This window comes from Humulus lupulus, chromosome 4 (genome assembly GCF_963169125.1).
Source record: "Humulus lupulus chromosome 4, drHumLupu1.1, whole genome shotgun sequence".
Classification (NCBI taxonomy): Eukaryota; Viridiplantae; Streptophyta; class Magnoliopsida; order Rosales; family Cannabaceae; genus Humulus; species Humulus lupulus.
Window position 1 is genome coordinate 1,941,617 of NC_084796.1, and position 135,265 is coordinate 2,076,881.

The window sequence follows — 135,265 nt, forward strand, 5'->3', positions numbered from 1 at the left end:
AAACTCTCAAATGGATAATAGAGATATTTTCCTCAACAGGTAATTCATATAAACATTTATGCACTTTCTATCGATCTTGAAGATGGAAACAATGTCATCTAATGTTAACATTGTAAAATATTTCCACCAAAATTCTGAAGTGAACCCTTCATTGAACATCCCCAGATGTCAAAATCAAGGTATCTGTACCCGAATGGAGCTGCTCAAACATATCGCTTGGATACATCATCTTCAACAACTTTAGTTTGGCTTTCTCAGAATGGTGTGAATTTACAGCGGAGTAATAATGCTAGATGTCTAGAGCTAGAGCTTGCTATGGATTTTTGACTAGTCTTGTTGTTGTATTGTAAAAGTTCTAGTTGTAGATTTCTTCAATGATATTAATTTATATTAGTCAAATGCTTGTGAGTTCTCAGTTTTGTATTTTTGTATTATTCCATGTCATGTTGTACAGATTAGACAGAGAAACATTACATCAAGTGCTTTGATGCTCTTGAGCATTTTCCTTGGTACTTTTCACATCAAGGAGACAACCAAATTTATTCCAAGGAGACATCTTTGAAACTAGAAGTACCTCTTTCTTATTATTTATATAACTCAACACAAGATTCACAAAACCATAAAAGTTCAACCAAACCATGACTTGTCTTAAATTATTAAAATTGAAATCCTTTGGCCCTTTTCTGAGCTTCCTTTTTGCCATGCCCTTGCCCTAGATCATGCACCACCTACATTAAGCAATCATCATCATATTATTATTAGGGCATCTCCAACTAGACTGTAAAACAGCAAATATAATATTAAAAATGCACAAAATCAAATCCAACTCAACTCCAATTATTCTGTAAGTATGCTATCAAGCTAAAAACAAAAGGCAGTACTATTTTGCTTTTAATATTAGTATTTAATAATAAATATATATGTATATTATTTTATATATAAGATAAAATAATAAAAAATATACTTTTTGGTGTAATTTTTTGTATTGTGGTTGGAATGGAAAAAAAATATAGTGCTAAGATTTTTTAGTTTTGGTGTTGGTACAATACTATATATGATGTTATGGATTGGAGATAACTTTATTATCATTATTATTTACAAGAGAACGAGAAGAGTAGCATGATGAGTAGATAATAACAAAAATAAATATATAAGATAAAATAATAAAATAATAAAATAATAAAGAATATATTTTTTGGTGTAATTTTTTGTGTTGTGGTTGGAATGGAAAAAAAATGGTGCTAAGATTTTTTAGTTTTAGTATTAATGCAACACCATATATGATGTTATGGGCCGGAGATGACCTTATTATCATTATTATCTACAAAAGAAATAGACGAGTAGCATGATGAGTAGATAATAACAAAAATGAGTAGATAATAACAAAAATAAGTAAAAAACAAAGTGTTTGTGTAGACATTACATTTTTGACAAGACTTTTCTTCTTTCTTTGGGGTTGTATGTATGGCTTCTTGAAATAGACGCCCCACATCAGGTGTGTCAGGATCATTCTTGGCAGCACCAGCAGCACCAGCCTTATAATTGAAAGCCACAACATAAACCTCGGCAGAGGAAGAACGACTAGCTCTTGGTTTGTACACCTCAACTCTCTCAAACAACTATACAAGGGTTAGAAATCAAAACCAATGCAAACCAATTACAATAAAAGTAAGTTTTTTCAAGACAAAAATGAAGAATCTCTTCTCTTCTACCTGTTGAAGACAATACTTGACAGAGTTGTAATCTTGGCAACGATAAGCCTGAAGACAGATTATAAATTTTTTTATATAATCAAATATAACATTTTTTCAAAGGCAAAGAACGTTAACTTGCAAAGGTGAAGACCTTTTCTCTTTATGTCGCCAAATTGGTGTGTTTGTTGTAAAAATGATGGGGAATCGCCATTTGTTTATGGAGTGTTTGTTTACTCGGGAGGTGTGGTTTGAAGTGCTGGCTGAGTTTGGGGTCTCTTGGTGTATGCCTTCCTCTTATTCTCAATTGTTCCTGTGCCATTTAGAGGGAGGACGGAGGGTGGCTCGTTTGTGGCAGAGTACTATGTTGGCGACTTTTTGGGCAATTTGGCTAGAGAGGAATAGTAGGATTTTCGAAGACGTTTCTTGTACAGTGGATAGTCTTTGGTATAAAATTAAGTTCTGGGTTGCCACTTGGTTGTATAGATCGAGAGATTTTGAGGGTGTTTCTTTTTTGGATCTTTGTAGGGAGTGGAGTAGTTTGTGGTTGTAATGGTTTTTGTAGAGTGTGAGTCGAGGGTTGTTTTCTTGAGCCTGATTGGTTTTTGTTTTTATTTTTATTGATTTTGTTTCCACGGTATTCATCGGCCATAAGTGAGAGTGAGCGTTCTCAATGTTATTGAGATTCAAGCCAATATATTTATAGTGTATGAGTTGAATATGTACCTTGGTAACAAATGTAGCATTAGGAGCAAGTAGATGAGTAGCCAACTTAAGCGCATCAATCACCAAAGTATTGCGAGAGGCGGCTCCCATACTGGGGGTGGCAGCGTGGGAGCCATCGTGCAGAACTAAATCAAATGCAGAGCAATTGTGCTCACTCATCACCGCTTTGATGCTCGATTTGCATTCGACTAATTTGGTGATGTCTTGCTCAACAAAAGTGGCGCCTCGTATTGGGATAACACAAACCAAATCCACACCTACCACAAGGCTACCATGCCCCACCCGCTCCAGCACCACCTGCGTCCAACCACCGGGAGCAGCACAAAGATCAAGAACAGCGCAAGCAGTGTCGCTGCGAAACAACCCACACTTGTTATCCAATTGGATTAGCTTCCATGCTGCAAGAGAGCGAAAGCCTCTCTCCTTGGCCAGCAATCTGTAAATGTCTTCTTTCATTCTGGGTTTTGACACGTAAATTCATCATTACATTAAAACATATGCAACAAATCAAATCACAAATAATCGTAAACCTTAACCACCAACCAGTACAGTAGTACGTGATCAATAAACACTAGGATCTTTGTTCAACTTTTAAGGCAAAGTGAGTGTGTTCCTTCTTTCTTGTGTCATGTAAAAGTGTAATTAATTGACATTGTCTCATTTAGACTAAATGAGTATATAAAATTCATGTGTATTAGACTATTGTGTCCCACTTAAGTGTAAGAATATTGAACCATTAATAAGAACATGTTTAACTCCACTAATTACCAATTGGTTTTTAAATGGAGCCTCATGATTCTTATCATGGTATCAAGAGTCAATTCCCTAACGGGCATTCGATCCACACCGATCCAAAAAGAGTGAGTCAAGCCGCAAGAGATCCGCATAGTGCAAAAAAAGACACTTGAGATCTGAGATCCGCATAGTGCAAAAAGACACTTGAGATCCAAAAAAAATAAGCGAGCTGAAAAAAAAAAAATGAGCCACTTGTGATCAGGTGATTCAAGATTGGTGAGCGAAAAATCGCCACAATCTTGAGGGGGATATTAGACTATTGTGTCCCACATGGAATAAGTGTAAGAATATTGAACCATTAATAAGAACATGTTTAACTCCACTAGTTACCAATTGGTTTTTAGATGGAGCCTCGTGATTCTTATCAATGTGAGAAGCCTACTTATTAATTTAAGATTTCAATGAATCTTAAAAAAAGTTGACATTGTAAAGATCTTCTCAATACTTAATCCATATGTATCCAATTCAATTCAATAATCTTTCTAAGCAAAAAAATAAGCAATTTTATAACTAAAAAGCTTAAACTTGTAAAGGAGAAGAGAAGAAGAGTTACCTCATCACTGGTTTTTGCTTCTAAACCACTGAGAAACACACAGAAGACGTGAGAAATTGGAGAGAGAGAGAGAGAGAGGATCGATGAGAGGATCTAAGTACTTTCTAAGAATGCTGACCATGGAAGCAGCAAGAAGAGTTTTTTTTGTTAACCCACTTATGATTCAGCCTTGTATTCCATCATGCTATAAAGGGCAATTCCCACAACCACAAGCTATATATATATATGGTATCTAACCAACTAAGTCAAGCTGTGCTTGTGATTCCATATTGTTCGACAATTTGTCGAAAAGAGGATAGCTTGTTTGCTTAACTAACCAACTTGCCTGAATTCTATAAGAAATTTGAATTTGTTATGCTTGCATAACTTGTTGCAGAGTGGCAACACTATGGAGCCAAGCAAGAAGCAAGAAAAGACAAATGGTTTAAGAAACCACAACAAAGTTAGAAGAGATGAAGCTGTCTTGTCTTGTGTGACACAGAAATTCCCAAGCAGCCGAGCCAGTTCCTGCACCATCGCGAGCCCCAGTTGGATTCAGGCATGATGATACATTTTTTAGTTATTGGGAGAACCAAGTACTCTCTTTTGGATCCACGAAACAGCTCTCGGAGATTTTTTTTTTTCCTTTTGGAAGATACAGGAAGACCAAAAAGATTCTTCCAATGTATCATTTCAGGGTCCAATGAAATTCATAGGTATAGGAAGAAGCCCTGTCAAGTAGAGATTTTTTCTTTTGATCATCTTTCGATTGTAGCAGCAGCAGCATAATCCTCTTCCACTTGTTAGTGCATTGAGGACTAAAGCTCAAAAAAATGCCACATTTTAGATACACAAAAGGAAGCAAGCAGTCAGGGCCGGCCCTGAAAAAAAGTGGGCTTAAAACAGTTTTAATAAATTTGAAAAAAATGGACCTTTTTGTATATGTAATTTTTTTATGTAATTTTAAATAAAATTAAACTAATATTTAGTAATATAAATACATTCCAAACCAATAATTCATTACATGATAGTTTTGGGCCCTGGGTAGGAGTGGGCCCTAGGCACGGGCCTAGCCCGCCTATGCCCAGGGCCGGCCCTGCAAGCAGCCAAGCTTTTCGGGGCGTTGGAGACATGGTTTCTTGTTCGAGGAACCACCTGTGGAATCCATGCTACAATTGTCATTTATCAGCCAAATCTGCTATGGTCTTATCTGGTGCAATCCATGATGTTGAATGATTTTATATTTTTGTTTTGCTCTGTTTTGATGGAATTTTCTATCTATACTTGTATAGTTGTGTTTTCCCCAGTAATAATACAAGTAGTACTAAATTAAATACAAGACCTTTAAGTCATATTATTACTCCTAAAAATATTAAATTGCAATTGCATTCAGATATAAAAATTTTGTGTTCATGAAAGTAATCTCAGAATCTTTGATAATATACTTTGTACAACATTGATACTATTGTTAAGTCATGCAAATATGAGAAGACTATCTTCTTCCACACAGAAAATAATTTTGAGTTGAAATTTGAGAGGTTAATATGAATAGTTTTTAAGAATTCATAATTGTTGTAAACAAAAGACTAAATAAAAATGTTCACATAAAAACATTATATAGAGTAAAATAAAATTAGTAAAAAAAATGAGCACTTATAATTGGTAAATAATACACAACTACTGTTAATTATATTTAGTAGTACAAAATTATTGCAAAAGACAAAATTAAAGTAAAAAGCCATGGTAGGGAGTTGCTGAAGTGCTATTATAGCTAAAAAAAAAGTGAAAATGTACTATCTTTCTACTTTCTTTTTCATTTTATTCATCCACTTGCTTTTCAGATTCACATTATCTCAGGTTAGAATGAAAGCTCCAATTTTTTTAATGAGTCATAGCATCATCTCCTTGTTCTTATTTTTATTTTCTGTGTGTTATCAAATTTGCTGGAACTATTGGCTCTAGATTTTTGGAAGAAAAAAAAAAGTAGACTTTGAGTTAATTTATGGGGTTTCAGATTCATAAAATTTAATGCATTTCTTGGGTTTTGATTGAATGTTGGAAATTGCTTACCATATTTGTTTAATGCCCTTTATAGTGTTCTCAGAAGTTGGTGTCTTTTCATTTTCTTATTTTTTATGATGTGTGTGGAAATAAAACATCTTTTTGTAATATTTGGCCATTCAATTCTCTTCATTTTTGAGCACAGATCAATAGGTGTTGTACTGGTGTTATTTAAGATCAATCTTACTATGGAAAAGTGAAATTGGGTTTGGACAAAAGCCATGATTCTGTTTGTTTATTGCAAATTATATATAGTTTCTTTTTGGTATATCATTCATGATTCAGTGGTCTAATAATGCTCAAGTCTACTCCTACTACATTTATTCATAAATGCATGTGAGATAATTGATATTATGATTAGATTAGAAAGATGACATCAAAGCACAGTGTCAATATCTGTGTGTTGTGTTCCACTTTAACAGTTTTCTTTTGGTCACACTCACAGGGCATGCTATAAATTATTATGCTCAGCTTCAGCAGGTTTGGGGTTCTCACAGGCCGATTCTGCGAATTCGAGCTTCAGCATATCAGGTCAGAATTCATGACTGTAATGTGTGTTTTATGAATAAGCTAGATAACTCTTATTTGACATTCTAACAATTGAAGCAGCAAGGAGTGTTTTTTTTGTTAAACCAGCCATGTTTCAACTTTCAATTTCCTCATGCTAGGCTTTTCTGAAAGTGGGCAATTCCTCAGTAGCTCTTCTGTGTCAGTGATTCCAAACTATTCGACCTTTTGTCCAAGAAAGGATAGTTTGTCTAACAAACCAACTTGCCTGAATTCTTTAGAGATCAGATATAACTGTGAATTTGTTATCCTTGCATGACTTGTTGCAGGATGGCAACACTGTGGAGCCAAGCAAGAAGCAAGACAAGACAAGTGATATAAGAAACAACAAAGATGAAGTTGTCTTGTGTAACTCAGAGATATCCAAGCAGCAGCAGTATAATCCTCTTCCACTTGTTAGTGCGATGAAGACTGTAGCTCAACAAAATGCTGCCACATTTCACTTTCTTGGTCACAACGGAGGTCGCAGTGCCCCATCTTCGTTAACTCAACTCATTGGTCTCAAACCATTTATTCATGATTTGGCTGCAGTTCCAGAGCTTGACAACCTGGCTTCTCCACACGGGCCCATTTTAGATGCACAAAAGGAAGCAGCCAAGCTTTTTGGAGCATTGGAGACATGGTTTCTTGTTGGAGGAACCACTTGTGGAATCCATGCTGCAATTATGGCTACATGTTCACCAAGAGACTATCTAATTCTTCCCCGGAATTGTCATTTATCAGCCATATCTGCTATGGTCTTATCTGGTGCCGTACCTAAGTACGTCATACCTGAATATGATGTTGAATGGGATATTTCAGGTGGGGTCATTCCATCACAGGTGGAGAAAGCAATTGAGGAACTAGAGAAAGAAGGTCGAAAACTGGCTGCAGTCTTTGTGACTTCTCCTACTTATCATGGAATATGCAGCAACATAAGCGAGATATCTCAGCTGTGCCACTCTCATGGAATTCCTCTAATCGTGGATGAGGCTCACGGGGCTCATCTCGGGTTTCATCCTAACATGCCCAACTCAGCACTTCAGCAAGGGGCTGATTTGGTTGCTCAATCAACTCACAAAGTTCTTTGCTCTTTGACACAGTCATCAATGTTGCACATGTCGGGCAATCTTGTAGATAAAGAAAAAGTCTCTGGATGCCTTCGATTGCTTCAAAGCACTAGTCCTAGTTATCTTCTTCTAGCATCATTAGATGCAGCTCGACACCAACTTACTGAAAACCCAGAAGCCTTATTTGACAAAGCACTGCAAATAGCTGCTGAGGCTAAGAATGCAATAAGAACACTTCCCGGCATTTCCATACTCAACTCTAAGAGTTTCCCAAAGTTCCCAGTTATGGATCCATTAAGGCTAACCATTGGTTTTAAACAGCTGAACATGTCTGGTTATAAAGCAAATGAAATTTTGTACATAGATAATGCGATTATCTGTGAACTTGCTGGAACCACATCTGTTACTTGTTCATTTAATCTTGGAACTTGTAGAGAACATGTTGAGAGGTTAGTGTTTGGCCTAAAGAATATAGTGTCATCTGCAGCACTGACTCAGGGAGCGATAGAGAAGGTGGCTCATGGTGTGGCTACACCATTTGCTAATTTCACCACAAGCTTAATTCCAAGAGAGGCCTTTTTTAGAAGCAAAAGGAAAGTAAGCATTGCAAACTGCCTTGGGGAAGTTTGTGGGGAGCTTATATGTTCATTCCCACCAGGAATTCCAGTGCTGATACCTGGTGAGACTATTACACAAAGAGCTTTGGATTATCTTTTTGATGTTAGAAGTAAGGGTGCCATCATCAGTGGTGCTTCAGATCCACAACTCTCTTCCATACTTGTCTGCAACAAGTAGAGCACATTTGGGTTCAAGTTCAGCTCTGTTATCAATGATTATGTTCAACTCCAACTTAGTCTAGCTGGTGTGAAAGTTATTGATTATACATTGTATGATATTTCTGAAAATTTCTGAGCCTAAGGCCTCTAAATATGTTGAGCTGACCTTAACTAGAGCTTACAGATTTCTGAATATAAATTTGGCGTACTTAGTGAATTGAACACAATAGTACTTTAATAAAATCATAATATAACTCATCAAAGCTCATCCAACACATGAATATATATATATATTTATATATATTTCATATTATGTTATGCCAAGTTAACAACTTCTAAAAGCTTTTGCAAATAGCGTTCAAATATACAAAACTATACTTTACCAAATCATGCGATGTAGGTGTTGTGTTGCCATTCTTCATAGCCTTGTTTGTACCATAGAATCTGTAAGTGTGTATATCTAAAAGTACATTTAGTTTCATTACATAAGTATTAATAGTAATTAAGCCAATTGAGAACCAAGCAAAAAGAGCACCACAACACAGCACAGGTCAGACTAGTTAGTGTTCCTTAAGCTCAATCGATGGGCATGAGAAGAAGAAGAAGACCTTTCATCTCCAGCAGCTTGCTCACAGCTGAAGGGTCTTGCTCCAACCATTTCGCCGTGATTATCTCCTCCAAAGGCTCATTCGACGACTCCTCTTGATGGCAAAAGTAGTGGCCATATCCCTGTATAAAACAAGAAAACAGATCAAATTTCACTTGGAGTGGAAGAAGGGAAAGAAAACAAGATGCCATGAAAATTTAAATATATACACCTCGCGAAAAATGATGGGCTTTGTTGGTGATTCACCTACCAATCTTCTTTCACTGAGATTCTGCAATCAAATATAAGAAGACATTATCTACACACCAGTGAAAGGAAGCTTAGTCCTGTCTGTCTGGATAATCAAGTGAAAGTTTGTGAGAAAGAAAGAGAGGCTTACCTTTATTTGTAGCTGCAAGTACTTGATATGGTCGATCAAATCATCTAATGCAGATACTCGACCACCCTAATACGAGGTCAAAACTAACCACATATGAGTCTTACTTATCAGGTAAACAGAAAATATCACAAAGGAATTTCAAGATAGATATTCAATAACAGCTCATTTAAGACAACCCTCTTGGTAGACAACAGATAGAATTAATTACCTCTGCAGATTGGGGAAGTAGCTCTTGTAGAGCTTTGAGTCTTTCAGCATTTCCTATCCTGGGGTTCTGTTTGGACAAAGCCTTTTCAGAATAGAAATATGTATATATATATATATATGGCACAATTCTATAGCAGTTCAGGTGAAAGTCAAATAGTTATAGCATTTTTCTTTCTTACTCGAGCTTGGGATAGAGAGCCAGGTGAAGCAACTGTTGCACTTGGAATATCAATTTGAGAATCATAGCCTTTCCCAACTCTTTGTTCGGTGAAGTAAGATTTCTATATTTGGAGGAAGGAACCAAACCAACATATGTTAGAATAAAAAAAAAACATTACTAGAGAGCAAAAGCAAATTAAAATCATTCAACTTCATTAATGGTGATATTTTTCTTACCTTGAAAGCATCTATATCAGTTGGTTTTAGAAGAACCAGACGCCAATCTCAGGTGATTGTTCAACAGCACATCTCTTTGGAGATCAGAAAAAATCATTTGGGGAAAGGCAGAGCTTTTTTGAGTCAGATCATCTTCTTCAGTAGGCCAAACAAAGTTTGAAGATTTCACTTGCATATGAACATTGTTGTAGCTGCCTTTTCCCTCCATTTTAACCAGAGCTCGTCTACCTAAAACCTCTTCAATGAAAAGGGTATATTTGGATATAGAAGACCAACAACAACATACAATATAACAACACAAAAAACCTAGAAGACCCATCTTTCCCAATGATAGTAAATCAACTACATTAGTCCAAATGTACCTTAAACAGACTCATATTTTACTTGGATGAAAATATGTAACAAAAAAAAATAAGAGAGTGACTTTAGTACTACTTGTTTTGCTCATGAAAAAGTGAGACTCACCACCAAAACCCAGAAATCCTCGGACGATGCAGAAGAGTGAGAGAGAGAGGCACTAAGCTGGTGATCACACGAGTGGAGGTGAAAAGTCTATTCTACCCCGTGGGACATTAAAGCTCTAGTTGTACTAGCAGTACTAAGCTGAAAAACCTAGTCTACCACCGTAGGTTCCTTAGGTGATGGGCAACCATTTGGGCATCTGACACGTGGCACGGGCTAAATACCCCGTTGACTATGTTTTTACTTTCTATGTTGTCTCATTCTCAACCAGACTATGTAAGTAAGAGCACAAGATATATGGCTCATGAACATTGGCTCGAGCTCTAGTACCAACAGTACTCGAGCCAAGCCAGCCATTACAGCTAGCTCAGCTCAAGAAAGAAGTATATGGCTCGAGCTCAAGTTCCAACAGGATTTGAGCCAGGCAAGCCATTACAGCTAGGCTCAGCTCAAAGAAGAAGTATATGGCTCATGAACTGTGGCTCGAGCTCTAGTCCCATCAGGACTCGAGCCAGGCCAGCCATTACAGCTGGGCTCAGCTCAAGGAAGAAGTATATGGCTCATTGAACTGTGGCTCGAGCTCAAGTCCCAACATGACTCGAGCCAGGCCAGCCATTACAGCTAGGATCAGCTCAAGGAAGAAGTGTATGGCTCATTGTGCTCTTAATTTATGAAATAGCTATTTGCCATACATAGTAAAGTTATTTCAACAAAATCATAATATATAACTAATAAAAGTTCATTCAAAGTATAAAAAATTAAAAATGTCAATAATTTTTATTAATATTTCAGCCAAATATCCAAAATTAAGGGTGTCCATAGTCCATATATTTTGTAGAAAAAAAATATAAAGCTATCATAATTATTTTTTTCCATAATATTTTAAAAGAAATATAGCATATTTTGGAAATATTATTAAAGTATCATATAATAATATATATTTAATTGTTTTAATTATTGTAATTGTTGAATATTTGTGATTAAAAAAATTATTTTGTATGTTCATACTTTAGATAAATTTCTTGATTTTTTTTTAAATTATCAATATCAATATCAATATTTTTAACGAGTTATTTAATTTTTTATTGTTACAAATGCTTTCATCTTATGATCAAAGAAGAAAATATCAGAAAAAAAATAATGATATGTGCTCTAAAATTTTACACCAAAATACTACACCAATTGATGTAATATTGTTTTTTAAAATAATGAGTCTCGCCTTATATAAATTTAATTGGTTAAATGCAACTAACGCATCAGTTGGTGTAATGTTCTAGTGCATAATTTTGGTGCACATATCATTACTCCCGTGTATATAAAATGTGCACACACAAAATCTAGAAAAGTCTAAAACTTAAAAGGTTCAAAAGACAAAGTGTAAGAGTACTCACAATAGATACTCTACTACATTCTTTAAAAGATCTCCCAAAACACACATTTTTTTTATTTTACCTATAAATTTTACATTATACCATATATCAACTTCTCTATATATTTCTCTACATCATTTAAATATTATATCTGTAAATATATTTTATTAATTAAAATAAAATAAAATAATTGAAAAATAAAAAAACTAATAAATATATATATTAAATGGGTGAGAGAAAGCGTATAAAGAAAAATAATAATATTAAAATATTATATAAAGGATATGTAAATGTAGATATAGATTAATTGGATTTTATACATAGCTATTATAAATATATGTATAAATGAGTTGATGGAATATGTTTTTGTGAGTTTCAGCTAAATATTATAAAGAAAGTGTATTACAAAATACACCACCAAAATAAATTTTTTTATAATTTACTTCAAACTTTTACATTATACCATACATCAACTTCTCTATTTTTTTCTACATCATTTAAATATTATATATTTTTTAAATATTTTATTCATTTTAAGAATTAAAATAATTAAATATAATAGTATCACTCACATATATACACAAAAGTTTATAAAAAATAATAAAATATTTATAGCTTGATTAATAGTGTTTTACTAGAGAAATACTATTCATTTAGGTAAACAAATATAACTTTACATCACTCATTGGAAGACTATATAACAATTTTTTCTCTATATTATAAAGAATTAGACATTTTACCTCATTCATTATGAGTGCTCTAAAGGCTTAAATCTATAATCAAACACATTTTAAAACAAGAGGAAATTCCATGTTTTATGACTTTTTTTAAACAAGTTTACAAAAATATGATTTTTTTTTAAATAAAACTTTTTTATGGCTTTTTTTTCAATAATTTTTAATTTTATGGATTTAATTTATCATATTTTTGTATAAAAATCGGTTTATGCCATAGTTTTTTAAATTAGGAAATTTATTTTAGTCATTTAAGTGTTTTTCATTTGATTATTTTTATATTAGTTTTATTATACAATATTGGCTTAGTATTTTAAAAATGAAACTTAATCTAATTGGACTAAATCAAAACCCAAATGAAACAAAAATAGAAAGAAGAAATTACATGAAATATAGGATTTTTTTTTAAACTTTGATAAATATGGCATTTTTTTTCCCTTAAGTTTTGTATGGCATAATTTATTTATTTACATTTTTATGGGATTTTTTCCCCATATTTTTGTAATTTTATTCAAATATATTATATAATTTCAATATTGATTTTTTTTAATTATGGGATATTTTTATTACAATATATTTTTTAATCATATTTAAGTTAATAATATATATACACACATATATATACAATTAATCGTATACATTAAACCATATAATTTTTTCCACAGTATATATACATATATTATTGCTATTGTTATTTTTATATGTATATACATATATATATAAGATTATAAAATAGTACACATTTATATATATATGGATGTATTATTATTGTTATTATATTAATTTTATATATACATTCAAATATGAGGTGATGAGAATGACTTTCACTAATTGTGGTGATGATGATGATGATGATGATGTCTGTGTTATGTCATTATACATATGTATGTTTTTTTATTATTGTTGGAGATGTATATATGTCATTTAATTTCATTTTAAATAATAATTGATTACCACTATAAAAATAAATTTAGATTTTTTAGTAATGTGGCAGTAATCGGTTACTACTATCAATTTTAACTGTTATGGCAAGTACTCGAGTGAATTGTAACTGGTTACTGATAGATTTGGAAGAAAAAAAAAACAGATCAGAATACATCCAGTAAAGAAGAAGAAGAAGAAGGTAACCGGTTACCCGTATTAAAATAACTGATTGATAACTAGTTACTAAGCCAAACCTAAAAAAAAAAAAACTCATAAAATAAAAAATTAATCTGAGAAGTAATAGTAGAAGAAGAAGGTGGTAACTGGTTACCCCTATCAAAATAACAATTAATTAGTAACTAGTTACTTAGCCAAATCTTTAAAACAAATAAACAACTACATCTGAAAAACAAAATCAGATATGAAAATAACCAAGAAGAAGAAGATCGAAGAAGGTAACTGGTTACTTTGGTAGTTTTATAAAGAAAACCAAATCTGAAAAATAAAATCAGATTTAAAAATAACACATGAAGAAGGAGATTAAATAAGGTAATGGTTACAACTAGGTTCACAAAAAAACTCAAATCTGAAAAATAAAATAAAATCGTGACAGTAACTGGTTACTTAAACCAGATCTAAAAAACAAAATCAGATTTAAAAACAACCATGAAGAATAAATTAAATAAGGTAATTGGTTACAACCAAGACTACAAAAAACTCAGATTTGAAAACAAAACAGAATCATGATAGTAACTGTTTACTTAGACAGATTTAGGAAAAAAAACCAGATTTGTAAAAGAAAACCAGATCTGAAAAGAAAAGAAAAAACATATTTGAAAACAACAAAGAAGATGCAGAAGAATGTAAAGAAGAAGAAGAACGCGAAAACGAAAAATACAAATAGGAATACGAATCGGAGATGGTGTCGGCGGTGACCAGATATACGTCGTCCATTTGTCGGTGTGAGAGAGCTCTTATTGTTGTGAGAAAAAATGGTTGGTTGCCATTGTTGTGAGAAAAATGGAGAGAGCAAGTGAAGAATACATGAGGGATGGAGAGAAAGAGAAAAGTAAGAGAGAGAGTGTGTGTATTTTTTTATGGTATTTTGTTCATAGTGTTTTGTGAGATTCCCATATTGTAAACTTTGTTTTTGTTAGAATTACCATATTTTGTGGCATAACTTTAATGCCCATAAATATAAAAAGTAATTTATTTTTTCCTATATTTTTGTAAAGTTCTCAAATAGAAATATTGAACTATAAAAACTTAGTTGTAATGTAAATGAAGAACAACACAGGATTGTGTGGTTCAACACTCTACAAGAGTGTCTACATCGAAGGGGACACAAGCACCAAATATTATTCTTTATTACTCAATCTTCCGTGTTACAACAAGCAAGAACTCTGCAAAAATGAGTTATTGAAACTCAAAGTCTGAACAGTACAAAAACTTGTTTAAACTCTTAGAGAGAATACTAAGTACTGAAATCTAAAACTAGAAAGAAGTCTCGTCTCTTAACCTCAAATGTCTAAGGCTGAGTAATTTATAGTGTACACCTACCAACCTCTTTAACAAACTTAATTGACATTTAAACCAATGAACCAATAAGAACTTGCCAACTAAGCAAGTAGTCTCAATCACTCCCAACAAAACCAAACAATAGAATTGAAATTTTGATTCCATTACAAAGGTGATTCATGCCAACCAAACCAAACCTAGGATCAACCAATTTAGTAGGTCACTTATTTGCTAAATATGCTTTAAAGGGTAAAGTTTTAGCTAGTAGGAGGAGTGGTATTTTTCAGTTTTTTCATTGAAACTACTTGCTTGTTTGGTGTTGTTGCAATTTTTTATAGAAATAAATTAATAAATAATAATTATAAAAGTGCACACTCAACACTACCACTATATCACATTAATTATGCTTTATGTAGAGTAGACTAATAAGTAAACCCAACAAAAAGTCTATTGGACTTCACACCTCAATGCAAGTCTCTTCTTGGGCCCAATAAACTAACAAAAAAAAAATTGATTATTTGATAAGTATGAAGTTTTAGGATTAATTAACTAAAATTAGCCATTAAATAAATTAAGTTAAATTTCACTCATTATTATAATGATATTTCTCATAGTATCTTTGCTTATACTCATATAACTTAAGTATGACTGAATGATATAATTAGTAGATTCAAATAAATATTGAAAATAAAATTAATTTTTTTAAAAAATTAAATGACATCTCTAAAACTAGAAATTTCGTGTTATTTGTACAAAAAAAAAAAACAAATATTGAAGTAAAGGAGCAAATACTATTCAACAAAGTGAGCACAATAAAAATGCCCATAATTCCTATTTCAAATTATGATCAAATTGTATGTATGTGTAAGAGTATCTATCCCATTTCTTGAAACTAGTACATGTATATTCTAATGGGAAATTTGATAAATCATGCTTACATTAGCTTAATATTTAAAATTTGAACCAAAGTTAACTACCATATGAAACAAATACTCATCTTTCATTTAATACCAAAAATACCCCCATACCTTTCCTCTCTATTCTCCATCTTTCTCTCTACCTTTCATTTAATAGCTTAATAATTAAAATTTGAACAAAAGTTAACCACTATTTAGAATGCTGTTTAGATGTTGGATTTGTAGTTTGTTGGTATTTTTTTGTAGTTTTTTGGGTGAAAATCGTGTTCTGTGAAAATCTGCGTTTTTTTTGGGTTCCTTGAGTTTTTTTCGAAATGCCCGATAGTGTCCGATAGAGGCCCGATTCGGGCACGATAGTTGTTGAGTTTCAAGGTTAGGGATGAAGGTCCGATGGAAACCCGATGGTTGCTCGATAGTTTTGGTTACCCGATAGTTGCCCTATCGTGCTAATGTCGTACCATCATCGTACATTTATGGCAAAAACTACAGTATTGCACACTATCGTACCCACTATCGTCCCACTGTCGTACCATCATCGTACCATTGACAAAGTAAGTTAACATTTTGAAACTAACTATTATCGTACTACCATCGTACCTATATCGTCCCACTACAAATTCTAAAATTACGATGTTATAGTAACTACTTAACAAATTCTATCGTACACCTATCGTGCTAATATCGTACCATCATCGTACCCATTATGGAAATAACTACAGTATTGCACACTATCGTACCCACTATCGTAATACTGTCGTACCACCATCCCTAACCTTGACTATCGGGCAACCATCGGGTTGTCATCGGACCTTTATCCCTAACCTTGAAACTCAATAACTATCGTGCCCGAATCGGGCCTCTATCGGACACTATCGGGCATTTCGAAAAAAACTCAAGGAACCAAAAAAAACGCAGGTTTTTACAGAACACGATTTTCACTAAAAAAACAGCAAAAAATACCAACAAACTACAGATCCAACATCTAAACAACATTCTAAATGGTGGTTAACTTTGGTTCAAATTTTAATTATTAAGCTATTAAATGAAAGGTAGAGAGGAAGAGGGAGAATAGAGAGGAAATGTATGAGGGTATTTTTGGTATTAAATGAAAGATGAGCATTTGTATCATATGGTGGTTAACTTTGGTTCAAATTTTAAATATTAAGGTAATGTAAGCATGATTTATCAAATTTCCCATTCTAATTCTATTATTATATTCTATTTCTCTTTGTTATCTACCTATATATATATATACAACTATTATTATATATATATTTGCCTTTTCTGAGCTTTGTCAGCTGTAAAAGTGGTACACTCTTGGTAGCATTAGCATTATTAGCATGGCATCTCATGAGTTGGATTTTTATTTTTTTTACTTTTTATGAAAATTCCAATTTCTTTATCATGGTAACTTCTTATCTTTTAATGGGGACCTACCATTATCAATACAAATCTAATCATTTATTCCTTATTATGAGATATTTAACAAAACTTTATTAACAATATGAATTGAGTCATCCTTAGTTAGAGGAAAGGAATTAAATTGAATAGAAAAAAGTTATCTATTTTTATTCATTTTTTTATTTGATTTCAATCTAATGCATTGGAAATTTATTAATTTTTTACATATGTAAATTTATTAATATTTATATTATACTATTTTCATTACTTTCAACTAAGCAATATGTGAGTGAAACTATTCTCATCTCAATAAACTTAATTGTTTATAATATACAGGGCCGGTCTTGAAAAAAAATGGGCCTAAGATGGTTTTAATAAATTTGAAAAAAATAAATCCTTTTGTATATGTAATTTTAAATAAAATTAAACTAATAATTAGTAATATAAGAGTTTACATGATATTTTTGAGCCCTAAGCACGGGCCTAGCCTGCTTATGCCCAGAGCCGGCCGTGATAATATACTCATAATATCATTTTGCATAGGTCATTTTAATGATACATAATGATATCATTTTAATATAATTACAAAATTATCTTATACTCTATAAATATATATATAATATTTTAATTAAAGGGCTAAGATGAGACGTTACCAAGAGTATGGAAAGTGATGTTGAGTGTTACAGCACAATGTCACAATAATCAAGCACTTGTGAGAAATGAAAGAGTTTTCTTCCAAGACTTTCTAATAAAATATCTAAAAAAAGAAGAGTTTAATTATATAATTTTAATTACAATTATAGATAATGAATAAAGGTGTAGACTTTGGTACCTAAGCTAAGAAAATGGCATGATGTTGTGTTGTCACATAATAAGAAAACTCATTGTTTCATTTCATACAAAACAATTAATAAAAGTTTATTGATTGACTATTAATCTTTTATTTTTTGCGGCCACAGCCAATTTATACCATTCCATTACTATAAAAATCAAAAATATCTTTTTGATTCTATTCTAAAAAATATATAAAGTTGAAAATTTTCATGGTTTTAGTAATAGCATTACTAGGACTAGGGACCCCCCTAAGCCAAAGCTCAAATCTTTAACACAAAAATGGACACTTTAGACAGCCACACGCGGCATCATCACTAACCAACCAGTCAAACAATAATATTGACACATTAATATTTATTTATTTGTATATATATATTTATAATATTTACAATAATATATATATATATAAGGAGAGAAAAGGTGGTGGTGGTATATGTCAAGTTAAGAAAGGCTTATTCCAAATTTAAGGCCTGCCAGAGAAAAAAAGAGTGAAGGAGGAGACGCAAACGAGAAGAAAGCTTAATAGGTAAGAAAGATACGAACTTTCTTTCTTGCTCATCTCTTTTACTTTCATTTTATTATTCATTTGACTGCTTTTCAGATTCACATTATTTCATGTTATGTTAATCTAAAAGGTTCAATCTCTCTCTCTATCTCTTTTTCCTTCCCTTGTTCTGATTTTTGTTTTCTGTGATTATCATATTTGCCGGGAAACTCTTGGTTCTAGTTTTTAGGGAAAAAGAAGTAAACTTTGAGGTAGATTTATGGGGTTGTTTCAGATTCATAGAATTCAGAGCATTTATTTGGGTTTTGATTGAATGTTGGGATTTGCTTACCATATTTGTTTAATGCCCTTCATTGTGTTTTCCGAAGTTGTTGTCTTTTAGTGTTCTTATTTTTATGATATGGGTAGAATTGAAACATCTTTTTCTATTAATGTTTGCCCAATGAATTCTCTTCTACCCATCTTTCCAGATCTGAAATATCGTTCATTTTGTCTCTTTTTATCTTCTTCTTTGTTTCAAAGTTATTTGCTGCTCTTTCAGCTGTAGATCGAAATAGCTCAATTTGTTCAATCATTTGAGTTTCTTGATTCAGTGTGACCATACAGATCAATGGGTGTTGTTGTTGGTATTAATTAAGATAAAACTTACTATGCAATAGTAAAATTGGGTTAGAACAAAAGCTATGATTCAGTTTGTTTGTTGCAAATTATAGCCTTGTTTTGGTATATCATTTGAATTTTATCACTTGTTTTTTCAGAATTCTGTGTCTCCTCTTCACTCCAAGGCTCTTCTGGGACCATGGATTATGAGAGCAACAACTGGATATTGGATGGGGTCTACAACTTCCCACATCTCTTTGGTGGTCTAATGCTCACGGCTGCTTTGTTGGGATTGTCAACCAGCTATTTCGGCGGAATAGGGGTTCCTCATCTACCCTACTTGTGGTCTGATTTGGGGATTTTCTACAAGAAGAAACGCGAAAAGAAGCGCATTCGGGTTTATATGGATGGTTGTTTTGATCTCATGCACTATGGTCATGCCAATGCCTTGAGGCAAGCCAAAGCTTTGGGTGATGAGTTGGTGGTCGGCGTTGTCAGCGATGAGGAGATTATTGCCAATAAGGGTCCACCTGTTCTATCCATGGAAGAGAGGTAGTTAGTTGTTCATACATTTGTTTTGGCCATTGTCTTAAACTCTAATTCAATTGTCAAGATACTTTGTATTGTTGACTTCAGCTTCAATATCGATATAGTCCTTTTCTTTCTCCCTTAATTTAATACAAGCTTAAGTTAGTTAGTTTGTAATATGCTTGGAAAATACATTAGAGCTAGCCTGTGGTGGCCGGAAAGTGTACTCAAATTTCTCTTACTCAGTTGCTATTATTACAATAGCATGAAATTTTCGCTGTTATTGTGTGTGGACTTCTTTGCTGGGAATGCCTATATATTGAAGATGCACACTTCAAGCAAAATAACCAAGTATTTTTTCTTGGAACTAACTTTGAAGTTCTTTCTAGGTTGGTTCTTGTTAGCGGGTTAAAATGGGTGGACGAAGTCATAGCCAATGCTCCTTATGCGATTACCGAGCAGTTCATGAATAGACTCTTTAATGAGCATAAGATTGACTATATCATACACGGTGATGATCCTTGCTTGCTTCCAGATGGAACTGATGCTTATGCCTTGGCAAAGAAAGCTGGTCGTTACAAGCAGATTAAACGCACTGAAGGCGTCTCCAGCACAGATATTGTAGGTACTATGATTCTCTTTATCTCTCCTAGAACCATTATTTTGAATTAATTTAAGAAGCTCCTTTGACTTTAGACTTAACAGCGAGTGTTAAAGCGTTCCTTATGAGTGTATGTGTGATTTGATATTGCATTCTAGGCACACGGGCGGTGTCTTTAGGTTTGAAAGCTTTTTATTGTGTATACTTAGTTAAATTTATTAAAATCTTTCTATGAAATTCGTGTAGGAAGGATACTTTCTTCTTTGAGGGATAAGAAAGAAAGTGAAGATCATAGCAGTACCCCTTTGAAAGGAGATTCTCATAAAGAACATCAGTCGAAGGCTGCCCATTTATCTCAATTTCTACCAACATCTCGTCGAATTGTGCAATTCTCTAACGGGAAGGTATGTTCTTAACTCTATATTTGCAACGCGGTATTCTTGAGCAGTACATCCAATCATTCAGTTTAGTAATATAATAGTGTTTTTATGCTTTTATTGTATTATGTATCTGATTAATAAAATCTTATGGATAAAGCTTGCCATAATATGTATGATCATATGTTTGTGTGAGACAGTTGTAAAACTATTAGCTGTTCCAAATCAACTAATCAATTTAATAATATGTTTGAGGGGAACTGTTGCAAAGTTACGCAAAATTGGGTTCAATGTTTCTTCATAAGGCCGTGTTGTTCAACGACATTTATCTTATCTGTTTTTAGGGACCTGGACCAAATGCTCGTGTTGTGTACATTGATGGAGCATTTGACCTTTTTCATGCAGGACATGTCGAGGTATGGTTTTTGTATTTATTCTTTTCACCATCCTTTTCTTTTCTTGTCTTCCATTTGGTTACAGTATGCAAAAGTCAATGTCTTGCTAGTTGTCATGAAAATGTGGAATTCAATTCAGAACCTCATCTCAATCGTTGCTAAGTTCTAAATGGCTTACTATGTTAATGATTGTTCACTAACCTCATAAATTCTATGTTGTCGAAGGGTGAAAGTGCAGTAGATCTCATAGACAAGTTACGCAGGAAGAAGTTCAAAAAAAAGAAAAAACTCACCAACATCACAAAATATCACATATCTTTTGCCCAGAGAGATTTAGAGCCTACATTGTTGTATTAGGTCACCATAACTTGTGTAATTCCATTTTGAAGAGTTTCATGCATTACTTCAATTCATGTAGAAAACAACTCTTCAAAACTTGTTCTTGACTTCTTACTTTATTGTGTTGTCTTTTATCTGACTTCCCGATGCTTATTCAGATCTTAAAGAGTGCCAGGCAACTTGGAGATTTTTTACTAGTTGGTATTCATGATGACCAGACTGTGAGGTATGCTCCTTCCAATATTCATGAAGCTTTGTCTACTATTCCTATGAATATAAGATTATTTAGTCATGCTGTCTTAGTACCAAAGGGTAAACGACATTGTTATAATGATGTTGTATGCAGTGAAAACAGAAGGAATCGGTATCCAATCATGCATTTACATGAACGCAGTCTTAGCGTGCTCGCTTGTCGTTATGTTGATGAAGTCATTATCGGTGCACCCTGGGAAGTTTCGAAAGACGTGGTAAGTGAGAAAAACTTTGATCGGTTGTCGTTCTAGCATTTAATTGTCTTGGGAAGAATATCTGCATCTGTAAATATAAGAGCCACTGTTATTTGTTGATACCGTGCATGCTTTTGCTCACATTCCCCTCCTCATCCTAGACTGTAAGCATTCGTAGTTTACACGTTTTAAAGTCTACCCAAGAGGAGTAGCCCAATTAGTCATGCATGTAGTTTGCTCCCTCAAGGTCTGAGATTCGAGTCTCTCTTGGGCCCCTACATGTAATGTTCTGGTCCTCAAATATTGTAGGATTAGGCAGGGAATTTAGTTTCGATAATATATGTGTGTTAAGTCTTGTATCTGAGGCTTATAGTGTTTTCTTGCAGATAACTACTTTCAATATCTCTTTGGTTGTACGTGGGACAATTTCTGAGAACAATGTTTCGCTGACAGTAAGTTGGAGATTTTTCACCTTCAATGATTACCACTATAATCCACTTTAAAATGGCTATAGATATTGAACCAAGGTAAAATTCTGATGCAGGATGAAATTGATCGATACGCTGTTCCCAAGAGCATGGGGATTTTTCAATTGCTTGAAAGTCCAAAAACTATTACCACCATATCAGTAGCTCAGAGGATAATGGCAAATCATGAAGCTTATAAGGTAACACCTTATACTGTTACGGCTTATGGACACTGATTTCTTGTGTATGCATGTAAGCATGATATTCTTTCATGTTGAGTTTTGGCTAAAAAGGGTTTGTCCACTTTTTGTATTGGGTGCAGAGACGCAATGCCAAGAAAGCAGAGAGCGAAAAGAAATACTATGCAGAAAAGAAATATGTCAACGGTGACTAGCCAAGCAAAGCCAAGCCAGTAGGAAGTTTTCATGATCCAGCCTTTTTTGATTCATTGAAGAGAAGCCTGCTATTGTTGAAATAGGAACTCTCCATAGGTTCTTTAACTTTTTTTGCTCCCTCTTTGAAGGAAGAAGAGACCGAATCACAAAGAAAGCTTACACACCCTGCTCAGACCTCAAAATGCAGCCTTTCTTTCTTCAACACTTTGATGTAACTTGGTTAGGAATTAGCAAGAACAAATATATTTATAATATGTACCATCACCATATCCCAATTCATATGCTTGTAATGAGATCATACTGGTTTCGCCCTTTTTTTGGTCCATTATTTATTATGCTTTTTCTTTCAAGTGTGCTATATATAGCAGTTATTTTATTTGATTCTTGATTGTAATGACAGCAGGACATAACTCAATGCAATGATAATTTATTTAGACTGATAAACATCTTTCTTGCAAATTAACCTGTTCAGCATGTATAAAATAGAACTGAAATGAGCAGAATGAGAAGAGCATTAACTATCCATATCCATTCAACCATTTTAATTATACAAGTGCAAGCCTTTTCAATACCTTGGGATCATACATGACAGAAAAATCAATCCTTTGAGGAGGAAAATTCTTACATTGCTATTAGCTATTAACATTTCCTTTTACAAGTTCCCATTTTTGAAATGACAACACTATTAGTCTCTACTTCCTTAGGCGGCAAAGGCCATCCAAAACATGAAAATACAAAAAATATATCAATTCTCTACGGTTTCCTCCTCCCAAAATCCTACACAGAGTCACAAAAATGGAAGTTAATGATATCAAATTCCACGCCAAAACCAAGCTTGTTTGTGGTCACTCTCACTGGAACCAAGTAACGGGAGTGGATATGTTGTGAGGTGGCTGTGGCAACATACAATGCTGTTGGTGCCATTGGTGTATGCCCTCACCAGCTCCTCCTCTTATCCCACTATATGCCTCAGCCTCACTAACTAGTCCTACTTTTGGCGTGTTCAGATTGGTGTCCTCCTCAACCTCCATGGAGTCCTCATCCTCCTCCTCCAGCTCCTCCTCAGCCTCCATTAACTCCTGAAAATGAACTGGTTCTTGACAAGAATCCTCAGCTCCAAATGAGACAGGAGGCATCAGCTGGTATGGTGGTGCCCAAGGAACAATGGCTTGACACTCATTTCCAACTCCTATGCCATCATTTCCCATGGAACTCTTCTGGTTAGTTGCTCTGATTAATTGATCTGCAAATAACGATCAGTTGCTAATTAGTGTCAAAACCCATAATTTTTTTTCCCTATTTTCTAGCAAGAATGCCCATTTGAAGCCTTGGCTTTAAATCAACTCAGAGAAAAGAGAAATTTGAGAGAGAGAGAGAGAGGTTTTACCCTTGAAGCCAGAAATAAAGTTGGAATCAACTGAGAGGGATAAAGTGGAAGAAGGCGAGTTATGAAAAAGTGATGAATTGAAAGGCTTGAAGAGAACAATTGCTTTCTCATCATCATCCAATTCCCGAATAACAGGACCACCAGAACCACGACCGCGACCTGAACCTGGTGCTCCAGCCATGGAAGATGGGAAAGGGATATCAGGCTCCTCTTCCTCCATAATGGGTGGCAACTCCGCATCCTAACGATCAACCAATCGAACAACCAATTAAGCAAACAATCAATTTGGGGAAAAAAAGGAAACCAACTTTACGAAGAAAGGAGCAAAAAAAAGTTACCAGACGACGAATCTTAGTGGCGGGAGAAGATAGAGAGAAGTCGGAGAAATCGTTTGTGAGATCATCAGCTTCCTTCCTCTTCATCTTGGCAACTCTGATGGTGTTACTGTCCATACCCATGAATCCACCACCAACCATGCTTGAATCAAAGCAAAGCAAATCAAATCAAATCAAAGCAAAGCAAAGCAAATCCCTAAATAGTAATGAGTCAGTGAGTTGAAATCGACCGAGTTAATCAGTAGCAGAGGCAGTGATAATCGAATCGAATGAGCAGAGTAAAGTAAAGCAATGATCTTTGATTAAATAATTGAGAGAGAAAGAGAGAAAGATGATGATATTTCGGGCACCCTCTCGAGACTTCTTCAGAAACCAATTATAATTTTTTTTTCGGGTTTATATCAGAATCTTTCAGAAAAATTTCAGTTAAGTCCTTAAATTTTATTTTTTATCATTTAAGTCCTCAAACTTCATAAATGGTATTATGACTTTTCTATTGGAAAATGATTTTCAAAATTCACATCCGAAAATGGTTTAAGACTTAGTGGAGAATGGTCTCTAAATTAATTAATTTTTTTTTTGTTATTAATTAGGTCATAAATCAATTTCTACTGCGTATTTTATAAATTAAATTTTAATAAAATAAACCTATATAATACACATTTAATAAATTTGGATACATAACTCAAAAAAAATTTAAATATTGGAGACCTATATTGATGTAAACCTTTTTTTTTCTTTTATAATATTCTCATTAATTTCAATAAAACTCTGAATATATATATTTATATTAAAAAAAATCAAATTATAAGTATAAATTTCGCATGAATTTTGTTCCAAAAATCTAAATACATATGAAATGGATTTATTAATTATGCTCTTAGAAAATAATTTTTTATAGATTGAAGAATCTATTTCATTTATGTCTCATATTTTTCTATTTTAATCTTAATATAATTCAATTACTTGTTAAAAAATATATAAAATAAAATTCACAATAATTATTTTAAAATTAATATACTATTATTTGGTTGATATTATTATAATACTTAATATATTGTAAATTAATTTAAAGTTGTATATTTTCACTAATTTTTTAATTTTGGTAAAAAAAATAGATTTAAAACATATTTATGTTTTTTATAAAAAAAAATAGAAAAATTACACATAGCATTGTAAATTTAAAAAAATGAAAAAAATAATAATTTTATAAAAATTATAAAAATTCGGATAAAATTCAATTACGGCTTGTCACAATTTTCTATTTAGTTTGTAAATGTTGTTTACAAACTTGTAAACTTTGTATTTACAATTATGTCTTTCCGTATTTTTGTAATTTTTTTTAGATTTTTTTTTAAATCTTAAATATTTTTGTAAACTTCCGAAAAACATTACCAAAATTGGTAAAAGTATACAATTATTAAGGATTTTATTCATCAAAATTATTTTCATACATTTATTATTTAAACTTAGAGTTAATAGAAAACTATATTTTAATAAACTAGATATTTTATGTACATTGGTAAAAGAAAATAGTACCCTTACCTCAAAATTTTAAACTATTCTTTATAACTTTTTTTTGCTTCTCTTTGAACTCACTCTGCTACATAGACCAATAACAAAAGTTCAGATAACCTTTTAACTTATTGTCAATTAAATTTGAGTTGAGATACTACTTCTTCTACCAATTAACAAAATAAAGAGTTACATTTATAATTATTTAAAAGTAATTATTGACATGATATTTCGTTAACTAAGATTTAGAAAGATCAAATAAGTAAAATAGAAACTAACATGTGGACTTTTACGTGGTCCACCCGTTAATGAGGCCTAGTCCACGAGTTACTTGTATAAACTTAAAACTCCTCCGAATCATAAGTTCTTTTAGGGTTACAACTTGGCGAGAATATAGTTCTTGCGCCAAAGTGAAAATTTTGTACAAATGATCCTCTCTTGCCCTATTTATAGGCAACATGAGGGGATTAGCATAAAGTAAATTATAGGATTAGTGTTAAATCCCCGATTAGGTGGGGATATCCATTGTTCTAAGGATCATGTGACATGTGTCACCATGCCAGGAGTCGGGTGCTTGATTTGGTAAAACATGCATAGTTGCTTCGGCCTCACGAACGTTCCATTTGAGGAAATGGAGTGGTCCCCACGTGCACGGGAAAAACAAAGAGATAAAGAGGTGGTAGTGCCACCATTTGGTTGATACTCTGTATAGGAAAGTAGTGAGCCGAAATGCCAGAAATAAGTGAACATGTGGACCTGTCAAAGGTACTCCTCGCAAGTCCTACCTTCTGGGAAATCCTCTAGCTTGTCCCCTTGGGTGACTTCTCGGGCCTTCGAGAGGTTGGCATGCGAGTAGGTTTCCAATGAGATCCCCAAGAGACTCTTTGACATGTCTTCGCGAATGGCTCCCGAAGACATGTTCTCTAGTCACGAGTAGTCGAGGACTGACACTCTTTGCAACTTCTTTATCAAGGGATAGGACATTCAGAATGAGCACTGGCCACATGTCAAGATTCACTAACATAGCATTGTCCTCCGAGAAAATTTTGAAACTCAGAATATTTAAAATTGTATAAACCCTAAATAGAAAGTAAAAAATAATAATGTTATATGTATATAAGTACAAACAAATATTAATATAATCTTAATCTTATTATTCGTCATTCTGGTTTGATGACAGAGGATATAGGAGACAAACCGACTACTTATTTATTATTTTTTGTGAGACCGACAAGAACCATATAAATGATCTCATTTCATTTGCTTTCATTCACCATATCTCTTCATTTTTCCTTTGATACCATATAACATAACATAGGCTGGGCTTTGGAGTTTGGAGTCTTATTTTCTCAGAAAGTACTCTTTCTCTCTACTATTATGGATAATGAAAAACGACTAGAAGAGAAAGGTCGTGAAGTTACAAAACGACAATCAGTTGGACACTCAGAAGTACGTCTTCGTTTGACAACCTTAACTACCTTACCAGAAGGATGCATGTGTCTCATGTAGTAACACCTCTCTCTCTCTCTCTCTCTCTCTCTCTATATATATATAAATATATATATGTATATGTGTACATGCTGATGTCTAGCCTCACGTGTGTTGGCTAGACATATGTGGGAAAATGGAGAAGAAGGTGCTCTCACCTAGCACCAACTACGCAGCTTTCTTGGTGTACAGCATCGCCTGTGAGTGGCAGTGACTGGAACTGGTGCGGGTGTCAATGAGATTCCTTGGACCAGACGGAACGATGGTGGAGGAGAAGCCAGAGCTTGAAATAAACTTGGTGCACAATGGTGGAGGAGGGCGGCTGAAGCAATTAGAGGACTGGTGGTTCGAGCTGAAAGTGGGAGAGTTCTTCAATGGCGAGGAAGTGGACAATGGTGGCTCTGTCGAGACTTGTCTGGAGGAGACCAGAGTACTCAACTGGAAATCAGGTCTGGTTGTTCAAGGCATTGACTTTCGCCCCCAAACCACCACCATCACCACTACCACCACAACAACAACAACCAGCTAGATTAGCTAATGCGGTGAAAATCAGACAAACATTACCTTGCTTGATGTTCAAACTCTGTAGTTACTTACATTTTAATTTTAATATAACCTGGAGTTTGTGATTCAAACAACTTCAATTTCATCTGGCGAGAGTAATAGAACAATGGAAGAATAATTTAGCATAGGGTACATGTTCGAGTCGAGGAAGTGCGCATACTGTCTCAGTGCGACATCTCTTCCTGGGAGATCGGCAGAGAGGACGTCATAGGGTGCAGGCTTGCCAGTGTCGACCAACGGCTCCCATCTGTATCCAGGCCGCTCTGGCAGTGTGATGGTTACTGGTCGATGGCTGGAATTGAAGGCAATGTAGATTTCTCCTTTCACTGAGTCTTTCTGTGTACATTGCCCAGTCAAAAGGATAATGTTAGCAAAATCCAATATAAAAAGCCAAGATACCAAGTAACCAACCACTTTTCGAGCTTAAAGGGTTCTAGTTTCCGTGACAAATTATAAAACTAACTTGAGTTTTAAGATAGAACCTACCAGAGTGAAGGCCACAAAACGACTACTCTCAGACCAGTTCGGCATTCCAGGAGCGTGGCCATGCCACTGCAGCCTCTCTGCTGTTGGAAAGTCATTTAAGCCGAGTGACTCGCATTCCCTGCAAGATCATAACATTTTAACATAAAATGGAAAGAGGTCGATCACAAAGCAAATATAAAAGTGCAAGCAAACCATAATTCAGAGGTTAATTAGTTACTGGCGGAATTTGGTCACAAGGCAACAGAATCTGAAGAAGTCTGATGAGGTGTCTTCCTTCTTATCCCACCGGAAGTAATTGAGCTGCAGTGTAGTCAAAATCAGCATTAACAAATGGGATTGATCAAGTGTATAGAGAATCAGAAGAGTTTAGAGAATCACATAATTATCATGGCAATATGTATTGTTGTTTCCTCCTTTTGTGTGACCATATTCATCACCCATATATATCATTGGAACACCCTGCTCACCAAAAAAGAGTAAAGAAATATTATGCTGTGCATTCTAGCTATATTTGCAGCAATGTAGAAAGGTAAAAGTCCTGCTGGAATTCCCTCTTTCAGTTTTGATATAATCAATAAATAAGTAGGAGACAAGAAGGTCTCCTCAAGAAATAAGATTATGACACCAACTAGTAATATCTGGTCACCCATTGATTTTATAGAAAACAAAAGTGATTTCAGTCCAACTGAGAACAGAAAATGAACTAGAATTGAACCTTACTTGGGAAACCATGAGGCAGAGGAAAAAATTCCGCATCTGTCGCTTCCTTAACTTCTTCACAGAAATGCTTACAAATTCTCCTTCCTATATATTTAAAATTCAAACTCTATGCGTAAATCTTAACAGATAAATTAGAGCATACATATCATACTAAAATATGTGTCTAACTCATATTGTCCACTACCATAAATGTTTACAAACAGTTCTTTCTATTTGCTGAAGCAAGCATCCTTAGACATTTGAGTTCTAAATAAAGCTTTCGGTCTAGATAATGAGTCCATTTCTAGGATGCTTAGAGAATTCCATCAAAAGCATTATGTCAACGGACTTGAGACAGAAATTAAGGCATGCCAAAAACGACACCTTTTTATCTCCATGCATATGCAAGAGGATTTTCTTTTCCTTTTCTAAAGGTAAGGAAGATCTTAAAAACATTATAATGTATGGTGTACCCAATTAGTTAATGCTCCCCACGATACCCAGATCTACAAGGAACATAAGTGAATTATTCACGAGTTATTCAGACATACCTGTCCACAGTTCCAGCTATTATTATGACTCTCTCCATCATTGTTGTTTTCTCCATTTGCCAAGTTATGTTTGTTGTTATACATAACCAGATCCGCCAAAGTAAAACCATCATGTGCACAGATAAAATTGATACTATTCCACGGTTTCCTTCCTCCTTCCTACTCCAAGATTTTAAAGAACAATTAGCCACAAGAGAGAATAAATGAGCCCTCAACCATGTTATGTTGCTATATTGAACATTTCCAACAAAAAGTAGCTGACAGTGACTATCAAACTTAAGTCATAGAAGTAAAAATATGAATAAAGAGTCTCTTGGGAAACAATAACATGGTAGAAGGTCCAGAAAATCTCTAGAAGTTATTTAGAGATGGAAACAGACAATTGAAATCACCTGGTATAGATTAGGACTTCCACAAAGGCAATCAGCCAAAGCCCCTGAAAAACCATCTGTCCCCTTTATAAACTGCCGCACTGTGTCCCGATACTGTAATTGAAAATTAAAGAATCACATCAAAGCAACATGGGAAACTGAACATTGAAATGGAAATTCAATTTTACGGACTTGTTGTTGGTGGTTACATAATGGAAATGGAAATGGAAAAAAGTGATGTCAATTGTTTTATGTATTATCATATCACCTTTTCTTTTCTTTTTTCTTTTACTTCTAATAGTTAGGATGATGAATACAATTATTAGATGTTAAACAAACCTTTCCATTCCATTCTGACCAAATACCCCAGTGAGGAAAGGTGCCAACTTGGTACAAACCTCCTGTATCCCATGCTTCAGCTATAAGCTATTTGAAGAGGCAAAGTAAGTTCATTTAGCGATCAATTAGTAGAAGAATAACACATAAAAAAGTTCAAATTTTTGGAGGGGGGATAAATCGGAAACCCCGAAGGAGAACCTTCACTCCACGGAGTATTGGATCGTTGCTTATCATATCAATCAATGGAGGGCTGCCAAGAGGGGTGCCAGTTGTGAGAAAATCACCCTCAATCGGACAACCATATACGCTGACTGCATTCCAAAGACTATTTAGGAAAAAAAAAGCAAATAAGAAGACTGACAGTAAAAATCAATGCACGGAATAAACTGACACAATAGTGTATGTCTAATAACCTGCTACCCCTTGTCATGATGGAAGCAAGATCAAAGCGAAAGCCATCAACATGCATTTCTGTTACCCAATATCTGTTACAGAGAAGAAATACAGAGACCCTCAACACTAGGGATATAAAATAATTGGCAATTGTAACTGAACGTAAATGAACAAATACTCAGAAACAAAGTTTTAAAGGAGAATATGAGTGGAAAGCAATGGTGTGGAGACTGGATTCAAATAACGAAATCACACATTGAAAGAGTGAAAGAGACAATAAAAGCTGATCAAGTGATAATAAAAATACAATGATTCTCTCAGATGCCTTCAAGATAACATTAGGTTCAAAAAATAAACTTTAGCAATTATGATATGCTAATTGAAGGATAGAGAACTATATTATCTACCTTAAGCAGTCTACAATAAATTGGCGCACAACAGGATGGTTGCAATTGAAGGTGTTACCACATCCTGAGTAATTGTAAAACTCTCCCTGAAGGACATAAAATCAGGAATTTCAGAACACGGAATATATTTAGGCTTTACAGTGTTTAAAAAATCCATACTGGAAGGCATGTTCTAGGAAGTGAAAATCAATCTGTACTTGATGATTAATATTGCTTCTAGGAATCATTTGCTAAACCTTTATGTGACATGTTTTAAAATATCTTTAATAAAAAATCAGTGAGCAGTAGTGGTTTGAGGCTTTGGTCCAAAAAAGCCAAAACATTCTACGAGTTTGTTGAATATTATATCGTTTCACAGCATTTAATAATAAAAAATAAACTTTATTTTCTAGAGAACCGGAAGAGAGAGAGAAAGAGAGAATTAGAAACAGAAAACAAGGATTCTAGACATTTGAATGAGCCAGAAAGGACAGAGATGCAGCTGAAGGGAAATTTTGTAAGAGATGGGAGTGAAAATAATAGTATTTTCTCACAAAATGGTCCATCAATGATTTAACAGACTAAGCGCATTTTACCAGAAAAAGAGTCAAAGAACACAAACAGCAAACAAGTATGTTTTACCTTAGGTGCAATCATGTAGTAAGCACTATTATCAGCACCTCTAAAAGATAAAATGGGGCCATTTTCATTGCCTTCAGCTGTGTGATTAAATACAACATCCATGATCACCTGCATGCATGAACGAGCATTGAACTCTGTGAAATAAAATCTGGGGGGAAAGGAAAAATCTGAAGTTATACTACTAGCTCTCACCTCAATTCCTCGCTTATGTGCTTCTTTGATAAAAAACTTGAATTCATTTACTGCATCACGTCCGCAATTACGTGTGCCAATGGATGAATATCGTATCATTGGTGAAAAGTAATTGACAGTAGAATATCCCCAAAAGTTTACCCTGAGAACAAAATGGAATACATGTGGCTGAATAAAACTTTTGCCTGTTCCATATCTATGGAACCATTATCAGGACTAAGAACACAATGTGAAATATATAGATATCTGCTTGTCATGAAAGGTTTTTTTCTCCATCACGACAATTTAGTGAATTAGCTTATACAATTATTGTTATTATTTGACTAATTGAAATTTGGATATTGCTACACGATCATACTAAAATTAGATAAGCAGAAAGAGTCTTGCTTTAATGACAGAAAACTATAGATATAAAATTAGATGCCATACTTGTAATCACCCTGAACAGAATTGTAGCTGTAGTACTCAAGCTCATTAAACTCGTGGCATGGCATTAACTCTATACAGTTGACCCCAAGTTCCTACAAAATAAAGGGAACTTAATGAGCATATCCAGAAAGCATCTCAAACATTCCTTTTTTGCCTTCCTGGATAGAATCCATGCACAACTGAGATTATTCTGTGATAATATTTGGTTTTTCCTGGTATGAATTGAAGCAAAAAGCATTACAGTCATGGTAAGAAGACTAACCACTGAAATTTCTTATCTTCAGCATTAAATATGGTAAATCAAAGACTGAAGTTTCAGTTATAATAAGTGATTCTCTAATTAACATAACATGAATGCTGCATATATTATTATGAAGTTCGATATCATTGCATCAAATTTGCAATTTCCCTAGAAAGAGTTACAAATTTGTTCTACAAGGTTGATATTCTATACCTTTAAGTGATCAAGCTTCTCCACAGCACCAATATAAGTCCCCGGGAATTCGATTCCGCTAGATTCATGCCTTGTAAACCCTCTCACGTGCATTTCATAAATAATAAGATCTTTCTGTGGGTATTTAAGAGGTAAATCTCCTTCCCAGTCAAACTGAAATCAAACAGAAGAACGAAAAAAAAAAGACATTAAAATGGAATTTTAGATTACTGGTTAATTCTTCTTTAATTTCCAAATGTTTCAAAGGGATGGAAACCAGTGTAACAATAAACTCCCACGCATCTGAAGAACATGTTCTTTGTGGAAGTAAAAAAAGTAGTACCTTGTCATCAATACAAGGTATCATGCATGCCATTTGGGGCCAACAATTTCCATCTGATCCCAAAGCTCCAAACTCTCCTCTACGAATGACTGCCTAGAAATCAAATCAAATCATAGTGTCCATTAAAACTTCATGTTAACCATACATTCTTCAAGCTAGGCATACTAAGAAAATGTAACACTGTTTGTATAAACTACTGAAAACCAAGAACAAACACTGAAGAACATGTAACTGAAAATGGGTCATCAACGGCACCAACCTTTGCATAGGGGTCCAGTACAATACGAGAAGGATCAAAGTAGTGCCCTTCTTCCGGAGAAAATTCACCATCAAATTTATAACCATAAAGCATATCTTTGAAATCCCCTTTGAGAAAAACATGCCAAACACTTCCAGTCTGGTTACCTATAGGATCGAGTGGTATCTCTTCACTCACTCTATTCTGCATCACATAGACCCAAAGATCAGTTCTTTAACAATCCCCAAATCTCTCTTCACCAATTCAATTCCCATTTTCTTTTCTTTTATTTTTTTCAAAACCAACAGTAACAAGAAAAATGCTATTACCTCCTCCAAATCGGAAAGACTGATCAAACAAAGAGTGGCGGAAACCGAATTTCCGGAGTACACAGCAAAATTGACGCCACCATCACGAAGCGTAGCACCAAGCGGCGCCGGGTAACCCCGCGAGACCTGAAAACGGCCCAATTTGGGGTCGTCGACCACCAAGGCAGCGCCTTTGGCTCCTGCGTTTGGAATAAAAAGGTCATTCCGGCTCAACCCGGAACACCACGCGAGAGTGTTCCGATGGTAGTTTTGCTGTCCATTTCCAGTAACACCAACGCCGGTGGAAGGAAATCGCAGAGGGTTAGGAAGAAGAAGAAGACGGCGGTGACTACGGTGGTGGTGGAGTTTGGGAGCATTGTAGGGAAAGTAAGATGATGACATTGTTAGGGTTTGGTATGGCCATTGATGATAGTAGTGAAGCTCCATTGATTTGGTTTTGAGCAAAGTAAGGAATCAGTGATGAAGATTTGTTTGTTGGCGCCATCGATGGTTTGGTGACACGTGGCAGCATGAGATTTGACACGTGTACTCTCTTTCCAACTATAAAAACAAAATTTCAAAAAACTTTCATTAGATAATCACATTATTGATATGTTTATATTAAACTTTTTTATTATTGTTACATTGACAAAAAAAAATTAATTTTATAAATTTGTATGGTCTTAAAATATAATCAATTTTTTCTCTAAAATATAAAGAAATTGTATACTCCATCAGATTTTATATTTCACAATTTTTTTACATTTGGTCACAGTACTCTCTATATTTACAGAATTAAAATATATATATTAAGTGATATGTATGGTATATTGAAAAAAATATTATGTAAAATAAAACGAATAGATTTTAGTTATTATTTTAAAATATGATATGAATATGATTTTAGTTCTTAGTTGTTAAAAAGGTGTGGTATTAAAGTATTTTTAGTTTGAATACTGTCTCTAGATAAATAAATATATACTAAATAGTGAAATATATGTTAACATGCTATTAAAATTTTACTATTTTTATTCGTATTTTCACCTCCGACACGTGGCAACCTCCAGTGACTCACTCGTACGCTCATAGACATCATCGGGGTATGTTACTCCCCGATGCCTCTATTCGGGGCAAGGGTCCTCCTAGGTGAGACATTGTCTTTCTTGTCTTTGGCAGTAGGTCGTGGGTGCATTATTAGATTACTCTCCAAGGTTTTCTCTCGAAGTTTGAATTTCTCCAGTTCAGACAATTAAGGCGAGGGCTCTCCTCCCCCAGTCGTCTCCCATGTCCAAGGTTCTGGTTCTCGGACTCGGACCTAAGATGAGGCGCAACGTGTTAGCAAATGCGGGTTTGCAGTGCAAAAACATCGTCCAACAACCTTTTTGGACAATCTGCTAATAATGTTGTCGAGTGTACGACTCAACAACTCGCACTCCCACTGCGCCGCCTGACATGGAGGTACTTACAGCGCGCCCTGACAGTACTTGGGGTATGTTCCTCATAAAGTAGGTGCCTTTCTGCAGTGGGCCCTTAAATTTCACTTGAGTCATGGTCTCTATTCAATGCAGCCCAATGCATTGAATTGGTATTAACCCCCAATAATGGGAAGAATGTGTATTAATAACTGATGATTAGTATTAATGACCCTAGTCTCTATAAATAGAGCTGGGAGTCTCATTATAAAAAGTTCAGTTTTTTTTAGAGAAAATATTTTGTACTCAGAGTAATCTAAACACTGTCTGAGAATACACCATTGGAGCTTGCCATCACAAGCTTCCAATCCTCTTATTACTAGAGACTCGTGGACTATGATTTTTTTATAACATGAACTACGTAAAAATCATTGTGTTCGTATTATTTGTTTCTTTAATCTCTCTTCTTAAGGTTTAATAGCAAAAAATGTAGTGAACAACCATAATTACTTAGATATTAGAAAGAATAAAAAATACTAATTTTGTTTTATTTTATTGGTTGATCTATCTAGGATATATAAATAGTAATTAAGAAGGCAATTACATTAATTTGTTATAATAATTGTCTCTAAATTAAAGACAATTCTTCCACTTTCAAAAAGTGTTTTATCAGTACCTCTCTTGTTATATCATATATGTCATATATCCATACAACATTACATAAAAATATATATATCTAAATATATACATCTATATAAAATAAATAAATCAAGAAATTATGTTTTGGTGTATTTGGAATCATTATTGCAACTCTCATATGTCTTGGTGTGTTTGGAATTGAAACTTTATCAAATTTTTACATTATTATTATTATAAGAAAAAAAGAGTGAAAAGATAGATATGACAACTAAGAAAGCATTAAAGAACAAGTAGCACAAAAACAAACTATTATATAGAGAGGAACACAATCTTTCACTTTGCATTTGGAGCTTAATATTATCTTCTTTATATCTATATATATATATATTTATATCATAATAACTCTTTACAGAACATAATGTTTTTTCATCAATAAAAAATAAAAGAATTTATTTTGGGCATGTTTGGTAAAATTTTTGTTTTTGAATTTTTTAAATACAAAAATAGAAATATTATTTTATTTTGTTTTTTTATTTTTAAAAAATAAAAATATGTTTGGTAACTATTTTTGTTTTTAAAAACAAAAAATAATAAATATGTTTGATAACTTTATTTTTATTTTTTGTTTAACAGTATAAGGTGTTGATTTGAAGAAGAAAAGAAAAAAATGAAAACTGTTTAAAAAAATTTTGAAAGTGAAATTTTTTTTTTCAAAATTTAATAAATTTTAATTAAAATTTGAAAAAATAATAAATAAAAATAGAATTATCAAACACATTTTAGGTTTAATTTTCAAATTTCTAATTAATTAAATAAAAAACTATTTTTTTTACGTGTTACCAAACAACTCCTTTGTTTGTTATTATGGGAAATAAAAAAATAAAAACTCATACAAAGTATTTAGTCATAAAAAGTGTTAGATTCCTTCCTAACTATATTTCACATAACAAACCTTTGTTTCACTTTTATTAATGGCTATCTTTTTTGGCTTTTGTTTCCCCTAATAATAGAGGCCAAAAAAAAAGTCTATATTTATTAATTATTACTTACATAATAATATATTATCTTTAAACATTAATACGGCTGCCTCTAACACTAACATTATTTCTAATATTTATTATTTATTTATTTAATTGTGACAAAAAATTGTGTTACTTTGCATACTTTATGGGTTTCATACAAAAACATATATTATTTTTTATATTCAATAAAAAGGTACAAAGTATTATTCAAAAGAAAAGAAAAGGAAAAAAGAATGCAAATTGTTGGAAACATGAATGGTTTTGATTCCTTAAGACTATTGACTATTCTGTCCTTTATTTAGGGGAAATATATTTCATCAACATATTAAAATAAATAAATAAATAAAATAATTCTTTAAAAAAAATCAAAAAAATGTTGGTTTGAATATGATACAAATTTTGGTTAGCCCACCTAAGAAGTTTTGATAACAAATAATTTGAATATTGATTTCAAAATTAAATTAATAATAATGATAATATGGACCAACTATGCAAGAAGAGAGACTATTCCAAAGAAAGATTCCAAGTTAAGAAAATTAAATTATTAATTGAATTAGTATAATCTCTTATCATCCAAGCAAGAATATGAAATCAATTTTGTGTTTTGGAGTATTATTTTTGGGGTTGAGTAATAATAGGGTTTATAGGGAGAGATCTCTCCTATTCTTTACAACCACACAATTAACAATAGGCCTAATGAATAGATACCTAACTTACTTAAAACATAAAACATTTCAACTTTTTAAAACAAAATTAAATAATAATTTTTTAAGATTATAGACTCAACATCAAATGAATCTTCTATTAAGCAACAAAATATTAAAAAAAACACAATAAATAAATAAGAATTATTTTTCTCCATAATCATATTTAAATCGTCATTAACAATGTTACGACAAACAAATTGATTATTTAAACACACTCATAGATTGTGGAGTACTGATACATGTACTCAACATATGTATATAAATATTACATACAGTAACATGACAATTTGTATTACACACAATAACTGTGTGTTTCACTCTGTCTAACACACTCATAGATTGTGGAGTACTGATACGTGCACTCAAAATACATATATAAATATTACATACAGTAACATGACAATTTGTATTACACACAATAAATGTGTGTTTTACTTTGTGTAATATTACAAAAAATCTTAGTTTTAGTCACAATAAATTCTGTAACTACAAATAAAAAATTTGTGACTAAAAAAAATCATTTTACGTGTCATCACTAAAAAGAGTCTGTAGCTAAAAGTATTAGTTACAAAAATTATAATTTATTATCACTAAATATATTTTTAGTCACAACAAATTTTATTACTAAAAAAAAATAGTTTATAACTAAAATTATATTAATGACAAGTTATGATTAAGTAGGATTTTTTTTTTGTTTCTAAAAAGTTGTGGAGGGTAATATTTGTGGGCATTAATGTAAATTATAATAATTTTTTTTTAATTAATTCATAATGATTGGTAGAGCTAAAATTTAGGTATATTATGTTAAAAAGAAAAATTGATTAATTTTACCATCACTGACACCTTTTCATGACATCAAAGGTCACAGTCCTCAATCAAAGTGAAACAACACAAGAGTGGTCCCTACCTAAGACAAGTTGTAAAGTGGGGCCCACACTCTCTTTTTCATCGAAACATCAAATCACAGCCGTTGATTTTGATCAATCATATCCTCAGATGTCCATTCTTTTATTTTATTTTATATTATTTTCCGAAAACATCAACTAATTACCATACGCAAATGTTCCCTTCAAAACCCACTTTACAGCTTTTATATCTATACACAACACACATGCACATGGCTACGTCCTATTGGCTCATCTCGCGATAATATACCTTTTTCGTTATCTCGCGAGATATTGACGCTTATGCCCCTGTTTCTTCATCGAATTTACGTGTCTATGCCATTCAAGAAAAACCAGGAAGAAAAAAAACTCTGATCAAACGCCATGGAAATGGAAAATAAAGATTCATTTCAAATCAAGCAAAGGAAAAAAAAAAAGAAAGAAAAGAAATGAAATGAAGAAAGAAAGAGACAAACAACACAAACAATTAAAATTTAAAAATAAAATAAAAAGATAATTATCAGAGAGAATTTGTGATCTTCGATAACAATCTTTTACTCTTCTTTTTTTTTTTTTTTCTCTCTCTATGTTTCTCTCACTTAAAACTCCCTAGAAGACTCTAATCAATCTCCGAGAGGGAGATCGGGAAATCCAATCGCGATCCCCGTAAATTCATCGATCATTATAGATGTTTTGTTTTTGTTGTTTGTTGTTGTTGATGTTGTGTTCTTCTTCTTCTTCTTTCGCGAATTTGTTTTGGAGAAATTTCTGATGATAATTATATCTTTTCTACAAATCGATCGATGTATCGATCAAACCCTGACGATCTTAGCGGCTTTGACGACTGGATTTTCTCTGGCGATGGCTTCGCGTCCAGCCGTCTTGTAATCGTAGCTGCAATCGTGTCTGTCCGTGTACCGATGTTCGGCGCAGAAGAGCTCGCCGCATCGACACCGGAATCCCGTCAAACCGACTTTTCTCCGGCAACCGGAGCATCGATTTACCACGCGCTTAGCAGAAACTGGTTCGTCTGATCTGGAGCTATCCGCCATCGTTTTACGACTATATTCAGCTGGAAAACTATCAGATCTGTCCGATGAACGAGACGCGGTGATGGAATTCGAGATTTTCTCAGCTGAAAACTTCAAATTCACGGTCGATGCAGACACAGACGACGTCGTTGCTGTCGTCGATGAAGAAGAAGAAGAAGACGATGAGGTGGAGGCGTTAAAGCACTTCTGGCACATGTTGTTGGTCGCCGGATTTCCGGTGACGCCGCAGTTGTTGACGCAGAGGGTTATGGTTTCGTGAACCTTGAACTCCGTCTCTTCCTTCTCCGTTCTCTGTGCCATCTAGTGATTCTGAATCAGGTTTTCCCAACCAAAAAATCTCACAAATCCTTCTCAGATCAAAAGAAAAAGCTTCGAGATCGAAAGAAATATGAGAAATATAGAGAGAATCAAAGCAAAAAGGAAGAGAGCTAGAGAGAGAGAGAGGCGTGGGTTTGGGCGAGAGAGAGAGAGAGAAATGGGGATTTGAAGAGGTTGAGAGGTCGGTAATGGCGATGGAATATGGGCCTCATAGAGACGCGTATCCAACATATTTTTGTTTCGTAGTTTTACCAAATTACCCTTCCGACTTTTTATTTTAATTTGCAATTAATTAATAGTTTTTTTATGTGTTCTTCTAGAGTGGATATGACGTGGCAATCGTCATTATTGAGGGGGAAAAGATAGAATACGAACAGAACGAGATGGGACCGGATTTATTGATTGAGTGAGGTGAGGCATGAGGATGAAACTTAACTTAGCCGTCTAATTAAAATAAATAAAAAATAAAAAAATCTCTTGGTTTTGACGATGTCGTAAAAGTCAAACCACCTCTTAATTCTCTTGTTTATTCTAATTATGTAATTATGACACGATTAGTTATGGATAATAGGAATATATTACACAAGTTTATGTAATAACCGACGCAACATATTAATTATTACAAAAATAAATTACATGAACTTTAAAATACGTATATCCTATTATTATTAAATGGTTTTCTAACAAAGTTTCATAATTTTTTAAGAATTTTTTTTTGTTTGTATTTTTGTCTAGTTTCGATAGTTTTTTACAAAATAACATAAGACACTCTAGATAGTTGGTGAAATTTTTTAAATAGTTGATCAAAATTTTAGACATAAATCATTTTACAAAAAATTATTAAAATTTCACTAAAATGTAAGATTAAAAAATAAGTCATTTTCACCTATTATTTAATCTGCTTGTATAATATTATTCAATATATAAAAGAATGTTTTGCATAATAGATATTTCTTATGATTATATTTTATAAAATTATAATCTCGACAATATTTTTTTTTTATCTTTAAAGTGTATCTTTTTAAAAAAAAAATATTATTTATATATGGAAAATGTATTTAAATATCTATGTAATAAAGAAGGTGTAATTTAGGCATAAATTATTGAGAAATTATAGGAAATGACAAAAAATAAAGCCATCAAGAAGCTAATGTCTTCATTTTTAAAATTGTAGATAAATGATCATTTTTACATTGTTGATTACCTAAATTATCATTTTTTTTATAATTTATTTATTTATTTAGGACTGTATGACTTTAATATAGTGGTATATGTATATTAGGTTTGTTTAATTAGTTTTTATTTTAAAATTATATTGATTTTTAAGTTTTTTATAGGTTGTTGGTATATTATTTTCCAATTAGTGTATATGTTTTTTGTGATATCGTATATAATTTTTTTTTGTGATATTTAATTTCTATTTTATTATACATAGTGGTAGTATATAATTTTGTATCATGGTATATACATTTTAATGGTAGTATATAACTTTGTTAGCATAGTATATACATTTTTTTAGTAATAATTTTGTAAGTTTTGATGGTATATTATTTTTCAACTCAGTATATATATTTTGTGGTGTGGTAATCATTCAACAACCCATAAAAAACAAAAAAAAATCAAAATAACTTTAAAATAAAAAATAATATTAAAATATTTAGAATAAAATAGTAATTTGTTAAAGAGTATATTTGATAATATGTGATATTAAATAGATGATTAAACTATTTTACTACAAAATTAAAAATATGGACATTTACTTACTTTCACACAACATTAAGTGTCATTTTGCACTAAATTATTTGATTTATTTTTTACATAACTTATTTAGAATGCTAATTTATAAAGAATTAACAAAATAACATTAAAAATAAAAGTGTATATTCCATTAATTATTCGTACACAAATAATCAATTCTTATTACTAATAATTAAAAATTAAATAACATGCAACCAAAAAAACAGGTACATCATGACAAATGAATTGTATTCCTTAAATTATTATTTTAATTAATTCGGTGGGGAGAAAGAAAAACAAAAAAAGAAAACTAATTATTATAATTATAATTTTGGTAAAAATAAAAATAAAATTAAAGTGCAATTGAATCAATCACATCATGATAACGTGGGTAGAGGGAAATAATCAAATTTTATTTTATTTTTTAGAAAAATAAAAAAAATCAACGCGGCGGTGGGTAGGGTAGAGATGCATAGAAGGAATAGTTGGAGGAGTGGGGGCAAAATGGTAAATTCATCGAACCCACCAAAAAAAAAGGAGGAGAGCTACTTGCGGGTTGTGACGTGAGGTGAGGGAGGGCTTTTTGGGCCGCCCTATCTGACCACCGTGGTGGTGAAATTACGATTTTACCCCTTCAAATGACAAATCCTAATTTAGTTGTTTCTCTTTTTAATCTTTCCCTTTCCGCCTCACCGTATCCTACACGTGTACGTCACACGCGTCTGTCCACGTGGCTGACTCCTGTGTCGTCTATTCTTTTGCGAAAGTTGCGACAAACTCCTCAATCAAAAATTTTGACGGCAAAACAACTTTTCGTCGATAGTTTGTTGAAAGTAAGACTCTCGTAAATATTATATAAGTATGTTAAGTACCAACTAAAATACACGTATCAAAATTTTATAAGACACGTGTAGAAAGATAATTAAGGGACTTGTTTGCAACAAACTATTGACGGAATGAGAATTTGTTGTCAATTTTTTTATTGGGGTTTGTCGTAACTTTTGTGAAAGAATAAGAAGTTTTGCTGTCTATATCTCTTATGGGTATTTATATGGTACAACTCACAAAAAGAGGTGCATTTTGTTTGTACCCTGTGAACAGTTTTCGATGCAATTTTTTTATGACTGTGTATATTGTAGTTATTTAGAGTATTCTGCAAATTTTTATAAAATTCTGAATAATTTAGAGTACTGAAAACAAAAAGAGATGCACTTTGTTTGCATCCCATGAACAGTTTTCGACGCAATTTTTTTATGACTGTGTATATTGTAGTTATTTAGAGTATTCTACAAATTTTCATAAAATTATGAATAATTTAGAATACTGAAAATAAAGTTCAAATAGGTTGTTGCACGCGTGACTATTTTTTTTTATACGCGTGGAAAATAATATATTTAAACATTGTTTTCGGTACTCTAAATTATTTGGAATTTTCTAAAAATTTACAAAATATTATAATAACTATAATATACACGATCATAAAATAAAATTACGCTAAAATCTGTTCACGGGGAGCAAACAAAAAAAATTATGAGTTGCACCAAATAATCCCTATCTATTATTATTATTATTATTACTATTATTATTAATTTGGTTTACGTAATCCAATTTGCTAATTTGAAACTAAACCACTCCTTTTTTTTTATTAAATCAACCAAGTCTAGCAAGTGTTGTGTTATGTCCAATAAACTTCAATCTTCTTTTAATATTTCTTAATGGGAGAGATTGTTATTTTTGTTGAAAATATTAATCATAATTATACTATTAATCATCAAATTTCAATTTTGTAAATAATTATATTTACAAAATTATTAAGTGTTTTATCTATTTTCTTTGACCATCTTACAAATATTATTGACCAACTTACAATTATCTTAATAATTTTTCTTTTATAAATATCTATGTCCTATTATTCTAAAAAAATATCTACAAAGTGATATAATCATGGGTGCCCACATTATAATAAATTCATCAATTATTCTAGCTTGATTATCCTTGTTGATAAACCTCTATCATATCATGTATAAAATATTATTGAGATTTTTTTTGTATTTTCTTACCATTACTTATGTATATAGGTATTTAATTATTTATTTTAGAAAATTTCAATAATAATTATTTATTGATAAAATATACTAAACTTAATCATAATTTTAGTCAAATTTTTAATAAATAAATTTATACTTGTTCTTATACATTACAATAATTATTAGGTGCAAGCAACATGCAATGCATGTTTGCTTATTTTTATTTAGAAAATTTACTAATTATTTTTATTAAGTTTTTATAATTGTGATATAAGTTTTAAATAAATAAATAATATTATATATAAAATAATTTCATAAACATATTAAAACAAAAATTAAATCAAAATATTGTTTATGGTTTTTTTTAATAATACAATATCCTAGTATATCACAAACTACCATACTTAAGATACAAAATATTTATGATATTATTCAAATCACACATTAATGATTGGAGAAGAAAATTGTTTATTCTCGATAGAAGATAAATATTTTCTAATTTCTTATTTAGTTACACAGTCATACAATTTGTACACATAAGACACTTATATAATGTATTTATTATATATTATATATTATAGTAATAATAATATTTTATAACATGTAAATTTATATTAATATAATTATTAAATATCTAGTTTTGTATTAAATATTATTATAATAATGATATTTTATAATATTTAAATTTATATTAATATAATTACTAAATATTTATTCTAGCAAAATTTTATAAAAATTAGGATTATATATTATATGTTATGTATTATTATAATAATAATAATTATAACATTTGAATTTATATTAATATAATTGTTAAATATCTAGTATTGTATTACATATTATTATAATAATGATATTTTATAACATTTGAATTTATATTAATATAATTAATAAATATCTAGTTATAATATTTGAATTTATATTAATAAATATGTATATTTTTAATTTATTTTAAAAGTATATTGCTTAAATATTTATAATATTTGAATTTATGTTATCCAATGCAAAATGTAAATTTCTTGTCAAATTTAACACACACAAAAAAACAAGCTAATGCTATGTTTTGTCCAATATTTGCAATTATGTTCAAATGCACAAGATGCAAATTACACAAAACGTCAATAATTCATTTAATATTTATGGAGAACATACAAAATTTAATTTTTTTTTATTATTTTTTATTTATTTATTTAAATTATATATTTTAAAAAAAATTTCATTAAGAAAAAGAAATAAAAAATAATATATGGTTTGTCATTAATTGTCAACTACTCAATTATAATAATTAGTAGCAATATGGTAAATAAAAAAGCAGTATTTAGTGATGTACCAAATTTGGCCAATGCTATATTTTGTGCCAAATTTAACACAATTTTCAACATGTACCAAATTTGAATGGTAAGTTGTACTAAATATAGTATTGCACAAACTTTTTGGTACTCTATTGGAGTTATACTAAAATTTATTTTTAATAGATTATTTAGTGAATATCATCAAAAAGGAATAAATTATATATATTAAGAAAAACTACAAATATTTATACTTTGTTTCTTTTCTTTTTTTTTTTTTAAAAAGGCAAATTCTATTGATAAGGAAAAGTCTTCACACCAACCAAAATCATCTCAAATTTGCAATATTTGTTTTCTTTTTCTCTATTTCCCAAAATAGAGAGGTATAACAATACTTACTACCAATTTTTTTTTTTCCACAATACTCTTTCCTCGAACAATAGCTATTGTACACTTTTTTATTTTATTTATTAACATATATTTTTTTTTCAATTTAAAAAAAAAAAAAAAAACCATGTTGAAATTGTTCATATATATATACATAGGTCGTTGGTTGAAGCTACACAACACACGTGCACAATGGAAGAGGATATATAGAAAAGAAGAAAGGGCCGGTGGCTGAGTGGGTCCCACCACACCACTAGGATTGAAGGAGGGCCCCACGATGTGGATTGCCTTGTTTTGTCCTCCTACCAAAGTCAAACACCGTAGATTTGGACTGATCCGACGGTCCAAATTGGATTCAAGGTGTCAAGTACGTGGCGGATTAACACTGCTTGATGGTGATTGGTTTGGGAGAAAAATATAGTAAGCTTTTATTAGTCCCTCACTCTTGCCCAAAATTCCTCCACCTGAATTGTACCGTTTGGCTTTGGCCCCCACAAGTAAGGAATTCAACCGTAGAACTTCGTGATTGGGTAGCGATACCTGGTTTGGGCGGTTTGAAGACTTTTTAATACACCACGCCACAAGTGTGGTTTAGTAACTAGAACACACCATGCGGTGTGATTTGGTTGCACCAAACCGACCAAACCAAACCATTTTTTGCGGTGTGGTTTGGACGGTTTTCTACGGTTTGTGTTAAAAAATATGTCATAACAAAATTTAAATTTTAAAAAAAATACTTAATCCTTAGTTCATAACAAATCCTTAATAAGTTCTAAACAACATCACAAGTTATCAATTAAGTTAAGTGAAACACAAAAAAAATATACAAGTCTCCCATATTGGGTAACTTTAAAAAATGGTATATATGTAAAGTTTATTTTTTTTTAATATATTTGTATGTATGCGGTGCGGTGCGGTGCAAACCAAAATTTTACACCGCCAAACCGCGCACCGCACCGCACAGTTTAACTCAAATACAAACCATACCGAACCATTACACTTTTGACACTGCAGTTTGCGGTGTAGTATGGTGCGGTGCGGTCGGTCACCGCGGTTTGTCGGTTTAGATGCTCACCCCTAACCTCTATAATAATTATTAAATTCAAATATGTGAGATTCGATATTAGATTACACCAATAAAGAATTCAACCGAGCATTACTATTTGGCACCCAATATATGAGGTGGTATTTCGTGGTTGGTTAGCGATACCTCTATAATAATTATTAAATTCAAATATATGAGACTCGATATTAGAGTACACCAATAGCGGTATGTCATCTTGTTGTGGTGTTGGGCACCTGTAGTATCCTTTAACAATTTTCAATTCAACCCCACTTCTTTAAGAGTGTTGCTATTTGACACTTTCAGGTGTCCAACACCACATGAGGTGGCATCCCTGATTGGGTAGCGATACTTCGTAATAATTATTAAATTCAAATATGTAGGACCCGATATTAGATTATACAAATAACAGTATGTCATTTTCTTGTGGTGTTTTTTAGCAATTCTCAATTCTACCCCACTTCTTCAAGAGTGTTGCTATTTGACACTTTCAGGTGTCCAACACCACATGAGGTGACACCCCATGATTGGTTGGCGATGCCCCATAATAATTATTAAATTCAAATGTGTGAGACTCGATATTGGATTGCACCAATAACGTTATGCCATCTCCTTGTGGTGTTGGATACCAGTAGTGTCCCTTATCAATTCTCAATTCAACCCCAGTTCTTCAAGAGTGCTGTTATTTGACACTTTCAGGTATCCAACACCACATGAGATGGCATCCCATGATTGGTTAACATTACCTCATAATAATTATTAAATTCAAACATGTAGGACCCAATATTATATTACACCAATAGCGATATGCCATCTCCTTGTGGTGTTGTGCACCAGTAGTATCCCTTATCAATTCTTAATTAAACCTCATTTCTTCAAGAGTATTACTATTTGACACTTTCAAGTACCCAACACCACATAATGTAACGCCCTATGATTGGTTGCTTATACCCGATAATATTTATTAAATTCAAATATGTGAGATCCGATATTAGATTGCACCAATAACGATATGTCATTTCCTTGTAGTGTTGGGTACTAGTGGTGGCCTTTAGCAATTCTCCTTCAATTACACCATTTTTTATTTATATTTTTGCATAGTTTTTCTAAGCTAAGCTAAGTTAATATCTACCTAATACATGTGTATGCATGTACTTATCTAATCAAAACATTAACATATCACAAGTGAGATAACTATATAAAGTGTTATTAAGGTATTTGTCAACTTCGTTTTTGACACAATTATATTGACTTTTATTATCGTTCGGACTCTAATCTTTATCCCATATTTTTACATCTACTAAGATTTTTTGTCTTTTGAGATGAGTTCGACAACCAACCAAATTGTCCTATAAAAAAAAAAAAAGCCAGACTCGTCAAATATCATCTGTTCATGGAGATTTTACTTTGAATTATCTATTTAATTGTTTTTGTCTCTTCAAAAGCTTGGTTAGATAATGGGAATATTATCTAAATAAATGAAAAAGATAAGATACTAAGAAAGATAGCATAAATAATGAGAAATAGTTCATTTATATTTTAGTCCCTATTTGATATTTTTATGCTAATACGCCCTTCAAACTTGTAATTTTTACATTCTAGGTGGGCCGCGACTCTTGCGAATACCTACGTAGCAATTGTTATAGTTTTTAAGATCGTTGTTGAGACGAATCTTAAAAAAAGATAACATATTAGGTAAGGAATTGACAAAAAAAAGGATGTTCGAGCTAATATTGTACTGTGTGGGGACAGTTAAGCAGCAAAAAGGTCACTTTCCCATGAGGGGTCCGGCTTGGCTTAGATGGGTCCTTGGTGCTTCAGTACACTTTAAGAGAATGTTGGGAGAGAGCTGTAGTTGCAAGAGGAGTGAGGTGATTAAACCAGCACAAACAAGCATATGAGATAATGAAGCCAAAGTGGTATATATATATATATTAGCTTTATAAGTATTTGAGTTGGCTTTCAACATGTCCATAACATAAAGAGACTCAAAACACAATAAGATCAAACTTAATATAAAGCCTCATGGGATATAGATAAGAAAGAGAGCACAAGAGCAGCACATGAACCTTCATTTCAGATTTTGTCTAGCTTCTCTGCTTTGACAATAGGGTTGGCTTTTCTTATAGCAGCCTGAGCAGCGGTTCGGTAATCATAAGCGCAGTTGTGTTTATTGGAGTAGCGATGGGCTGCACAGAAGAGATTTCCGCACCTGCAACTGAACCCCGTTAGGCCAATGCGTTTCCTACATGTGCTGCACCTGTTTGGACTCCCTCTCGCGTTCTCCTCGTCCTTTGTGTTCGTAGATGAAGTGCAGGGTGCCTGTGTTGGAATGAGAATCGACTTGGCTGAGCCGACTTTTAGTTCTACTTCGATTGGAAGATGTTCGCTGCTGCCTTTGTCAGTGGTACCGCCATTAACAATGCTCCCAACGGATGACACAGCAAGCTTCGCTTGTTCTTTTTTCAGCATATAGTCCTTGTGGCACTTAGAGCAAAAGTTCATTGTTGCTGCATTTCCAAAGAATCCACAGTTGTTGGCACACAGTTTGGGAGCACCGGGAGGCACTTGGCACCCTGTCTCTTTGTGCTCCATCTCTGTAAAATCAAAAATTATCTTAAGATCTCTCCACATTTTCAATTTCAGAAGCCAAACCCAATTGAATGTAACATGAATCAAGCTGAATGAGAACTATTTGACCACTGATTTGTCCTCTAAGTTTGATGATATGAACTAACAATCCATCCATAGCGTTTTAGTTCAAAAGCACTAGATAAATTAATCAAATGTCAAAATTAATTACTTAGAAAAAAAAAAAGTAGAGAAAAATATGATTAAGCATGATATGAAATTTCTCAAGCTCATGATTTGCTCCTCCTAACCTCATGGGATTTAATTCTTGATAGAGTTTCATGCCTTCCGAAGATTACAGGGTCAACCTAACCCAATATCAAAAAACAAGGAAATGACTTACCACTACAATTTCCTAAATCAGACATTGAACAGTACATAACTATGGCTATAAAAATCAACCCTTCAAAACTAACAATTTTCAATTTTTAAGGCATAAGAGAAAACAATTGAATCATCCTCAAACAGTTCAATCATGATAACCAAAACTCTGACCTTTTATCAAACATGATGCAATCAAAAATTTTAGCTCAAAAACACAAATCAAATGGATGCAATTTCTCTTCAGTTTCTAACTCAAATAAAATCTTAAACAAATACCCAGATGAAAAAGAAAGAAAATAAGACTCTCACCGGTCAGTTGAGACTGGTTCTTCCCTCCCCTCTAGGCATCATCATAAAAAATAAAAATATATATAAAAAAAAAGAGTAAGAAACTTCAGAGAATAATAAAGGAAGAAGAAAAAGAAGAAGAATGAGTAGATGGTGAACCTGTAAAGCGAAGAGGGAAGAGATCAGAATCGGATGAGAAGTCCGAAGGGCAGAGGATTCAGCTGAGCATCTTTATAGTATATCACCATTGATAAAAGTGGGTAAGAAGAAGATTGAAGATGAAGATGGAGATCAAATTATACACTGCTCCCGAGACTACACTAAGCTTGCATACGTGGCATCTACTCATTGGGAAGAGAACGACTCTACTAGTACTTGGGCTCTACCTTTGAAATGGGCCTCTGGCTTTCTACATTTTCAATGGGCCTTGAGCTTTCATCTCTTCGATGTGGAAATTGTTACAAGTATGAAGATAGAATTTTTTATTATTATGCACCAAAATATTACAATAACTAATGTGATATTATTTTTTTAAATAATTTAATTGGTTAAATAAAATTCTCATATTAATTAGTGTAATATTTTGGTATAAATATTATTACTCAATATTTTTTTATAAAATTCCTATAAATTTAGAGAACGTGATTGGTAAGGTAATATTTTTTACTATATTGGTAGAATACATTCTTTATATAGGCATATGGAGTCGTTTTCACTAAGTTTTTTTTATGATGGCGTTTATTGTAGTTATAAGTAAATTTTGAATTATTTACAGTGTCGAAAATATAATTTAAATAACTTATTACACACATACCTATTTTTTTTTATACGTGTGTAAAAATAGTTATTTGAACTCTGTTTTTTGTACTGTAAATTATTCAGAATTTCTAAAAAACTTCCAGCAGGTTCATTATTACTACAATAAATATTATCGTGAAAAAAATCATGATAAAAATTGTTGACGCCGTTTTTCGTCAACTTAAATCTGGAAAACACTAAACAAAGATTCAAAAAATAAGAAAAGAACAGTAGGATTTTTACGTGATTCAACTGTTAACATATGTCTAGTCTACGAGTCAACATTATTGATTCGTAATACTCTCTCAAGCTTTCTCAAAGTAATTCAACGAAGTATTCACAGTACAATATTGTGTGTGAATACAAATGAAATTCACCAGGCTATTTATAGACCTAGTTGACATAATATATTCCCCTTATTTCAGGAAGTTACAATCAATTATACAGATTTGAAATAAAATGTAAATTAATACATTAAATGCATAATATCCATGATAATTAAAATTTAATACCAGATAACAACAAAATCCCTAAAGAATAGGGATCTCCTAACAGTTGTCGTGTGCAAAATGCGTTGCTGACCTCGAACGCAAGGTTAACGTACTTTCGAGATCGACCAACACTTCGAACTCGTTATTCTAGTCAGCCTCCTCCTTAGCTAGTGATTTCATCGAGCTCAATCTTTGAATACCAATATCTTCGAGCTTGCAACTAAGACTCGAATAGCGCCCATATACATCAGAGAAGATTTGTTCCTTCGAGCTTGATGCTTAAGCCTGAGCCTTTTAAACTTGTGCTCGATCGCCAACAAGAACAAGACATAAATCATGCAAATTTGTACAAGTGTCCAGCTACTGCTTGTTATTTTCGAGCTTTCACTTTACGAACCTACATTTCAAGGCTCATTTATGACTTTGTCGAAATTTAGGTATAACAAAAATATCTCCACATGTCCATATAAAGAGTGTGTTGTACTGATAAGGTAAAATTGACCACACTACCATAAAACTTCCTAAAAAGTTTTCATGAATAAAAATAAGTTAATTTCTTAAGTTATTTGTTGAATAATATTTTTGTCTTCAAAATTACACCTATATACTTGATTTGTAATCTAATTTTCTTCATATTTGCATTGTTTTTTTTTTTAATTCCTTTATTAATTCCATTAATCTTCAAATTTTATTTATTTCATCAATTTTAAAAAAAATATGATAAATTGCGATAAATCATATAAGAAGACGACGAATAAGATTACACTTAAAAGTATTAAAATAAAATAGTTTGATTAGTCTAATTATTTAAAAAATACATATTATTAGTAGTATGTAATAGTAAATACAAATTCAAATACTAGAGTTGGCCATTTTTTACATGATTTGAAAACGACACAAAATAAATGAGTTTAGGTGATATGTTTAATAATCGTGTCGTGTTCTTGTCGGAGTTTTCGACACGTTAAATAATCGCATCGTTTTCATGTTTACTATAATTGCATTGTATCACAATCGTGTCGACACGTTTAATAATCGTGTCGCTACGATAACATGAAGAATTATCACAAATTTAATATATATTTTATATAGTTATGATTACTCGTGTTAATTTCGTGTTGTATTATGACACAATAATTGCGTTATCATATCGTGCCATGTTCATGTTGTGTGACCTACTAAAATAATCGTGTTCGTGTTTATTTTAATTGTGTCACGTCATAATCGTATCGATACGAATATGATAAAATTACAAAAATCATGTCATGTTCATATTGTGTGTCGTGCTAAAATAATTGTGTTCGTGTTTATCTTAATTATGTCACGTCATAATTGTATCGATACGAATATGATTCAATTACAAGAAATGTGAGTCATTTTAAAGACTAAACTAATGAAAATTAATTTAGGATTGAGTTGTAATAAATATTTAAAAATAAATAATTTCTTACAAGTTTTTTTTAAGGAGTCGGTGGATCTTTTAACAATTGTCGTGTGCAAAATGCGTTGCTGATCTCGAACGCAAGGTTAACGTACTTTTGAGATTGACCAATACTTCGAGCTCGTTATTCTAGTCAGCCTCATCCTTAGCTAGTGATTTCATCGAGCTCAATTTTTGGAGACCAATATCTTCGAGCGTGCAACTAAGGCTCGAATAACACCCATATGCATCAGAGAAGATTTGTTCCTTTGAGCTTGATGCTTAAGCCCGACCCTTTTAAACTTGTGCTCGATCGCCAACAAGAACAAGTCAGAATTCATGCAAATTTGTACAAGTGTCCAGCTATTGCTTGTCATTTTCGAGCTTATACTTTACGAACCTACATTTCGAGGCTCATTTATGACTTTGTCGAAATTTGGGTGTAACAAAAATATCCTCACATGTCCATATAAAGAGTGTGTTGTACTGGTAAGGTAAGATTGACTACACTACCATAAAACTTCCTAAAAAGTTAACATGAATAAAAATAAGTTAATTTCTTAAGTTATTTATTGAATAATATTTTGTCTAAAAAATTACACCTATATACTTGATTTGTAATCAAATTTTCTTCATATTTGCATTGTTTTTTTTTTAAAATTCCTTTCTAAATTCCATTAATCTTCAAATTTTATTTATTTCATCACTTTTGTTTTAAAATATGATAAATCGTGATAATTCATATAAGAAGACAAATAAGTTTAAACTTAAAATTATTAAAATAAAATAGTTTGATTAGTCTAATTATTTAAAAAGAATATTATTAGTAGTATGTAATAGTAAATACAAATTCAAATACTAGAGTTGACCATTTTTGACACGATTTGAAAATTACAAAATAAATGAGTTTGAGTGATACGTTTAATAATCATGTTGTGTTCGTGTCAGAGTTTTTGTCACGTTAAATAATCGCGTCGTTTTTATGTTTACTATAATTGCGTCGTATCACAATCATGTCACCACGATAACATGAAGAATTATCACAGATTTCATATATTTTTTATACAATTATGATTACTTGTGTTAATTTTGTGTTGTATCATGACATATTAATTTCGTTATCGTATCGTGTCATGTTCATGTTGTGTGACCTCCTAAAATAATTGTGTTCGTATTTATTTGAATTGTGTTACGTCATAATCGTATCGATATGAATAATACAATTACAAGAAAGGTGAGTCATTTTAAAGACTAAACTAATGAAAATTAATTTAGGATTGAGGTATAATAAATATTTAAAAATAAATAATTTCTTACAAGTTTTTTTAAGGAGTCGGTCGGTTTAAAATATAATTAGTTATTATTTTAGATGTTTTATTGCCACACACCAATTTTTTTTTTAATTTCACTTTCCATTTCTAAATAAACCACAATAAATAAAACTTTATTATTTGGTATTCCATAAATGATATATTCTTACAATTAATTAATTAAAAAAATTGTAATCTTTTATTTTTATTTAATATAAATGTTAATCATAAAATATAAAAACTATTTTTTTAATTAATTATATTTATTACTATTATTTTAAATATTTATTTATTTAGTTTACGATAACATAACAAGACACTCTTTCTTTCACAACACAACTCGACTCGCTCGCCACTCACTGGTCCGAATCGCCATCTCCATCGCCGAAGGTTTGTTCCATGAAACCCAGAGAGAGATAGAGAGAGCCCTAACCCTACTGCTCACTTGAGCTTTCCCTCCCCAAAATCACCCCTTTCGCTCCCTCCAATCCCCGAGCTATTTCCCTCTTATTGCTGATTTTTATATCTGAATATACAGATAGATTCGTTGTTAGGGTTTTGGGGAGAACGAGGATTCGATACGACGGACGCACTTTGAAGAAGGTCGTTGGATTAGGGTTTTCAGATGGGGAGCATTGATCAGGTCGACGATCGAACATTTAGGTCTAATTTCACGGGTGATGGTGCTGACAAGCTGAGGGACCGAGTTAACGATAAGCTTAAAGAGTTTATGGGCGATTATACTGATGACACTCTCGTCGTACGCTCTTCTTCTTCTTATTTTAATTGGTTCCAGTTATGGTTTACTGCTTCGCAATGTAGCTATTTGCAAGGGATTGTGTTTTAATGTTCTGTGTTTCGTGTATAGTTTTTGTTGAATTTTGATTTCGTACCACACCTTATTCGATAGTCGAGTGTAGCCATAATTTGGGAGATTGTAAATATACGTTTCCATCTGTAATCTTTTATGGTGTATCTGATGTGTTGTACCGTTTTAGATATTGATATTGGGATTACATTGTTTTTCACTATTCACTCTATTGAACAGAGATTGGTTTTATGTTCATAGTAGTATGTTAAGCGCTAATGGGTTGCTGTTATTCACACAGTGATTTTGATATGGGCATTTTATCCACCATAACTTGAAATTAGATATTGAGCAGGCTTCATGTTATATATAATTTTCCTCTGAAAGACAAAGTGAATTAAACAAGTTATTGAGTATGATATTTCTTATTTAGTGTTTAGTATATATATATGTCTCTGGTTAATGCATGTGGTGTTTTTAGGGTTAGATTAAATTCTGTGCCTTATCATTTTTCACTGGCAGGAATATGTAATTGTCTTACTAAAGAATGGGAGACGCAAAGAAGAGGCAAAGAATGAGTTGAATGTATTCTTGGGAGATGACAGTGATTCTTTTGTGTCTTGGTAATTCAAAATTATTCCTTTACTTGCTTTTTCATAAAGTCTATTTGATGAATGTCACGATTAGTTATTTGTTGATGTTAACTCCTTTCTTTTAATATTTCCAATCTAAATAGGTTGTGGGATCATTTGGCTTCACATATTGATTCATACGTAGAACCTGAGGAGCCAGGTGTGAGTGAGTTGATTAAGTCCAAGCCATTGTCAGTAGAGAAACCTGGAACGAATGATTCCCATCATTTGGATTCTGAGTCCGATAGAGGAAAGTCCAATAAGGAATCTAGAACTCGACACAACAGGGAATGGAAAGGGCTGGCTAGAAATCCTGCTGAACCACCTCCTCTTCGAAGCTCTGGAATTGAAAATCTTCATTTAGAAGAAAGATCTCATCACAGAAGTAGGCGTTCAAGGAAGTCTTCTTCTCCTCCTCGAGCTGCTGCTCAAAGGAAGAGGGATCGAACTGATGAGAGACATAACACAAAGGTTTAAATCTGATTACAGTTTTCTTTATTAAAGTTTGTTCCTGAGCGTGATATTGATTACGCAGTGTGAGATTGCTGGCTTTGGGGATGGGGGTGGTCCCTTGGGGGGACAACTGACCACTCTCAAATTTAAGGCCTTTATTCTTTTTTATAAAATTTAATGTTACTTTTTTGAGTCTTAATATTCTTCCGTTGTACTCCAATCACTACCAAAAGTTAGCAGATCTAAAAAAACTGACTGAAAAATAGTTAGAATTGTCACTCAATTTCTGATTCATTTGTAAATTTCTGACAGAGGGAAACAACTCAGATGAACGTTGATGCTCCTCGACGACTGCTTCAATTTGCAGTGCGGGATATTGTGTCGATGTCTAGGCCCTCTAATGCACCCACAGAGCCCTCATTGAAGCGTCTTCGTTCTGTTGTGTCTACATCCACCACTGATTCATCAGTAGTTGATCGTCCTCGTCGTCTCCAGTCTGTTGCCAGAGTTGCGAATCCCATGTCAGCAGTCATTAAAGCTGTGGCAGAGGCTGCTGAAGATGTATCAAGAGTTAAATCATCTGGAAATGTGTTTGACCGACTTGGGCGTGCAATGGATGTATCAGGGTCCCATGACCAGTTTGCATCATATGGAGAAGCTACTTTTGAGGATGGTGAATTTGGAGCTGCCAATGAAATTCAGAAACAAAAACAGTCAACATATCTGAAAAGAAGTGATCACAGTGGTCAATACATTGGCAATATGACCATGCTTGGAGATGAGACTGGGTTGGCTTCTGATTCTATGTCTGAAAATGAAGGGTATGATGATGTGAATGTATTGGGTCACAATATTAGAGATGTTTCTCAAACTGGGACATCTGGTGGAAACAAGGGGGAAGAGTCGATGATGGTTGAATATAGTGTAGCTAAGAATGCTAATGATAGAATGCGGTCGATCCGGGATAAAGTTCAGGGCCAACCTGCTGTGGCTTCAAATACCTCACAAAAGATTGTTAACATTTCTGTGAATGTCAATACTTGGAAGCCTTCCCATTATCAGGAGCCAAGGGATGTTGCTCAAGTGGGTGGCTGGAAATCTGTGCAGGCAGGTGATGTAGGAGCTTCAAAATCTGGAATACGAATAATGAAAGATCACAGCAACCCTGTCACAGTAAATGGAAATGTAAGACACGTGTCCATATGTTCGTCACTTTTTTAATCATTTTTTTCCCAAATTATTTATTGTACTATTGACTTTTAAGTACTGAACTTGTAGTTTTGGTGATTAACAGATAAAACCTCCTACAGAATCTCCGAAAGAGCATCACAAAACTCTGCCATCTACTACTGGTGAGGGTTTAACTGTCATAAAACATTCCATCTGTTATTAGAAAAATAAAAATAAAAATCTATCAAACTCTTTTGTTTTGGGAAAATATTTAAAAACATAATTTTTGGAATTTCCTTCAGAACATCCTCAACATCTTTGTTATGTACTGTTAAGTCCATTATAGTAACCTCTTTTTTTATGTATAATATTGCGCAGGTTATTCAGCGGGTCGTCCCTTAGAAGATGCAGATTCTCGAACGCTATTTGTTAACAATGTAATTGACCGGTCCTCACTTTTTTCTTGGTTTGTTATTGTCCATTGTAGAGAAGTAAGTTTCATCTTTTATTTCATGTTCAGGTTCATTTTGGTGCTACCAAAGATAGTCTTTCAAGGCACTTTAACAAGTTCGGTGAAGTACTAAAGGTTGTCATAGTAACTGATGCAGCAACAGGGCAACCGACCGGGTAAGTCATTTTAGACCTTGCTCTAGTCAATTTTCTTGGCCTTTTTTTTTTTTCTTATTTGGGTAACTAAATCAAATGCTGTGCAGGTCAGCATATGTGGAGTTCATGCGCAAGGAGGCAGCAGATAATGCATTATCTTTGGATGGAACCTCCTTCATGTCACGGCTTCTCAAGGTAATGTAATGGTTATGGGAAAGCAAGGCACTTGATTTGTTTGAAAGTGGGGACTTAATTTACTACTTGCTCATGTGCTGGTGAACAAAATGTGTCTACTTTCAAGTTTGGAAAAGTTGACATCTTTGTGGATATTTGCGTTGTGTACAAGTTTCCTTGGACTTTAATACCTTTTTCAATCACATAGCTCACATAGCTGTGATATAATTGAATGGTGTTGATGTGCTATATCGGGTCTGAATGTCAATGAGAGTGGGGTAGGGTGGGGGCCTGTGGGCTTTCTTTTATAACCACTCATTTTTCATCTGTTTGGAACCCAGATACTAGAGGGAAAAAATAGAGGAGGGATTTCATTTTCTTTTGTTTGGAATTTAAGAAATAAACAACAAAAGGAACAAAATTTAGAGAAACTAGAACACAAACTTAATGCAAGTTCAGAGGACTTTGACTTGTTACAAAAAGATAGTCAAAGTAAAATTTTGAGAATAGTGTTGTTTTTTCACTGAAAAGGGAATATTTTGTTTCTTCTGTATTTTCCATCAGTTTATTTCCTCTACCAATTCCACATTCCAAACATAATCCTCTCAAGTTCCCACACTTTGTTGTAGAAACTTGCTATTTTTTCTTACTGTTTTCTTAATTAGCATTCGATGATGAACATAAACTGAATTTAACTTCATACGAAAGGTGAACAGATTCTGGTATATTCTCTTGTTTACTCACGGACTTTTCCTTGCAGGTCGTGAAGAGAACTGCTGGCCATCAGGAAACAGCTCCTACGATGACCTGGCCACGAGTGTCGCGTGGTGCTCTGTTTGCCACCGGCAGGTTTCCTAGAGCTGCCTTTCCAAGAGGGAGCCCTGGTTCATTTCGTCCTCGCCCACTCATCAAACCAGGAGCAAGAAGCATGCAATGGAAGCGAGATGCTCAGCCATCTCCAGGTGAGAGCGGGGCTCCGGTACCTACCAGCGCTGTTCCTTCTCCTACTGCACGAAGTCTAACCTATGTCCGAACAGAAACTAAACAAGAAGCCAATCCGGGTACCACCTAGGCCATGGACCTTTCTTTTGATATACAAGGAGTTCAAATTATGATCACCTTGAACCGAAACGACAGGGAGGGACTCAAAGAACCGACAGATTCACAATAATGGAATATAATATTTTTTGTACATGATGGAGAACTTTTTTCCTAATGTCAATGGCAGGCGAGTAGAGCAAGGTTTTCCTTTTTGATGTTCTTTTCTTTCATTTTCTGGGATTATATTTTGTTTTTTTTGGATGAGGGGAAATGGGGTTGAATTTTGTGAATTTGGGATATAGTGAGAGAAGAAGTTGGATTGTTGGGAGAATAGTTTTAGCTGTTTAGGTGTTCCTACCCTGAGTTCTATAATATAGACTGGCGGCATTAATTAAAAACTGTGAATAGCATCATGGATGGATATGGTTTATTTATGAAACTATATTTTCACTACTTTGCTTTTGTAATTTCACTTCCTCATATAGAAAAGAAAAAAAAAAACAAGAAAATGATTCATTGTACCTTTCGTCTTTTGCTAATGATATGGTACCTTCTTTCTTTCTCTCTCTCTCTCTCTCCCCTTACAGCACAGCTCATTGGTAATATATTTGATCCCAACTATCAAGGATCATGTTTTTTCTTTAAGATCGATAAACATGAGATTGTTGTAGCTACTTACAAACACTCGAATCTTTCAAGGTAGATACTCATGTTTTCGGCTAGGTTACACTGACACGTGTAATGTATTTTAATAATTGTGATTGGCTAGATTCTAATTTTAATAAATGTGCTTGGCTAGGTTACAATGAAACAAGTGTAAGTGTAATGTTTGAGTGCACGTATCATTACTAATCTCATCTCAAAATATTGGTATTGACACTAGAATCTCATGAGCTACCTCTCTTGGATTCCATAGTGTGGTGTGGTGTTTCTTTAGATAAAGATAAGATTGATGAATACAAGTTAAATTCATATGCATATTTTATAGCATTCTTGAGATCTTAGGCTCCACTCATTGAAATCCCATTTTGCTAAATTTGCATAATACAAACAAAAACAACAAAACCATAAGAATTAATGGACAAAGAATGATGAATAAGAATTAAATCTAATGCATAATACGAACAAAGAAATAAAGAGTAAAATCACATGGCATACATTAAAATTACACCATTGTTGAGATGAGAGCTTAGCTTAGCTTCAATCCAATAAAAATCCCATCTTTACTAAAATTTGCATAACACTAACAAAACCATAAAAAAGAAGTCTCATTTTGATGAGAAGAAGATAGTGAACATAACACCAGCGAACAAACCAGCAAAGCACATGAAAGAAACCCCACGAAGACGAACGAAAAGAACATTCAAACTCTTGGCCACTTGAAGACTCAGAGTCATTATCTGCAACCTTCCTTGCTCCTCCATCTTCTTAAAGAAGTAGATCGGTTTCACCGCTTGTCTCAGCATGAACGCCACCGTGAACGGAAACCCAAACGCCATGAAGCTCTGAATCGAAGCCTCCGTGATCGGCGACGACCTTGTAGTGTACGATATCCAAGCTCCAACCCCGAGCTGAGCCAGACCCAGAAGAGCCACTGCTCCGCTCACCCCGTACATGGCCTTCATCAACCTCTCCAGCACCTCTCGAGTCTCGTTCGCCAATGGCGAGAGGTCTCGCTCCACCGTGGGGCCTTCGATCTCTTGGTGCTTGAATTGAGGGTTTTGACTCGGATATGGACTCGGGTCGTTGGGTTTTTCTGGTTCAGATGAACTTGACATGAATCTTGGGGTGGTTAGAGTAATGGGTTTTCGACCGAGTTGCCATTGATGAAAGATTTGATGGGTTTGGGAAGAAAATGAGTGGTTTTGTATGGAAAACGACGAATCGAAGGAGGAAAGTTTGGCGTAATTGGAGGGATCGAAAAGAGGGCGATGGCGGGTTTGATGAGAGAAGAAAGATGGGTTTGGAGCGTTTGAGGGCCTTAGGAGCTTGGTCATTACTCTGCGGGAGATCATGGCTGCCATGTTTGAAGAAGACGAAGAAGAAGAAGAAGAAACTGGTATACGACTGTTGGCGGCGTTGGCGGCTATCTACTACTCTCGATTTGTACAAACGACACGTCGTTTGATACTTTCCTTTTGCAAAATTTAAACGACGCGTCGTTTCCCCAAGGGATTTCTTAAAAACGACGTGTCGTTTCATATACTCTCAAATTAAATGGAGTTTTTAACATAAAAAAAGTGTAGTCAAATTCTTAATTCTTTAACAAGTTGTTAATTTTTAATGGGTAAAGTTAGCATTTTTCTCTATATATACTCCCATTTTTTTTAGACATATTAGTGTAGAGAAAATTCAATGTTTTCCATTAAATATTTAAGAATTTTTCAAAAAATATAAATCACAATTACTTAATTGCTATTGTATTTAGCTATTTTCAACTCAATAATTTGATTGTCAAAATAAAATTTTTAAAAGCTAGATTATTGCCAAAAAAATAATAATTATGTGTATGACCTAATTTTAATAATTTTTTGCAAAATGACCTCTCATAATTTAGATAGCTAGTTGAAAATTAAAACAGGTGATCGAAAAATCCAGAAAACTAATCGAATTTTAGACAGATGTTATTTTGTAAAAAATTATCAAAAGTAAGTCAGAGTCCAAAATCACTTAAAAACAAACATAATTTTCACCAATTTCTCAATATACCATTGACTATTCCAAATTTTGATATCTTTTATTTGTTTTTTAAAAAGAAGATAATTATACGATATAGTAAATTATTCATCGTAAGAATTCATTAAAATTAAGGAATTGGCTTCCATTGAATTTGTTATCTGCTCTATTATTATCACCACCACCACCACCTTAATAAGCTACCTTAATTAACAATAATTATATGATTACTTGAAAATACTTTATGGTACTAAGGATCACTTTATGTGGATAATATGATTATAAATTGTTCATCACTTTCACTAATTTATAAATTGTTCTTTATGTAAATATTATTATTTTAAACATTGCAATAATGCCAATAGTTTAGGATGTTTCTACTTTCTAGCTCTTTAAATTAATCACCTTTTTCAATATATAAATATAATTAGTAACATAATACTCAATTATTGGCTTGATTAGCAACTAATTGCATATTAATTAAAGACAAAATGAATATAGAATGTTAAAGCCCCATTATGTCTAGTTGTCTCTATTCTTTTAGCTCACTGGGAATGATCTGTGCAAGATTCCTTATCATAATGCTTCAAAATTACACTAAATAAAGAAAAATGCCAACTTTATTTCACTTTTCAGAATCATATTCTTTGTTTTGGTGATCAAATCTTAAATTTATTCCAAACCCACCTCATATTTTATTTAAAATGTATTTATGTAAATGGGATAAGGATTTTAGACTTATCATTATTCATTATTAGCATATATATGGTATATGGGTAATATATTCTATGATTAGATTTTGGAAAAATTATTATATGTATCATTATGTAATTGCCATACTATATTTTGACCAATATATAATTCATTTCCCAGAAATTTCCTTTGTAAATTATATACATTAATTCATGTTAATTCCCTAATTAATTAATCTTCTAAAATATATCATGTAGAAAATGAGTATGGGTAATATATTCTATGACTAGATTTTGGAAAAATTATTATATGTATCATTATATAATTGCTATACTATATTTTTGACCAATATAAAATTCATTTCCCATAAATTTCCTTTGTAAATTATATACACTAATTCATGTTAATTCCCTAATTAATTAATCTTCTAAAATATATCATGTAGAAAATGAGTATGTAATAAATACTACAATTTATTCTTCATTCTCATATCATAATAAACATGTTAGCTTGCATTTTTAAGAAGAAGAAGAAGAAAAAAATAATAGCAATAATAATAATAATATTATTATATGCACTAAAAAATCTCTTTTATTAATTGCATTACAAAGAAACAAATCATTCTTCCCATAACAATAAAAACCAAATGATACAAATTCCAATAATCAAGGATAAGAAAATACTACATGATTAACTTAATCCCAATATTATCATATTAGTTAACATCAAAAGGAGAATTTGGTTAATTTGATTATCATAATTAGTGCAAATAGTAGGCCACCAAGGAGACAAGAGAAGCAGCACCAAGGAAGGGAAGAGTGGCGGTGGCTGCACTCGTCGGTGAGGGAGCGGGGGCGGCCGTGGCCTCTTGAGCCACCACGGCGCTGACTGAGGCAGCTGCGAAGATGACAACGCAAACGATCTTCTTCATCTCCATTTTTTCACAAAGAGAAAATATGAATAATAAGGAGAATATGATGTTATAAGGAGCAGCAGCCTGAGTGAGGAGGTATTGGGGTGAAAAAGGGTCAATATTTATAGGAATGTTATGCCCTAATGACCTTAATTAATATTATTAGCTAGGCTGTTTTTGGAATATGACACTTCATTATTTATTTTCTTTTCTAAATATATTCTTGGTTCTCCTTTACGTGCCAAACACTTTGTTTTTTTAAGGCCATTCACAACACATAGTTCCACACACATCATTTGTGGTTTATTATGGTTCTCTTTTTATAATATTTCTCTATTATTAGTGTTATTACCATTCAACTAAAAAAGATGATGATGTGTTCAGTATATATATGAGGCACTTTTAATGATTACTACCCATAAATGATTACTTTAATATTAACTATTAGATTAAGAGCAATGATCTATATTTATAGTTGTTAATTAATATTTCTAAAAATAAATTTTGATTTTTTTAAATTTTTTGAAAAACTACCTGATTATATGACGATCACATATTTATTAAATTAAACATTATATATGAAAATTCGAAATTAATATAGAAAAAAAATATTTATCTATTGGTGACTTGCTATACCAAGTCACTATATTGCCACATTATCATAATTATTAGTACCGATCTATGGGTAGTAACCATTGAAAAGTCTTCCATATATGATTGGAGCTAGAAAATATTATTTATGAGAATTATTAGTAATTGTTAGGGGGCTTTATTGTCATTTTCTTTACAATTTTAGGTTAAAATAGATTAAATTATATGTAGATATGAAGTGATTTTTACAAAAACATGGTTTTTTTCTTTTCATTATGAGATTTAAACAACTAATCTAGACATACCATATGAAAAAAAAAAAAGACTAATTAAACATTTATATGGGATTTAATTCCCATAATCCTAAAAATCTAATTAGATAAATATTCTCCTATTCTAATTATCTATAATGTTAATCTGTTTCATGCAAGTGCATCGCTCTTTATTGGAAGAAGCGAGTCGACATTGCCTTTTACTTTTGCTTTTACTTTTAGCACTTTCATCTTATAAAGATGTTGTTTAACAAAATTAATCGAATTCGAACCACTTTTACAAAAGTATTAGATAATTATTTTAAGATTTAATTATTATTAATGTCAAAAGTTAATATTGACATATTAATCAAAGTCACTCCCCTCAAAGGATGTTGAGTAGGAGGATGGAGTGATGACTATTGAGCTAAAATTGAATGTTGTTGCTACTCAAGCTTCTGTAACAAATGACAATGGAGTTGTAATTTGTTGCTAATGATGTGGATTTTGAGAGAGTTTTCTTTGAAGTTGATTGCTTTGCAAAGAATTTTGTTGTCACGTTGATATTTAACGGGCAGTTAGCGGTGAATACTAACAACTGCACTAAAATTGTAGATTTATTTATTGTTACCGCAAAAAAAAAAAAAAAAAATTTGGATATTAAAGTGTAACTCTTGAAATTTTTTTAGTATTATCGCCGCCAATTTTATTTTAATATATATTTTTGTATTATATATTACTATAATAATTATATTTTATAATATTTAAATTTATATTAATATGATTACTAAAAATATATTTTACTATAATTTTTATTTTTAATTACACATACACCTATTTTGGCCTATAGTAAAACACAGGTGAGAGGGTAAAAATTTACAGGAGGGTAAAACAAGTAGTAGAATATGATTTGTATATTGAAATCTTAGTTGAAGGGGTAATCCTAAAATATTTATAATTTTAGGATTACTATACAACTAAGATTTCGATATACAAATCAGATTCTACTACTTGTTTTACCCTCCTGTAAATTTTTACCCTCTCACCAGTGTTTTACTATAGGCCAAAATAAGTGTATGTGTATGGGTTATATTCTATTAAAATTAACAAAAAAAAAATATTAAAACTAAGAAAAATCATTAGATACACATTTATTTTATATAGAAGAAATGTTTGGTATAGAATTTCGCACTAATATCAATTTAATAAAATAAAATATTTAATAATTATTAATTAAAAATGTAAGAAGGAACAAAAAAGTACCAATATATCCATTTTATAAGATTCATACTAAGAATGTCATAAATAAATTATAATAAATGTCCTAAAATATAATTTTTAGTGGTTAAATATTTATATTTATAAATTATAGCAAAATGACTCACTTTTACTTTCATTAGTTTATGTAATATTGCTTATGCTGGTAGTTTATAAATTTCATTTTACATTTCTACCAAGTTCAAGATAAAAGCTTTCAAATTTCTATATAATATATTTATTAATTAGTATATCATTTTCATAATTTTAATTCATTTTTTATTAAAACAAAGATATTATTTTTCTATAATCTAACTCGTTTTTTAGGGTCATCTTTTAATAATTATTCACAATTGAAAATATTATTTTAATAAATATAATCTCTAATAGTGTAACCCACTGTAACATGGGCTTTGCTAGCCCAAATGATACAAAAGCCCATACAAAAGCCCAAATGATACAAAATTCAACAAATTTTGGCAGCTTTATTTAGTTGAATTTATCAATTTCTTTATTTTTTTTCTTCCCTATTTGGATACCAAAATCAGTGTTTATTAAAGCCAAACAATGTTCATCAAAAGTTAAAAAAAAAATAAGAATTTTTAATATGATACATTAATAATTGTGGCCAATAATTGTGGCAAATTTAAGGCTGGCCAATTCCACCAAAATAGTGAATCATTTCATTGGAGTAAACTTCCAATGTTTTAAATTGTGGCCAAAGAAAATAATAATAATAACAATAATAATGGATTCAATAATAATAATAATAATAATAATAATAATAATAATAATGGATTCAATTTGATTCTATTCCCATCACCTCCAAGATTTTAATAATATTGTTGGGATATAGGTATAGTGCGCCCACTTTTTTAAAAAAAAAAAAAGTGAATTTTTATGGGAGTCGATAGAAAAAGACTCTGCAGTAAGGTGTTTTAAATAACTACAATATACATGATTATAAAAAAAAATTGTACCGAAAACTGAGCACGAATTAAGAACACAAAAGCGGAGTGACTCTTTACTTGATAAGTACTCAATTTTAAGATTAGTTAACTAAAATTAGCCATTAAATAAATTCACTTCAATTTTACCCATTATTATAATGATATTTCTCATAGTACCTTTGTTTATACACATATAACTTAAAGTATAAATAAATATTGGGTATAAAATTAATTTTTAAAAAAAAAAAACTAAAAATGAAATATCATCTCTAAAACTAGACACTCACAAAATTTATATTTTTTTGCCCTTACCATAAAACACCCAACTAAAAAAGTATCAATTATTAAAGAATAATACAAATACTTTATTTTTTTTAACGAATTATTTAAATTATCACTAATATTTCATTTTTATTAATTATTTAAATCATAAAAAAAAAAACAAAAACTTCATGGCTCTATTTATATACTTTCTAGTTTATAATTAGTCTGAGCAACAACAATGGCGACGAAGGTGTTAGAGGAGTGTTCCATCAGCCCCGCCGGACCACCGATCACCTCACCACCGTCGCCGCCGTCTTCAACAGCTCTCCCTCTAACCTTTCTGGACATTCCATGGCTGTTCTTCCCTCCAAGCCGACCTCTCTTCTTCTACAACTTTCCCCATCCACTCACTCACTTCACCTCCACACTTGTCCCAAAGCTAAAGCTCTCTCTCTCCCTCGCTCTCCGCCACTTCTACCCCTTCGCCGCCGCCCTCCTCCTTCCACCGATCCCACCTTCCAAACCCCACATCGTCGCCGGACCTCACGACTCCGTCGAGTTCACCGTCGCCGAGTCCGACTCCGACTTCGACCAGCTCTCCGGGCTTTACAGCCAGATAGATGCAGCGGAGCTTCGAGCACTTGCGCCGCCGTTGTTGCCACGTGCCGCACGTGCCAATATGGTTCCTCTAATGGCTGTCCGAGTCACCGTCTTTCCCAACTCAGGGTTTTGCTTAGGACTCGCTCTGAACCATGTCGTTGCTGATGCTAGAACCTTCAACAACTTCATGAAGCTTTGGTCAACGTTTTGCGTTGACCATCATCATGATCGATCATCTTTGCCGTGTTATGATCGGACGGTCATCGTTGATACACGTGGACTGGAGGGTGTCTTCTTGAATGAGTGGTGGAAACGAAGAACCCTATCTTCATCACCATCAAGGGTTCTTGACAATGGTGCTTGTGATGATGAACTTGTCCGTACAAGTTTTGTTCTAGGGTTTGGAGAAATGGACAAGATCAAGAGTAGGATCCGAGTCCTTAATCTTGAACAACAACCAAAACATTCACAATTACTAGATTTAATATCTCCCTATGTTGTCACGTGCGCATTTTTATGGGTTTGTGTGCTAAAAACCCAAGAAAGAGTAGGTCAAGATAGTGCATTACATCATAATGACGAGGATCCGAACTATTTCGGGTTTATCGCGGGCGGGTTGACCCGGTTTGAGCATCCGGTCCCGGTCACATACTTGGGCAACTGTGTAGGGTTCGGGCGAGCGAAGGCGTCGAGGGGTGAGTTATTGGGAGAGTACGGACTAGTTGTGGCGGCCAGAGCAATAAAGAGAACCGTGATTAGGTTGGACGAAGGGTTCTTGGGCGAGGCAGATAGGTGGATATCGGAGTGGGCAGAACTGATCGGGTCGGATATCCATGTGATGGCATGCGGGTCTCCTAAGGTGGATTTTTATGGTAGGGATTTTGGGTGGGGCAAGCCAAAGAAGATTGAGGAAATTGAGATAGATAGTACAAAGGCAATTTCATTGAGTGAGAGTAGAGATGTCAAGGGTGGGATTGAGATTGGGTTAGTGTTGCCTAAGCTTCAAATGGATGCTTTTACTCTTTTGTTCAAGGAAGGTCTCATGGCTTGTTATTGATTAATTACTTTCTATTATGAGAATAATGACTGAGATTAGTCACCCAAAATTTATAAGAGAAATTTGTGAAAATAGTTTTTTTTTAAGTAGTTTTGCACTCTGGCGTAATTTTGATAATTTTTTGCAAAATGACCTCTGTTTAAAATTCGATTAGCTGTCTAAAATTTTCAACAGGCTGATTAAATTTTTCGATCACCTGTCAAAATTTTCGACTAGCTGTCTAAATTATAAGATGTCATTTTGCAAAGAATTATTAAAACTAAGCTAGAGGGTAAAATAAGTTTAAAAAAAATAGATTATCTTGACAAGAAATCCTATTTATAATTATATATATTGTACATTTTTTTAATAATAATTTTTTGTAAGTTACTTTTTGAGATGGGGGTATAGATAGGGTATGGATGGAGTGCAGTAATAATTGAATGTGTCCAAAAAATTATTTTGTAAAGAAGAGCAAGAAACAATAATTTCAACACTTGGTCCCAAAATAAATTATGTTATATAGTACAACGAATTAACTAAATGAAGTTAAAAAGTGGAGGATTTTTCATATTTAATATAGTGACTTGACAAAACGATAACAACTTTAAAATTAATGCAGAAAGAGACCATAACTACCGATTAAGCATGAGTTTCAACTAATTATAATAAGTCAAAACTTCTAAATCCTTAAAAATTATATTGGAATCTTTCCAAGTTGTTTGGTGTGGTCAGGAGTTGGAATCTTTCCAAGTTTCCACTTTATTAAGTAGGTAATTAAAATTAAAAGTCTTTATTTTCATAATATATTTGTTAGAATTTTTTTTTAATTGAAAAATATATTAGAGTTAGTCCCACATTTGTTATTTTAAGGGTTTTTTTTACTCATTCTTGGCATATATAACAAACTTCAAGTCATTCTTAATTCATTTTATTAAGGGTTTCTTGGCAAAATGACTTATTTTTTTAAGTCATTTTGCACTCTAGCCTAGTTTTAATAATTATTTGTAAAATGACTTCTCATAATTTAGACAGGTAGTCGAAAATTTAGACAGATGGTCGAAAAATTTAGACAGGTGGTCGAAAATTTTGACAGCTGGTCGAAAAATTTAGACAACTGGTCGAAATTTTTTGACAACTGGTCGAATTTTAGACAGAGGTCATTTTGTAAAAAAGTATCAAACGTAGGCCAGAGTGCAAAATCACTTAAAAAAAGAGGCTATTTTCACCAATTTCCCTTTTATTAATAGTATTGGGATTTTTCTTGTTTATAAGAACACCAAAATTTCCCACGAGTACATCTAAATACATAGTTTTCTTTGCGAAATAAACGGAAAAAATGTAGCTAATAGATCCCTAAAGTGTGGGTACAAGTCAAATAGGCGGTCGATAATTCATTTTTTTTGGTTGAAACCCCATAAAACCGGTCTGCAATCTTGTGAATCTTGTATATTAAAGAATCTTGTATATCAATTTCTTTTTATTTCTCTTTTATAGATTGATAAGCCTCCACTCTTCTGCAGTCGGTATGGCATATCCGTTGCAAATGTTTACTAATTTTCTGAATAAACAAAGAGCGATTTTATTCCTTTAAGTCATAAATTACTTAGATATGTCTTCCGTGTTAATGGTAATTTATTTGGACATAGGTCTGTACCAGATTTAATCTTCCTTATCTTTTCATTTGTACTAGGTGTTAGGTATCCATAGAATATCTTATTAATAATTTTGCATACAACTTATAGTACAATAAACAATTGAAGAATATAGTATGCATACATGATTCAGCCATGAAGAAAACGTGAATTGTTAGTGCAATACTAACCAACTGAGTTTTCCTCCCTAAGACCTCTAATTCTGAAGTAGATTATCACACTACTGAATAGCGATGAGACTATTCATATATATATAGAGTTAGGGATGAGACTTAGCTTGTATAAACCTAGTTGGACTGTACCTCCTCATCAAATACTTCAGTTAATTAGAAAGCACACACTTCTGCCTCAACTAGACTACTATAGATAATAAGCCCATAAACAAGAGATCACTAAAATTAAATGGGCTAGATCACCAAATAACTATTTATCAGCCCATATTTTATAAAGCATTAAAATAAATAATGTAAGCCCAAATAAAAGTCTAACATTCTCCCACTTGGGCTACATTAATTTTGTAATACACACACATATATATATATTAAAATAATTTTATTTTAAAAACAACTCATGGGTTGAGTATCAAGAAAAATATTGTGGCCACTTTTAAAAAATAATAGTTATTTGATAATATCTAAAACAACCAGTCCAATTTAATCCTTGATGTTGAACTATGATTATCAATTTGCTTTCCAATCAACAAAAAACATTCATAATCACAAATATCAAAGTATTAAATCGACATGTCAATACGTCTAGGAGTATGATAAGAGAATATGTCCAATATGTGATCAGTTATATAACATAATCTCTTTATCGATCTATAAGAACCTAAATTCTAGCTTTAATTGTAGAAAATAAAGATGTTGAAAAATTAACGTAATAAATTGTAAAAAGTGTTACCTTCTTTATTTATAATTTAAAATAAATATAACTCGGGTTTAAGAAAAATAAATAATAGTCTTTACACAATAAAATAAAAATTAAACTAGGCCACATTAAATCATAACATTCATAATTTCCTAAGAAAATAACACGCGACTATACGACCCCCACATATTCACATCAGTCTTGCTATTGGGAATCCGCTCGCCACCGGTCATCTAAGGTTAACTTATTCTGCAAAAATAAAATAAAAGAAAGGAATGAGCTTTTAAGCCCAATAAGGAAAATACACAGCATTTTATACAGAAATCAATCATAAACTTATAACAAATAATTTCACATGCTTTGGTCAACGTTTTGCGTTGACCATCATCATGATCGATCATCTTTGCCGTGTTATGATCGGACGGTCATCGTTGATACACGTGGACTAGAGGGTGTCTTCTTGAATGAGCGGTGGAAACGAAGAACCCTATCATCACCACCACCATTAAGGGCTCTTAACAATGGTGCTTGTGATGATAAACTTGTCCGTACAAGTTTTGTTCTAGGGTTTGGAGAAATGGACAAGATCAAGAGTAGGATCCGAGTCCTTAATCTTCAACAACAACCAAAACATTCACAATTACTAGATTTAATTTCTCCCTATGTTGTCACGTGCGCATTTTTATGGGTTTGTGTGCGAAAAACCCAAGAAAGAGTAGGTCGAGATAGTGCATTACATCATGATGATGAGGATCCGAACTTTTTTGGGTTTGTCGCGGGCGAGTTGACCTGGTTTGAGCATCCGGTCCCGGTCACATACTTGGGCAATTGTGTCAGGTTTGGGCGAGCGAAGGCGGTGAGGGGTGAGTTGTTGGGAGAGTACGAATTAGTTGTGGCGGCCAGAGCGATAAAGAGAACCATGATTAGGTTGGACGAAGGGTTTTGGGCGGGGCAGATAGGTGGATATTGGAGTGGGCAGAACTGATCAGGTCGGATATCCATGTGATGGCTTGCAGGTCTCCTAAGGTGGATTTTTATGGTAGGGATTTTGGGTGGGGCAAGCCAAAGAAGATTGAGGAAATTGAGATAGATAGTACAAAGGCAATTTCATTGAGTGAGAGTTGAGATGTCAAGGGTGGGATTGAGATTGGGTTAGTGTTGCCTAAGCTTCAAATGGATGCTTTTACTCTTTTGTTCAAGGAAGGTCTCATGGCTTGTTATTAATTAATTATTATCTATTATGAGAATAGTAATGACTAAGATTAGTCACCCAAAATTTATAATTGGAAATTTACTCATTTGGTACCCTATGTTTTTGCAAAGTATTATTTTGGCACTCTCTGTTTTCAATAATGCTCATATGATACCCTATATTTTAAAATTATACATATTTGATACCCTAGACTTAGATTTGATAGATAAAATTTTGTCAATATGATCAAACTGTCATCAGTTATATGTAATTAAGTAATTAAATTTAAATTTGGAACTTACATAATTGACAGCAATTTGATTAAATTAGTAAAATTTTATTAATTAAATTTGATTTTAGGGTACCAAATATGTACGATTTTAAAATATAAGGTACCATATGAGCATTATTGAAAACAGAAGATACCAAAATGATACTTTCCAAAAAACACAAAGTACCATATGGTTAACTTTATAATTATATATAATGTACAATTTTTTCAATAATAATTTTCTTTGTATAATACTTTTTCAGACAGGGTACGGATGGAGTGCAGAAATCATTGAATATATGTGGCCAAAAAATTATTTTGTAAAGAAGAGCAAGAAACAATAATTTCAAGACTTGGTCCCAAAAGAAATTATGTTATATAGTACAACGAATTAAATAAATGAAGTTAAAAAATGGAGGATTTTTCATATTTAATATAGTGACATGACAAAAAGATAACAATTTTAAAATTAATGGAAAAAGAGACAATAACTACCGATTAAGCATGAGTTTCAACTAATTATAATAAGTCAACTTCTAAATCCTAAAATATTATATTGTTATTATATGAAATTCAAGAGCCAAAAGTTGTTTGGTGTGCTCTGGAGTTGGAATCCTTCCAAGTTTTACTTTATTAAGTAGGTAATTGAAATTAAAATTAAAATCCTTTATTTTCATGATATATTTGTTATAATTTTTTTTTAATTGAAAAATATATTAGAGTTAGTCCCACATTAGTTATTTTAAAGATTTTTTACTCATTCATGGCATATATAAGAAAGTTTAAGTCATTATTAGTTTAATTCATTTTATTAATAGTATTGGGGTTTTTTTTCTATTTATTTAAACTTTACAATAATCCCATAGCTAAGCATATAAAGACAATATTGAAGCCAGAGAGACATGATCATAAACTCAAAAATATTGGAGCACATCTAAATACATAGTTTTCTTTGCAAAATAAACGATAAAAAATAAATATAGAAGAGATTAACAACAAAACAACTGTTGTGTACTACGGTTATTACAGTTGGTTGGAGTGATTAACTTTTTTGGTTTGATGAGTTAGAGTGATGAACCTTTCAAGTTAGTTTTCTACCCTGCTCTGCTCAAACTTGTATAAATTGTAGTTCCGTTATTGAATGTATTACAGAAACTACTATTCTATGTTCTTCATCTCATCTTTTGCTTGTGTTCTAAATAATATCAAGTTGTTACCAGAGCTCAGCTTGATCCCATGAATGAACAAGATCATCAGCACGTTGAAGAACATGTTCAACAACCTCCTATTTACAAGTGTAGCTTGTGTTCTTTCAAATGTTTTACTCAAGAAGGGCTGGTCTCTCACCGGAGAAGGCATTATAACAAACCGAAAACAAGATGCTTTTGACCAGCATCAATGTCGGACAGTTGAAGGTAAATCACTCGTTTATTACCATGTATTTATATCTTTCCTATTATATAAATGACTTTTGTATTTAACGGATTTTGGTATGATTTAACAGATTTTAGCACTACTTAACAGTTGATTATTAACACTTTAACAGGATCTATAATTTAGTCAAACAATGCATCTGTTAAAAAATATACAACTATTACCATAGGACACAACCAATGGCATTTACAATCATGATAAAAATCATTATCTCATCAAACCTCCTCTTTCATCGTTATAAACTTCAAATAATTAAAAATATCTCCTAAAATATACTCTCATATCAATTACACCTACAAAAAGTGCTGAATTAATACACTTTGAAACAAAAAAATTAGTGCTTGCACGAAAATGAGATGTTATCTCTGTGTAAGGTTCTGGAATTAAGTCTCTTGCAAAGTTTCAATTCGATCGAAGCCTTGCCGTAGTAAGATCTTCATTCCTCAATCTCTAATTTGACTTGTTGAACCATGCCTAAGCCAATGCATTTGAAAGCCAATGCAACAATGGTGCTGTATTTGTCATGACAGCCACCTACCAAGCACTAACCACCACCAAATCATCCCAAAACTCAAGATCTATCGTAATGAATCATTCCCAACACCTTGATAAGTGTTTCTAGATACAAAGTGCTGATTTAAACCATGTATAACAACTCAGATTTTTCAATAAACTTTTAAAAAAACTGAAACGAAAACGGAATCGTAACAACTACGAAGGTAAACTACAGGCTTGTACCTCGTTCTGTGGCTGGTTCTTGGTAGTTTCTTCTTCTCCCCAATTTAGTACAAAACGCTATGAACGCAACCAAACCATTTCTCATGAGTTTCGCACTTAAAATCTAAGAGAATAATCACTGTAAAATAGGTTCGTACTTACGTTTTTCCTTGGGACTGTTCTTGTACCGAACTCCCAAGAACATTCTCTCCTTTCCTTTGCTTTCTGCTACAAGGGATTAAGGGACTAAATAAACATGTTCAGGGTCTGTATCTTCAATGGAAACCCAAGAAAAAAACACTCACCTTGCTCTTAACTCCCTGGATCCGATCGTACCCTCAAGAACACCAAGTGTTCTTCATTTGTTTCTCTCTCCAATTTAGTGATAATTTCACATCTGCAAAGTGAAAAGAGAAGACTGAGTTCTATTATTTGATCAATAGCTGAATGATTTACAAGGAAAAAAAACCTTGCATAAAACTTTTTAGTGGCAGAAAAGTCCTATTCCTATTATGATTCTTTTATTCCTTAAGCACACTAACCTACCAACTCATCAGTTTCATTTGAGGTCTATATGAAAATCTCAAACGCTGAATAATTTATTCTTCAATCTGAAAATTTAAGAGTTTCATTATCCAATTTCATAACGTGCATTGCACGTATTTTATACCTAGTATATATATATGTATATTTATGTAGGGGTGCACACGGGTCGGATTTTCAGGTTTCGGGCTCATCGGGTTTGGGTTTTGCGGGTTACCGAAACCGATCCAAAATTTTCGGGTTTTTTCGGGTTCGGGTGTAATTTCGGGTTTGCTGGGCCATTTGTGATTTTGGGCCGAAAAGCCCAGTTTTGGAAAAATGCCATTTTTTACATTTTTTTTTCTTTCAAAAATACCATTTTTTTTCTTCAGATTTCAGGTTTGATTTTGGGTTGGGCTGAGCCTATTGGGTTTTGGACCGAAAAGTTAAATTTTGCAAAAATACTATTTTTTTTTCGAAAATACCATTCTTTTCGGATTTCGGGTTTGAACCCGAACCCGAGGCTAACAAATTTTCAAACCCGAACCCGACCCGACTTTTGTCGGGTTCGGGTCGGATTTCACCCGATTTTGACGAGTTTTGCCAAAAACGGGTTTTCGGGCTGCGGGTCGGGCGAGTTTTTCGGGTAAAATGTTCACCCCTATTATGTATGTGTGTGCAATCTTGTATATTAAAGACTCATTTATATTAAGTTCTTTTTATTTCTCTTTTTAATAGATTGATCCGAGTACTGTGCATATAGATGCTTCCAAGGTAAGAAAAATATATCTGTTTACCATTAATGAAGTTGAATGATTTTTTTTTTATTCTAACATCTCTTTGTTTGGTTCCATGGTTATATATATATATATATATATATATATGTATATTTCTATTCTGAAAAGGCTATACGAAATGCTGAAAGACTCAAACCTTTACAAGAGCTACTTCTCCAATCTGCAGAGGTAATTAATTCTATCTTTCTTTGTTGTATTTTACTCTCAAGATCACAAATCAACAGTTAGATAGACAAATATATGTATATTTATAAGACAATTTCTAACAATGTATAACTCATGAAACAATGCACAACAGAAATATTAGAATCAAAGAACAGAAATAGACCAATACACAGTAGGATTATACCGGTTCAAAGACTAGTTCCCTAGTCTTCTACATCCAGTTTTGGAACATCATCATGGAGGCTTTTATTGCTATCCAACAAGCACTCAAGCTCAGTACAATATCACTCACTCACCCCGAGCAATTTACTGTCACAACAGTAGTGAAATTGCTCAATACAGTAGCCCAAAACCCCCCACACTCTTTCTCAACTATCTTCTCTCACTTTCTTGATCTTCTCTCTTTCTCAATCTTGGAGCTTCTCACTTTCCCTCTGTTTTAAGAACCGTATATCTAACCAGCCCCCTTGAAACATATATATATATATATATATATATATATATAGACCAACAATAATGATGACTAGGAGAGATAGTTAGGCAGCTGATAAAAAAGTAGTTAAGTTAGTTGAATTTTGGGAGGAATAAAACCTACAAATTCCACCTTATTCCTTCCGAAAATTTAACTGAAAAAATTTGAGTTTCTCCTCTCCAAGATGGTGTTCCTCAAGTATACTATTAGTTCCCAACACTGTCTAAACTTACTTACTGTCAAGATTTTAATGCCAACATCAGCTGGGTTATCTTCTGTTTTTACTTTATCCAAGTTAACAGTCTCATCCTCAATTTTCTCCCTAATCCAAAAGAGCCTTATATCAATGTGTTTACTCTTCTCATGATACATAGGTTTCTTGCATAAATGAATTGAGAATTGGCTGTCTGAGTACACCTCTGCTTTACCATTCTGCAACTTTAATTCTTGTAAAATGCCTTGCAACCAAAGAGCTTCTTTAAATGCCTCAGTAGTAGCCATGAATTCTGCCTTGCAGCTGAGCTTTCCAACACACACAGTTCCCATTTGTCATGAACATGTAAGCAGTAGTGGATCTTCGAGTGTCCCTGTTTGAAGCATAATCAGCATCCACATAACCTGTTAGTTCAAGTTCCTTTTCAGCTCTTTTGTACACCAAACCATAATCCCAAGTTCCCTTTAAGTACCGTAGAAGCCATTTGAGAGCTTGCCAATGTTCTAATCCGGGATTTGACATGAACCTACTAAGAACACTGAGTGCATGTGCAATATCTGGTCTAGTACTAACCATTATATACATTAGGCAACCTAGAGCCATTGCATATGGAACTTTGCTCATTTCTTCAACTTCTTCTGAGTTGACAGGACACCGTTCTTTGGAAAGTACAAAATGACCTCCTAAAGGTACTGAGGTACTCTTGGCATCTTGTAGATTGAACTTTTGGACCACTTTCTGAATGTAATTTGATTGTTTCAGATACAATTTTCCATCATCTCTTCGGTTTCTTGTAACTTCTATGCCAAGAATTTTCTGAACATGACCAAGTTCCTTGATTTCAAACTCTTTATATATATATATATATATTTTTCTATTCTGAAAGGCTTTGTTGTGAAATTCAATCTGATAAGTAAGACTGTTTTGAACAGGGTGGTCAAGTATCTGCATTAGAATTAGATGATGTGATCGACCATATCAAGTACTTGCAGCTACAAATAAAGGTAAGCCTCTCTTTCTTTCTCACAAACTTTCACTTGATTATCCAGACAGACAGGACTAAGCTTCCTTGCACTGGTTGGTACCAACTAAAACCATATAATGTCTTGTTATATTTGAATTTTCATGGCATCTTGTTTTCTTTCCCTTCTATCTTCGTGATCAGTTTTCTTGTTTTATACAGGGATAAATGGCAATGAGTCAGTCGAATGAGCCACCTTTGGAAGAGATACATGTGTAATAGCAAGGGTTATCCAATCTAAATACAATTTTATGTCGGGAATTTACTCATTTGGTATCCTATGTTTTTGCAAAGTATCATTTTGGTACCATCTGTTTTCAATAATGCTCATATGATATCCTGTATTTTAAAATTATACATATTTGATACCCTAGACTCAGATTTGATAGATAAAATTTTGTCAGTATGATTAAACTGTTATATAATTGACAGCAGTTTGATTAAATTGGTAAAATTTTATTAATTACATTTGAGTTTAGGGTACTAAATATGTATGATTTTAAAATACAGGGTACCATATGAGTATTATTAAAAACAGAGGGTACCAAAATGATACTTTGCAAAAACACAGGGTACCAAATAATTACCAACCTTTTTATGTTTTTCAAAACTAAAAATATGTGGGTCCTACAAAATTTCATGATTGGTGTTTCATTTCTGAAAATAAAATTTAAATACAAATTTTAACTTTTGCCTACAAATCTGAAAATGCATAAATGGCGTTTTCTTACTATCCTAATTTCATTTTTTAAACTTGTTTTTCTTCTACTCATTTTCTCTCTCCAAGCCAACATATCATCAAGTCTCAATTCTTTTTCATCTGGTATATTAAAATTATTGTTACGTAGTATTGTTATTATATATGCTTAACTATAAATATATATATTTCTATTATAATTTTTTTTCTTCCCCTCTTTTCTCATTAAGCATTATCTCGAGTCATTCTTATTAAATTATTTTATTAATATTTTTGTCCAATTATTTTTATCACAATTCATAATAATAAATATGAATAAAAATATTTAAAAGATTATAACAGTTGAATCACTATTTATTTGTTTTTGATAATGACTTATTTTATTTTCAAAAATCTAATTTAAAGATAGATAATTAATAAAATTTTAAAAAAATTAAAATTAAAATAAATATAACAATAATATATACTGTCACATAAATTCTTTCTAAGACAATATGGAACATTAAAAGAACACAATCCACACAAATCAACATAATAGAAAGTTATGTTCAGAAATCAAAATATTGGATATAATGAGAACTAAAATGTCTTCCACACACACTCAGACCCAATTATTTGAGTCAACCAGCCCAAAGTACCATGTATTATGTATTCATTAAATACCATACTATGTATGCTATGGATATATGTGAAATATTTGGTTTGAACACCTGTTTATGAAGCCCCAAAAGATTAGAATATGAACACATTTTATGTGTGTTTGATATGAACTTTTTGGGTTTATAGTGCTTTTACACTAAAGATTAGAATATAGAATATTGCTTGCATCGCTATTGATTAAATAACTTTTTTTTATTTTTATAATGCTTGTATAATTATAATATAGAATATTATATATGTTCATCAAATGCTTTAATATATCGATTGATAAATTAAAATTCAATATCGGTCACCCATGTATATAAATAATAAATAAAAATATTTTTTTAGATTCAAGTAAATCTATTATATATTCTATTATATTTTTAGGTTTTCTACCGATCACTAATTTAGTTTTTTAAAATTAAAAACACAATTTTCTAATTGCGAACGCCCTTAGCATTCTATTCTAAATGTAGCTAAGTCTATGTAAACATTTTTTTAATATCTTTTTTGTCCATTTTTTCCTCTCTCTTCCATTAGCAAATTTTTTATTATTATTTTTTCTTTTTTAATTTTTTTTTACTTTAACTATTAAATAATATTTATAAATATAATATTTAAATAATGTAAAAAAAAATATAAAATAGTTGATGTATGGTGTAATATAAAAATGCGAGGTAAATAAAAAAAATAAGATTTTGATAAATAAAGTAGAGTAACCTAACTTTAACATGAGATAACGTGAATGAATAAAATGAAAATTAGATGTAATAGCATTTCAGCACCTCCCTACCATAGCTTTTTCCTTTAATTTTGTCTTTTGCAATAATTTTGTAATAATAAAGATAATCAATTTTGTTAAAAACTTGTGCCTACAATAATACGTAGTAGTTGTGTATTATTATTATTATTATTATTATTATTATTATTATTATTATTATTATGTGAAAACAAGATAAAAAAATATAAGAGTATTGTAATGATGGTATTATTTACCAATTATAAGTGCTCTTTTTTTCTTTACCATATAATGTTTTATGTGAACATTTTTATTTAGTCTTTTGTAGCATATTTCGCCAACTGGATACCGATTGATTGTTGAACTGAGTTGTTGACCCAAATGATGATTTTTGAATTGTTGGCATCCCCAAGATCCAACTGTTCTGCAAAGTTCTCATCTTTATCGTCCTTCGGTTTCGTGGAAGTTCCAGAAACATAACCCCACATACGGTTACCTTTAAGAAAAATTTTCATGACATAATGCCAATACGAATAATTTTGGCCATTCAATTGCACATTGATGGACTAAAGCAAATCATCTTTAAATTTATATATTATTATAATAATATTTTATAACATTTAAATTTATATTAATATAATTATTAAATTATATATTTTTATAATAATAACATTTTATAACATTTGAATTTGAATTTATATTATAATATTTGAATTTATATTAATATAATTTATAAATATCTATTTTTAATTAGTTTTGAAAGTATATTCCATTAAATATTTAGAATATTTTATTAAAATTAACGAAACAAATCATTAAACAAAAAAAAATTCATTATCTACACAATTTTTATATAGAAGAAATATATATACCAATCTTTCTTTTTAAATAACGAATGGTAAAGTGCGTTTTTACCAATTGATAATGTAATAAACCAACTACCTTTCTATAGTAATATCAGTAATTAACTATTATAATCCACAAATAGTTACAAGACAACTCTTATTATATATAAAATTTTCAAACATTTGATTGCTATGGTATTAGCATTATTTTTACTATACACTTTGCGTACATATATCTCAAAGATTGGAGAAATTGATAACTCATTACAATTACAATTAATTCTTGAGCCACGCACGCAGGACATAAATGTATATAGTAATAATGCCAATAATTTAATATTCTTTGTGTAGTGGACTCTTATTTTGGTTAGAGACGAGCGGTGTAGAAAGAAGAGAATACCTGCACCCAATTGGATTAATATTAATAATAACTAAGGTACCTTAGGATTAATAATAATAATAACTAATGTACCTTAGGATTAATATAATAATAACTAATAAAACAAATTGATTAATAACAAGTGAGATGATTAAAAGTTAAACCCATGTTTTCAAACTTCACATGAGTCAGCAAATATGTCAGCCATGCCAAACTTCATATAGGTCAGCATATATATGTCATATAGATGTAAAGATAAAAATTGATTTGGACGTGTAACTTTTGTTGTCCAATTGGGTGCAGGTATTCTCTTCTTTCTACACCGCTCGTCTCTAACCAAAATAAGAGTCCACTACACAAAGAATATTAAATTATTGGCATTATTACTATATATATTTATGTCCTGCGTGGCTCAAGAATTAATTGTAATTGTAATAAGTTATCAATTTCTCCAATCTTTGAGATATATGTACGCAAAGTGTATAGTAAAAATAATGCTAATACCATAGCAATCAAATGTTTGAAAATTTTATATATAATAAGAGTTGTCTTGTATATTACTATAGAAAGGTAGTTGGTTTATTACATTATCAATTGGTAAAAACGCACTCTACCATTCGTTATTTAAAAAGAAAGATTGGTATATATATTTCTTCTATATAAAAATTGTGTAGATAATGAATTTTTTTTGTTTAACGATTTGTTTCGTTAATTTTAACGAAATATTCTAAATATTTAATGGAATATACTTTCAAAACTAATTAAAAATAGATATTTATAAATTATATTAATATAAATTTTTAAAATTTAATATAAATTCAAATTCAAATGTTATAAAATGTTATTATTATAAAAATATATAATTTAATAATTATATTAATATAAATTTAAATGTTATAAAATATTATTATGATAATAATATATAATTTTCTAATTATATTAATATAAATTTAAATGTTATAAAATATTATTATGTTGGAATTTTTTTAATATACATATTTTACTTTTTTTATAGAAAGTTAAGAGAATATTTGGTTTGGATCTTTGATTTTGCTAAAGAAAAATTGTGAGAAAAAAGGGTAGAGAAAACATAAAGGAAATACCTTATTGATAAATGAAAAACTAGGGAATATACTCATTTGGTGCCCTGTGTTTTTGCAAAGTATCATTTTGGTACCCTCTGTTTTCAATAATGCTCATATGGTACCCTGTATTTTAAAATCGTACATATTTGGTACCCTAAACTCAGATTTGATAGATAAAATTTTGTCAATATGATGAAGATACACTACTAGTATGGACTAACTAATATAGTGGTTTTTGGTATAATATTGCATTTGAGAACATTCTCAATGGATGTTCTACTCTATCTTTCGAAATACATCACCAAACTCATTTTTCTCTATTTTACATTATACCATACATCAACTTTTTTATTTCTTCTCTATATTTTCTCTACTTCATTTAAATATTATATTTTTTATTATACATCATTATTTGTTTAAGAAAGTTTATATCAATATTAATTTAATTCATTTTATTAATAGTATTGGGATTTATTAAAGTACTATGACTTTATTAAAGTACTATTGTGTTCAATTCGCTAAGAAATTTGTAAGATCTAGTTAAGGTTAGCTCAACATATTTAGAGGCCTCAGGCTGAGAAATTTTCAGAAATATCATTCAATGTATAATTGCCTAAGTTGGAGTTGAACATTAACATTGATAACAGAGCTGAACTTGAACCCAAATGTGCTCTACTTGTTGCAGACAAGTATGAAAGAGAGTTGTTGCAAAAGCTTTTAGAAGTTTTTAACTTGGCATAACATAATATGAAATATATCTATATATATATATTCATGTGTTGAATGAGCTTTGATGAGTTATATTATGATTTTATTAAAGTGCTATTGTGTTCAATTCACTAAGTATGCCAAATTTATATTCAGAAATCTGTAAGCTCTAGTTAAGGTCAGCTCAACATATTTATAGGCCTTAGGGTCAGAAATTTTCAGAAATATCAATGTATAATCAATAACTTTCACACCAGCTAGACTAAGTTGGAGTTGAACATTAACATTGATAACAGAGTTGAACTTGAACCCAAATGTGCTCTACTTGTTGCAGACAAGTATGGAAGAGAGTTGTGGATCTGAAGCACCACTGATGAGGGCACCCTTACTTCTAACATCAAAAAGATAATCCAAAGCTCTTTGTGTAATAGTCTCACCAGGGATCAGCACTGGAATTCCTGGTGGGAATGAGCATATAAGCTCCCCACAAACTTCCCCAAGGCAGTCTCCAATGCTTACTTTCATTTTGCTTCTAAAAAAGGCCTCTCTTGGAATTAAGCTTGTGGTGAAATTAGCAAAAGGTGTAACCACACCATGGGTTACCTTCTCTATCGCTCCCTGAGTCAGTGCTGCAGATGACACTATATTCTTTAGGCCAAACACTAACCTCTCAACATGTTCTCTACAAGTTCCAAGATTAAATGCACAAGTAACAGATGTGGTTCCAGCAAGTTCACATATAATCTCATTATCTACGTACAAAATTTCATTTGCTTTATAGCCAGACACGTTCAACTGTTTAAAACCAATGGTGAGCCTTAATGGATCCATAACTGGGAACTTTGGGAAACTCTTAGAGTTGAGTATGGAAATGCCGGGAAGTGTTCTTATCACTTTCTTAGCCTCAGCAGCTATTTGCAGTGCTTTGTCAAATAAGGCTTCTGGGTTTTCAGTAAGTTGGTGTCGAGCTGCATCTAATGATGCTAGAAGAAGATAACTAGGACTAGTGCTTTGAAGCAATCGAAGGCATCCGGAGACTTTTTCTTTATCTACAAGATTGCCCGACATGTGCAACATTGATGACTGTGTCAAAGAGCAAAGAACTTTGTGAGTTGATTGAGCAACCAAATCAGCCCCTTGCTGAAGTGCTGAGTTGGGCATGTTAGGATGAAACCCGAGATGAGCCCCGTGAGCCTCATCCACGATTAGAGGAATTCCATGAGAGTGGCACAGCTGAGATATCTCGCTTATGTTGCTGCATATTCCATGATAAGTAGGAGAAGTCACAAAGACTGCAGCCAGTTTTCGACCTTCTTTCTCTAGTTCCTCAATTGCTTTCTCCACCTGTGATGGAATGACCCCACCTGAAATATCCCATTCAACATCATATTCAGGTATGACGTACTTAGGTACGGCACCAGATAAGACCATAGCAGATATGGCTGATAAATGACAATTCCGGGGAAGAATTAGATAGTCTCCTGGTGAACATGTAGCCATAATTGCAGCATGGATTCCACAAGTGGTTCCTCCAACAAGAAACCATGTCTCCAATGCTCCAAAAAGCTTGGCTGCTTCCTTTTGTGCATCTAAAATGGGCCCGTGTGGAGAAGCCAGGTTGTCGAGCTCTGGAACCGCAGCCAAGTCATGAATAAATGGTTTGAGACCAATGAGTTGAGTTAATGAAGATGGGGCACTGCGACCTCTGTTGTGAGCAGGAAAGTGAAATGTGGCAGCTTTTTGTTGAGCTACAGTCTTCATTGCACTAACAAGTGGAAGAGGATTATACTGCTGCTGCTTGGATATCTCTGTGTTACACGAGACAACTTCATCTTTGTTGTGGTTTCTTATATCACTTGTCTTGTCTTGATTCTTGCTTGGCTCCACAGTGTTTCCATCCTGCAACAAGTCATGCAAGGATAACAAATTCACAGTTACCGTTAACATGAAAGTATTTTTTTCTTTATATCTGATCTCTAAAGAATTCAGGCAAGTTGATTAGTTAAACAAACTATCCTCTCTTGGACAAAAGGTCGAATAGTTTGGAATCACTGACACAGAAGAGCTATTGAGGAATTGCCCACTTTTAGAAAAGTGTAGCATGAGGGAATTTAAAGTTTAAACATGGCTGGTTTAACAAAAAAAAACACCCCTTGATGCTTCCATCGTTAGAATGTCAAATAAGAGTTATCTAGCTTATACATAAAACACACATTACACCTGTTAAAATTAATGCCAAACACAATTTCACCTGTGCCGATTTTATAGCATAAGAGTTTATTAGTTTGAGTTCGACCCATCCAAGATTATAAGAATAATCTCTTAATTACTACCCTTTTTATTTAAAGGAAAACCTCTTGATTCCAATTATGATGATATTAATTACTTATGTAATTTTTAGAAAATTTTGAGGAATTTGGAATTGCGACTGCACTCAGTAAATTTGATTGTTTGAGCTGCCTACATACATTCTTTATGAATGATCAAGTCACCTGTAGTTCTAGATAGTTATTTTGGAAAATGAGTGGAAGAATTCCGGTAAATGACCATTTCATAAGAATTCATGATATATTTAGAAGTTTATGAAATTCCGGTAGATGACCATTTCATGGAATTATTTAATGTTTTTTAAAAAATATTTGAGGTGAATGACCTATTATGGAATTTTGAGAGTCGTGTTTGATATTTGAGAATTTTGGGAATTTGTGGTTCATGTAACTACACTTAGTTTTAACAACTAAGTTGCCTACATATCCTTTAGAGGAATAAAGTCAAACGTAGTTTAATTTTTTTGTATATATGAGAATTTTGTGAAGAATTAACTCACTTTTAAATTCTACAATTTAAGGTGGGGGTTTGAGGTGAATGACCTTTAGAAATTTTATTGAGGTGAATGACCTCACTTAGGATTTTTGACGTGAATAACCTCGTTTGGGAAGTTTGAGGTGAATGACCTCATTGAGAAATTTTAGGAGATTGTGATTGTACCTAACATTAACAATTAGGTTGACTTTGGGTTTGTTTTGGAACAAAACTCATTTTTTTTTTATCTCACTTGAATAAATTTGGAGACCACTTGAATTACAATTCTATTTTGATGAGATTTGTGGAATAAAATTCAAAATTACTTGAGTCTTTGTGTCTTGAATTCAATGGTATTTGAGAGAATATATTTCGACAAAGATATGATGAGTTAATTTTATATTTTGTCACACTTTGATTTTAATTGGAATATTTGTTTGTTGCTTCACATTCCAATTTTCTCAAATTGAATTTATGATTTTTTTTTGGTACTCCAAAGTATAATAGATATCATATTCCAATTGCTTTTGTATTTTGGAGCAAATTTGATAAAGATTTTATATAAAACTTTAGTGCATATGTATAACAATGTTATGAGGTATATGATTCTTTTCCTAATGTATGTCTTTTTTTTTTTTAAGTTGCCCATGTCAATTGAATATTGAATATTTGTTTATTTCTACACATATATATTTCTTCCTTCTGGAAGTGAAATTTTTGCATATCAACATATTGCTTTGGCATACATATATAATTGAGGTATTGGATTTTTACAAGTTTTGTTTTCTTGATTTTATTGTTTAGCAAAATTTATTTTTTAAGAAAACTTTGACAGCATAACCAAATATGAATTTTATGATTTATCATAATTTTCATAGCTATATCTCACTTTTGGAGACTTTTTGTTGGCAAAGCCTAGGTCAAAGTGTATCATGAACAACACATGAAAATTAATGATAATTTTAGAAGAGATCTGGACAATATAACGACATGGAGAAATCAGATTTTCTCATTTCCCCTTTGGTTATATCTCACTTTTGAAAACAATTTTGTGGCTTATAAAGAAAGCCTAGGTCAAATTGGACCAAAGACAAAAGAAGAAAATCATTGGAAAAGAAAAAATGTTCGGAATAACGAGAAGAAAATAGACTTTGTATAAATCCTTGAAGATGAAAATCTTAACACTCTGGATTTCTTCCTTAATTTCTCTCTTGTGTTTTTTTTTTTATCGTAATCTCTCACAATTTTGGCAGAGTTTTTATTTTTTTATTTTTTTCATTTTTTCTCCATTGTCTGATTTTCTTTTTGCTCTTTTTATAGACTTAATTTGACGATAAATTGATCGAACAATGAAGGAAGTGGAGTAGAGAAGAGTGGGGAGTGGGGAGTGGCTAGTGGTGAGAGGTTATTGATTGGTGGATATATATATTTTTTATTTTCTCTCATTTACTCTAAACTGATTCTTTTTCTTTTATTATTTTTTATTTAATAATAATAATAATAAAAAACAGTCATGAATGCTGACCTGAAATGCTGAATCTCGAATTTGCTGAGAATAATAATTCATATCATATATAATGGCCTGTGAGTGTGACAAAAAGAAAACTGTTATAGTAGAACACAACACAGAGATATTGACAATGTGCTTTGATGTCATCTTTCTAATCAAATCATTTTCATACTATCAATTATCTCACATGCATTTATGAATAAATGTATATTAGACCACTGAATCATGGATGATATACAAAAAGAAACTATATATATATAATTTGCAATAAACAAACTGAATCATGGCTATGGTCATATTCAATCAAAACCAAAGAAATAAATGCATTAAATTTTATGAATCTGAAACCCCAGCAAATTAACCTCAAAGTCTACTTTGTTTTTCTTCCAAAAATCTAGAACCAAAAGTTCCAGCAAATTTGATAATACAGAAAATAAAAATAAGAACAAGGAGACGATGCTATGACTCATTAAAAAAATTGGACCTTTCATATACTAACCTGAGATAATGTGAATCTGAAAAGCAGTGGATGAATAAAATGAAAAAGAAAAAAATTAGATACAATAATAGCAGCAACTCCCTACCATAACTTTTAATTTTGTCTTCCTACCATAACTTTTAATTTTGTCTTTTGCAATAATTTTGTAATACGTATTATTATTATTATTATTATTATGTGAACAAGATATAAAAAAGTATAAGAGTAATATAATGATGGTATAATTTACAAATTATAAGTGCTCTTTTTTTTTTTACTAATTTTTTTTTACTCTATATAATGTTTTATGTGAACATTTTTATTTAGTCCTTTGTAGCATATATATATATATATAAATATATATATATATATAAATAAAAAAATAGCCCATATAAAATTACTCCAACTATATAAATCTGAATACATGAAATCTTAATAGTTTTCTCTGCAAAATAAATGATAAAATAAAACAAAATCTATCTTTTATGTAGTTCCTAAGGTGTGGGTACAAGCCAATAGGCGGTCGATAATTCATTTTTTTGAGTTTATCTGAATCAATAGTAAAATGTAATTTAAACTCTTCATTTTCAAGATTGTATAGGCCTAAATCTGAAATCATAGGAGGTCTTGATGAACCATATAATCCATCCACATCATGAGTAAAATAAATGCAATTTGGTTGAAGCCCCATAAAACTAGAAGCCAAAATCGATAATGAGGAGTTATCACCAACAAACAAGGACATTTGACCAAGATTTTTAATCTGAATCCAATCGTCAGAGTCAAAACAATACCTCCAAACTCTAAACGATAATGTTGTTCGACCTTTAATCTTGACATCCTCGAATTCAATAAACCTTTCAACCATTATGATATGTCCATATGATTCCACCAAATATCTCTTACCAGATTGAAACATCCATGGAATCTCACGAGCAAGTTTCTTTACTGTTGAGTTGACGCAAGAGCCTCTAAGATCGAAAGATCTTAAGTCACCATCTCCGGTTACTGCATAAAATAAATCATTATAAAGCAAAATATCTTCTGAAAAGAAATTTGGCTCTATTTTTATCCAAGTTTGGGGGACGCCATCATCATGTGAAAGTCTAATGAAAGCCAACTCGTTTATGTCACTAAATATTACTACAACGATGCATTCATCTGGATTTGCTAGCGGATCATGCGTAATTAGTGCCTTGTAAATGTGGAAGTGGTAGACATTTTCAGGATCAATATATACATCGTAGTCATCTCGAACATCATTTTCAAGATCATATGGTTCAACACCTTCTTCATACTCCATAGGAAATAATGGTGGAAGTTGAATAACACATGTGTTTGCATTATTATTCCCATATTGAACCATAGAACAAGGTTTGTAGAGTGTTACAGTCCAATCCTTATTCACAGTAACCACCCAACCCTTTGAGGAGGCACAAAATCGTTTATCATATGGCACCACAAGTTTTGACTCTAAAAACTTATTATTCGTAACGTTATACATATTCCATGTGTTGTCATCTTCAGTACTAGGAGTTAGAAGCATTGGAACTTAGAAATATCTATATCGATTATATAATGTTTGATTCGTTGATGTAGATTATCCTTCATTACACAATGCCATTCATGGCAAACAGAACCAAATCGGATAAAAGCAATCGTTGGCTCTATTTTTTCCAAAATTAAATTCTAAGATATGGGTTGGAATCTCTGTCAAATCTGCAACTATAGATAAACAAATTATAGTAAACTTAGAATAAGTTTAATTCAACCAAGGCTCATATAAATAACAAAAAAAAAAAATCAATTAGTAAACATACCCGAATCCATGTGCTCTCTTAGTTAATTATATAAAAATGCACGAATTAATGATAGGGAGCTAATGACCTATTATTTATATAGGTGTGTGAATAATCTAATTTTAATTTTTTAAAATATATATATATATATATTGCTGATTTGATTTTGTTGTATATCTAAGATATTTTTCATCCTTTTCAAATTTAAATATACATATATCTCCAAAATAAAAATAATAAAAAAAAATATATATATATATACCTTCTGATATTCAAGGCACTATATTATAATTTTTAACTATTCTTTCCTTTTAAATTTATTTTTTAATTAACAAAATTAATTCGTCCATTACATTTAAAAACGGTTTTTGTTTTTATTTACAACTTTTCAGATATTTATTTATTCAATTGTGTTTTTAATCAAACAAATTATTTATTTAAGATTTTATTTTTATATACATACGGTTCATTTAAAAAAAAAAAGATATTTATATTAGTTGAGATGTTTGTGGAAAAAATAAAATCTGTGAAAATTTTAAAATATAATCTAAATTGATAAATTAGTATTTTTTTTAAATATAGTAATGCATGACTAGGCACAAACAAACAACTAAACATATGAAATTAACTATGATTAAATTATTTTTACTTTTATTGAAAATTCTTCAATATATGTTTTATTAATTATGTTGCTTTATAAAAAAGAAAAAGAAAAGTAATAGTCAAATTAATCAACACTAGTGATGAAGATACACTGCTCGTACGGACTAACCAATATAGTGGTTTTTGGTATAATATTGCATTCGAGAACATGACCAAACTCATTTTTCTTTATTTTACCATATATCAGCTTTTTTATTTCTTCTTTATATTTTATCTACATCATTTAAATATTATATTTTTTATTAATTAAAATAATAGAAAATAAGAAATAAATAAATAGAAAATGATAAAAAAGAACTTAAATGGAGAGAGAAAGAAAGGAAAATGAATAAAAAAATGTTTAGAGACGAGTTAAACCCTAGTAGAGAAAAATTCATGATGAATAATACATATGTAATTGAACTCATCTATTAGAGCATATTTTTTTTCTTATTTTTTCTAATTTTTAGTTCATTTACTGGGAGTGCTCTATTTTAGAATAATCGTTGTAAATACTCTACAAGAAATGAGGATATGAATTGCACCGTATGATCGTATTTTCTTTCTGGTTGGGAAAAAGAAAATGTCTGTTTTTTTTTTTTTTTTTTTTTGTATGATTTTACTTAATTTATATATGTAATAGTGGGGTTTTTGGTAGCTAGTTTAGCAAAAGCATGTGGTCAATAATTTGCAACTTTATATCATGGCATTAAAAACAAAAGGAGGTTGGTTGATCAATCAATCTTGTTCCTTGGTGAAGAACATGTTTGGTTTGATGGAAATGCAAATGAGAATGGAATGCAAACTCTTATTTCTTTGTTTGGTTTGCATTGGAAATCCATGGAAATCCTTAATCCTATTTATTATTCTTATGGTGAACAAGGCACAATAAATAGTAATTGAAACAAATGTTCTACCCTTTCCTTATCAAATTTTCAATATTGTAAAATATATAAATAAAAATTAAAGTAGGGACATTTTTTATAATACACGGTTTATTCAATTTCATTCTCATAATAAATCAAACAAAAGAATTATGATTCTAATATTCATTCCGTAAATAAACCAAACATCATAATCAATTCTTATTACTATTCTTATTCTATTTCATTATATGTTAAAATTATGTATTAAGCATATATGTAGAGACAAATAAGAAGAGACAGATTTGTATATATAGGCCCAATATTATTTGATAGCATTCATGGTTGTTAAAATGTCTACTATCAACTGACATTGCAACAATAATGAATGCTACATAAACCAAAATAGTTAGCTTTTTGTAAAATATTGAAAATAATAATAATAATGATAATTCCAACAATTATTTTTACAATTTCTTCTTACATTTTGGATTTTTATATATATATATTTTACTTTTTTTTTTAAAGAAAGTTAGAGAATATTTGGTTTGGATCTTTGATTTTACTAAAGAAAAATTGCGAGAAAAAAGGGTAGAGAAAACATAAAGGAAATACCTTATTGATAAATAAAACTGTATATGAACTAATAGTAGAGAATAATTCAATTTTATTATAATAGTATACATGAGCTAATAATAGGGCTTAAATGGTACAAAAATATAATAGTATAAAGCTCACTTTTAAGACCATATTATATATATTACATATACTATTTAACTTACATTTTATATTCATGTATATGTATTTTGATGGCTAAAGTTTTGAACAATGACATGCATAACAAAAACCTAAAAATGGAAACTTTCATTTTCTTATTTGAAGAAAATAGAACCTATTGGAAATGGAAAAGCTTATATATTAGAAAACCAAAGTCATTCTCTTATAAAAATTTTAAAGACCAATAGCCATAGCCATAGCCATAGCCATAGCCATTGCCATAAGCCAATATGTAATGTCAAATATATACAGTTCTGATAAACATTTGATAGAGACAATGGAGGTTCAACTCAACTCGACCCAACCAAAGGAAGGTACTTATTTACTACCAATACACGCTGCTCTATCATATCATATATTCAAATCATGCCGTTTATTCAAAATTCAATCTTGACTCACAAAGGTAGCCATTGAAAATTGAGAGACGTATATGACTATGTATACAATCTAAGGAAGAAAAAAAAAGAGCAAACTTTGTCAAAATCCTCACGTGTATTTTTCTTTTTTATAATGTTTACTTTCAATGATTTTGTTTTTGTTTTCATTATTCTTATTTCAAGTTTATAACACCAAGCAGCACCAACCTCTCTCTTCCACCATCGTGCATAGCTCTCCAAACACTTTGTTGTGTAACTGTAATCTGCAAAAAAACAATACAGAAAACAAAGCAAAATACATTATGTTACAACTCTCTTCCTCTCATCTCTAGATAGTTACAGGTAGAAATCTACGACCGATAGGGCACGATCTTGACCATTTATCGAATAGGAAGAATAAGAAGAACTGCAGTGTACAGTCTTGATGAATGGCTAGAATTGTACCCAAAGGGTTATGAGAAAAATCGTACTCTAGTTATAGTAGAATCACCTACCCCAAAAACCAGGCGAGCATACCACCGGCAAAAGATAACATACAACACCATACCATACAATCTCTTATTATCTTCTTGTTCATATGAGTAAACATCCTGCATATTGACAAAGTATCTAACTTTACATTCAGAATATAACATAACCCTTTGGGACCCAAAACCAGATTCTTGTCACCAACATATGAAAATCAATCACAAGTAGTGGCAAACTTACATAGGGAGATATCACCTTATATGCATGTCACTTAGAAAGTCTGATAGCCTGAGAATACCCAAAATTTCAAGTTATCAGATAGAGTGGAAAAGTTTTGGTTTTTCTTTTTCTTTCTTTTCTTGGGAACAATTGAAAGGAGGAGAGCAGAGTATATAACCTAACGTGTTTAGCTATCACAGTTTGACCTTCTTCGTTCCCGAGATGTCGCAGAGCTACTTCCTCCAAACGGCCGTCGCGGTACGCATGCTGCAAATGATATCAGATAACAGCTAAGTTCACTGCTCAATAGCCAACCATGATGTGCCATACATTGTGAAATGCAAGCACTGTGTATACCAAAGAAGACAGAAACAGCACAAATGAAACCAGGACACCAAACATCATTACCAAATGCTAGAATTGGAGAACAAGAGCCACACAGACCAGAATGATAAAATTTATATCTAATTTCACATGATTAATTATAGTTTTAGACACTACTACAAGCTTCGCCCATTAAATGACGCAAAGTTAATGTCTGTCCCCCACAAATATGCCAAAAATATGGATGGCAACAATTCCAACGTCCAAAAGTATTAATAAGGCAATTAAAACCGGCTAATCCAGAAGCTGAGAGTCTAGAACATAAAATCCTCATCACTTGATGAGTCACTTGTATCAAAGCCCATCAACGAAAATAACAACCCCATCTCCCAAGTACTAGCATCTTCAGAGTCTAAACCGTCATCCATTAAACACTCCATATCGTCTAACGGCTCGAACACATCAAAAATAGCATCCATGTCCACAACATTGGATCTGTGTGGAGCTCGCCTTCGTGGTGGTGGCTTGTGATGTTTCCATACATAGGAGCCTGGCTTGACCGTATGCTGGAACACAACAAATATTCTATCCATTAAAGGAGTAATAAAGCTAATACTCTCCTTCATGAAAGTAAAATGACAGCAAAGAAGTTGCATGATTAAACACAAGTAAATGACCCCTCATGTCCTTGGCCCATTACATCTTACCACTCACAGTTCTACAAAAACTACCTACTTAAGGTGCAGAACTCATGAAATCTTAATGTTACTTATTGCCCAAATCTGCGCAGGTCAACCAATAGGATGACAATAAAAGTGCCAGGTCAATCAACTGTTGCTGAGCCTGGATGAGGCTTTCGAGGATCAGACAAAGATATGTATTGGCTGATTAAACTTGGTCCATCTTGAATGATTTCTAATACTAACCCCTTACTAATTCTGACACAGCAACAGATGATAAGCACCAATTTAATTCATTTACAGACATTAGTCAGCAAGTAAAATTTGTAGTTTAGAATCATATCTCTGAAAGTTAACCTACAGGCTAAGGTAACAACTGACATTGAGGAACAAACAATTCATATTCAAAACAACAGCGTAATCCCAGGTATAATCTAGTCTAATCAAAGAAGCCAAGCCAAGCCAAGGAAACATTCTACAAAACAGAAACTCAGCATCTGAATAAATATTCAACAAACAGAAATCAAAGAAGACAAAAACTTTCTCATTTTAATTGTCAATAGTATATATTCCCAGAAATAAAAATCATATATCCAAATTGCAAATACATATAAAATACAAAAAAAAAAAAAAAAAAAAGAGCACTGTATGAACAAAATAACAGCCAGTAGAGTATTACCTTGTAAAAGCAACTAGTACCAAATGGGCAGTTCCCATTCCCGAAGTCAAAGTGCTTGCAATCAATTGACCTGCACGAGAAAATAATTAATTCCACTAATTAAAGTTTCCAATTTGTCAAATAGGATATCCCAACTTGACAACGTTTGAATAAAATAGTAAATTTTCAGCTCTTAAAAAGTAAAGAAGGACCCTTTTCTTCCCTTTCAAATAATTGCAAATGTAAAAGACATTTTAATGAAATATTGAGAAAATATCCATATATAATTAGGTTCAGAGGAGAGGTAATCAAATTACTTGAGTTTTGCCTTGTAGCTGTTAACAATTTCTTGTTTCTCTTCTTTAGAAGTGTACCAAATGACACTTGGAACAACAAAGTATGAAAGCTTGCGACATATTGGGCAGGCCCTCAATGCACTGTTGACATCCAAACCAGAAGTTGGTGAACTACTTCGCCAATTCCTGATGCAAGATATACAGAATGGATGATCACATTCCGACATCAACCCAAACTTTCGCTCAGCTGCTGTCGGCTTTGAGAGAACACGTTCCAAGCAGACACTGCATTCTATTTCTTGACTATGTTTCAATGCCTCTAGATTCTTATGCTTTTTTTCACATGTCCTCAGATGCTCCTCTTTTTCATCAAGCCTATAAGGATGCAAGCAATGTTTTCCACATGTAGGGCACAAGTCTCCATGAATATGCGGACATTTTTCCCCACGTGGACAATCACCAGCAGCAGCAAATGAACAGATAGGAAGATCCACCGGACTCAGGCTGCTCTCACCAACATCACCACTATCTAGGGAATCAGATTGCTCATACCCTTGATTCCAAGCAAGTTGTTTGGGAACAACGAAAGGCCTGCTTGAAGCAGAGAGCTCGGAAATGACCCCTGAAACTAAAGCAACCCCATTTGATGAGGTGCTGGAGGAATGAGGTCGAGACCAAGAATCTGAAACAGGAAATTGTTGTGAACTTGTTGACGAAGATGAACCAGAAGATTGAGATTGAGAAGCCTTAGCATGTTGATATCTGCATCGGCTACCATAAGCACAGAGCCCCCTCTGATAGAAGGTGCAAATCTGAAACAAATAAACAAGAAAGATTAAATTCATATGCTTAAACCGAAACAATGTCTACATACACGTAATCAAATCAATGAAATATTTACATTATTGGGAGGGTCCTTCCAATCATGTGAATACTCACAATGCTCCCCCTTCAGACAGGCTCCATGTGCAAAGAACTTACAAAGAACCCTGAAAAATAATTACAAAACACAAAACTTATAAAAATGATATATTTCCAAATAACTACTAAGCAAGAGATATCAACGATTTGCCCCTAATAACTAATTACATACTAGAAACTGCTAAAGTTATCTTTGGTTCACTTTTTCTCACCAACCAAACAGATATAATAACCAGAATCAGTAAGAACGTAAAATTCAAAATTGTTTCTTTATAAAAGCCAATAAAAAACTGAAAAAACTGTCCTCTTAACATCCCAATAATCCCCAAAAAAGCACACACACACACAAACACATAAATCTATATATCATATAGATTATCCAATAAAACTATACATTTCCCCCAAATCGAAACCAATACTTGGATTCAGATAACAATCAAAATCAACAACTTGGATCAAAAGTGACCTATTCTACACCATAAATATTGAAAAATCATTACAGAAAAAGAAATTAAAAATTAGGGAAGGTTAAAAAAAATTACCTTTTAGACATAACAATCAAAATTGAGAGCAAAAACTCCGATTCAAAAGGGTAGAGCAACAATCGACGAAGCAGGAACCCTAAATACAATCATTCGGAGAAATAGAGGAAAAGAGTTTCAACGAATGTCAGAAGAGGAAAATTTCGCGATTTGTGAGTGGCTTAGGGTTTTCAGCGGTCGTACGGTACGAAAATGGTAATCGAGTTTTCTAAACGAAAATACGAATATACCCTTCAGGTGATAACCAATCATGGTATAGAATGGAGGGTATTTACGTAATTATGGAGAAGAAATATAGCTTTATAGATTCTTGATTTGGGAGTTACGGTTCCCATCTATCGTACTATTTTAGATTTTAGATTTTTGCTTTTTTCTTTTTTATATTTTTTACTAAAAAAGAAAAAAAAAGTACCATTTTAATCCCATAATTTTATTCCATTACACATTTAGACTCTATTTTTAGTAAAATTACATTTTAACTCTTATTTTACAAAATCAATCAAAACAATATTCTAAACTTGATTTTAATTAAAATAATCATAAATATGACCAAACTACTTTCAAATTTTATTAAATATAAAATTGAATTTTAAAAACTAAAGTAAAATTAAAATTAAAACTCATCACTCTTACTCTTGTTTCTTTCCTTCTAGTTCCTAGCTGCTCCAGCCCAGACTCATTAGTTTGTCTCTCTAATTCTCGGGAGAAAAGAAGGCGAGGATCGACACAAGCTACACGGGGATGATGCAATCGACGCCATAGGGTGGATAGATCCTTGAGTGATTCTATGTAGAGGAATTTTTTTAGGGTATGGGTTGGGGAGTTTGATAGTAATATTTCGTGATTTAATTTTCTTTTATTTAAAAAGAAAATTGGGTTTAGAGAGAGAATTTTAATTTTTGTTTTGTTTTTTTATTCAATTTTAGGATTATTTTTTCTTAATTTAGTTATTGTTTTAAGTATATGATTTAAATTTTGATTTTAAATTTAGTATTTAAGTTTAATTTTGATTTTTGTTTGTTATAATTATTTAAAAATTTTAATTAATTCAAATATGATTTTTTTATCTAAATTTTAATTTATTAAATCAACTAATTTATAAAACTTGAGGGTATTTTGGTTATACGTAAAATTATTTGAACTAAAACAAGTTCAGGATGGTGGGTACTATTTTAATCTATTTACAAAATATGGGATTCAAAGTATAATTTAACAAAATATATCGTCCAAATACATAATTAGTTAAAATAGAGAATCCAAAATAATATTTTTCCAAAATAACGTAATTAGGAAATATATCATTTCATAATTTTTTTTTTGTAAAGTGATATCTATTTGGAATCCATATAAGATGTCGAAAAATTCAAACATGACACAGTGTCAATATATTGGAAGTATGTGGAAGATCTTTTTGTAAAAATTTATCAAAACAAGACTTTGCCAAATATCTCAAATAAAAAAAAATGTTATGTTGATGCCTTTTCATTCAAACTACATATATTATGTAACATGATATAATTAAGATAATTTAAGTAAGTATTTATGTGTACTTTCTTAATAATAAAATAACTATGTATTAATGTTAATAGATTAAAAAACTATTTTTTATAAAGATATAATATTAGCCTTCTTTTATTCTTGGGTTTATACATTTTTAGACCCTGTGTTTTGCATCATTAACTGTTTGGACTCTGTGTTTTGACAAATTATTTTTTGGCCCCTGTGTTTTTGTAAAATGGTTCAAATAGGCCCATAAATCTGATTTTGATGAACAAAAAATTGAATATAACAACACAGTTCTTAGGAAAAATGACTGTATTTTTGTTCTGAGTTGTTAATTTGATAAATTATTTGTGATTTTAATTAAAAAAAACTTTGATCAAAATCGGATTTAGAAGTCTATTTAAACTATTTTAGAAAATACATGGTGGGTCTAAAAAGTAATTTATTAAAATACGAAATCCAAACAGATAATGAGCAAAAAAACAATATCTAAAAATGTATAAACCATTTATTCTTTAGGTTTCTAGTAATGTTTATTTTTCTAATATCTTTTAGCATTTATCTTTTTTTCAATGAGATATTAGACTATTCAAATGAAACTGTTTATGAACTAGCCAATGAGGTGGAGAGAGATTTATTACAAATAGATAAGCAACGGTTTTTTTTTTATTTCTCTTTTTTGATTGACTGGATTTATAAAAAAAAAAAATTAAAGTGGGGTTGCTCTCATTATTAGAGTTGCTCTAAGATGCACTTTCAATAAATCATTTATTTGTTTTGAAAAAAATCATATCTTATATTGTATTGAAAATGATGTATTTGATAATTCTTATATATTATATCGGTCTATAGTAAGAACATATAAATAAAAATTAGTCTTCAAAAGTAAATTTTAATGTTTGGTCATTATCTTTTATTTTAATTTTATACTATAAAAAAAGTTGTATTAAATACTTTGAATTAGAATTCCTTCTTATTCAAATTATAAGTAACACATAGAAGAACTCAATTATATCAAATATAAAATGAAAACAATATCATGCTAATTTCATCCTCATCTCATTGAGCTTAATAGTAATTTTACATTATCCCATAAAAAAAAATATATATGCAAACAAAACTCATTACATCAACCACCCAAAGTTGGAGCCAAAACCAACTCCTCATAAGGAAGAGTAACATTTATATAACTTAAACTCTAATTGAATGAATAATAAAACATGCACTCCTAACCACACCACTTCCACCTTGGTAGTATTTAATATAATCAATTTTGTCTTGAAAAAAAAATTACACATTAACTTTATATTAAAAATGAGGTAGAGTTAAATTAAAGCTAATTTAGTAACGACTCTACTTTATTTAGAAAATATTTTATCTTTTCACAAAAGTCACGTCTCTCAAATTAGTTTAAATAAAAATAAGGTTTATATTTTTTTAAATTCTGTGTTTTGTCTTATTATCTGTTTGAATTATGTTATTTGACGAATTTTTGTTAGACATATATTTTATTTTTGTTTTAAATTGTTAGTTTAGTAAATTATTTGTAATTTTAGTTTATAAAATTTTGACCAAAATCGAGTTTAGAATTCTATTTGAACAATTTTACAAAATTCAGGTACAAAAAATTATTTGCTAAAACACAAGGTTCAAATGAGTAATTAAACAAAATTTAGACTGTAAAACTATATATTATATATTTAGTATTTAAAAAAAAGTAAATATTAATGTGTGGTCCTTATATTTTATCTTATATTTATATTTATAGAAAGTACAAGTGTTTGCCAATTGCCACAAGATTGGATAAGAAAAATCTCAAAATCAATTACAACAATACACAACCAACCATTACCAAAGCCTTCAAATTCAATCCAAATATTCCAAAAAAACAAAAAAAAAATCAAATTTTATGATCCATATGGCCACTCTATTCTCTCCCTCTGCTCTCTTCTCCAACTCCAACAACACCGCCACTCCAACCACCGCAAGACCACCTCAAACTCCACCGGCAGCCAAAACCCACCTCCCATTCGCCTCCACCAAGTCCCCCATCGCCACCTTAGCTTCCACCTTGGCCGCAACCGCCGCCGCCGCCACCCTCCTCTCCTCTTCCCCACCACCCGCACTAGCTGACCCCACCTTTCAAATCTACTACGGCACGGCAGCCAGCGCTGCCAACTACGGTGGTTACGGTGGCAATTCCAACAAGCAAGACTCAGCTGAGTATGTCTACGACGTGCCTCAGGGCTGGAAAGAGCGTTTAGTATCAAAAGTCGAAAAGGGTATGTTGTGCTAAACTAGCTCTGCTATATAAAATGGGTTTGATCGGATTACTTTTACTTATATTGTTGTTCGAAATAGGTACAAATGGAACTGACAGTGAGTTTTATAACCCAAAGAAGAGAACAGAGAAAGAGTATTTGACATTCCTATCTGGGTTCAGGCAGCTAGCGCCGAAGGATGTGGTTTTGAACAATTTGGCTTTGTCTGATGTGGATTTGCAGGACTTGATAGCCAGTGCTGATCAGATCTCGTCGGAGGAGACGAAAGACGAAAAGGGTCAGCTTTATTACACTTATGAGATCGATGGTGTGGCTGCACACAGCTTAATCTCAGTTACTTGTGCCAATAACAAACTCTATGCTCATTTCGTTAATGCTCCAACAACAGAGTGGAATAAAGACAAAGACATGTTGAAGCATGTTCATGAGTCTTTTAAAACTGTTGGTTCTTTTTGAGTTTGATAATTTTTCTCTTTCTCTTTTGGAAAATTTTGTCTTTGAGGCATCATAAAAGATCTCATTCCACGGCCTCTCTTTATTTTCTTATTGTGTTATAAGAAGCTGAGGCTCAAAGAGAATTTGATGTGAGGTTGTGAGACAGCATAATATTTGGCATGGTGAGAGCTCATGAATCACAAGTATATATTACTATTATATATATATATATATATATGTAAATGTAGGAATGGAGTATATTGGGAAAGACATGTTTGTGAATTGTGACATTGTGTTTAATTGTTTGCCAAAGTGAAGTTTCTAACCACCCAAACAAGTCTTTGATCCCAACATAACAATTGCTTTAGTATTCTGGTCCTGAGATATTGTAGGATTAGGCTCTCTAGAGATATTATTTGAGAAGAGATCACTAGAAGTGTTCCAAATTGATAGTGGTAATCCTCTATTCAAAATTCTAATAATCATGACAAGGATCATAAACTGTAATTGAACTTTATTTCTTATGTTTTCAAAGCATTTTTATTTGCTACTGCAGAAGCTTTAACCATGTACATCAGGTTATCAAAGCTAAGAAGGTTTCAAACCAAAATCTAATGTTCTTTCATATGATTGTGTATATAGAAGAATATGGTTAAAAAGTATTAATACAATGTGTAGCCATCATCATAGGAAACGTGCCAACCTCGCCGACAAGGTGGTGCATCTTCACCATACTCAGCACAGCAGCTCCATCTCTTCTTCCAATTGCCACTTCCAGTGTTTGGTCTGTTATTCCTCTCATTCCATCTGTACACGATTACACCAGACCGGTCACTCCACTCCCCATCGATTCCTTGGTGCGGTGGAGCCAATGCCAATAACCCTCTTTCTCCTATGAAATACACTAATCCATCACAACACAACAAAACCACAATCTTTCCAACTTTGAACACTTAACAGAGGACCCATTTAAGAAAAGCTTTAAGTAGCTTAAGAAAAAAAAGTGTAACCCTCTTTCTCCAATTCTATGAAATACATTGTAAACCCATCAAAACTCAATCTTGAAACACAAGCAAAACCTTTTTTGCTTACAAATTTAAACATTTGAGAAAGAACCCATTTGAGAAAAACTCTAAATAGCTAGAAGCACAAAGCAGAAGACAAATATGATATAGAATGCTACATAATTCAATAACCCTCTTTCTCCTATGAAATACTTAACATTAAAAATCCATCAAAACACAATCTTTCTGACTTTGGACACTTAAAAACCTTTGTTTTTGCTGACAAATTTAAACATTTAAGAAAGAACCCATTTAAGGAAAACTTTAATTAAATAGCTTCAAAGCACAAAGCAAAAGACAAAAAAGATTTAGAATAATAATATGTGGTTGAGATTATTAGAGCAAGGGTATTATATCCATATAGGGGGTGTTGTACGTACCAGTAGTGTGGCCGTGGAAGGAACAAGCGGTGGGGGAGTTGTCTTGGTCGGAGTAAGGAGTGTAGCATCTAAGGCATCGTTTATTCTTTGTTTGGATTATTTGGACTCTGCTTACTTTGCTTTCATTTCTATTAGCATAGCAAGACTTGGTTTTTAAGCCACTAGTACTGTATGGCTTGCAGAGCAGGCTTTGACCAAGCTCGTATGCCATGGCCATGCCAGGAGAGAGCTTGTTTATTGGCTTTTGGACCTTGTTTGATCCTTTGTAAAAATCTGTGTATAAATGAGAGAGAGAGAGGGAGAGAAGTATATGTATGTTGAGAAAATGGACCATTAATTTGGCAGCCCATTTGCCTCTATGTTCACCTGGACAGCCCAATGCACACAAAGACCACTTGAATCTTGATCTTTGGATTTAGAGGAGAGACTACTAAATAATAATTGTTATCATCTCCGCAACATGCAGCTATAAATACACACATATGCATACTCACACTACAAAAAATCTAAAAATCTTAGTTTTAGTCACAATAAATTTTGTGACAAAAAACAAAAATTTGGTAACTAAAGAAAAATTATCTTACTTATGTCATTACCAAAAAGTCCATGGCTAAAAGTATTAGTCACAAAAATTATAATTTGTTATCACTAAATGTAATTTTAGTCACAACAAACTTTATTACTAAAAATAATAGGTTGTGACTAAAACTACTTTAGCGACAACTTGTGATTAAGTATGACTTTATAGTCACAAGTAATTTTTTGTTGTTACTAAAAGTGTCATTTAGTCATACAAAATATATATTGTGACTAAAAAGTTTTCACTAAAGGTTACCTTTATTTGTAGTGTCAGTCTTGCTATTTGGGTGCCCAACACTACATGAAAGGTTGCACTCTATAGTTGGTTGGTGATATTCTATAATACTTATTAAATTCAAAAGTGCGGGGCCCGATATTGGATTACACCAATAATAGTATCACACTTCCTTGTGGTGTTAGGCACTAGTGGTGTCCCTTAGCATTTATCATATTTTTAAGATATAACTCATGATCATCAATCTTTCTTGTTATTGGATATAAGTAAAACCAATTAAACTCTTCATATAATAAATGAGGTGTAAGAAGTTTAGAATAGTTAAAAATGTATTTTTATTTTTAATCTCAATTTATAAAATAAAAGAAGGACTCTAAATTAGTGGTTTTATTATAATAAGAAAATAGTCTATACTTAATATATATATATATATAGTAAAGGGTTTGGAGCAAAAAAATATTGCTATGCACACTACAAAGAGAATTGCTAAGGGACATTATTGGGCCCAACAACATAAAGAAGTGACATACTGCTGTTGGTGTAATCAAATATCTGGTCCCAACACATTTGAATTTAATAAGTATTATGGGGTATCGCTAACCAATCATAGGGTGCTACTTCTTGTGGTGTTTGACACTTTATTTCTTGTCACTAACTTTTTGTGTTATTTTCTACTAATTTTTTATTTTAGGTACCCTCCTTGTGGATCGACCGCCTGATTATACTACAACCATCGTTTAGTGGTTGTCACAATTTGGGCGTTAAACATGTTATTTTTTCTATCTTCCACATCATATTCAAACGAATTTTTCAAAAAGCTACTCCAATAATAGGTAACTCGGAACAATTGGCACATATCGATTTCTAATATTTTTTTCTACCTATTACTTAAATTCTTTATTAATATTTAGCACCATTGCCCCAAATGCCATTGCCCCAATGCTTATAGGAACGTAGGGTGTCGTTGCTCGACTTTGAGCAATACGGATAACACTTCATGTTAACGTTGCTTGAAGATGCCCAACATCACATCTTGTACGTTATTAAATTAAACGAGTTTACTATTTTAAATTAAAATAAATAGAACTCGGTATTAAATTTAACCAATCATAAAATATCCTACTTTAGATACCATATAGTACACCCTAACAATATTCAAATACTTGGGATTTAAAGAGAGATGTGAGACATATTGGAGATAAAGTTTGATGACCTTTAATCCCAACAACCGTACTCAAGTATATTTGTCAAGCCTTAGTACGTAGCATACTACACAAGTCTAGGCCTGGCCCATCTATGAACTTGGGCTCATTTCAATAATGGCCCATCATTTGCAAGCTTGTACTTTTCTTTTAATAGTGGGGAATGGGTGAGATGTGAAGAGCTTCATTGATTGTTGTCCACTAAGAATAGTTTAAAGAAAGTTATATTATGTGGCCACTTTTTAGTACCATTAATGTGATGAGTCATGGGTAATGGGTTCTATGGCCCAAGGGCAATAAGCTCACATAAAATATGTACATTTTTTTTTATTTCATATACTAAATTCGCGGGATATGTTTCATTCAACCTCACAAAGGTATAATTATCTATTTATGTCATATAATATAAATATATATTATGTGTGTGTGACAATCCAATCCATAAGTCTTCTCTATCTAAAATACATCCAAAGTAACCTATAATAATGAATAGTTGACCCACACTCTCTTACTAATTAAATTACATATGTATAAGTAAACCTCTCTTTTTTACTATACATATTTTATAAAAGAATAGAAAGTGTTTGCAAAATATAATTTCTATGATAGTCATATTATAAAAATAAGTATTTATGATACTCTTTGACAATAATTATAAGACTCCACTTAAAAACCAATTGCAATTGGTAATTAGTGGAGTTACATATGTTTTTATTAATGGTTTAATATTCTTACTGTTATTCCATGAGGGACACCATACTCTAGTACTCTCCCTCAAGATGGTGGGGATTTTTCGCTCATAAATATTGAATCACCTGACCACAAGTGACATCTTTTTTAACTCGCTTATTTTTTTTTTTTTATCTCAAGTGTCTTTTCGCACTATGCAGATCTCGTGTGGCTTGGCTCACTCTTTGGATTGGTGTGGATCGAATGCCCGCTAGGGAATTGACTCATGATAGCATGACAAGAATCATGGGGCTACATCTAAAAATTAATTGGTGATTAGTAAAGTTACACATATTCTTATTAATGGTTTAATATTCTTATATTTATTCCATGTGAGACATCATACTATAATACTCTTATTGAGTTATTATGTGACCCAAATGTATGACATAAAAACTCCATAAGTAATTTGTTAGGGTATATTGCTAGACATAATAGGTTAATGAAAGAAAAAACAACAAAATATTGAATTGATTCCTTTCTGGTTGGCAGATACCCAAAGCAAAGTAAATTTACTCGAAAGAAAACAATATAATTTTGGTCTCAAATACATCAAAACAAAATTTATTGTAACATAACAATACATCCATTTCAAAATAGAAAGCACAAAAACAAATAACAACAAACCATAGTTGTTTCAATAACAACAAACCCAACCAAATCAAATCAATAACAACAAAACTAATATTGTAGAAGAAAAATAACCAACAAACCAACAAATAAGAATTGTTGAGAAGCTATGTGGAACATGTCGATTGACTTTGCTACAGTCGACAAAGAGTTTGAAGAGAGAGAGAAAGAAAATTTAAGAAAAAACAAGAGAAAAAAAAACTACACATCAAATAGAGAAAGAAAATGAATTAATCCAAAGAAAATTTAACAAACTAGAGAAAGAAAGTGTTTTTAGGATTTTCAATAGAAAAAATAATAGTTAAGACATATTATAGTTCTGCTCGTGTTTTTTACTTATAAAAAATTATTGTATGACGTAAAATGGTGGCAAAGTATCCATTTTTTGTAATAGTTAGGGATGACAATGGGTAGGATATGGGAAGGGTATGCCTATACCACGACTCTATCTTATACAAAAAAATTATACCTATACCCTACTCTATTACACTATAATTTTTTGCGGATAGGGTACGGGTATTACCCTATACCCGTACATAATTAGAGTATAAAGTAAAGTAGGGTAGAGTAGAATAATAGAGTAGAGTAATAGAGTTGAGTACACCTATACCTGCATTGGGTGCATGTTTTCATACTCTGATCACTCTACCCCAAACCATAATTTATCGAGTAATAATACCCTACCCACCAGAGTAGGGTATTCATGGATAAACTCGTTTACGAGTAAAATTTTCATCCCTAATAATAATGAACACATTTTGCAAAAACATTATTATAAGATGATTTATTTTAACCCAAAAACTTAAAATTATATATTACTAGTGGCCGGAGACATATATAACAAAGTTTTGAAAACATAGAGGGTTACTAGAGAATAAAAAAAAAGAGAATAATTTGTCTCTTTCGTCTTTCACAATAGAAAAGGTCCATTTTTTCTCTGTCACATATACTCTCTATATATCTATCTCTGCATATATATATATACATACATAACTTGTTTTGTCTCATGTACTGATCATGTTAAATTCAGTGCTAAATGTTTTTGTACATGATGATGATGATGAATATGGGGATTGCCCGACAACCAAATAAATCTGCATTCTGGGTTTTCTGCCTTAGCCATGGCCCCATTCCTTGACTCTTTTGTTTCTCACAAATTTATTATATAAACTATCAATCTTTTCCAGAAGAGGACCCATATAATAAATAACCCTTCAAATTGTTCTTACCCTTATATATAAAAACCAAACAAGATAAAAAAAAAGATATACATATGAGCACATGCATGTATATTTACATATATATGTGTGTGTAATAGTATTAAAGTACTAAGTACATAATCAATCTAGTATATTAAAGTACTTAGATAGAGTACTATATATTTTGTTTATATTGTATTATTAGCTAGGGTTATTGGTCATGGGGGGCACCTAGTGAAGATGACAAAAGATAAAAGAGAAAATATTGAAACAAACAAAAGAAAAGATGAACAAGAGTGTGTGGGGGTGAAAACTATTGAAATTGAAAGAGTTGTATATATATATATATATATGACATAGGGCCTGGCTGACAGTTTCAGAAGAATGCGGTGGAATTGATAGTTTTGCTGTGTTTTATTATATGAAATTCAGAAGAAAAAAACAATAATAAATGATAATAATTGCACTAGTTGAATTGAACCACATCACGTTATATGTGTATATATATATATAGAAGAGGGGTTTGGGGTTAAGGATATGGAGAGTATGGACTGGAGTGTATGGAGTATGGACCAACCAATGATCAACTTGACATGGCCAAGACCATTTGACAAGTCTCTTTCCAATTTCAAATTATATATATATATATATAAAAAGTTACAACATAATTATAACAATATATTATGTTTTTTGACAGAGTGCACCGCTAGCTAGGACCCCATTTTGTTGTACATGTGGTCACTAATAAGTAGAAAAATATATAACCACTCAAATTCAAACTATAAACTTTTATTGCAGCCGACGCTAAAGGTTACATCTTATTCATATATACTCATACATATTCACTATTCTTTTTATATACATATATATATATATATGACAATTTTACAGTAAGTAGAATCCTTATCATTATCAAGATGTGATAATTTCTTAAGATTTCGGTCATTTTTTATGATCGTATATTTTGAATGGACGATCGAGATTGCATTTTATAGAAGATATTTTTATAATAAGATGTGATTTGTATACCTACTAGTAGGGCCGACGGTGTAATTTTGACTATTCAATTCAAATCAAGAATGAATAGTTAAGATGTCAACTTATTGATAATTATATATGCGACAATTTTATAGTAAGTACAATCTTTATTATTATCGAGATGTGATAATTTATTAAGATTTTGGTCATTTTTTATGATCGTATACTTTGAATGAATGATCGGATTGTACATTGTAGGACAATTTTATAATAAGCTGTGATTTTTATACCTATACTAGTAGGGACGATGGTGTATTTTTGACTATTCAATTCATATCAAGAATGTACTACGATCTTGATTTCAACTTATTAATAATTGTATATGTGACAATTTTATAATAAGTACAATCCTTATCATTATCAAGATGTGATAATTTATTAAGATTTTGGTTATTTTTTATGATCGTGTATTTTGAATGAATGATCGAGATTGTACATTATAGTGGACAATTTTATAATAGGATGTGATTTTTATACCTATACTAGTAGAGCCGAAGGTGTAATTTTGACTATTCATATCAAGAATGTACTACGAACTTGATTTCAATTTATTAATAATTGTACATGTGACAATTTTATAATAAGCATTATTAAGATGTGATAATTTATTAAAATGTTGGTCATTTTTTTATGATCGTGTATTTTGAATGAATGATCAAGATTGTACATTATAGCAGACAATTTTATAATAAGATGTGATTTTTATACACCTATACTAGTAGGGCCGAAGGCGTAATTTTGACTATTCATATCAAGAATGTACTACCATTTTGGTCATTCATTATGATCATACACTATGAATGATTAAGATTGCATCCTATGGATAATATTATATGACAAGTTGGACTATAAATGTAATTTTGTTTTTGGTAAATGATGAGTATGTACATAAGTTCTCTGATGTAGATAATAATGATAAACACATAACATTTTAGGATTGTCATATGAGAAGATTGTGTGTGTGCATACACATATATTTATAAGACTGAGTAATAAGTACTAAATATTCTGTCGATCTACTATGTTAACACAGTGAACACACTGTTAATAAATATCTATATATATAAATCATTATTACAACCTTTTTTATATGTATGTGTATATATATATATATATATAGGTAAAGGGGTTTTTTTGGTAGGGCTCTTTGGGCTTTTTTGTGTTTCTCAATTTTTGAACAGTTTTCGGCGCGATTTTTTTTTATGACCGTGTATATTGTAGTTATTTAGAGCATCCTGCAGATTTTCAGAAAATTCCGAATAATTTACAGTGCCGAAAACAGATTATGCGCGTGGAAAATAACATGTTTGAACTTAGTTTTCAGCACTGTAAATTATTCAGAATTTTCTGAAAATTTGCAAGATGCTCTAAATAAGTACAATATACACGATCATAAAAAAAAATCGCGCCAAAAATTATTCAAAAGTTGAGAAACACAAAAGAGCCCTGCGGTAGGGCTCTTCTTGAGAGCCCTTACCCTATATATATATATATATATATATAAACTTAACTCCTAAAAAGAATGACACGAGCATGTGAAAAGCAGAGGTTAAAAATTTGAAAAAAGGAGTAAATTTTATGATAAAGTAGTAGTAGTGGTAATTAAATTGCATGCAGAGCCTGCTACAAAGTAAATGTGTATATATATATAAGAAAAGGTGTATTGAGCTAAGAATGATCAGAGGTGTTGTATATTAAGAAGATAAGAGTGTCACTTTCATGCAATTAAGCAAAAAAAGACATATTTCTATATGTGATATATAATATATATATATGACGCCATATATGGGAGTGAACAGTGAGTCTCAATCATGCTTCTGTTAACATCTCATGCAGGTTCACACCTGTCAACCTCACATGTTTGTAGCACTGTTTACTCAGTTTTCTACCATTAATAAACTCTTCCCTACCTATTTGCTCAAATGACTAAGGAGAAGGGTATTATAAAGATTTCTTTCTCTTTGGATATATATGTGATAGATACGGATTATATACAGGGTTTATATATTTTTGAATATTGTGTTTTGTCACATTATCTGTTTGGATTTTGTATTTTGATAAATTATTTTTTGGACCCTATATTTTGTAAAATAGTTTGAATAGAACCTTAAACTCAATTTTGGTCAAAGTTTTCTCAATTGAAATCACAAATAATTTACTAAACTAACAATTCAGAACAAAAATAAAATTATTATGCTTAAAAACTGTGTTATTATATTCAATATTTTCTTCATAAAAATTGAGTTTGGGGGCCTATTTGAACAATTTTACAAAATATAGGATCCAAAAATGAATTTTTAAAAATACAATGTCCAAACAGGTAATCAGAAAAAACACAGGGTCTAAAAAGGTATAAACTCTTATATATAAGTTTATTTCTTATATATTTATGTGTGTATGTAGATAGATATGTTTTCTCATATAAATATATTAAGGGGTGAGAAGGTTTGGGAAGAAAGGCAAGCTGAGTCCCAGGTATATAGGTCCATTTGAGATTCTGGAGAGGATTAGTCAAGTGGCTTACAGGCTAGCTTTGCCTCCGGCGTTGTCGACCGTGCATAGTGTGTTCCATGTATCCGCTCTTCGGAGGTATGTATCTGATGAGAGTCATGTGTTGAGTTATGAAGATCTGAAGCTTGAGCCAGATCTCTCCTTTGAGGAGCAGCCTGTTCAGATACTTGATCAGAAAGATAAAGTCCTCAGGAACAAGACGATACATTTGGTTAAGGTATTGTGGAGGAACAGCAAGGTCGAGGAGGCGACCTGGGAGCTGGAGTCAGATATGCGGAGTCAGTATCCCGAGCTGTTCAGGTAAATTTCGAGGACGAAATTTCTGTAAGGAGGGGATAGTTGTAATGCCCCGGATTCCCTATTATGGTTAATGGCTGGATTAGTAGGCCGGGAGGGCCATATCTGTTTAATTATGCCATTAAATGTGTTTATGCATGTTTATGAGAATTATATTATAATATGATGTTAAATGCATGCGTGTGAGTCCACATTTGTTTACAGGGGTGTTTTGGTAATTTGGCCCGTTGAGGGTATAATTGAATATTTGTTTGCATGTTAATGATATATTGTGAGACCACATTATAATGTGGATTGGTTCGAGTATTTCGACATGAGACGATCTTTAAACATGATTTATCGGTTTGGTCATAACAGGTTTGAGCTCGGGGTGAGTCTCGGGATGATATTAATGACTATAGTGTTACCGGGGATTTTAGGGTAACAGGATATGAATTATTGGTGTTTGAGGATATTGAGATTAGTGGTAATTGGGAAGCGTTAATTATGATTAACGAGATAAGCGGAAAGTACCAATTTTTCCCTTGTGATGGTTTTAGAGGCTTTGGATGACACAAGGGTATTTTGGTCATTTTAGGGAGGATATATGTGACTTTAGGTGGCTGTTGGATGTAGAAAGTGGTAGACTAAACAGGACAAAAACAGAGACTCCCATCTTCCTTTCCCGTACACAATTTCCTTCATTCTTCCTTTGAGGTTTTTGAGTTCTAGGTGGGGATTCAAGCTAGGAAACTCAAGGGCTAGCTTGGTGGACTTGGTTCAGCTTGTAAGGGAGGTCCAAAACCGGTTTCAAGGTGAGTTTTAGCCTTTGGTTTCAGGTGTTGCTCTGTTTTCGTTTTAGTTTTCAATTCATGGTTTTTGATGTGGGAAGTGTGAATCAAATGGGGGTTTTGTGTTGTTTTGATTGGGGTTTGATGAGGGTGAGCTATGGGTGTTATTTGGGGGTTTAATTGAGTGTTTGGAGGAGGTTTGGAGTTGGTTTGAAGGGTTAGTTCCAAGGGAAAACGCAGGGGAGAGTTGGCTGGTGCGTGCTGGTTTTTTGTGCGAAATGAGCCGCGGCCTGTCTATGGTGTGCCGCGGCCTGTGTTGGCTAAAAAGGTGAAAATGGCTCTGTCAGGAGGGTGAGCCGCGACATGGCTCTGGTGAGCCGCGGCCCATCAGGGCAAATTTAGCCAAAAACATGTTTTTAGCTTGGGGATTCAAACCTTAGGCCTCGGGGTTGAACCTAGTACCTAGTTGAGTTATATTTGGTGTCCCGGAGGCTAGATCTTGGTTTAGGAACCCTCAGTTATCATTTTTTATTGATGAATCCTATATTTTGGTTATGACCATGTGACCGTCGAGGAATTTAAAGGTTGATCATTCTCAGGGGTCATTCATATAATAATTCTCACTCGAACCAGAGGTAAGAAAACAGTGTATGAATACAGTTGCACCCTGTATAGATATATGACATGCATGGTTTGATATTGGGGCATGTTGGTTGATATATGTGGACATGGATTGCATATTAAATGCTAGTGAACGCTGATTACCTGTTTGAGACACTGACTAGTCAGGGACCGACTCTAAAGTCGATGATCACGCATTGAATGGTTCTATGGCATTAATGCGGGACCGACCCTAAGGTCGAAGAACTTATAAGCGCTTGCTTGGTCTATGACCAGATGACTATAGCCAAGGTATATGACCCCGGTGACCGTTTGTCACATGGCTAGGGGACGTTGTCCATAGTTTCAACTCTAGAGTCGTGAGGAAGGTTATGTTGGTGACCAATCACCATGCACCTATCCTGAATAAACTTATGAAAGAATCACCTATCAGTTAAGCCCTGGTGACCCTATCGTCACATGGCTAGAGGGAGCGATGCTCATTACTGTGACTTTTGGCTATTGTCACCTATCTGTTTGGACTGATAGTCCTGAATGGTTATTATGATCGTTGTTGATATTATATCATGCTTTATTGTGTTTTCTAGCTGGGCCTTGGCTCATGGGTGCTATGTGGTGCAGGTAAATGGAAGGAAAAGCTTAACCAACCCTGAGTGGAGAGCTTGGGCGATGTGGTGTACATACAGGGCCGCTTGACCGCCACAGTCAAGGAGTTCTCAGAGGGACTAGGGGTTTACCCTGTTTTTGCCGCTTAGGCCGGCGGGGATTGTAAATTTGAAACTGTAGCGACTCTTTTGCATTATGGACATCTTGTAAACATTTTGAAAGGCTCATGAGCAGTTTATTTACTTAATGAAATGTACCCTTTCCTTTTTACTGGTTTTCACCTTAACCTGATAATAGCACTTAGATCACGTTTTTAACCAAAGGACTCGGGTAGCGAGTCAAATTTCCGGTTCACTGTTCACCGTAACTGTTCTGGGGTAACCAGGGCGTTACATTCTTGTTCCTACCAAACCAAATCCTCATATGATTCTCATTATATAAGTCTATATGCATACTCCCTATTGCACAAAATAACATACAATAGAAAGCATAAAAATATGCATAGAAGTGATTTTTATATACAGAGATTCGTAAATATAATAATAAAACCATTAGAGTACTTACGAGATGCGTAGCGGAACAATGACTGCACCTTTTAGATTCCCTAACATTTTGTCATTGTTGAATGTTAGGTTAGGGAATCCAAACCGCTTTGAAACAAGACCACATTCTTCCAAGTCTTTCTCTAAAACAATCTAGTGTTTGTGTGAGCAAGTCTCAATGTAACGCCCCACGTCACGATGACTACTTTATGGAATGACGACTGGTCCTACAAACCAACACGAGTCTTTCCAGCGTGCTTTGTCCTCACTCGCACGCTTCCTGGGCAAACTTCCCAGGAGATCACTCATCTTTACTCTAGGTCAAGCACGCTTAATTTTGGAGTTCTCAAGTGATGAGCTATCGAAAAGAAGATGCATCTTGTTGGCATAGGTAGTTCCCATCAATCCATTTAAGCCATCTTCAACTGTGTGGTCCCATACCTACACAGTCTTAGAATCATCACACTTGACTTTCCCCAGGCGATGTGGGATTGCACAGCTTTACCCGGTCTTTCCCCTTATGAATCACGGGATTCTGATTGTCACACTCAACACATGAGAAGATAATTACTAGAGAGAAAACTAAGAGAGAGTGGGTAGCTGGGTATAAAATATTAGTAGTGAATTTTTACCTTGTCAAATTCAATTTTTTTAATGCATTATATAACACTAGTATATATAGACAATTAGCTAGGACATAAAATAGGTTTCAGTTACCCATTTTGTTTAATTATTTAATAATTATAACTAATTAAATACTTGTCAAAATTAACCAATTATAATTTTGACATTTATTTAATTCATTTTATTAATATTAATACCAATTTATCAATATTAACAAAATTGTCTCAATTGGTTATAATACTCTAATTTTGAGACTTTGCAATAAAAACCTCAAAGTTTCTTCTATTTCTTTTCTCACAAAATATCAATAAATAATTTAACATTATTTATTTTCATTGACCTAGTCAATATGATATTTTTATAATTAATAATCAAATAAATTATTCAAGACTACTAGGTTCATTTTAATCAGAGATGACACGGGGACCATGAATCCATGAACTCAAGCTCCAATAAGTTACCGTGAGTTTATTTATAACAAATAATCTCACTACCTTAGTAATTCCTCGTGACTCCACTATAGACTCAGAATTGCACTCTTGAATTCATAGAACGTTTTACACCAATGTAAATACGTTATCCATTGTTATAACCATAACTCTCATTCAATCCTCTATCGATGATCTGCTAATGAAACGAGTGCAAATTACTGTTTTACCCCTCATTGGTATTTTATCCTTAACTCGCACTAAGTTCCTTATAAATGATATTTCCGTAAATTTAATTACAGAAATGAGTACTCTATCATTTAACACTTGAACCAAGCTATAAGGAAATCATCGTTTCACTTCTTAAACAGAAGCTATAGATTTCATATCTATGATAAACACTTCCACTCAATTCTATTACCAAATCTCCAATATGTAAGTATGAGCTAGTCCGTAGGGTAAGCTGGTAACGAACAAATCAAAAGACTTGAATAATACAATTAGCATAATATTAATCACTCAGAATTAAGATTGAATTGACTTATGGTCAACATTGTGATATGATTAGATTAGATAATAACGATACTTACTTATTTTGTCAATAATCAATATCGGTCCAGCCCAATATAACAAAATATATTCGATCTTATCTACTTGGTCAATGTCCTAGGATATCACATCACACTAGATGTGTAAGTAGATCTTATCGTAGATTACCCAATCAGTAAAAATCCAGTGTACTGATTTAATCTTAGGACATAATGCTTTTGAACATATAATTACAATTATAATCTACTATGACTGAGTCACTATAATTGTAACTATACATATGTTCGATATTTTATAAATGTTTGTATTAATAATAATTAATCATGTAATAAAACATGTAAACAACGCAATTTGATTGAACAAAATTATTTCTACTATTTTATTGATAATGAATGAATTACATAAAAAATGTGGTTTTATAAGAGCATAAAACCCAACATAGCTAATTAAGGAAGATAAGATAGGGGCATTAGGATCGTTTCTATTTTCGATATCTATAAAAATTATAACCTAATTTTTTTATATGACGATATACATTGTGGTTAGAGCATACATCCCATCAGTTTTTGGAAAATTTCGAATAATTTATGATGTCAAAAATAAAGTTCAAAATAGTTAGTTGCACGCGTATGAAAAAAAAAAGCACTCCTGAAACTGATTGTTTGGACTCTATTTCTGATACTGTAAATTATTTATAATTTTTTTAAAACTGAAGGGATGTCTATACTGTAACTCTAATGTACGTAAATAAATTAGATTATAATTTTTCTATGTAAAAATATATTAAAAATGATGTCCCAACTTTTAAAAAAAATTCTATATAAGGAGCAATTTGTTATATGCATAAAAAAGTTTTAAAGAGTTGAAAAATATGTGTGTAATAAGTGATGTGTGTGAAAATTTTAGCCAAATAGTCAATGATGACATATCTTTTGAGAGATTTGCATATAAATAAGAGCAATCTAGAACATTGAGTACAAACCAAATGCATGCAGAGAACAAGAACCTTCTTGACATTTTTTAATTTTTAAAAAAAAAAATTATTTTCATTTATATATTATTTATTTCCTCTATCTTCTAGCTCAATTGATAAGGGTACAAAAAGAACAAATATTTTAGAAAGAAACAAAGAGTATAGTAATTTAATATTTTAATTTGGATTTTATTGGAGTTGTAATATATAAATATATATTTATTTATATATATATATTATAATAGTAAGTTTGAAAATTTCAAAGCAACAAGATGAGTTACAGAGAGACATGGGAACTCAAAAAAACTCAAACCACACACACTCGTGCACTCTTGGAGACACTAATTAATTAAGTTAAATTATATGACCATATTTCGAGATATGATTTTGGTCAAAGCAAAGACTACTACTATACTCTCTTTTTGTATATATATATTTAATAAAAAAAGCAAATATTAATTATTAATTAATGTTTATTTGAATATATAATAAGCCTATAAAGCAAAGACAACATATATGCATGCATGGCAAACGGTCAATGTAGCTCCCCAAGAAATAGTCAAATAGGGATGTTATATATATGTATATGGATATATATGCTATACTTGACCAATTCTAAAAGTTGGTTTTCACTAGGAGAATCGTACACTTATATATATTTTAATTAAAACTTCATGTAATAATAAGTTTAAAGTCAAAGATCTTATTTATAACTCAAGGGTTTATACTTTTTTTTAATACAGTGTTTTGTCTTATTATTTGTTTGGACTCTATGTTTTGATAAATTACTTTCTGGATTTTATGTTTTGTAAAATTGTTAAAATAGAACCCCAAAATCGATTTTGGTAAATGTTTTCTCAACTAAAATTATAAATAATTTACCAAACTAACAATTTAGAACAAAAATAAAATCATTCTGCTTAAAAACTGTGTTGTTATATTCAATTTTTTCTTTATTAAAATTGAGTTTAGGGTTCTATTTTAACAATTTTACAAAACATAAGGTCCAAAAAATAATTTATCAAAACACAGAGTTCAAATAAATAATGAGACAAAATACAGAGTCTAAAAAAAAGTACAAACCCATAACTTAATTAAAGATATTAATTAATTTAGTTTCTCCCAAATGATCAATGTCACTATATACTATATACTATATACTACTGTAAATCAATATCAGATCTCATATAATAAAATACATAGGACTCGATATTAATTCAAAATGCAAGACAATTAGTGATATAATAAAAAACATGTATAAATTGAAATGGTTTTTTTTTCTTCAAAATTATATACTTTATGTATATAGTACACTCAATATATATGAAAAAGTCATAATTATATTAGACAAAATATTACTACATCATATCAGAGATTGTCCTACTCTTCTCAATATCCCAACAAGCCATTTTTGTCCTATATATATATAAATAAATCCCTCTTTTCAGTTTTCTCTTGTTCTCATTTAATAGAGTGTCTCTCTCTCAACCTCTTATCTTACACACATTTAATTATATATATACATATATATATATATGTACATGTATATATAGAGAAGAAGAATCTAGCTCAAGAATGATATATATATATATGTATATGTATATGTATTTGTAGTTTCCGAGTAAAAGTACTAGTAGTAGTGTTATTGTTGGAATTTTAATTATCACAGTGTGAATGGTTAAATGGAGCTTTTGGCCATCACTATCCATGCCGGAACTTGTATCTAATAACCACTATACTAACTTAAATATTTCTATGTACTAGTTGCCAATCAATCCTTTTCAACCCCACGTGTCCAAACTCTATTAATTTATTTATTTTGTTCATAATAATAAGAGTAATTGGTAAAAATGATATTTTTTTAAAGTTATTTTGTATTCTGGCCTAATTTTGATAGTTTTTTGCAAAATAATCTTTATCTAATATTTCGATTAGTTGTCTGAAACATTTCGACCAGCTATTTGAAGTATCAGAAGCTGCTATTTTACAAAAAAATTATCAAAACTAGACTAAAATACAAAATTCTTCAAAAAATAAAGCATGCAATTTGCCGAGAGACCCTAATAATAATAATATATCTAGATTATATATGTGATTCATATAGCTTCCACGTATCATTTTATAGATCACTTTTTAAACCCTCCCATAATTCAAACTCTTGAAAAGAAAAAAAAATGTAGATTATAAAATGAGTAGTTGTTGTTATTGGTTGTATATTTATTTACTTTGAGTACTATATATATAAAATAGAATATTATATAAATGAAGATGTTTATGTATAATTAATGATTATGTGTAACGATCATTTTTCTAATTATATATTGTACAATTGATCAGAACCTTTGGGTGAGAAATTTAAGTTTTGATATTATTAAGAAAATATAGTAACATATGTATGGTACTATATTAATTTATTATTTGGTGTACCGTAACTTTCAATTTGACCTATTTTTTTAAATAAGATATGAAAATGGAAAACCACTTTTTTCATTATATAATAATTTTGCATTGAAAGATATAATTATTCAGGTGAAGAGAGATTAGCACTTTATATATTTATTTATACATGTTGACTAACTATATATACACATGTTATCAACCATCTAATTAATTGCTTATAATTTTAATAAAAATTGATTCACTATTTTTAATATATATATAATAGAATTAATTATAATTCTGTAATATATATAATTATTTATATTAATAATCTCTATATATATATGATATTTAAAAACATAGCGTATAGATATGCATTTACATGACTACACATGACATATATATATAAAATAAAATAATATTTAAAAAGAAATTAATAATATAAATAAAATAAGAATAGAAAAAATTATAATGTAGACAATAGTATACATGCATCAATTATTTTTAGTTTCTAATGTATCTCATGATGTCCTTTGGTGAATTTGATGAAGAAAAAAAAGCTCAAATCACTTGATAAAAAATAAACTATCACATAAATTTATAAGATTATATAAAAAAAATGATATGTATGCGTTTATTGTTTATAAATAAATACGATTTAATTATTTAAATTATCATAAAATATCATATTTTAATTAATTAATTTATTTTTGTTTATGTTTGTTTTAGTTTTTGGATTTGGCAGTGATAACAAAAAATTATATATTATATGTTTAATATAATATTAAGTTTAAGTTTAGTTAAATTTTATTTATGTTATAAAATATATAGTTTTATTATTTTTAAATAATTATCATTGTAAGATGTCTCAAAAATATCTTATTTTAATTTTATTTAAGTTTAATTTATGTTTACAATCTACAGTTAAATATAAGAATATTCTGTTAAAATTAACTGAAAAAAATAAAAAGTCCTTAAAACAAAAAATTTCTGTTATCTACACACTTTTTATATAGAAAAGATATAACTCTTTCTTTATATATACTTAATATATGCCCCACTATAAGTTGAATGTTCATTATTAGTATATGTGCATGTGTGTGTATGTATACATACATGTGTATACGTGTATATGTATTAGTTGTGAAAATGAGGGTCATGAGCTAAGTATAGGAAACATGTAACACGTATATCCATGCAAATGTTGGATGTAATGACCCTAGAAAGACTTTCTCTAATGAGTAATAATGATATTTGTGTTAACCAATATAATTTTTTTAACCAATCAAATTTATTTGAGATATATTTGCTGTTTAAAATACAGTGTTGATCAGTGTAACATATTTTGTGTGTACATACTCTTCTTTAATATATACTAATATATACATGTATGTACGTAAGAGTAATGATATGTGCATTCAAAACATGAACCTAAACATTACACACAGTAACGTGACACACTAACTTAGTCAATCACATTTATTAAAACTGGGATCCAAATTTTAAAAAACACTACCACATGTAATATTTTGATAAAGATGTATATGTATGTAAAACTTAAAAAAGATGAAAATAATTAATAACAATAATAGGTTAATTAATAACCATATGAATTTCATTTATATATGTATCCATCTCAGGCAGCTGTCATTTTCTTTGATTGCTTTGCCACATTTGCATTTTGCAGGGTTATTGGTATATATAATAATATGGATGGGGTATTATTTTCTTCAACTTTTTCACTTTTTCCTTTCTTTTACTTTTCTGCTTTCATTTTCAAAACCCTTCTCTCTCTCTCTCTCTCTCTCTCTTTTCTGAGTGTTATACACTTTATATATTTATAGAGCATATATAGCAGAACAGTATAGTGTCCAATAATAAAGTGTAGAGTCATAGCAGTACCAGTTTAGTCTTTGTTCCAAAACAATATTAATCAAGCTATATATATATATATCCCTCTATAGCTTGATCTGTGTGTGTGTGGCCATGACAAACCCTCATCCCTCTTCCAATAATAACACTAATAATCTTTTCAATGGATGGATCAACTTCATTCCTCTTCATCCTTACTACTCATCATCATCATCATCTTCTTCTTCTCATTCCTCATCATCATCTTCTAACAATAATAATCTTTACCAGCTGATGATCAATAATAGCAGAAAAAACTACAGTACCAATAATCATCTTCTTTCTTCTTCTTCTTCTTCTTCTTCTTCTTCTTCTTCCTCTTCTTCATCTCCTCCTTTGAGAGAAGCACTTCCTTTAATAGACAAGTTGAGACCCTTACCAACTACTACTACTGCTACTCATCAAGATCATCATCATCAGATACAAGAAAACTATGAAGATAGTACTGATGATGATGATGAGGATAAGGATATTGAAGATGAAGAAGAAGAAGAAGAAGAAGAAGAAGATGTGACTGTGGCACTACACATAGGATTGATCCCAAGCCCTAATTCTGATGAAGTTGGTGGTGGTCATGTGATGAGATCCAGTAGTAGTAGGGTTTTGGATAAGGAATTAGGACTCATAAGCTGTAGTACTGGACCAGGTACTACTACTACTGCTACAACTACTCCTCATAGATACTGGATTCCAACCCCATCTCAGATTCTTGTTGGTCCAACTCAGTTCCACTGCTCTCTTTGCTCTAAATCCTTTAACAGATACAATAATCTTCAGGTAACTATAACTATAACTATAACTATAACTATAACTATAACTATAACTATATATATATATAATTATGTGTTTTGTTAGATTATGATTTAGTGATGTTATTAACCACTAGATCCACTCCTTGTTAGAAACCCTTTTCTCTCTTATTTTCATTAATTCCTACAGAAGATAATAAATTAGTCAAGTACTACTAGAGTTAGATATACAGTACTTTTTCATGATCTTATTGTGAAACTAATTATAAACTAAGTACATAAAATGAGAGTACTATACATATTTATGTTGTTGTTTTTATTTGTAACTAGTTTCTGTGTTCATTTTTTGTTTTTTGTTTATTATTATAATATTACTTGAACATTTTGAAGATTGTGCTAACTATAGATTCACTAAGACTATACTTAATTAGCAAGTACAATATATCAAGCATATTGTTAATTAATTAATTTCAACTGGTAGTTTGAACAGGTTATTTCAGCTCATCACTTTATTTCAATCTGAACTGAAACAGTAATATATTTAATAAACAACAATAAGAGTACGGTACTACTTTGAGTTATATATACATATATATATATATAGAGAGAGAGAGAGAGAGAGAGTTTTTGCGTCAAGAAGAGCCAGTAGTACTTCTGGTTTATTCTGAGACTCTCTCTCAGTCATTGTTTGAAGACCGATTAATAATTATTCCACATATATATACAGCAGTAACATAATGTTTAACACAAGGACATATATACATGTTTCCTTGTCTGGAGATTTTGTTGCACAACTTCACTCTTAATTATTATTCTTCATTCATATATATATATATATACACATATTTATTCTTAACATTATTGTCACCACTATTCATATTACATACACAATCTTTTATTGTCTGTATAAATTACTAACACTACTGTGTTGTGTTGTTAAGTAGAGTAGTTTATACCATTAAAAACCAACTTTAATTTATATATATATAATATATATAGAAGTAGTACTATATATTGTTTTTTTTTGTTTGAAAAGGAAGTGAACCACCATGCATGTATGTTTTCACAATCGATCAAAGAATATATGATTCATCAAAAAGAAAAGGAATAAGAAGACAAAAACAATTCTGAGCTAGCTAGCTAGATTCCCACAACCCTACAAAATTATAAGAGAAGAAGAAAACCAGGCCCCCCTTCTTCTCACCTCTTAGTACATTTTTACATACATATTTATGTTGTCCATATCTTGAAGTGATGGGGTGTATATATATATATATATATAATGCATGATCAAAAGTTTAGTATATACATATTCCTTGACCAATAACTATAATATCTTTGAAACTATACTCTCCACCCATGTCTACAGTATTTGGTGACTAAAAGACTATATATAAGTACTCGAAACTCATTCATGACAGAATGAGCAAACCACATATCTAACCATTTGAGCTAAGAACGAGTTTTTTTTGTGACTTGGTCGAGCAAACCACATATCTAATAACCATTTGAGCTAAGAACGGTTTCTTCTTGTGACATGGTCGAGCAGACCACATATCTAACCATTTGAGCTAAGAACGAGTTCTTCTTGTGATGAGATGGTCGAGCAAACCACATATCTGACTATTTGAGCTACCTGTCTTCAGTTTTTCTTTCTCGATTAATATATTAATGTGTAGTTGTTGGTATATATATAGATGCATATGTGGGGACATGGATCTCAGTACAGAAAAGGACCAGAGTCTCTAAAGGGAAGCCAACCAGCAGCAATGATGAGAGTGGCCTGCTACTGCTGCTGGGGAGGGTGCAAGCACAACATCTCACACCCTCGAGCAAGGCCACTCAAGGACTTCAGAACCCTCCAAACTCACTACAAGCGCAAGCATGGCGCCAAGCCCTTCAGCTGCAGAAAGTGTTCTAAGCCATTTGCTGTGAAAGGTGATTGGAGGACTCATGAGAAGAACTGTGGCAAGATCTGGTATTGCCTTTGTGGATCTGATTTTAAGCACAAGAGGTCTCTCAAAGACCATGTCAAGGCTTTTGGCCAAGGCCATGCTCCTCTACTTGATCATCATCATCATCATCATCATCATCACCATCCTAGGCCTCGTGATCATGATCATAATAATAATGTTGTTTTTGATGAAGATCATGATGAGCCTGCTTATTCTGAAATAGATCACCAACAACCTGCTGATGATCAGAGCTGCAGCCCTCCCAGGCCTCCTCTTCCTTCTCATCATCGGTACTATTAATAGTTTTTATTGGCTGAAGATCATGATTATTAATTTTTATGTATATGTATGTGAAAATTGATGTTCATGTAACTTCAGAAGAGGTATCATCTATATATGATATAATTTGTAATAGCTTCTTGTTATATTAATTATTCTAGCTAGCTCTATCTTTTGCTTTTGTTTCCTCTTTTTTTTTTTAAGTATATATATATATATATAGTAGTGTGAGATATATAGTAGTACACATGCAACATAAAACAATATTAATAATTATCAGTGTTGTATTATATGTATTTCTAACCCTATAACTCTTCATTTATATATTGGATTTTGTCATCTCAGGGGATTGCATGTACTCACTTTAAATTTCATTTTATGTACTTAAATTTTTAATGATCAACAGCCATCGATTAATCCGATTATTGATTCGACAATTGTGAGATGAACAAGATAACATTAGGGACAAAATCTCGACCCATATATATTATATTATAAAGATTTTTGTAAAAGTGATGTTATTTTGCACCTTAAATAAATAAAAAATGGAAATGAAAAGAGATTTGAGATTTTGGTGTTGTCTTTTTTATGAAATGATAAAATGAGATAAGTGAAATAAAAGTAAGATGTAATCAAGAGTTTGAGAAATGGAAAGGTTTCAAGAATCATCCATATATGCTTGTTTAGTTACTTAGTAACTTGATTTAAAAAAATATACAAGTAAATAGTTCGCATCCCAACATTTACTCGGAAAACATAACATTAAAGTCCATATTATTTTCTAACAAAAGTTCATTTGAGTTATAAAGTTCTTTACTTTAAAAGCACAATGTTAATCTTATAAAAAATCTAAAAATGACAAAATACCCAATGACAATAATGCAATAGAAGATTAGACATAAAATTATGTATCAATATTACTTTTACTAATTAGAAGCACATAGAAAGAGCATGACTAATCATATATACTATTAGTACAAGTAAATAAAGATAATAAAATAGAGATGGGGATGAAAGAACATAGATAACTCAAATACATTACATTAAGAACATAGTAAATAAAAGTAGCAAAATAACATCACTATCATATGGAATCATCCCTAACCTTCATAGGAAGATTAGACCATTATGCTCATGATTCTCACAAAATTCCAAGAAGAATATATGAGAAGAAAGTGAGTAGAAATTTTGCTATAGTTTCTTTACTCCCAAAACTACATACCAATTGTGAAGAAAGAGTCCTTATTTATAGAGGAAGAAAATGGCTAAAAAGAAATTAAACAACAAAATGAGGTTTACAAAATAAATCTGAAATATTAATAATAAAATATGATTTTAAAAAATCAAATCTTATTATTATTATTATTAACCTAGCTATTTTGATGTACAGTCATTTTTTTCTTTTTTAAAATACCACAAAAACATGAGCTTTAAAGCTCAAAATAGTAATGTGCAAAGCCCAATACCCACAAAACATGGGTTGAAGGTGGCTGGTGGTACAAGAGGGTTTTGACCAATTCCCAGCCAATGGGGAGGCGCCACGTGGCATTGACTGGGAGAGGAGAAGGTAGATGGGCTGCTGGAGGTGCTTGGGCGTGAGAGGCTGGCTTTGGGCCTTGGAGGTGCGTTGGGTCGTTGGAGCTGCGTTTGGGCTTTGGGAGAGCTGCTATTTGCTGGAGCTGATTGGCGTGGAAGTGCTTGGACGCTGAAGGGAGATTGAGGATGGCATGGACAGGTGGCGCAAGGAGGATCAAGGAGGCTGGCTTGGGTGCCGTGTGGCACACTGTGGGCACGCCACCTGGTGCGCAGAGAGAGGAGGAGAGGGGCTGGGCCTTCGGGACTGGGCTAAATTCCTTCAAAAATGTCATTTTCTTTTTCAGTGCTAACTATTTATTTATTCTATATTTTTATTAATGTCCAAATGCAATTTATTTCCTGAAAATTAAACACAAATTAGATTTAAAATTAATATTTTCAATTATAAAATATATTACAATAAATTTATAAAAATATTAATTAAAACTTAATTTATTTTACCTTTTAAAACCAATGAATTTGCATTTTTGAGCACTAATCATAACATATAATATTTTATGGAGATTTAGCAACTCTTGAAAACTTCTTCAGTTGCTCACATTGGAGTTTCTCTTATGGCAATGCTCTAATTAATTGTTTTAGTTAAAATTAAGATGATGTGTCATCTCTTAATAGTTGGGACAAGTTGGAGATACAAAATTTTGGGACAAGAGATTATTATTCTAGCGGTTGTGGTTAGGGTTGCACACACTATTCCGAATAAGTAAAAGAATTGGTACTAAAGTGCAATTATTAATAAAGATTTATTATTATTATTATTATTATTATTGTCACAAATATCCTATTGGTTATTAATTTTTCTTGTTACATATTAGAAATAAAGTTGTAATAGTTGTATATAGGTTAAAAAAATTTCAAATTAAAAATCATAATTATATGAAAATCCAACACAGTATTTTTTTGGGAAATTTTTATAAATATAATTTCTTAAAAACCAATTTATACTATATTTCTAAATTTTAGAAACTTAACTTTCAAAAATCCATAATAAAAAAAAAAATTGGTTAAGTTTCTTAATTTATCATAAATCAACTATGACTTATTTGTTAACATTTAATGGGAAGTTAAAAGCCATATATTTGAACAACAATTAAAAAAAAGTTATGGAAACATCAACAACTTCAAATTTCCATATGAATAATTAAAAGACAAAAAAAACAATAAGGATATAATCTCCATTATTAAAAAAAAAAAACTTTCAATGGCCTTACAAATGTTTAAAAAAAAACTTAAAAGTTTGACATTAAAACGTTTTTCTCAAATATTGGATAATGGGCTTGAATGTCTCAAATCAAATCCAAACCCATCAAGATGAATCAAATCAACCCAGCCCAAATTAAATGGCCCAGAGGAAATCCAGCCCACCACCCTTATATTAAGAAAGATTTACATTCACACACTTCATATTATAAATAATTACTAATTTGTTAGTGATATTTTAATATACCTATATTATAATATTTATTAACTTAAATAACAAATATTCAAGTTTTATTTACTTATTTAGTATGCCCACTACTTTTTTAATATAAACTAATTTATTAATTCAATAATTATGTGTATAATATACCCAATTGGAAATATTAATTTATTACATTTCCTTAATTAATTGCTTTGCTAATTATGACTAAATCAATTTTTTCCTTATTTTTTTTTTCTTTTTACGACTGAGTTTTCAATCCCTAATTTTGAGTTCTATGTTTTTTTAAACAATTTATAAGTAGTAAATTTTTATTTTGAATGAACAATGTTCCATGTTTACTTCAATATTAAGAATTGATTTATTTGGATACTATTTGGTATTCTATATTTTATTTTGTTATCATTTATTAGTTTAGCTCCTAAAAAAATCACATAAACCACTAAATAGTATCAAAATAATAGTTACTTTATAATCATTATTATTCTATTTCTCCATTTACTTTGTGTTGTAGTATACTACTACATAATTAATAAAACAATACTATTTAGTATCTTATAGAATCTGTTTGTTTGTATATCTTATAAAACATTTACTATTTCGTATCTTATCGAATAATATATATTACCATATTTAACTACTTATTGGAGATATCCTATGTAATTTGGTACTAATTGGTATCCAAAATAACTTGTTATGAGATAATATGCAATCTGATACTTATTGGTATCATATGTAATTGTGTATTAATTGTTATGCATTTGGTATATATACTAGTTGGTATCCAAAATAACTTGTTATGATCAGCTAGTATACAATATGATATTTATTGGTATCTTATGCCATTCGGTACTAATTGGTATCCAAAATAATTTGTTATGAGTTGGCATACAATATTTGTATGATATCCATTGGTGTCATATGCAATTTGGAACTAATTGGAATCTCTTAAATAACTTGTTATTGTGTATAGTATGCAATCAAAAACTACATAATATCATACTATAATATATAATTACATGATATATTTTATAATGTGATAATGTATTTCCACTTTAAAACCATTAATAAGGAATATTTTATTATATTTAATAATTGTTTTAATGAGTGTTAAATGTTTTGGAATATGTTATTAATAATGAATGAAGATATGAATTAGTTATGAGAGATATTTGTGATGAATATAAAATTTGTTATATTTAATAATATTATAGTCTATTTGGGTATATTATTTTTCTTATAACAAACTTGTAGTTATTTTGTTATAGTGGTATATTATTGTAAAGTCCCCTTAAATTAATACCAAACCCATACACCAAGATCTTAGCCATTCATTCAAAATATTTATGGGAACTTTACAAAAGTATGAGAAAAAACAAGTTACTTTCTATATTTATGGGCTTAATATTTATGCCACAAAATATGGTAATTCTAGCAAAAAAAAAAAAAGTTTAAAATATAACTATCCTATAAAATACTATAAACAAAAATACACACTATCTTTCTTATTTTTCTCTCTCCCTCATGTATCTTTCACTCACTCTCTCCATTTTCTCTCACAACAATGATAACCAACTATTTTCTCTCACAACAATAGGAGCCTTCTCACACCGGCAACAAAAAATGGACGTCGTACCTCCGGTCACTGCTGACGCCATCTCCAGTTCGTCTTCTTCTTCTTGTTTATCTTTTTCTTCTTCATGTTCTTTTTATTTTTCTTCTTTGTCATCTTTGTTGTTTCAGATTTGATTTTTTTCTTTTTCAGATTTGTCTAAGTAACCAGTTACTATCATGATCTGATTTTGTTTTCAGATTTGAGTTTTCTTGTGGACCTAGCTGTAACCAGTTACTTTATTCAATCCTTTAGGAAATGTGGATGCGTAATTGTTTTAAGGAGATAGTGTGGTATACTAGACTCAGTTTGACACAAAAGTGGTATTTATTGTAACGCTTGAAACTCTTAATGAAATTTAGTATCTTAATTGCATGCCTGGAGGGTATGAATTGAATTATTGAGGAATTATATTATTATATAATTGAATATGTTTGATTTTGTGCGTTAAACATGTTTAAAGAGTCATTTTATTTCCGTAATTTTGACCCGTTGATGGTATATTGGTGAATTATATGTGTTATGTGCATTGTGACCATATTATTATGTGGATATGTGTCACTTCCAGCAAGAGTAGATCATTTCAAGTGATAATAGCTGGTATCGAGCAACAATCGAGCAAAGTCAATTTTCTACAGATTTTAGAGTTTAAGATCTGAAAAATAACTCAAAAATCATGCCCAACTCGATGGTGGTTCGATGGTGCTCGATGCCTGCCCGATGGGTCTTCAAAATCAAGATTTTCATGAAAAAATCGATGTTGCTCGATGGTGGTTCGATGGTGCTTGATGTGATTTTTGCAAGATACATAATTTTTCACTCGGGTGTCTATTTGGAGTGATTTTTTTTTTATCTTGAGTATTTTTTTTTTTTTTGAGATATAGACGTTTTAGAAGTTCACATACTCATTTTCAAAGTTTAGAACTTGAAAACATACCAAAACTGTAACGACCTAAATTTCCTAATGAGGTTTAAGACCTCGATTAGGAGGCCGGGAGGGCCATAATTGATTTATTGTGCCATTATATGATTATGTGGATCATATTATTATATGATGATAAATGCATGCATATGGGTATATATTTTGTTATGAGGGCATTTTGGCAATTTGGCCCATTGAAGGCGTAATTGTATATTTGTGTACATATTGGTAAGCTATTGTTGAGGCCACATTATAATGTGGATTTGTTCGAGTTGACATGAGACGATCTTTGGGTATAAGTTAGCAGTTTGGTCATAACGGGATTAAGTTCGGAGCTCGGGGGTGAGTCTCGAGGTAATTTGGTGATTAGAGCGCTGCCGGGAGTTAAGGGGTAACGAGATATGAATTATTGGTATTCGAGAATTTTGAGAATAATGGGAATTGGAGGGTGTTAATTATGGTTAATGAGATAGGTGCGAAAGGACGATTTTGCCCTTGGTGGCTGTTAAGGATTTTAATTAGACTTGAGGGCATTTAGGTCTTTTTACCTTAAGGATGTATATGAATCAAAGAAGGCTGTAGAAAATAGGAAGCAAAACAGAGCACTTCGCCTCTTCTCCCGTACATCATCTCTCTTCCATTTTTCTTTGGATTTTGAAGCTTCTTTTGAGGAACCAAGCTAGGGAATCAAGTTTTGAGGATATAGGATATTGCTCCACCATTGAAGAGGAGTTCATACTAAGCTTGAGGTAAGATTCTAACCATTAGAACTCTAGTTTTCTGGTCTGTTTTCTTATTTTGTTCAATTGAGATTTTAGGTTTGAAAATAGAGAATTCAATGGGGTTTTTGGCAAAGCTTGGGTAGGTTATGATGCCTAGGACTAGTATATATGGTATTTGGGTTCAATTGGGGGTTTAAATGGTGTTTGGAAGCTTTTGAATTAGGTTGGAAATGGAGGATTCAAAGGAAGAAGAACCAGGGTCATGTCTGCCTGATCCTAGCGCTATAGCGCCCAGAGGGTAGCGCTACAGCGCTAGCTAGGGCAAAATGTCCCTGGTTGTAGCGCTGGGGCACTAGGGGGGTAGCGCTACCCTGTTTTCTCATATGCTCATTTTAAGTGTTTTAAAGGTTTTTTGGCTCGGTGTTTCAATCCTTAGGGCTCGGGATCGAATCTACTCACCGTTTGGGTACAATTCGGGGTCCCGGGAGTGAGGTTTGGGTTAAGCCCCTTTTATTGAAGTTTTCATTAATTGGATTCCATGGTTGGTTATGACTAGGTGACCGCTACGGGATCAAATGATCGATCGTTCTCAAGGGTCGTTCGTAATGTGTTTCTCGCTCGAACAAGAGGTAAGAAAACAGCACCCGATTATGTGGTTAGGTTTGGACTAAGTATTCCCTATGTTTGTATGCATTGTTATGTGATTGTGGTAAACCATGTGAACATAAAGGGACTAAGAGCTCCCTATACTCGAATATGATGTCATGAGATGGTATTATGCCATGGGGACATATGATAAACGACCTAAGAGTGCCAGAATCAATATTTGCGCACAGGGCGCGGCTCAGCCATTGGTAGTTGAGGACAGTTTATTAATCACTGAGTTTGGTTAAGCTGGCCAGAGTCAGTGGGTATAACATTGGGGGCGGCCTAAGTGAGCCGAAGACAGTGGGTTAAACAAAGGGTGCGACCTAAGGGCGCCGACCCTGAGTATCATTTTATGGTTGTGATAAACTGTGGATTATGAATGTGATTATTGTTGTTAACCTGATGAATATGATATGTTGATTATATGGATGACAAATCGTTAATTTGTCGATTGTTATCACTGAATAGGTGAATGTTATGAATTGCTGAATACTTGGTTATGCTTTGTGGAATAATTGGTTATTGATATTGATCATGCTATGTTATTATGTTTTCTTGATGGGCTTCGGCTCACGGGTGCTATGTGGTGCAGGTTAAGGCGAGGATATATAAATTTAACCATGAGTTAGAGAGCTCTGGGGGCGAGGTGTATATTGTCAGCTGCTCGGCCGCTACGGTCGAGGGATTGTACAGAGACGGAAACCTAAAATGTGTATTTTGCCATTAGAGTGACCTGAGTTGTTCATAACTTCTGGAATTTTTGTAAATATGTCATCTAAACCCTGTTTTGAGATTCCATGCACCAAACTGTCATTTTTAGCAAAATAACCTGTTTATGACCAAAATCTTTTATTCCTAATCCGTTGATGACGTTAGATTCACATTTTGTTTAAATGACTTGATTAACAAGTTTTTCATTATTTTAAACACACAGTGTAACGGTCTTCGTTACCCAGGGCGTTACAACTTGGTATCAGAGCAGTCTAGGTTTATGGGTTCCTGAAGACTGGCTGGACATATACACTCGCTGCTAAAGACAAGCTCGACTCAAGGGTTTGTAATTGGATACATGAAATTGTATGCTTACATGCTTGAATGAAATATGAGTGTATTAGTTAGTATGGTTAATAAGGATCATGAGATACTGATAGGGCCTGGTCCTTGACTGCTGTGTGATGATATTGAGGCGTGCTGACTAGCACTGCTCTTGCATGTGGATGAATACTTGGATAATGATTGGTATATGGATTGCAGGTGATTATATGTTTAAATTGAACTTATATAAGCATAGTAAGTATACATGTGTATCGGTATGGAAAGCATAATAAGTATGTATGCATCTAATGGTAATGAAATTTGATAATTTATGCATAGTATTATAAATTGGTGCTTGGTATGCTTTATGTGTGCTTGATTATTATGGTTATTTGGATCTGCCCTTGAGATGGTTCTGGGTATGAACGTCAAGGCTGAGGGGTTTAGTTGGTGAAGACAGATTAACTCAGATTGTATGTGCTCAGAATGGTTAATCGGACCTAGATTTGTTTTGGTAAGGGTTGTAGATGATAGTTAGGGTTGGAATCCTCCATCTGCCCCTGAGATTTGCAGCAAGTTTACTAGGGGGAAACGAGTTGCTTTATATACCATGACTGTGGGACACCAGTATTGGTTAAACCGAGGGGGAAACAGATAGGGAATATTGTATGGAAGGCTTTGGAAGCATTATCCTCTAATTTTGAGGAAGGTTTGGGTTTGTACAGGAATTGGTTAGTAAATGGGTATAGCTAATCCCACTATTGATAGTATGAGAAGGAAAAAAAATTGAGACAGAGTAATGGTATTAAGTGTTTGTGGCTGGAGGATGTCGAAAGTGGTAAGATAGCGACAGTATATGTCAATGAGGTTGGTGGGTTGACCAATCCACTTTGGATTATGATACAAATGGATGTAGCCGGAGATAATGATTCATTTATAAGTTAAACTCTGAGATAGGTCGGAGAGTTAGGGCCGCTCCAATGCATGAGATGATTATCTGTGCTTGGGCAGTAAAGAGGGCCATGTTATTTAAGATATAAGGAATACAGGTGATGATATTCTCGTTCGTGGAAGTTAGTGAGGGTGGCTACTCAGTGATCGGAAACAGGAAAAACCCTTGATAGTTCTATGGCTCCTGGTCTTGAAAGGAAGGGGGTCTAGTTCACAGGTTGGCCATCAAGACTGGGATACCTTGTTACATACAGAGCCCGAGACTAGTTCCTCAGAAGTGACCAATGGACTTGGTAGTTTTTGTTTTGGTTAGATAATGAGCTAGGAAAAGTTCAGTGTTGCGTGTCACTTAGAAAATATTTAGACAGGGGGTACATACTGCAAGGTTGTTATACGAGAGGCCTGAGATATGAGTACTTGTTGAGGAAGGATTAGTAATTTTTGCAAGGAAAAGTTAGAATATGAGTGGTAAAGGGATTCATAGAGGAAGTGGTTGAGCTTGTCGTATGAGAGCTATGATAAGGGCCTGAGGGAAAGCTAATGTGTTACATAAGGGACAACCCTGGACTGTCAAGGGCATCACCCGAAGTATATGAATTAGACTGAATGGAAACTAAGTTGGTTAGAAAGGATGCAGCTGAGTATGCAAGGAATTGCTGGGTATGGTTGGAAACTTGGGAATGGGTGGATTTGGTATCAGGGGCGTTATGAAGAATGATACTAGTTGGGCTTAAGGAATTACTAGTCACCTGAAGAAGTACGTGGCTTAGAAGTGGATTGGACAGAGCATTGCATTATGGGACTTGTTGATGTCACCTGCTAGGGATGAAGAGTTTAAATTCCCCGTTACAAGACAGGACAATATCTTCAGGAGTTGATCATCGATCTGGTTATTACCAAATAAGGATCAAGGAAAGAGACATTTCAGGAATTAATACTTGTATCGAGTGGGGTGTGATGGATTAAGAGTAAAGGTTCCTAATCATTTTATATTTCAATGACATGGATAGGTCCGACAAGCAGAGAATACAGGAACGACATGAATGGGTTATATTCAGGTTCATTATCGATGTGTTGAACTACTCCCCAGCTAGAACCAGAATGTGAACGACTATTACACTGATGATATTACGACTGAAGTAGCAGGGCCATATGTAAGGTTTCAGGAGGTATTAACTTCGTTTTTCAAGAACACTCAAGGTCATATTACAGGAAGGGAAGAGATCAGGTATGAAGAAGTTTTATCAGAAGCACATTAAGGCCGGTGAACAGGTCAGCCACTATCCAAAGTATTTTCGAAGACAGCTACAACATAAGGATTTTGAATATGGAATGGTTAGTCAAGTATGGGGACGGTGATGGATTGTAAGGAAGGAATAATAATTCTTGAGTTTAAAAGGGATAAACCCTTGGAGTAATTGGCGTTGTATATATTGCATTTGTATTTAGAGTTGGAGGTTTACTGCAGGGGGGTGTTAGAACCTTAGCTAGTGTGATGGACACTACTTAAGCTGAACCAGTGAGATCAAGACAGACTGGATTAGTCTGTGAGTTTTCGGATAAGTTTTCAAGGGATTTGTTAAGGGTACATTAGTACAAAGAGATAGAATGGTGATTATATTGGTGCCAGGGATGGAATTAGATCTAGGGCGCTGTACTGAACGATTTCAATGAAGCTGTATGAACTAAAGGCTCAATTATTGAGTAGGATGATGTTCTTCAAGGTAGATCTTTCATCTGGTTATTACCAGCTAGAGATCAGGGATAGCTAAGGATCTTTGATCTAGTTATTACCAACTAGAGATCAGGGAGAAGGTTGTGCGAAAGATTGTTGTTATATTAAATAAGGGCATTGGGGATGCTGAGTCATGTGTTGAAGATTTGGTCAATGCAAAATTGTTTTTGTGAAATGGGTGAACAGAGTATTCAAAGATTATCTGAACTGGATTTGTGATTATCTTGATCGACAGTGTTGTGATGTATTCTCGATTGGAAATTTGCCAAGGTTAAGGGACGCCTTAGGAATAGGAGTTTCCTTAGGCGGGCATGGTGGTACATGTATTTCAGGTTGAGTTCTACGTCTTTTTACAGGTCATAATCAATTTGTGAGTTGTTATGACACCTCATTGATAGGAACAAAAATTGGTGATTGCCTATGCATGATGTTGGTTAAAGGATCCGACTAGAACTGAAGTGGAGTTTTTAGTGGGCTAGGTAGCCAGTCTAATACTTGGAATTATTATCTCATAAATGTTAGAGAATATATATTATTGCTCAATGGAAATATGGAAAAACCAAAATACAACTCTATGCAAACATACAATGGACAAGATAATTGATTAAATAAATATTACAACTCAATTGCTCAAAATACAAGTAAATAGAAAGATGTAGAAGAAGAAGATTACAAACTCAATACTATAATAATACAAGTAAATAAGAAGAACAAAAGAATGAAAACACAAACAAACTCTCACACAACCAAAGTGTAGAGTAGTGGGGATCACCAACTTGAACAAGGTTCAAGACCTTTGTCCAAAAGCTTATTTCCCCCTATTCTCTAAGCACCAAGGGATCTCTCTAGGAAATAGCTTTCTGGAATTATCAAGCATTTTAGTGTATTTTACAGCCAAATGCTTTGTGGATGGAAAATGGTGTGTCTTCCAAGTGAGTATTAGGCTCCTATTTATAGAGTTTGAGATACTCCTTTGAATTTCAAATTCCACCAACCCCCATGCCTGTTACCAATGTTTAATTGGATGTTTATGGAATTAAAATGGAGATTTGAGAGTTATTTGGGATGTTAGAATCGTTCAATTTGGAAAAAACTGAAAATTCACATAGGCTGTCAGCCTCACTGGCCGCGGCCAGGATCATCAGTGGCCGCGGCCACTGGCCTCTGTCCCCCAGGCCGTGGCCAGGGAAAGATAGTGGCTGCGGCCACAGCCTTTTTTCAGCCAAAAATGTGATTTTTCCAAAACGTCCCAAATATTTTCCCACATGATTTTGTAACCTCCAAACACCTATTGGAAGTTAAAAACATGTCTCCAATAGTCATATATCATCATGACTTTGTGAAATCCAATCTCAAATGTGTAACATATAATATACACATTATTGGGTAATATTTGGGAGTTACAAATTTGTAACTGATCTTGTAACTCCAAAATATGTCACATTTGGGCACTATATATATATATATTACTTTACTTTTTTTTTAAGATGATAGTGCAAATAAAAATAAAATAACTAGTAGAAAAATGTTACTTACCTTGTAGAAAGATCGTTTCTTTCTTGCAACTCCCCGGCAACGGCGCCAAAAACTTGTTGAACCCAAAAGAGGGTGTTTCAATATTTATACTCGTAAGTGCATGAATCGTTTCGGAATATAATGTTCATGTAAGTACGAGGTCGAACCCATGGGAGTTGACTAACATCAAAAGAAACTATTTCAAACAAAGCAAAAATATTCTAACCTAGTTCCAAATATTTGATGAGATTTTGTTTTAGAAAAATAAAAGACAAGTAATAAAAAGATTTAAGATTAAATAGAAAAATGGTTTTCAAATGAGATATGTAAAATAAGATTATGAAGATATTAGAATCTACAAAATGCAAGTTCAATAATATTTATAAGTATATTGATTCCCAAGTTTAGATATAGTTGAAATAAATCACACTATATTTTTTTCAAAATACATTTTCTATTCAAGCACAAGTTACTTTAAAAAGGGTAGGATTTTTCTTCACTTATATACGATATAATTTCTAAGCATTAGTTGTGTTACAACCTAATGAAACTACAAAAAATAAAAAAGATTATGTTTAGGCAAAATATGATACTTATGCTCTAAGAATTAGATGTGAACAATTTAATGAAAAACATTTAATCAAAGAATATCATATTTTTTGCATAATGAAGAACTAAGTGTAATATGCTTCAACAATCAATAATAGATGAAAAATGCATATCTTTGATAGAAAAATCCATAAACAATGTTGCACAAATGGGAAATCAACATACAATAAAAAATACTATCTAGTTACATTTTGCTTCATCATCATCTTAATAATCTTGAAAAAGATTAGAAGCTCATAAGTAGATTGAAATAAAACTTACAAAATAACATACTTGACATGCTCTTCAAAAGATGAAAATGGTAGAGAGAAAATAGTGAAAAGAAGAGAGAAAAATATGAAGTGTAGTAGAGGTTGAAAAGATGAAGAATAACCCCCCAAATGGTCTTACAAGACTCTATTTATAGGCAAAATATGGAGATTAAATTAATCAAATTAAAATAAATAAATTGATTAATTTAATTGTGTTGGGAAGTGGTAGGATAAATAGAGTAAGTGTAAGGGTATTGGAAAGATGAAATGTTTGGTTGGATGGAAGATTAGTGAAAAACTAGGGTAAAAAATAAATTAGGAATGTTTACTTAGGTAAAAAAAAATAAGGAAGAGTGGATTGATATTTGAGTGAAAAGAAAAAAATA

At 32.0% G+C, this 135,265-nt stretch overlaps 18 protein-coding genes, 2 long non-coding RNA genes and 1 pseudogene across 23 annotated transcripts; 9 read left to right on the forward strand and 12 right to left on the reverse strand.

Moving 5' to 3' along the window:
- The window catches only part of LOC133829603 (cycloartenol synthase-like), a 6,087-nt pseudogene extending 5,619 nt beyond the window's left edge, over positions 1-468 (forward strand).
- A 142-nt stretch (positions 469-610) lies between these two features.
- Positions 611-2,974, reverse strand: LOC133829605 (adoMet-dependent rRNA methyltransferase spb1-like). The gene is made up of 4 exons (XM_062259332.1): positions 2,418-2,974; positions 1,713-1,760; positions 1,424-1,619; positions 611-728 (listed from the first exon to the last, which is right to left on the reverse strand). The coding sequence occupies exons 1-4, from the start codon at positions 2,871-2,873 to the stop codon at positions 718-720; spliced, it is 711 nt and encodes a 236-aa protein (XP_062115316.1). The 5' UTR covers positions 2,874-2,974; the 3' UTR covers positions 611-717.
- A 1,179-nt stretch (positions 2,975-4,153) lies between these two features.
- Positions 4,154-8,435, forward strand: LOC133830266 (uncharacterized). Its single transcript, XM_062260200.1, has 5 exons — positions 4,154-4,303; positions 4,406-4,482; positions 5,528-5,601; positions 6,251-6,336; positions 6,642-8,435. The coding sequence occupies exons 1-5, from the start codon at positions 4,154-4,156 to the stop codon at positions 8,214-8,216; spliced, it is 1,962 nt and encodes a 653-aa protein (XP_062116184.1). The 3' UTR covers positions 8,217-8,435.
- Positions 8,436-8,549: 114 nt separating this feature from the next.
- On the reverse strand, positions 8,550-10,105 carry LOC133830272 (transcription factor LRL2-like). The gene is made up of 7 exons (XM_062260205.1): positions 10,093-10,105; positions 9,787-9,833; positions 9,570-9,671; positions 9,392-9,457; positions 9,184-9,249; positions 9,016-9,075; positions 8,550-8,926 (listed from the first exon to the last, which is right to left on the reverse strand). The coding sequence occupies exons 1-7, from the start codon at positions 10,103-10,105 to the stop codon at positions 8,774-8,776; spliced, it is 507 nt and encodes a 168-aa protein (XP_062116189.1). The 3' UTR covers positions 8,550-8,773.
- An 8,236-nt stretch (positions 10,106-18,341) lies between these two features.
- LOC133829607 (ethanolamine-phosphate cytidylyltransferase-like) lies at positions 18,342-23,043 on the forward strand. 2 transcript variants are annotated; one of them, XM_062259334.1, is made up of 10 exons: positions 18,342-18,472; positions 19,210-19,603; positions 19,969-20,204; positions 20,427-20,584; positions 20,902-20,973; positions 21,450-21,517; positions 21,638-21,758; positions 22,124-22,189; positions 22,282-22,404; positions 22,527-23,043. In XM_062259334.1, the coding sequence occupies exons 2-10, from the start codon at positions 19,251-19,253 to the stop codon at positions 22,596-22,598; spliced, it is 1,269 nt and encodes a 422-aa protein (XP_062115318.1). In that variant the 5' UTR covers positions 18,342-18,472; positions 19,210-19,250; the 3' UTR covers positions 22,599-23,043. The 2 variants fall into 2 exon arrangements, with proteins under 2 accessions (XP_062115318.1, XP_062115319.1); XM_062259335.1 differs by lacking the exon at positions 18,342-18,472 and adding an exon at positions 18,560-18,581.
- Positions 23,044-23,093: 50 nt separating this feature from the next.
- LOC133829608 (uncharacterized) lies at positions 23,094-24,693 on the reverse strand. Its single transcript, XM_062259336.1, has 3 exons — positions 24,325-24,693; positions 23,987-24,227; positions 23,094-23,842 (listed from the first exon to the last, which is right to left on the reverse strand). The coding sequence occupies exons 1-3, from the start codon at positions 24,460-24,462 to the stop codon at positions 23,451-23,453; spliced, it is 771 nt and encodes a 256-aa protein (XP_062115320.1). The 5' UTR covers positions 24,463-24,693; the 3' UTR covers positions 23,094-23,450.
- Positions 24,694-26,965: 2,272 nt separating this feature from the next.
- On the reverse strand, positions 26,966-34,164 carry LOC133829609 (isoamylase 1, chloroplastic). The gene is given in 17 exon segments (XM_062259337.1): positions 26,966-28,224; positions 28,375-28,492; positions 28,592-28,833; positions 29,095-29,178; positions 29,625-29,783; positions 30,017-30,109; positions 30,335-30,421; positions 30,533-30,659; positions 30,748-30,819; positions 31,135-31,220; positions 31,756-31,863; positions 31,948-32,089; positions 32,377-32,468; positions 32,831-32,983; positions 33,153-33,245; positions 33,412-33,594; positions 33,720-34,164. Coding segments are annotated over 17 exon segments (2,535 nt in total). The 5' UTR covers positions 34,146-34,164; the 3' UTR covers positions 26,966-27,954.
- Positions 34,165-38,753: 4,589 nt separating this feature from the next.
- On the reverse strand, positions 38,754-39,924 carry LOC133829610 (zinc finger A20 and AN1 domain-containing stress-associated protein 5). The gene has a single exon (XM_062259338.1). It carries the CDS (start codon positions 39,712-39,714, stop codon positions 39,175-39,177), a length of 540 nt encoding a protein of 179 aa, XP_062115322.1. The 5' UTR covers positions 39,715-39,924; the 3' UTR covers positions 38,754-39,174.
- Positions 39,925-48,133: 8,209 nt separating this feature from the next.
- On the reverse strand, positions 48,134-49,745 carry LOC133829611 (zinc finger A20 and AN1 domain-containing stress-associated protein 8-like). Of its 2 annotated transcripts, XM_062259339.1 has the most exons (3): positions 49,638-49,745; positions 49,500-49,528; positions 48,134-48,832 (listed from the first exon to the last, which is right to left on the reverse strand). In XM_062259339.1, exon 3 carries the CDS (start codon positions 48,828-48,830, stop codon positions 48,312-48,314), a length of 519 nt encoding a protein of 172 aa, XP_062115323.1. In that variant the 5' UTR covers positions 48,831-48,832; positions 49,500-49,528; positions 49,638-49,745; the 3' UTR covers positions 48,134-48,311. The 2 variants fall into 2 exon arrangements, with proteins under 2 accessions (XP_062115323.1, XP_062115324.1); XM_062259340.1 differs by lacking the exon at positions 49,500-49,528 and having other exon boundaries at positions 49,638-49,718.
- Positions 49,746-53,815: 4,070 nt separating this feature from the next.
- LOC133829613 (uncharacterized) lies at positions 53,816-58,902 on the forward strand. The gene is made up of 9 exons (XM_062259341.1): positions 53,816-54,257; positions 54,828-54,928; positions 55,042-55,408; positions 55,703-56,575; positions 56,685-56,742; positions 56,939-56,997; positions 57,081-57,187; positions 57,274-57,361; positions 58,101-58,902. The coding sequence occupies exons 1-9, from the start codon at positions 54,123-54,125 to the stop codon at positions 58,410-58,412; spliced, it is 2,100 nt and encodes a 699-aa protein (XP_062115325.1). The 5' UTR covers positions 53,816-54,122; the 3' UTR covers positions 58,413-58,902.
- Positions 58,903-59,514: 612 nt separating this feature from the next.
- Positions 59,515-60,443, reverse strand: LOC133829614 (uncharacterized). Its single transcript, XM_062259342.1, has one exon. It carries the CDS (start codon positions 60,403-60,405, stop codon positions 59,650-59,652), a length of 756 nt encoding a protein of 251 aa, XP_062115326.1. The 5' UTR covers positions 60,406-60,443; the 3' UTR covers positions 59,515-59,649.
- Positions 60,444-66,090: 5,647 nt separating this feature from the next.
- On the forward strand, positions 66,091-67,722 carry LOC133829615 (anthocyanin 5-aromatic acyltransferase-like). The gene has a single exon (XM_062259344.1). It carries the CDS (start codon positions 66,215-66,217, stop codon positions 67,631-67,633), a length of 1,419 nt encoding a protein of 472 aa, XP_062115328.1. The 5' UTR covers positions 66,091-66,214; the 3' UTR covers positions 67,634-67,722.
- Positions 67,723-70,492: 2,770 nt separating this feature from the next.
- On the forward strand, positions 70,493-71,454 carry LOC133830287 (phenolic glucoside malonyltransferase 1-like). The gene is made up of 2 exons (XM_062260225.1): positions 70,493-71,000; positions 71,093-71,454. The coding sequence occupies exons 1-2, from the start codon at positions 70,493-70,495 to the stop codon at positions 71,260-71,262; spliced, it is 678 nt and encodes a 225-aa protein (XP_062116209.1). The 3' UTR covers positions 71,263-71,454.
- Positions 71,455-73,214: 1,760 nt separating this feature from the next.
- On the reverse strand, positions 73,215-74,395 carry LOC133829616 (uncharacterized). The gene is made up of 3 exons (XR_009891842.1): positions 74,057-74,395; positions 73,914-73,976; positions 73,215-73,829 (listed from the first exon to the last, which is right to left on the reverse strand). It is a non-coding gene; the product is annotated as an uncharacterized LOC133829616 (long non-coding RNA).
- A 2,563-nt stretch (positions 74,396-76,958) lies between these two features.
- Positions 76,959-77,623, forward strand: LOC133829617 (uncharacterized). Its single transcript, XR_009891843.1, has 2 exons — positions 76,959-76,998; positions 77,105-77,623. It is a non-coding gene; the product is annotated as an uncharacterized LOC133829617 (long non-coding RNA).
- A 4,644-nt stretch (positions 77,624-82,267) lies between these two features.
- On the reverse strand, positions 82,268-86,785 carry LOC133829618 (uncharacterized). The gene is made up of 2 exons (XM_062259345.1): positions 86,365-86,785; positions 82,268-83,936 (listed from the first exon to the last, which is right to left on the reverse strand). The coding sequence occupies exons 1-2, from the start codon at positions 86,494-86,496 to the stop codon at positions 82,359-82,361; spliced, it is 1,710 nt and encodes a 569-aa protein (XP_062115329.1). The 5' UTR covers positions 86,497-86,785; the 3' UTR covers positions 82,268-82,358.
- Positions 86,720-88,373, reverse strand: LOC133830295 (uncharacterized). Its single transcript, XM_062260237.1, has 3 exons — positions 87,337-88,373; positions 86,849-86,864; positions 86,720-86,743 (listed from the first exon to the last, which is right to left on the reverse strand). Exons 1-3 carry the CDS (start codon positions 88,371-88,373, stop codon positions 86,720-86,722), a joined length of 1,077 nt encoding a protein of 358 aa, XP_062116221.1.
- A 2,669-nt stretch (positions 88,374-91,042) lies between these two features.
- On the reverse strand, positions 91,043-95,599 carry LOC133829619 (putative RING-type E3 ubiquitin transferase C3H69). 2 transcript variants are annotated; one of them, XM_062259347.1, is made up of 8 exons: positions 95,394-95,599; positions 94,832-94,919; positions 93,952-94,742; positions 93,656-93,725; positions 92,151-92,239; positions 91,994-92,041; positions 91,780-91,875; positions 91,043-91,548 (listed from the first exon to the last, which is right to left on the reverse strand). In XM_062259347.1, exons 1-6 carry the CDS (start codon positions 95,402-95,404, stop codon positions 92,005-92,007), a joined length of 1,086 nt encoding a protein of 361 aa, XP_062115331.1. In that variant the 5' UTR covers positions 95,405-95,599; the 3' UTR covers positions 91,043-91,548; positions 91,780-91,875; positions 91,994-92,004. The 2 variants fall into 2 exon arrangements, with proteins under 2 accessions (XP_062115331.1, XP_062115330.1); XM_062259346.1 differs by lacking the exons at positions 91,043-91,548; positions 91,780-91,875; positions 91,994-92,041; positions 92,151-92,239 and adding an exon at positions 92,414-92,862.
- Positions 95,600-98,763: 3,164 nt separating this feature from the next.
- Positions 98,764-99,895, forward strand: LOC133829620 (thylakoid lumenal 19 kDa protein, chloroplastic). Its single transcript, XM_062259348.1, has 2 exons — positions 98,764-99,178; positions 99,258-99,895. Exons 1-2 carry the CDS (start codon positions 98,806-98,808, stop codon positions 99,632-99,634), a joined length of 750 nt encoding a protein of 249 aa, XP_062115332.1. The 5' UTR covers positions 98,764-98,805; the 3' UTR covers positions 99,635-99,895.
- A 215-nt stretch (positions 99,896-100,110) lies between these two features.
- On the reverse strand, positions 100,111-101,324 carry LOC133829621 (uncharacterized). The gene is made up of 2 exons (XM_062259349.1): positions 101,058-101,324; positions 100,111-100,505 (listed from the first exon to the last, which is right to left on the reverse strand). Exons 1-2 carry the CDS (start codon positions 101,272-101,274, stop codon positions 100,276-100,278), a joined length of 447 nt encoding a protein of 148 aa, XP_062115333.1. The 5' UTR covers positions 101,275-101,324; the 3' UTR covers positions 100,111-100,275.
- Positions 101,325-118,811: 17,487 nt separating this feature from the next.
- On the forward strand, positions 118,812-122,033 carry LOC133829623 (protein TRANSPARENT TESTA 1-like). The gene is made up of 2 exons (XM_062259350.1): positions 118,812-119,657; positions 121,327-122,033. The coding sequence occupies exons 1-2, from the start codon at positions 118,956-118,958 to the stop codon at positions 121,882-121,884; spliced, it is 1,260 nt and encodes a 419-aa protein (XP_062115334.1). The 5' UTR covers positions 118,812-118,955; the 3' UTR covers positions 121,885-122,033.
- Positions 122,034-135,265: the final 13,232 nt, after the last annotated feature.

Excerpts from the sequence above, each read along its gene's own strand:
- LOC133829605 (XM_062259332.1), bottom strand. The coding sequence starts at position 2,873 with ATGAAAGAAGACATTTACAGATTGCTGGCCAAGGAGAGAGGCTTTCGC. Across the intron at positions 1,761-2,417 it reads ATGCTACATTTGTTACCAAG|GCTTATCGTTGCCAAGATTA; the intron begins GTACATATTCAA and ends ATCTGTCTTCAG. Across the intron at positions 1,620-1,712 it reads TCAAGTATTGTCTTCAACAG|TTGTTTGAGAGAGTTGAGGT; the intron begins GTAGAAGAGAAG and ends ACCCTTGTATAG.
- LOC133830266 (XM_062260200.1), top strand. The coding sequence starts at position 4,154 with ATGGAGCCAAGCAAGAAGCAAGAAAAGACAAATGGTTTAAGAAACCAC. Across the intron at positions 4,304-4,405 it reads CGAGCCCCAGTTGGATTCAG|GAAGACCAAAAAGATTCTTC; the intron begins GCATGATGATAC and ends TGGAAGATACAG. Across the intron at positions 6,337-6,641 it reads TTCGAGCTTCAGCATATCAG|GATGGCAACACTGTGGAGCC; the intron begins GTCAGAATTCAT and ends GACTTGTTGCAG.
- LOC133830272 (XM_062260205.1), bottom strand. Across the intron at positions 9,672-9,786 it reads CTGATATAGATGCTTTCAAG|AAATCTTACTTCACCGAACA; the intron begins GTAAGAAAAATA and ends CTCCAAATATAG. Across the intron at positions 9,250-9,391 it reads TACTTCCCCAATCTGCAGAG|GGTGGTCGAGTATCTGCATT; the intron begins GTAATTAATTCT and ends ACCTCGTATTAG.
- LOC133829607 (XM_062259334.1), top strand. The coding sequence starts at position 19,251 with ATGGATTATGAGAGCAACAACTGGATATTGGATGGGGTCTACAACTTC. Across the intron at positions 20,205-20,426 it reads CTCCAGCACAGATATTGTAG|GAAGGATACTTTCTTCTTTG; the intron begins GTACTATGATTC and ends AAATTCGTGTAG. Across the intron at positions 21,518-21,637 it reads CATGATGACCAGACTGTGAG|TGAAAACAGAAGGAATCGGT; the intron begins GTATGCTCCTTC and ends TGTTGTATGCAG.
- LOC133829608 (XM_062259336.1), bottom strand. The coding sequence starts at position 24,462 with ATGGTTGGTGGTGGATTCATGGGTATGGACAGTAACACCATCAGAGTT. Across the intron at positions 24,228-24,324 it reads CCACTAAGATTCGTCGTCTG|GATGCGGAGTTGCCACCCAT; the intron begins GTAACTTTTTTT and ends GTTGATCGTTAG. Across the intron at positions 23,843-23,986 it reads CTTTATTTCTGGCTTCAAGG|ATCAATTAATCAGAGCAACT; the intron begins GTAAAACCTCTC and ends CGTTATTTGCAG.
- LOC133829610 (XM_062259338.1), bottom strand. The coding sequence starts at position 39,714 with ATGGCACAGAGAACGGAGAAGGAAGAGACGGAGTTCAAGGTTCACGAA.
- LOC133829611 (XM_062259339.1), bottom strand. The coding sequence starts at position 48,830 with ATGGAGCACAAAGAGACAGGGTGCCAAGTGCCTCCCGGTGCTCCCAAA.
- LOC133829613 (XM_062259341.1), top strand. The coding sequence starts at position 54,123 with ATGGGGAGCATTGATCAGGTCGACGATCGAACATTTAGGTCTAATTTC. Across the intron at positions 54,258-54,827 it reads ATACTGATGACACTCTCGTC|GAATATGTAATTGTCTTACT; the intron begins GTACGCTCTTCT and ends TTTCACTGGCAG. Across the intron at positions 56,576-56,684 it reads CTGTCACAGTAAATGGAAAT|ATAAAACCTCCTACAGAATC; the intron begins GTAAGACACGTG and ends GGTGATTAACAG.
- LOC133829614 (XM_062259342.1), bottom strand. The coding sequence starts at position 60,405 with ATGGCAGCCATGATCTCCCGCAGAGTAATGACCAAGCTCCTAAGGCCC.
- LOC133829615 (XM_062259344.1), top strand. The coding sequence starts at position 66,215 with ATGGCGACGAAGGTGTTAGAGGAGTGTTCCATCAGCCCCGCCGGACCA.
- LOC133830287 (XM_062260225.1), top strand. The coding sequence starts at position 70,493 with ATGCTTTGGTCAACGTTTTGCGTTGACCATCATCATGATCGATCATCT. Across the intron at positions 71,001-71,092 it reads GCGAGCGAAGGCGGTGAGGG|ATAGGTGGATATTGGAGTGG; the intron begins GTGAGTTGTTGG and ends TGGGCGGGGCAG.
- LOC133829618 (XM_062259345.1), bottom strand. The coding sequence starts at position 86,496 with ATGACATCAAAGCACATTGTCAATATCTCTGTGTTGTGTTCTACTATA. Across the intron at positions 83,937-86,364 it reads TTCGAGATTCAGCATTTCAG|GATGGAAACACTGTGGAGCC; the intron begins GTCAGCATTCAT and ends GACTTGTTGCAG.
- LOC133830295 (XM_062260237.1), bottom strand. The coding sequence starts at position 88,373 with ATGCTTCTAACTCCTAGTACTGAAGATGACAACACATGGAATATGTAT.
- LOC133829619 (XM_062259346.1), bottom strand. Across the intron at positions 94,743-94,831 it reads GGAAGGACCCTCCCAATAAT|ATTTGCACCTTCTATCAGAG; the intron begins GTAAATATTTCA and ends TATTTGTTTCAG. Across the intron at positions 92,863-93,655 it reads GTACTAGTTGCTTTTACAAG|CATACGGTCAAGCCAGGCTC; the intron begins GTAATACTCTAC and ends GTTGTGTTCCAG.
- LOC133829620 (XM_062259348.1), top strand. The coding sequence starts at position 98,806 with ATGATCCATATGGCCACTCTATTCTCTCCCTCTGCTCTCTTCTCCAAC. Across the intron at positions 99,179-99,257 it reads AGTATCAAAAGTCGAAAAGG|GTACAAATGGAACTGACAGT; the intron begins GTATGTTGTGCT and ends TGTTCGAAATAG.
- LOC133829621 (XM_062259349.1), bottom strand. The coding sequence starts at position 101,274 with ATGGCCATGGCATACGAGCTTGGTCAAAGCCTGCTCTGCAAGCCATAC. Across the intron at positions 100,506-101,057 it reads CTTCCACGGCCACACTACTG|GAGAAAGAGGGTTATTGGCA; the intron begins GTACGTACAACA and ends TGTATTTCATAG.
- LOC133829623 (XM_062259350.1), top strand. The coding sequence starts at position 118,956 with ATGACAAACCCTCATCCCTCTTCCAATAATAACACTAATAATCTTTTC. Across the intron at positions 119,658-121,326 it reads ACAGATACAATAATCTTCAG|ATGCATATGTGGGGACATGG; the intron begins GTAACTATAACT and ends GTATATATATAG.